This window comes from Thamnophis sirtalis, unplaced genomic scaffold, assembly GCF_051295495.1.
Source record: "Thamnophis sirtalis isolate CommonGarterSnake01/CBP01778 unplaced genomic scaffold, rThaSir2_p1.2 scaffold_8, whole genome shotgun sequence".
In the NCBI taxonomy this organism is placed as follows: Eukaryota; Metazoa; Chordata; class Lepidosauria; order Squamata; family Natricidae; genus Thamnophis; species Thamnophis sirtalis.
In genome coordinates, this window is record NW_028261388.1 from 18,408,593 (window position 1) to 18,552,771 (window position 144,179).

The window sequence follows — 144,179 nt, forward strand, 5'->3', positions numbered from 1 at the left end:
AGGCAAGCTGGTTAATCGTCCTCACTGTTAACAAGTTTCTTCTTAATTCCAAGTTGCTTCTCTCCTTGATTAGTTTCCAACCATTGGTTTTTTGTCCTTGTTTCTTGGTGCTTTGGAGAATAACTTGACCCCCTCTTCTTCGTGGCTTTTGGTTTGCCCATAGAACTACAGTATAAAGTATTCAAACAGTTTCCTACAGGTGGTCCTCAACTTACAACATTTCATTGAGTGACCTTTCAAAGTTACACTGAAAAAAGTGACTTGGGATCCTTTTTCACAATTGCATCCCCATGGTCATGTGATCAAAATTCAGGTGCTCGGCAACTGGTGCATACTTACGACCGTTGTTGTGTATCCCAAGGTCATGTGGTCACCTTTTGTGACCTTTTGACAAGCGAAGTCAACGGAGAAGCCAGATTCACTTAACAACAGGGTTAATAACTTATCAACTGCAGTGATTCACTTAGCAACTGTGGTTAAAAAGGTCACAAAATGGGGTAAAACTTATCAAAAAGTCTCACTTAACAACAGAAATTTTGGGGTCAATTGTGGTCGTAAGTCAAGGACCACCCATACAAGTAGCCAGGACTTTTCATTTCTCAAATAGCATTTGAGATGAATAGTTCTGATGATAGACCAATGCTTCTCAACTGCCGCAAGCTTAAGATGTGTGGCCTCCGACTCCCAGAATCTCCAGCCAGTGTGATGGTGATACTATGAAGCAATATATAAGGCTAAGTGCTGTTGGAGCCTACACATCTTAAAGTTGCTGAAGTTAAAAACACTAGTTTAGACTAACAACAATTGCAGTCTTCTCCATAACAGAATAACAAAGTTGGAAGGGACCTTGGAGATCTTCTAACCCATCATACAGAACAGTTATCCTTTTTGGGGAGAAAGGGGGAATTGGAATTAATGCAATTCTGTTGAATAAACTTTTTAAAATTCAGTTGTAGACCAACTGAGAGCATATGTCTTTAAAGATATGAAGCAAAAACAGCACAGCGCACAAGAAATCAAGCAGTGTGGCAAAATTTATCTTCCACCTGAAAGAAGGAAATAGGACTAAAGTTTGATAAACAGTTTGGTGAGAACAAATGTGGGAAGGCTATGAATATTAATAATTATGATTATGATAGGCTAACTAAAGCTTGGCATATCAACTGACACAATTGTAATTCTGTGTGCTATAGTCTCAGTTTATCTGGTGGCATTACTCAGGAAGGGCTAGAGTAGAAACCTGGGTTCTAGACTTGAACAATCTAGAGAGATTTTGATCAATATAATGCAGTTTTACAGTTATTTGAATTATTTATGAATGATTTTACAATTAATCCTTTAATAAATTCAAACAAACATTTCTTTTTATGTTTATGACTTCTAAATTCAAAAAGAGAGATTTTTGAAATTAAGACATTAATATGTTAATATTACAGAGTAGAATAAATACTATTGTCCTGAAAAATAAATTAAAAATGATATATCAACCCCAAATATTAGCTGTATTTCCAATAAAGGGTCTACGAATTTTCTGCTTTCTTTCATTTTATTCCACAATTCCTCTGACTCTTTAGCAATGAAGTTTAATAACTTCCAATCAAACTTTTGATTCCCATCACAGTAGCCATTTTTGACAGATAAATTGGTAAATATAATTTATTTCAGTAAAATCTGATTAATGCCCAAGACATTGCCTCAAAATACTAATCAAGGAGAGAATCTAGAAATGAGAAATGCCTTCAAATGTTGTGGGTGCGCCATTACTGGGAGATTGGACTACCAGTTGTAGAAAGTTAGCACCCACCTCTCTCCTAGAAGAATGAAATGCTATGAGAAATATTAAAAAGGCAGAATATTATATTTCCCTGGATGAGAAATTGAGTAACATGCTCTTGGAGTCAGAAAGCAGCCCCCACCTTTCTTGATGGCGCTCAGCAGATATAGCTCTATTCGTAGGCAAATTCCTTGCAGCAAAAGTCTGAACAAAGGTAGGATTAGCCCTCAGCCACAATAGGAATTGCCCAACAAGCCCCTTCATTGCATCAACAAACCAAGCTCCAAGCTTGGCTCAGACAACCTACAGAGCCAGCTATGACCCCTACCACAGCCAATAGAATACACGTTCTTGCACAGGAACAGGAAGTTCAAGTGCAAAGCCTAAGAGAAGGTGTCAATACCCCCCATTCTCAACTCCATGTGGTCAGCTGCACCAGGACCACAAACATGATTCTGTTCATCAATAAATGGACTCTCTTTCCAATCGGCTTCCAGCCTTGTCTTTCTCTCGGCTTGAAACTGGACCTGGATACTTCTTCCAACACATTTTTCTGAAATGGTATGAGGTCTCCTGCTTTCAGGGAATTAGACTAGAAGACCTTCAAGGTCCCTTTCAACTGTTATTCTGTTAACCACCACCACCACCCCCAATTTAAAAACTTTGCTATAAAATGTTACAGGGAATCAGGATTCTATCCAATCAGCCATGTTTCCCCAGAGTATTCCATTCTATTCCGTTCCAACCCAACTCATCCCATCCTATCAATCAGATTTATTTATTTTTTTAAGTTTTTCCTGTTGGAAGCAGGAGTAACCGGGATATTGGGTGGCTGAGTTTTATTGTTACTAAACAATTGCCCTCCCTCCTAAGAAAGGTACAGTGAAGACAGTGGCTCATTTCCAATGGTAAAATAACATTACAATACTGAAGATTTTGTATAAAGGAAGAGGAGGAGGCATTACTTTGTACTTTCCTCAGCTATCTGTTCCAATTTCTGGGACCATTGTGCACGTAGCTGAGTTTATGAGTTACTCCGTTTTTTAAAAAGTCATTTAAACCAAAATGTTCAATTTATCATTTTATAATTTTGAGGCTGTTTGGGAAGAAGACAAGTGTCACAAGGAAATGTCAAGGAGGATACCAAGCTGAAATGTTATGAAACATAGCTTTCAAAGGAGACATATACTCTTATAAACACTTATCTTTTTCAAAGCAAGCAATAAAATCCTAAATAAGAGAAGGCAAATTTCCAAACCTCGTCTTTCAACTGTATGAGCTGAGATGCTAAGGAAGATCTATTTTACCCATGTGCAGTCTGCAGAAGAAAATAAATGTGATGTGTCAGGGTCAATAATTCAAACCGATTACAGCATGATGTGTACACAAGTGCTGAATTTATTTCTGCATAGAGAATATTTTTACAATATTTGCCCATATCGGCCTTCCATTTTGGAAATCATTTACAGTTCCTTGGGATTAATGGTCTCTTAGGCGATGACAGAATTAGAATAGAGTCTCCTGTAGTTATGATGACAAATGGACCAGGCAAAGTGTCACTCTATTAAGGGAAAAATCCATTTTCAAAAATGATATATTCCATAGGTTCAGAATTTTTATCTTGAATTTTACACTAGAGAATTGAGGCGGACACTCCTTCTGAGTACAGAATTTAAAACAGCACAGGACACATCTCTCAATATGAGGTTTGATGTAAACACATTTTAAGCACATTCCACAGTTTAATATGACCAACGCAATCAAAGGCCTTTCTATTATCAATAAAGCACCTATTGATATTTGTTGGTATTCTTTGGGATAGTTCATAGGCATACTTTTGCATTCTGGTTTGAGATTGGAACTTGTTCTGAGTTTAGAGATCTTTTGAAAGAATTTCCTATTTTTTCCATGTTTGTTTCCATTTCAAAGTCTGTACAGACTTTTGTCATATTGCTAATAGTCTTTTCTAATAGTTCTCTGAAACTCTTTGATCAGTTCCTTCCTAAGGTTTTCCCAGTTGCAATGTATGGCTGTGAAAGTTGGACCATAAGAAAGGCTGAGCACCAAAAAATTGAGGCCTTTGAACTATGGTGCCGGAGAAGACTCCTGTGAGTCCCTTGGACTCAGTGGTGGATTGCAAATCCCGTTCCAACCGGTACGGTTGGAACAAGGCCCGCAGCGTCCTCATGGATGCGCGCAGCACACATGTACACATGTGCAGCGCGTGCATGTATTCAAGCATCTCCACAATGCTCCAGCTGCTCCACGGAGTGTCACACGGAGTGTTATATGTGCCATGCACCTGCGCGGAAGCACAAAAGGCTTTAAACTCCAGTAAGGAGCTCGGGCAGGTGGGCCCTCCGGAGCACCTTACCGGAACGGTATCCGGTGCTTGGGGCTGGCTCCGGTATACCCGTACGGTGGCGTACCACATGCAACCCACCATTCCTTGGACTGCAAGGCAATCAAACCGGTCAATCCTAGAGGAGATCAACCCTGACTGCTCTTTAGAAGGTCAGATCCTGAAGATGAAACTCAAATACTTTGGCCACCTAATGAGAAGGAAGGACTCACTGGAGAAGAGCCTAGTGCTGGGAAAGATTGAGGGCAAAGGAAGAAGAGGACGACAGAGAATGAGGTGGCTGGATGGAGTTACCGAAGTAGTAGGTGTGAACTTAAATGGATTCCAGAGGATGGTAGAGGACAGGAAGGCCTGGAGGAACATTGTTCATGGGGTCACAATGGGTCGGACACAACTTCACAACTAACAACAACAACAAATCACCCAAAGCGTTCCTAAATCAAAATCTTCAGGAGGTGAGAAAGTCCTTTTATATTAGAATAAATATACCTTAGAGAAAACACTTTCAAAATGAAGGATAGACATTTGTCTACTTGGAAAGCCTTACCTAAGTTTAGCCCTCATAGTTACAAGCAGACAATATTTTCTCTTTGTTCTATAATCTTTCTCTGGTAGCTGGGGGGGAAATGATCATGTTAATAAAAGGCAATGGTCTCAGATGACACGAACTCCAGCAGGAAGGCATTAACCTTTGCAAAGTGAGTCACCATATCCCATTTAGCTGAGAGTTTTAATGTGCTCCCTGATAGAAACAGCATGAGCCACTGGCAATTTCCACAATGAGCAACTGCATACATTTTTTTAAAAAACAGAAAAGACAATTGAAAAAAAAGATGGGATATTTAATGTCTGGGAAGGAAGATTTCACCAGTGTAGCCACAGTGGGGGGAAAACCTTATATATATATATTTCAGAAAGTATTCAGTCATATCTCATAAGGCAGGAAGGCAATATGAAGAGAAATGGGCAATCCCTCTGTTGAAAAGGAGCTTCGTCTTGTTCAGTTATTTATATCTCCTTGTTTTACCATATCATCCATTTCTCCGTTGAGTACTCTTGATCTTTTTTCAAGGATCACAGAGACAGAAGTGGGAATATTATACACCGTGATTAAAGTAACAGTTTTGGGCCTGTGAGACATTGTGCAATAATAGCATAAAGGGGAGGGGGGAATTGAAAATGTATATCTATTCATTGGTGCTTATAAAGACTTCCCTGAATTATGATTTTTAACTGCCACGGGTGCTTTCAGTCATCTAGGTGAGATATGCATTCATTTGATAGGCAGATAGCACTACCTAAGGGGAATGGTGTAAATTTATTTAGTTAGTTAGTTAGTTTGTCAAACATGTGAAAGATAACAGGTATAAGTATAAACGTAAGTATGAACACAGTAGATGGGTACAAATAAATGGAGACAGTAGGACAGGAATGGTAGGCATGCTGGTGTGCTTATGCACACCCCTTACAGATCTCTTAGGACTGGGGTGAGGTCAACAGTAGACAGTCTTAGGTTAAAATTATGGGGGTTTGGGGGTGTAACAACAGAGTCAAGTAGTGCATTCCAGGCAATGACCACTCTGTTGCTGAAGTCATATTTTCTGCAATCAATCAAGTTTGGAGCGGTTTACCTTGAGTTTGTATCTATTGTTTGTGTATCATTGTGGTGGAAGCTGAAGTAGTCATTGATAGGTAGGACATTGTAGTAGATAATTTTGTGAACTACGTTTAGGTGAGACCGTAGGCAGCGTAGCTTTAAGTTTTCCAAGCCCTAAATTTCAAGCCTGGTGGCATAGAGTATTCTGTTATGAGTAGAGGAGTGGAGTACTCTTGTAGTTTTGTAGTTTTGTAGTTTTATTAGAATTTGTAGGCCGCCCTTTTCCCTGAGGGGACTCAGGGCGGCTCACATAAAACTGGGAAGGGGGGAATACAAACATCAAGATAGAAACATATAATAAAATGGTAGGCAACATACATTCATCATTCGGGAGGGGTAACTATCCTTATCCCCAGGCCTGACGGGCGAGCCAGTTCTTCAAGGCTATGCGGAAGGCTTGGACGGTGGAGACTCTTCCCGTGAAATACCTCTGGACTCAATTGTATTTGTTGAATACTAGCGCGGGAAATACAAGCGCGCGAACAAGGACCCTTTCCTGATTGGTTCCCGAGCGGAGCCGGTTCAATCTTCGCCCTGATTGGTCGAGCTACTCGACGCCCCATTGGCTCCTCGTTCAAACCCGGGGGTATAAATGTTTGGCGCGAACCACGCCACGTTGAATCGCAGTTTACTATGAGCTGAATAAAGTCACTTCCTCATACCTCTTGTCGCGTCCTTCCCTTCGCTCCAAGATACAAAAGTATTAATATCCAATATATACAGTGTGGATTCCAGGCAGACGAGCTGTATTCGAGAATTGGTCTAGCAAAGGTTTTGCATGCCCTAGTTTGCAGTACAATATTACAAAAAAGGAACTTAGGCATGGAACAAGAGAGTGCTGCTAACATTTATTCATTCGTTCAAAGTTTTTGCTCACCCAACTCCAATGGACTCTTTGTGCCCAAATAGCCTGTTCTATTAGTTCAGCAAGGTAGGGACCAGTCTAATCTCAGATGCTCAACTGTTATGGCGGATGAGTGAAAGGCATGACATTCATCCATTCACTCAGTTTCCTTCTGCCTGACTCTGTTGATTCTGGGCAACATACAATTAAATAGAAAACCAATAGCAACAAATCTCAAAGAACGTGGCTAACCAGAGGCATACTTCTTGCAGGTCTAATAGGCTGGATAGAGAGAATCAGAGAGAGAGGGACTTTAAAGTCCCACACCTTAAATGGCTTTGTAAGGAGCACAACCAATTCCTTGAATATTAACCTTAATAATTTGCTCCCACCTCTGCCTCTCATCCCAGAATCTGGCTGTTTGTTCTTCTAATGACGGAGTTTTGTGCAACAAAATCTTCTGAAGAATGCCTTCATAATAGCATCCTATAGGCCCCCAAAACCTAAACCAACCCATCAATGGGTAAGTGAAATTGGGCCTCACTGCTCATACCCCACCTAATACCCAATAACTGGTGTGTAGGAGTATAGCCTTTTCTAACTTAGAAAAAGTGAAAAATAGAGGAATCCACAATTGTGTTGGTTTAAAAAAAAGGCACTCTAGCATAGATGGAGTTTGTATTATATGTCATTTTGGGAGGCTTCACCCACTTCCTTTTAATTTGGATTGGTGTAGTTTGATTATGTTTTATTTCTGTGTGCCACTCAGAATTCCTTTCATATGGTACGTCAGCAGCAACAGAAATTTGTTAAATAAGCCAGAAAGAAAACTGAGCCAAGTCGTTTGGGAGTGAAATGGTACCTTGGTTAGGATCTGGACTTAACGGAATGACAAAATTGGAAGGGACATAGGAGATCTTCTAGTCCAACTCCCGGCTCGGCAGGAAACCCTACACCATTTCAGACAAAAGGTTGTCCAATCTCTTCTTAAAGACCTCCAGTATTGCAGCATCCACACAACTTCTGGAGGCAAGTCATTTCACTGACTAGTTGTTCTAACTGTCAGGAAAATCCGACTTGTAGGATGGGTATGCTAACAATGCCAGCTCCAGGTGTAGCAAATTCAACAAAATCCGGTAACTACATTGTGCCACAATGACACCTATCTGTATACACACATTAATATTCCTCCATCTTCTCCATATTGCTATTTTTAACAGTCATTTTGCTATAAGATCTAGATATTTTCAAGCCTGCCATTATATACTAATGTGACAAGCACTAGAAAATTGCAGTGGGTAATTTCCAGTTTAGTTTGAACCCCAGCACGCATCCAGTCAACTTCAGATCAGAGCAAGCAGAAACAACACTCAATTAAGCTAGCAAAAAAAGAGCTATATATAATATAGCTTAAGGTTTCAGAAAACATCAAAACATTTAAGCAAAAAGCAGGCAGAACACTAAGAAATTGGGAAATAAAATAGTCAGAGGACTTAATATCAACAATCCAAATATTATATCTATAACTACAAACATCCTAGTACTTTCCAGGTTTACTTGAAATATACTATGCATATTTACCATGTACAGTTCTGCATGGAGTTTGGTTATTCCAGCTTTTGTGCACATACTGCAGAGGTGGGCTCCTGCCAGTTCTAACCTCTTCTATAGAAGAGGTTCCACAAATCTACAGTGCTGTTTAGAACCGGTTCCAGCTCCCTCCCCCTGCCTGTCTGCACAACATCAAGATGAAGAGCGAGAGGAGGAATTCTGGAAGTTGAAGCCCACAAGTCTTAAAGCTGTCAAGTTTGAACACCCCTGGTTTTTTTTTTTTCCCTAAAGGGTTAGGGGTGCAAGGGTCTTGTAACTTGACAGCTTTAAGACTTGCACACTTCAATGCCAGAGTTCCTGAGCCAACATTTTGGTTGCTAAGCAAGAGCATTGTTAAGTTGAGTTTCACCACATTTTACAAGTTGGCCACGCCCACCCAGTCACATGAATGACAAACAACTCCCACTCGGTCACATGGCCGGCAAGCCACTCTCACTGGTCACATGGCCAGCAAGCCACTTCCACAAAGCAGGCCACATCTACAGAAGAGGTTCTAAAAAAATTTGAAACCCACCACTGACATACTGCTACAGTATGTAGCAGCAAAAGAGAGATAAAAGTAAGGACATCATGTTATCTCTCCTCCATAAAAGAAACAGTTTGATGGACAGGGATGATATATCTAACATCAAAAGGACTCAATATAGTCATTGAATTTACTGCAGAATCTAAGATTTATCTCAGACTTCCCTTCTGAAATTCACAGCTCCAATTATTCCTCCTTATTGGTTTCAGTGTCTGAGGGAGTTGAAGTTCTCAATAGCACAAGATCCTTATATTTCTCACTATTGTATATACGAATAGGGTTATCAAGAGTTATCGGCTGTACTATTAAGAACTGTAGTGAAGGGAAAATACTGTCAGCTGCAATTTGTTCCATCTTTGTAGTTGTGTAAGATGTTTTGAAAAAATACAAAAACACCCCTACAAGCACGGTTTCCTTTGTGTACAATCTTTGAATGCAGCTTACATTATGTCAAGAGTTGACAAACGGCAAGATGGACCCCTCAAATCACTATTTATAAGGCTAGCAGTTATTTTTTTCACCAGCAGGAAAATGCGTAAATCCTAAGAACAGTAGAAGTAAGTGGACACCATATTTAAAATCTCCAGAAGTTTGTGGAGAGCATCCTTCCTTTATGAGTCACGCCATTTGGGGGAAATATCTGTTTTTCAGATACATTGATATACATGAGAAAGTGGGGCCAACACCTTCACAATTCAGAGACCACACATGTACAACACTTTCACTAGAACATTTAAACAGATGGATTAAAACTTCACACTCCAGATGGCTTCAGGCATAGCCAATCATTAATAGAGAATAATGTTAACAGCTCTGATTAAGGTCAGAGCCTTGTTTTTTGTTTTTTTTAAATAGATAGCCTCTCTTGTAGAAAAGTATTTTATAAAAAACATAAAAGTTGAATATCTCCCTAAATATACCTGGAATAATCTACCTGGAATCTTTCTTTACCATAGTTTTATAAGTGATTTTTCTCTAACTTGATTTTCTGTTATAATTACAATTACTTAAGGGATCCATCTAGTGCACACTTACCTGAGTTTCATTGGTAAAGCAGACTATTCCAGGGTGAATCTCTGGTTAGAAAGAATCAGGGAAGTGATGAGGGAGATCTATGCTAGAATCTGCCTTCAGATTACTAAACTAGAAGGGCAACACAAGGCAGTTTCCATCAACACCTTATATCTGTTTCCCTAAAGAAAATATGGACTTGACTTGGAAGATCCTATCACTTGGAAGACTGGAGTCAGCTAGTAATGATATATCTTCATTAATATCTGTCAGACATCCTTACCTGAGCTCAGTCATAAATCACTGTTTCTACAAATTAGCAATAGCATTTAGACATATGCTGCTTTACAGGGCTTAACAGCCCTCTCTAAGCAGTTTACAATATTAGCATATTGTCCCCAACAATTTGGGTCCTTATTTTATCAACCTTGGAAGGGTGGAAGGCTGAGTCATCCTTCAGCCAGTGAGACTCGAACTGCCAAACTGTTGGCAGCCAAACTGCCTGCAGTACTGCATTCTAACCAGAGATGGGTTGCTCCTGGTTCAGCCCAGATCGGGCAAACCGGTGGCAGTGGGAGGCTCCGCCAACCTGCCCAGATGCTTCTGCACATGCACACAAGTATCGCACAAGCACACATGCAGCATGAGCAAACCGTTAGTAAAAGGAATGGAAACCCCCGACTGATTCAAACCACTGTGCCACCATTGCTCATAATTAGATTCCGTGGCTGGACGTGTCTGAAAAGTCTCAGATGGGGGTTCATATAAGATCTCAATTGTAGAGATGAATGAAAGCTTATAAATCAATTTTCTGTCCTTTTAATATTTCCTAAAATATTTTATTTTCCTAGGAGGGGGCAATGTTCCCTCTAAGCTGCGCAGCTGCGCAGCCACACACGTGGCAACAAAACACCGTGCAGCAGTTTCCAACTGCAGCGCAGGGGTTTTTGTGAGACGCCTTCCACAATAATAGCAGAGGAGAGCCAGCCTGGAGACAGCAATCACAAGGCAGAAAGTAGCTGAGAGAAGGGGTGTGGAGTTGGGAGAAGGCATGGGACGGGCTCCCAGCAGTGGCTGCTCGGATTTGCTATTTGCCAGAGAGAGAGAGAGAGAGGAAGGGAGAGAGAGAGAGACAGAGACAGAGACAGAGCGAGAGTGTATGTATATCCCTCCATTCTTCAGCCCAACACTCTCGCTGCCATCCCAGACAGATGAGAGAGACTGCAGAGGGTCTCCTCGAGTCTAGGGCAGCGAGTCATTCGATGGGAAAGTTGCCTCTTGAAAGGAATGACCCGGCTTGGCTCCCGCTTCATCTCTCCTGCCTCGTCTCTCCTGCCTCTTTGCTTCTCCGTCCGGTCGTTGGGAGGCAGATCAAAAGCGGGAGCCAAGCTGGGTCATTCTTTCCAAAAGGCAACTTTCGCATCGAATGACTCACTGCCCTAGTCTCGAGGAGACCCTCTGCAGTCCCTCTCATCTGGCCGGGATGCCAGCGAGAGTGTTGGGCTGAAGGAAGGAGGGATACACATGCTCGAGAGAGAGAGAGAGTTAGTTAGTTAGTTAGTTAGTTAGTTAGTTGCTGGGTAGACTTAGAACTGTTAAGTTTGTTTGTCTGTGTATTGTGTATATATACATGTCTCCATGGGTGAAATTGTGCAAGCATTTTTTCCCTCTTTAAAAGAATTTTTGGATTTCTCCTCACCAAACCTTTAAGACTGAAAGAGTTAGAGTTGGAATATAAAGAGATTGTCAATTGCCATACTGTTACATTGATAGGCAATTATGGACTACCTTGATTATATCCTCCTTAGAAAGAATATGCTATTGTATAGTTGAGAAAAAGATTCATTCCATAGAAACCCAACAAAGCTCATAGGGAGGGTTTCTTTCTATGATGGGCTTCTTGGGTCAACGTGAATATCAGTTATCAAAAATGTAGGTAGAAAATTAAGCAGACAATAGGCAATTACAAAAAGGGAAGCCAACTTTCTGAATTCTGTTTCTTTGCACTTAATGACTTATAAATAGTAGGCTAATGTTCTGAAAACCTGACCTAAATTACTATATATTTTAAATAGCTGTAAAGCTATGCTGAAAAAGTTGTTCTCAAGGTATTGTGATAAATTCAATAAAAAGAAGGGAATTCTTGATGAACTTAAGGAGAAATGAGAGTATTGGATAGTAAATGGACAAATAAAATTACCAACCAAAGAGAATATTTGTACCTCAGAGTTGAAATGAGATGTTCTCTCTTACTCTTTCCTCTTCCTCTCTTCTCTCTCTGTCTCTCTCATCCTCTTTCTCTTTGTCTCTCTTCTCTTTCTTTCTTTCTTTTCCATTCTTCTGTCACTTTCTCTCTCTTTCTCCCTTCTTGCTCCTCTTTGTCTCTTTCTGTCTCTCTCATCCTCTTTCTCTTTGTATTTCTTCTCTTTCTCTTTCTTTTCCATTCTTCTGTCACTTTCTCTCTCCTTCCCCTTCTCTCTCCTCTTTGTCTCTCTCTCTCTCCTTCTTTCCCACTCTTTTGTCACTTTCTCTCTCCTTCTCTGTCTCTTTCTGTCTCTCTTCCCTCTTTTTTCTTCCTCTCTTCCTCTTCCTTTCTTTTCTAAATAGGCACAGTTCCCTTACCGGATCCCTCGCTCACTCAAACACACACACACACACACAACCATTTTTCTCCAATCCAATTCGGATCCTATAAATCAATTGCTCTGTGAAACATTTGTGAAAAAAAATCAGGTGCTCAGGCATGAAAATGTACCGTTCAAACACTATTCTTTTCCGCACACACTGAAAAAAAATTAGAGGGAACATTGGAGAGTGGTGAGTGCTAACTTTCTACACTCCCTTAAAAAAAATTTTCCAGCTATCCTGTTGATCCAATATTTCTACACATGTTCTGAGCAGAGTTTTTTTTTATGTTTTATTCATTCTTATTTAAGCAAGGTTTCATAACATGCTCCAGGAAAAGCCAAATCATCCATCACTGTGATAATTCAATGCGTAGACTGATTCATTTATCTGGAATTATCCCATTAACAAGACCATTATTCCATTAACAAGAGCAATAATTTATTTTTGTTGCATAGATGATCAAATCATAGTTAATTAATGTACAGCTTCTGGGCGTAGATGGCACATGCAGCTTCTCATTGCTTTCAAGAAAGAATATGGTATTACAGATAAATGCCATCCCACATTTTCATGTCTGGCTTTCATTAGAAAAGATTGTTTCTTGGATCTGGAAAACTCCATATGTTTGTTGAGTAAACCCCCCTAATAACGCTGCTCTGAATCCTGAAGCTCTCTAGGAGATACTCCCAAAAGTAGTGAGTACAATCTTTTTTACTATAGTTGTTAAGCAAATCACTGCAGCTGTTAAGTTAATTATATGGTCATTAAGCAAGTCTGGCTTCCCCCATTGACTTTGCCCATTGGAATCCAACTAGGTAGGTTACAAATGATGATCACATGCAACTGTCATAAATTCATGCCAGGTGCCAAGCGCCTGAATTTTTATCACATGACCATGAGAATGCTGCAACGGTCACAGGTGTGAAAGCCAATCATAAGCCACTATTTTCAGTGCCATTGTAACTTCAAACTAAACTAGTGGTTGTAAGTTGAGGACTACCTGTACATACCTTTAAGAAGTCCATGAATGCAATAGTAATTTCCCTTTCCTTCATTCTACACTTTTCTACCATGCCATCCATGAGCTGCAGGAAACATTTCAGGTTTAGTGGAACAGAAAACTTGGATACCAGGTTATGAGCACTCAGGAATATTCTGCTTTAGGGTTTAGGGTTTTAGGGTTTTATTGGGATTTATATGCCGCCCTTTTCCCTGAGGGGACTCAGGGCGGCTTACAACCACAGGGGAGGGGGGTGCAAGGTCAAAAACAAAACAATATGTGCACAAAGAAAAAATAATAAAACACAACTTTCATTCAGCGATCAAACACTCGGGCGGGTAATTGGAAACCTATCCCCAGGCCTGCTGGGAGAGCCAGATCTTGAGGGCTGCGCGGAAGGTCTGGATAGTGGTGAGGGTACGGATCTCCATGGGGAGCTCGTTCCACAGGGTCGGGGCGGCAACAGAAAAGGCTCTCCTCCGTGTGGTCGCCAGTCGACATTGACTGGCAGATGGAATTCGGAGGAGGCCCAGTCTGTGCGATCTAATTGGTCGATTTAGGGAGGTAATCGGCAGAAGGCGGTCTCTCAAGTACCCAGACCCGCTACCATGGAGTGCTTTAAAGATGGTCATCAGTATCCTGAAGCGCACCCGGAGACCAACAGGCAGCCAATGCAGCTCGCGGAGGACAGGTGTAACGTGGGCGAACCGCGGTGCGCCCACTATCACTCGCGCGGCTGCATTTTGGACTAGCTGCAGTCGCCGGATGCACTTCAGGGGCAACCCCATGTAGAGCCCATTGCAGTATTCCAGTCTAGAGATCACAAGGGCTCGAGTGACTGTTGTGAGAGCCCCCCGGTCTAGGTAGGGCCGCAACTGGCGGACCAGGCGAACCTGGGCAAATGCCCCCCTGGTCACAGCTGACAGCTGGTGATCGAAAGTCAGCTGTGGGTCCAGGAGGACTCCTAAGTTGCGGACCCTATCTGAGGGGTATAAAATTTGACCCCCCAGCCTAAGCGTTGGTATATTAGCCAAATTATTGGGGGGGAAACACAACAGCCACTCGGTCTTATCCGGGTTGAGTACCAGTTTGTTAGCACTCATCCAGTTCCTAACGGCCTCCAAACCCTGGTTCATCACGTCCACCGCTTCATTGAGTTGGCACGGGGCGGACAGATACAATTGCATATCGTCCGCATATTGATGGTATTTTATCCCGTGCCTCCGAATGATCTCGCCCAGCGGTTTCATGTATATGTTAAATAGTAGGGGGGATAGGACCGAACCCTGAGGTACCCCACATGTTAGGGGCCTCAGGGACGATCTCTGCCCCCCGACCAACACCGACTGCGACCTGTCCGAGAGGTAGGAGGAGAACCACCGCAGAACAGTGCCTCCCACTCCCACCTCCCGCAGTCGTCGCAGAAGGATACCATGGTCGATGGTATCGAAAGCCGCTGAGAGGTCAAGGAGAACCAGGATGGACGCATAGCCTCCATCTCTGGCCCTCCAGAGATCATCGGTCAATGCGACCAAAGCGGTTTCTGTGCTGTAACCAGGTCCGAAGCCGGACTGGAAGGGGTCAAGATAGCTAGCTTCCTCCAAGGCCCGTTGAAGCTGAAAGGCCACCACCTTCTCAACAACCTTCCCGATAAAGGGAAGGTTGGAGACAGGACGAAAGTTGTTTAAGATGGCTGGATCTAACGATGGTTTCTTCAGGAGGGGTCTCACCACCGCCGTTTTAAGTACGGCGGGGAAGTGCCCCTCCCGAAGGGAGGCGGTGACAACCGCCTGGATCCAGCCATGTGTCACCTCCCTGCTGTTAGCCACCAGCCAGGAGGGACACGGGTCCAAAATACAAGTGGAGGCACTTACAGCTCGAATGGCCTTGTCCACATCCCCAGAGGCAACTTCCTGGAACTCAACCCAGAGCTGATGTAACAAGTAATCCTCCTGTGACTCAGCTGGACCTACTGCGGTGGAGTCCAAGTCCGATCGAAACCGAGCTACTTTGTCCGCCAAGAATTGAGCATAATCCTCAGCCCTACCCTGCAAGGGGTCTCCCGCATCCCTCCTATTAAGGAGGGAGCGGGTTATCCTAAACAGGGCGGCTGGGCGCGACTCGGCGGACGCAACCAAGGCAGAAATATAAGATCTTTTTGCGGTTCTTAATGCTCGGACATAGTCCTTGGTGCAGGTAGTTAAAAGTGCTCGGTTCGCCTCGGACCTATCGGACCTCCACTGGTGCTCTAGGCATCTCCTCCGGCGTTTCTTCTCCCGGAGTTCCTCGGTGAACCAGGGAACTCTCCGGGATCCACTGACCCGGAGGGGCCGTAGCGGTGCAATCCGGTCGAGAGACTCCGACGCCGCCGAGTACCAGGCGGCAGCCAGAGTCTCCGCCGAACTGTGGGCGAGAGTATCAGGAATAACCCCAAGCTCCGTCTGGAACCTCAAAGGGTCCATAAGTCGCCTGGGGCGGAACCACCTGGTCGGTTCCTCCTCCCTACGGTGGGGGTATGGCCTCCGGAAGTCAAGCCTCAGTAGGCAATGGTCCGACCACGACAGGGGTATGATCTCATTACCCTTCAGACCAAGATCACACATCCACTGCTCCGAGAGGAATACGAGGTCGAGCATGTGACCCGCTGCGTGGGTTGGGCCCCGAATTACTTGGGTCAAGCCCATGGCTGTCATGGAAGCCATGAACTCCTGCGCCCCGTCAGAGCGTTCACCGAGCGATGGCAAGTTGAAATCCCCCAGAACTATAAGCCTGGGGAACTCAACCGCCAGCTCGGCTACTGACTCGAGGAGCGAGGGGAGGGATGCTGCAACGCAGTTGGGAGGCAGGTACGTTAGCAGCAAACCCACTTGACCCTTGAGGTCCAACTTTATCAGCAGAGACTCACACCCGACAAGCTCCGGAGCAGGGACCCTACGAGGTAACAGAGACTCCCGGATTACAATAGCCACACCGCCACCCCTTCCCTGGGCTCTCGGCTGATGAAGCACCTGAAATCCCTCTGGGCACATCTCTACAAGGGGGACTCCTCCTTCTGTGCCCAGCCAGGTTTCAGTAATACATGCCAGGTCTGCCCCCTCGTCAGTAATTAAGTCCCGGACGAGGGGAGCTTTATGAACAACAGACCTGGCATTTAGCGACAACAGCCTGAGACCAGGGTCCTGACTACTCGCGCCATCTGGTCTTGGAGTGGGACTCCTAGGGCCGGAAGGAGGGATCTCTGTAATGTAGCGAACCCTCCTTCCCCGGTAATGGCCAGCCCTAAGGTCCCCGCCATATCTGCCTCTCCCTGTCACGACCGCTATGCTCCGACCCACTCCCATGTCCATGGTCCCCCCAACCACCCCAGTACCCCCCGCCTTCCCCAGCAGGTCCTCCGAGTCAAACATTCTCATTTATCCACACTAACAATTCCCACGTAGAAATTTAAAACATATAAAATACAAGGGTAACAATTACTAAAAGTGGGCCATTCATTCAAATCCAGCCAACTCCCATACACTCAGCATACTATTTAAAATTGCGCAGCTATAATATATAATAATATGGAAACAGTGGAGGAAGCGATGGTCTGCTCCTCTCCCTTCTTCTTATGTCCTGGGAAAATGTCCTTAGCCACCAAGTTAGAAGTACGTAGTGTATAAGGTGGCTATATATGAACAAGATTAAATGTAAAGTTCCAAAGTTCGTGAACGGTAACCATGTAGTCCTACCCCACTGGTGGAGGTTAGCGGGCTGTATATTCCAAAGTCTCTTTCCCAACGATGTATAAAGGCCCCAATGTAGGAGACCAGAGATCAAGACTGACTTGCACCGCTCTTGCAAATGGAAGGAAAAATGCTGATATTTTCTTTATCACTAAATTGAATTTCTCTTCTTGACTTCATGATTATAAAATATTTATAATTTATTGTATTTATTAAATTATGAGTTCCTTAGATTTCATGTAGAAGAACACAGCAAAAAAGAAAAAGAAAAAAACATTAAAAAGAAAAATAGCTAACTTGTATGAATAAAGATTTTTTGTGCAAATCTAGATGCATATCCTAGATAGAAAGATAGATGATGATGATGATGATGATGATGATGATGATGATGATGATGATGATGATGATGATGGGTGGGTAGGTAGGTAGGTAGGTAGGTAGGTAGGTAGGTAGGTAGGTAGGTAGATAGATAGATAGATAGATAGATAGATAGATAGATAGATAGATAGATAGATAGATAGATAGATAGATAGATAGATAGATAGATAAAAGAAAAGAAAGGAAAAGAAAGAAAGAAGGAAGGAAGGAAGGAAGGAAGGAAGGAAGGAAGGAAGGAAGGAAGGAAGGAAGGAAGGAAGGAGCGGGAGGGACAGACAGACAGACAAGGTAGATAGATAGATGGATGGATGGATGGATGGATGGATGATAGATGATAGATGATAGATGATAGATGATAGATGATAGATAGATAGATAGATAGATAGATAGATAGATAGATAGATAGATAGATAGATAGATGATAGATAGAAGAAATAAAGGAAGGAAAGAAGAAAGAAGAGGGAGGGAGGGAGACAGACAAGATAGATAGATAGATAGATAGATAGATAGATAGATAGATAGATAGATAGATAGATAGATAGATAGATGATAGACAGACAGATACATAGATAGATAGATATGTAGGTAGGAAGGTAGATAGATAATAGATAATATACAGGTAGTTTGCACCAAAATTTAATGAATATTACAATTGACATTATTATCATTTGGCCTTTGTTAAGTTAAAAAGGTCATTATGTCATGTGTCTTCATAAATATTACTTTGCATACTTATTTATTATTGTTCACACAACAAACAAATTCTTTAATGCATTTGAACTCTTAACTGCCCCATAGGGATATTTTCGCCATGACGATTTATCCCTTCACTTGGCCTTTCAGGTCTCCCAGTGTTGTGTACCATCACCACTGTAACCAAGTCCATCTACCTTGCTGCTGTTTCTGTTCTTCTTCTTTTCCCTTCCATCTTCCCCAGCACTAGAGCCTTCCCTGGAGAGTTGGGCCTTTGTATAATCTGTCTGAAGTAGGATAATTTGAGTCCGGTCATTTGTGCTCCAAGTGGGACTTCGAGTTGATTTGTTTGATGATTCATTAGTTTGTTTTCTGGGTTGTCCACAGAACTCAAGAGGTCAATAGTCTTCTTCAACACCAAAGTTTATTTGAATTTAGTTTATTCAGATGCTATCTTTGTTACTACATAGCAACTGCAATCAAAATGCTATTTTGTCTAAATAGCAGAGATTTTGCATGCCATTTAACACTAGTTGTTTTGCAGAGTGAGATGGGTAGCATATAAATTTACCATATTTTTCAGGCTATAAGACACTCCGGAGTATAAGATGCACCAAGCTTTTGGGAAGGAAAACAAGGGAAAATAATCTATCTCTGCCTCCTAGCATCCATCCCATATTCATTATACTGTTAGCCGCAGCCTGTTTGCCACTGATGCACATTTACCACTGCCCATTTGCTGCTGCAGCCCATTCAGCGCTGCTGCAGCCTGTTTGCCACCACAGCCTGTTCGCCACCACTGCCGCAGTCTCTTCTCTGCCACGGCCCATTCTAGAACAGCTGTTCAGCGCCACACCAATCCTCCCCCTGCAATATTCACTGTATAAGAAGCACAAACATTTCCACCCACTTTGGGGAGGGGAAAAGTGTGGCTTATACTCCCAAAAAATACTGTAAATGATCAAAGAAGTAGGAAGGAGCCTCTTTTGTTATCTTTCTGTTTCATGGTAATCTTGCCAATTTTTCAATAGATATGTCAATAATTAGGAACAGTTGTCAGACAGTAACATAAACCTAAACATTGCAATATGGTTCAATTCAATGAAAAGCTACAGGTTGCTTTATTTTCTCGATTTTGGTTTGCTCCAGGAAGCTGCCCATTATAACAAACCAGCATCTGGGAAGATCAGTTTAAACCAGTTAAGCAAAAATATGACAAATTTTGAAACAAAACTCTGTTAGGAATATAATCTAATGGTTGGGTTGGCTATATATAAGTCATATAGCAATGCTGTACCTGTTTCTTTAAATCATACTGTAAAATGTGATTTGTTGCTGTTTTCCTCAATCGGCCATAAGAGGGAGCCAGAATGACTGTTAGCTCTCTGTTTTGTTAGATGCTGGGCTGATCTGATCTGAGTGTTTTGGAAGCTGGCTGTTAGAAAGTGCCATGAGCTATTGTAAGTTTTGCAACTGCTAGCAAACTGAGTACCGGACTGTTTGTATGATTATGGACTATGTTATTTGGATTATCCCTTAACTGAAAGACATTGATGACTGACTGTCTTATCCCTGTATGACTTGGACTGTTTGATGGACTCTGATACCTCTATTTCCATGAAAGTAAAAGCCTATTTAAACTGCAGTGTCTCTGTATGCTGGTTTGTGTGTTCTCCAACAACACTCTCACAACGCTTCTCTGAACGTACTCGCTCTTCCAACGGGGAGCTTACCTAACAAACTCAATGATAACATAATATTGAATGATGCATGCATTAAAGCACAAAAAATGAAGCATGGCAATATAATTGACTATGGTAATTAAATCAGAATAAATGGTAAAAATTAATCAAAATATGATTAATGGCAAAAAGCAGACTAATTCAAAGGAAGAAACAGTAAACTTCAACTCTATTTAGCATACTAACATTCTGGAGTGTACAATAGTATTAAAATTTGTCAATATCTGAATAAGATTAAGCATTGAAAATATAAGGAATTATTTAATTGCGTAAGTAAAGAACCCCACCGGTTGATTTTGATAGATCAAAAGACTGTTAGAAGCTCAACAGATCTGGACTCCTTTTCTCAGTGCTGAAATTCCATTTTTTTTACTCCTGGTACTGTGGGCGGGGCTTGGTGGGCAGGGCAGGGGAAGGATACTGCAAAATCTCCATTCCCACCCCACTCCTGGGGAAAGGATATTGCAAAATCTCCATTCCCACCCCAGTCTGGGGCCAGCCAGAGGTGGTATTTGCCGAACTACTCAAAATCTCCGCTACCAGTTCTCCAGAACCGGTCAGAACCTGCTGAATCTCACCCCTGCCTTTTCTCCATTCTTCTTGGATATTCACTTCATTTAAATATAGCTCATACATAGCGTTTAATTGCTATCATGAATTGATGGGGTATTTTATGTCACTCACAAACAGGGCATATTAAAAAGCCCAATTTTCAGATTTCTGCCAGGCTGTGGACAAAATACATCTATATTTTCTAAATCAGTGCTCAATGCGCCTTTTTCGCCTCCAGCTACTACTTTTGCAGACATTTGCAATTGTCTGCTTCCCAACCGACTTGAGCGATCTCTTATTTGTCCATGCCAGGCAGAGTGATGGCTGTGCTTCTGTGCTATATTTAATATCTACCCATGGTCATTTATTTTAATTGCACCCATCTCACTTCCCATTCCACTGGGCTGACTCCATTTAATTGGCTACCATTTGTCTCAGCTTCCCACTGTCATGCTCATTTATCTGACGCCATTAAGCCCCTGCTGCAGCAGCATTAACCCAATTCTTTCACTTTATATCTTCTCCTGGCCCTCCAACTTTTCAACTAGTTAGTATGTTGTCTCATTACCTGCAGCTCTCTTTTTGACCTTCACCAAAGCCATTATCCTCAGCCAGTCTCGTCTCCACACACGGATATACTTCTCAAACAGGTTTCCCTTTCATTTCCAACTTCTTCTGAATCTCAAATTGTAGACTGGCATAATTAAAGGGAGCAGACTTAGGTCTTAGCCAATTAAGTCAAGCCTCCTGCAAGAAAGAAACAAAGACTAGGGGAGTTGGACCTAGCTGTTATTTATTCATATTAATGCATTGATATCAAGAGTTCAGAACAGCAACCAAATCCCAGCTCCCCTCCTATTAAAACTAAGGGTGCTTCTTTGCTAAATTGCATTGACCTCATATTACTCCTCTGTCAGAACCCCTTAAAGTTACAGAATTCTTGGCTCCTTCGTCTAAAAACTCAGCAAATTCTAAACGTAGAAAAATGGGGTTCCCAAGTAAGTGTGTTCAAAAGCTGGATGTGATTTTTATTTTAAAGGCAGTTGAAAAAAGCAGGTAATGTTTACAGATATGCAGTTTCACATCTTGAATTATTTGGGTTAATTTCAAGTACTTAAAAAAAACACAAAAAAAAACCCCTCTGAAGGCTTGGAACATGTATTATTTTTTGTAACTTACTGCGTTTCCCCGAAAATAAGACAGGGTCTTATTTTCTTTTGACCCCCGAAATAACGTTTGGCCTTATTTTCAGGGAGGTCTTATTATTTTTGAGGTACAGGAGGCGGCAAACGTGGTCAACTCATGGCTTGCTGCTGAGTTGCAATATTTGGGGGAGGGCTTATTTTCAGGGGAGGGCTTATTTTAGCGCATGTGCTCCAAAGTCCGATTGGGCTTATTATTTGCTGAGGGCTTATTTTCGGGGAAATGGGGTATTTATTCGATTTATGTAATTGCCCTCTATTTTCCTTTGTTGGAAGAAATGTCCTTCTGGGTTCAGTTCCAAGTGGGGGAGAAAGACACTGGGAAGATGGTGGCCGCCTGGAAAGATGGTTTTAATGGTGGACAAGATCACACAGCTTGAGGTCCTGGGCAAAAAGCACATGAGAGAGACAGTTTTGGGGTTTAACAGGCCTCATATGAGCTGGGTAGGATCAACAGTCTGATTGTACCAAGTCTCCCAAGGTGCCTTCCCCACCCACCCATCCAAGGCACCCCTTGCTCTGCTTAACAACTGAACTTGGCAGAGCTGGGATTGTGGCCTTTAAGCAAGGCAATCCTATGTGCATTAACAACCACCGTAACTTCTGACAATCATTCCAGGCTTGTACTTTGAGGACTACTTGTATTCTCTTGCAGGGATCTAGTAATATAATTTACTTGTTGCAGTCTGGTTCTGGATCTAATGTAAAACTTGATTGATTCATCGAATAACATGGTATTGTTTATTATTATTTCCATGGAAGCAGGATTCTTGAACCTGATTATATTATATTCACTCACGTCTATTATTTGGATATGATAGGATGTTTAGTTTAAGTATATTGTGCCACTTAGATTTAGCTTATTGGACTAGATTCATTTACTGTGAGTTGTGTTGAGGCCTAATTAGATTTTAATTGTGTGTATATTTTATTTTGCAAATGAAATAGCATGTATCTTGTAACATACTTTATTAAAAATAACTTTTGGGTAATAAAGATGCTACTATTATTTTTTTGTGTTGTGTTTCCTCTGCCCCCCCCCCCGCACCACCAGTTTTAAACTTGGTGCATCCAGGGCTCTAAATTTCATAGAAATACCACTTTCATATTTATGCAAGCTTTCTGCTGCATCTATAGAGTACAACAATGGTCATGTGTGTTTTGTAACTTTCAATTGGACAAAATTAGATGGTATAGATCAATAATTATTGAATTGCGATCATTCAAATGGACTAACTTTCAAAATGCCAGGACTTTGTACTCCTAAGGGAATGAAATTTGGGGAAGCTGTGTCTGCTTCAGTCACTGCAATTACGTGACCCTCATTTACAATGTTCCTTGATCTCTTCCTGGTTACTTATGCAATTATTTCCTTGTCTCCTGGAAGAATGCAAGGGGAAGGGAATTCCTAATGTTCCCTGCCAGTGTCGAGGATTCTGGTTAATGTCAGGGTTCCAAGTAACACCCTCAACAAAAGAAGACTCCAAGGCTTGAAGTTTCTCAAAGTTCCATTTTATTAGAGATGTCATATTGGCACATCTGGTAAAACCCCAATCTGAAAGTTTCCAGGTTTTCCCCATCCAAAAGAAAGTCAAAGATCCATCCCCTGCACTAGTAGTGAAATTCATTTTTTTTACTACCAGTTCTGTGGGCATGGCTTGGTGGGCGTGGCAGGGGAAGGATACTGCAAAATCTCCATTCCCACCCCACTCCAGGGGAAGGATACTGCAAAATCTCCATTCCCACCCCACTCCAGGGGAAGGATACTGTAAAATCTCCATTCCCACCCCACTCTGGGGGCAGCCAGAAGTGGCATTTGCCCGTTCTCCGAAGTATTCATAATTTCTGCTACTGGTTCTCCAGAACCTGTCAGAACCTGCTGTATTTCACCCCTGCCCTGCACCCACAAGTCCATCACATGGTCCAATCAATTCACCATCCCAACTGGAGACAACCTCCAGTCACTCCTATCCAGATGCTGGCCGAATGCCCTTGACTCCCAGAGAAAGGAATGTTGTTATGGTTAATCCTTCACCACTCTGCAATCCCACCTCCAGTTTTCCCGGTCACTAAACGGGGCAGCCTTGAAACTCCAATGCTAAAAATGGTTTCCAGGGCTAACAGCCAGCTTTCTACCAGAAAGTCAAAAGGAAGGAAATTGGAAGTTGATCCCACTGCTACTATATTTCTCTGTTCAATTAAGGAAATATCTCTGAAACAATGACACATGGGTCACAAGTTGTCTAGTATCAATTTAAAAGATGGAAGTGTCGATGTTAATATAAAGCTGGGGAAGAAATAGAAATGGTGTTCTGAAGCGTTGACTTCTGATATTCTGTATCCTATTCTGTATCACCTATCTACATGGAATCATTTATAGTAATGAAAATTAGTGGAATATTCACTAGGAAATATTATGTATCCGTGCCTTTCTCTCCCCCACTCTCTCATTCTATATTAATTTGATTGATTTCTATGCCAGTGATATTTGTATCTTATGCACTTATAGACACCAACCAAATATAATGGCAAGGCTATATAGTTAAAGATCCACAGGTCCTTTTCCAAATACTTTTAAAATTCACAACCATGTTTAATGTTGTGGGAGATTGCTAAGTACATGGGAATGTGCCAGTTGGCCTCTTATTTCCCTTTTTCTGCAATTATTGTGGTGAAGGAGACAATGGATAAGCTTGCTAGAATAACAATAGAATGCTGGCACTGCCTTGAACCAAAGATGTTATATTACCTTTCAAAATGCACCATTGTTGCTTCTCCTACTCTGAAACCATTCCAAGCCTGCTCCTGCATTAGATACAAATACATTTCTTTGTTTCATTATATTGAGCACATGCTCAGTGTTTCTTTGATCAAATCCCTATGATGGTTTGAGGTATTCCTATGATGTTTGTTTTGGCTTGCACCAGGTGCACAGGACCAGAATTCATTATAACCCACTAGCTTTGCTAAATAAAATAGTCATTTATAGCCTTCCATAAGTTTGACCTTTCTCAATTGTTCCACTGCATATGAGCACATCAAATCAGAAGCTTTCAGTATTTGATCACATCTCCTAGAACCGTGATGGTGAACCTATGGCATGCATGCCAGAAGTAACACACAGAGCCATCTCTCTGGGCATGCCAGCCCTAGCCCACTGCTCTTCCGGATTCTGGTGCGCGCATATGTGCCGGCCAGCTGGTCTTTGCATGTGCAGGAGTGCCAGAAATGGGAAGAGCAGCTTCCCGGTGCGCATGCATGCACCAGGAAGCTGAGTTTCTGGTGTGTGCATGCACGCTGGCCAGCTGGTATTCAGTGTGCGGGAGTGCCAGAAATGGGAAGAGCAGCTTAGTGCGCATGCGTGCACCAGGAAGCTGAACTTCTGGTTTCTAGCATGCACATGCATGCTGACCAGCTGGTATTTGTGCACGCCTGCATGCCAGAAACTGAAAGACTAGGTAGCCAGCACACACCGGAAACCAGAAGCTCAGCTTCCCGGCGCGCGTATGCACACCGGGGAGCATCTCTTCTAGTTTCTGGAACTCCCCCATGTGCGTGCTCCCGTTTCAGCACTTGGTGCTGAAAAGGTTGGCCATCACTATCCTAGAACCAACACATCTGTAAATTGCAAGGATGATTGTGAAATCTGATCATCAAGCTAGAATTTCATAAATAGGGGAAGAAAAACAGCTCGCTCTCCTCGCAGCATGTAAAAGTGGTATTTGTTTATTTTTTTAAAATATAAAAACAACCGCCAAATGCCAGGGTAGCCAATCATGTTTTAGAAATACCCATGGAATTAATTGTATCAATAAATCCATCAAAGACACAGCTGCCTCCATGGAACTGTGAAGCCATCACTGCTTTTCAAGAACCACACACCAGTTTCCTTGGTCATAATAACTTCCTTCCACCTTTATGCAGTCTAATTGTTTACACAGCCGTTCCAGTTCACCCTCACAGAAGACGTGGTAATAGCGGTGAAAAACAGGGTTGGGTTCTGGAACAGATGTAGCGCCATCCAGAGGCTGACAAAGTTCAGTATGCCTTGTCTTCTTCTTCTTCCCATCTTTCAGGTGCCAAGGGACCAAGACATCTTGAGTTTCAAAGGAAGTTCTATTTGTATGAACTGGAAGGCTGGCAGGAACCACCTGGCTTGGGCTATTGCTTGTCCCCTTAGGCTCATTACAGTCCTTGCTGGGCTCTGCCAAACCTTGGCATTCGGTGCTGCCTGTTTTATTCAGCGTGCCGCTGACAGCTTTGCCAAGCCTTTTATCGCTAACTTTTTCCCCTTTCAGATACTTTGACTTCTGCTCCTTGTATTCCTGCTCCATAGCCCAAACGTAAACAAGTGCTTTTCCACCAGGTCTCAGCAGCCGAGTCAGTTCACAGAGCACAGCCAGCCTCCTCTCCTAATCATGGGAGAGAAACGCATATACTCATCTTAAAGGTAAAACATAACAAAACTAAAAAAACTGTACTCAGAACAGAAACAAAACACAAGGCCGAGCTCAGAGAATTAGGAGCACTGTACTATTCTGTAGTCTGTTTACTTCTACTTTTTAAATTATACATCTTTCATGCTTTTCAGCTATTTAATAGAATTATATATCATTGAAATTAATATAATATAATGAATATACAATTAAATATTTATTTTTAAAAATTCAGCCAACCATAAAATAAACAAACCATAGAACAAGGAACAGATACCATAACATGTAACATCTAAACAACTTAATTGAAAGAAAGAACCAAGAACTATTTTCATTACAGGCAGTCCTCAACTTACAACCGGTTGTTGCTTAGCAATCATTTGAAGTCATGACAGAATTATGACCACTTTCTGAGAATTGTCCATGCCCTGCAGTCACATGACTGCATTTTGGGCGCCCAGGAACTGCTGAGGAACTGCAGTTAGTCATGCCAGCCGCATGACCACGGAGATGTCTTCGGACAGCGCTGGCTCTTTTAGGCTTTGAAACAGAGATGAACACCGCCCTCTAGAGTCGGGAACGACTAGCACCTCCCTTCGACCAATCAGATCCCACAGATTAGGCCTCCTCCGGATACCATCAGCCAGCCAATGTCGACTGGAGACTCCCCAGGGGAGGGCCTTTTCTGTGGCTGCTCCGGCCCTTTGGAATGATCTCCCTGTGGAGATTCGGACCCTCACCACCCTTCAGGCTTTCCGCAAAGCCGTTAAGACCTGGCTGTTCCGGCAGGCTTGGGGCTGATGAGTTCCCAGCCCCACTCGAATTGTTGACTGTTGTGTAGTTTTAATTTGTCTCTGTATCCTGTCTTGTTTCGTTCGTTTTTTGTATTGTCCCCTTTCCCATATGTCTGTTCGCCACCCTGAGTCCCTCCGGGGAGGCATACAAGTCTAATAAATGGAATGGAATGGAATGGAATGTGCAAGGGGAACCTTTACCTCTACCTTACGGGATATTAAGAAACTTAGAAGAACTTTCCTGGTACAAGAATTTCACAGGATGGAAAGGCTCCCCAGAATTTCTTTTCTTTTTTCTTTCTTACTCCTAATCCCACCCCAGAAAATAGTTATAGACAAAAAAAAAATGAACATGGTAAGCCTTAATTCAATGGCACCAATAACTGTGATGTAAAAATCAAAGGAGCAATCTGGAAGTTCTTTGGGAGCTTCAAAAATGGAACTGGGAATCACAGTTCCCTGGAATGAAAACAACAACAATGACAACCATGAAACAGAAGGATAAACTATATTACAATTGTTCTACTTTTAGGTAGCTTTAACTTACCGCTGTTGAAAAATGATGGATGACTGCAATGGATATGCAAGCATCACAAGAACCACTCCGTATTGGCACAGTGAGTGCATCGCACACCAAAGCCTGAAATTCCTTCTCTCCACAGATGTTTACCAGAGTCTTACTACGGTCACAGCCCAACTGTTGAAATTTATAAAAAAAAAGTGTGAAAAGTCTGTACACAAACTAGGAGTGAACATTAAAAATGTGTAGCTTTTCAGAAACAAGCAATAGTCAAAGACCCAGTTTTCTAGATCCAATATTAAAATGTGGTTAACTTTTTTCTCTTTAGGGAAGAGAAAATAATGATCTAAGTGCTGGATTAACAGCGTGCATGCATGCTTCTTCAGTGGAAGGAACAGTAACAGCTGGCTGCCCAGATGTGAAAGACTGTAAACTCCAAATTACACCTGCAGGTATCAAAGCTTTTATGTTTCTCTCTTTTATGCTGTTCTTTTAACACAATGCACCACACTGATTGCCTTGATTTATAAGTCTGCTTCCCCCCCCCCCCAAGACTTATGGGATAGTTAAATATTAGCTGCATTTTATAGAAGGTGGGGAATGGTGGCTCAGTGGCTAAGACTCTGAGCTTGTGGATCAGAAAGGTCGGCAGTTTGGCAGTTTGAATCCCTACTGCCGTGTAACGGAGTGAGCTCCCATTACTTGTCCCAGCTTCTGACAACCTAGCAGTTCAAAAGCACGTAAAAATGCAAGTAGAAAACTAGGAACCACCTTTGGTGGGAAGTTAACAGCGTTCCATGCGCCTTTGGTGTTTAGTCATGATGGCCACATGACCACGGAGATGTCTTGGGACAGCGTTGGCTCTTTGGCTTTGAAACAGAGATGAGCACCGCCCCCTAGAGTCGGGACGACTAGAGGAGAACCTTTACCTTCACCTTATAGAAGGTGAGCTTATCAACACTCAGTACCATTAAGAAACCAGTTCTCTTTCTCATTCCTGCCATCACGACACCCCATCTGGGATCCAACTGACGTAACTAAAAGTAGGGTTTACATTTTAATGCCATTTTCCATTATCATCTGATACTCACAGAAGCAACAGGAAATGGACCCTGACTCATCCTGTGCTCCATGTTTCCCCCAGGGAAAGGGAATATTTTCTCACCTCTTCCACCAATTGCATTCCTGCTATATGTTCTGTCAATTTGCCAAATTTAAAAAAAGAAGGAGGGGAGAGGGAAGGATAGCAAAGAGAGCAAACAACCTATGCCCTTTTTAAAAAAAAAAAATCTTTTTTCTCCAGTTAAGACAATTCACTTAGGAATGCTTGCAGCAATATTAGCTCTGACCTTGTTTATTTGAAATACATCCTGCTGCCCCACTTCTCTTCTGTAAGACACTCAAAGCAGCTTGGAATAAAATCAATACACATGCAGTTATTCAGCAGAGGACATCAAAACTACAACATATACAAGGCATAGTAGGCTAGGCTGAATGCAAAGCCTAGGCCTGTGATTGCGAACCTAGGGCACACATGCCAGAAGTGCACACAAAGCCATCGCTCCAGGCATGCCATCCATCACCCATTGCTCTTCTGGGTTCCAATGCACACATGCGCGCCGGCCAGCTGGTCTTCGCGTGCACGGGAGCACCGGAAACCGGAAGAACAGCTCCCTGGCACACATGCACATGCTTGGAAGCTGAGCTTATGGTTTCCAGCGCATGCCAGCCAGCTGGTCTTCATGCACACATGCATGCCGGAAACTGGAACCATGCATGCTGGAAACCGGAAGCTCAGCTTTCCTGCGTGCGCATGCTCGCTGGGGAACAACTCTTCCGGTTTCTGGCGCTCCCACGCGTGCACCCTGGAGAGCTGCTCTTTTGGTTTCCGGCGTGCCCATTTCAGCACTCAGTTCTTAAACTTGTTCTTATTCAAGTAAAGGTAAAGATTCCCCTCGTACATGTGTGTTAGTTGTTCCCGACTCTAGGGGGCAGTGCTCATCTCTGTTTCAAAGACGAAAATGAAGAGCTGTCCAAAGACATTCTCCGTGGTCATGTGGCCAAAAGCACACAGAATGCTGTTACCTTCCCACCAAAAGGTGGTTCCTATTTTTCTACTTGCCTTTTTGCGTGCTTTCGAACTGCTAGGTTGGCAAAAGCTGGGACAAGTAACAGGAGCTCACTTCGTTACGCAGCACTAGGGACTTGAACAGGGGTGAAATCCAGCAAGTTCTGACAGCTTCTGGGGAACTAGTAGCGAAAATTTTGAGTAGTTCAGAGAACTGGCAAATGCTACCTCTGGCTGACCCCGGAGTGGGGTAGGAATGGAGATTTTGCAGTATCCTTCCCTTGCCAAGCCCACCACGCCACACGCACCAAGCCACGCCCACAGAACCAGTTGTAAAAAAATTTGAATTTCACCACTGGACTCAAACTGCCAAACTGCCTTTTGATTGACAAGCTCAATGTCTTAGCCACTGAGCCACCGCGTCCCTCTTTTTCAAGTAGATTTATCTAAATTTTGGAACAAGCTAGTCTCAAAGTCAAAGCAGTCCACCTGTAGAATTCACTGAGACATCTGCTTTTGGTATGAAATCCGAGTTGTTGGTGTTTTTTTTTTTAATAATCTATGGCATGAAAAAGGCATTTATACTTGTGGCTGTTAGACAGCTATATAGTTGTATCCCTCCCTTTTTTTCCAATCAGTAAGAAGTGCAGAGGCAGTCTGAATTGGGTTTATTAATTTACTACCAACTGTAGGTTTCCTATCACAACCCAGTTCAAATAGCACAGAAACACACAGCAGGAGAGATGACTTTAATTTTCAATCTCAAGAAAAGGAGCACTGGAGCACTCTCATTTGACCTTCAGATCGCATCAAACAACTAGTGGAATGGCTTTGTGGATAGCTTTGGAAGGCCAGCAGGATTGTAGCAGAAACACTTCTACTGTATTATTGCTATCAACTTGAGAGCAGCAGCTATAGAACGACGGAGATCTGAAAAGGAAGCAGCGGACTGAATCCAAGTAGCTTCTTTTCCATTGGTGCAAGAAACAAGCAAGCTTGGTAATTCTGCCCCACGCTTATAGCCTAAAACTCTAGTAGGGTCCTCAGCAGGGGTGGGCTGCTACGGGTTCACCTGTAGCTAACATTATGGCCATTTTGGAGAACCTCCAAATCCCACCCCGCTAGCCAGCCCCACCCTACTTGCCCCTCCCAGGAGTCTCCACGCGGCCCGTTTTGGATGCAGGTAAGTGCAGTGCGCGCGTGGAGGCTCAGGGTGGGTGAAAAGTGGGCCTATTGAAAGTTCGGGAAGGCCAGAAACAAGCCAGTTTCTGCCCTCCGGAGAGCCTCCGGAGCCTGGGAGGACCATTTTTGCCCTCCCGGAGGCTTGAAAAAAGCCTCCGGAACACGGGGAGGACAAAAATCCCCCCCCCCAACATGGTACAGGAGGCCATGCCCACCATGGCCACATCCACCCAGCAAGCAGGCAGAGAACCCCTTTGTAAAGATTTTGAAGCCCACTCCTGTTTTTATTACTTTTTAGATTCTTTTTCAAAAAAGACAGAAGAGTAACATTGAATGGCAAAGCAAACTGTCAGGTTCAAGCATTACCTTTATTTCAAATAATGTTACTTCTCCATGGACTCATAAAAGCTGAAAGGGAGACTGGAAACTTTACTATTTTGCCTTTGGATAAATAGGTATTTTGTGACTAAGTACATCCCCTAATACGCTCTCAAAATTTAGGAACATCCACGAAAACTCCATAAGTTGCGAATCCTGATTTATATTCTCCTTCGATACATTACACTATTCCCCAAAATCCCACAATGCTTTCTGAACAGAAAAGTAATATATAAAAATACGCACACACATACACACTTTTCAGTGATGTTTCAAAGGTTGCCAATTTAAGGTGAGCAAGTAAAGCCCCACTTTATGAGTGAAATAAACCTATGAATTTTTTATTCATAGAGTATATAAACATGGTTATTCATAATCATCATGGCAATCCAGGAATCAGTCTGTTTACAGGCAAGATATTATATTTGCAAAGAGGAAATAAACTACATATAAAAAGTTTATTACAGTAAAAAAACAAAAAAACACAGGGAATCATGTAAATCTGTACCACGGATTGCTTGCTATGAATATAAATGTTGATCTACAAGACTAATTTTAGTTGATGGATTAGCTGCTAGAAGACAATAAAAACAGAATGCAAAAGCTATAAAACTAGGTTTGATTCATGCACTTGCATATATCAAATGAAAACAATGCCATGTAAAGTCAAAAGATGGGACATACAAAAACCAATAAATAGTTTCCTTTGGTAACTCTTAACAATTTACTCATTTATTTTAACATAAATAGAATTTTTTAACAACAGGTTATTTATTTTAGTGTTTCCAACCAAGACAGATTAAATTCTCAATTTAGTCAGCTTTAGCTGCCAGTTACAAAGTGGTTTATTGACAGAATATATGCCAGATCTAATTCTCAAAGCAGATTTGCTCCATTTCATTAAAGGGAAAGAACTGTAAGGGAGGAAAAAACAATATTCCACATTTCAGTTTTGTTGGATTAGGGTAAATGTAAAGTGCATGCCAAATGTACATAGTGCTATTCATATCATAGATTCGCCGTAACTGGGAAATCTTTATTGCTGATGGTGCCAATTTCATTACTGGGTATGATCATAAAGACTTTGATTTTAATTAAGAACATTTACAGCACCAGAGCCCACCATCTGCAGAACAGACTGCGCTCCAAACAAACAAATTGGTCCATTCTGTTGTTTACAAAGTCTAAAAGTATTTTTCATGACTCGGTGAAAAAGAGAATGTTAAAAAAGTGATGAAAAGAATTTCTAGCAATAGGCCTATGCTAGTCGTACCCAACTCTAGAGGGGCGGTGCTCCTCTCTATTTCAAAGCCGAAGAGTCAGCGCTGTCCGAAGACGCCTCCATGGTCATGTGGCCGGCATGACTAGATGCCGAAGACACACAGAACGCTGTTACCTTCCCACCAAAGGTGGTTCCTATTTTTCTACTTGCATTTTAACATGCTTTCGAACTGCTGGGTTGGCAGAAGCTGGGACAAGTAACGGGAGCTCACTCCATTACGCGGCACTAGGGATTTGAACCGCCAAACTTCTGATCAACACGCTCAGCATCTTAGCCACTGAGCCACTGCGTCCCTGGTTCTCTTCTAAAGAGACAAAATTCCATTCAGTTTAATCACTTTCTGCTGTCCCAAGTAAGAACAGTAAAAATGAACAGAGAAGCAGGAATTCAATCAAAAAAGACAACCCTGGGATGACATTGCAAGAGGCAACAACACTGTAGTGTGATGAAATGTAATGAGCTATAGCTTAGCTAACCAAGAGGAATAAAGCACATGACAGCCAGAATACGAAATCCTAATTTGCATCTAAATTATATCAAATAATTGCGAAGTCAGGCTTCGTTGTAATGTCCTATGTAGCAAAGTGAATCCACTGCCCAAAATAAAAAGATTAGATCTTGCAATAAAAATACTTTGGAGCACCCATTATTTCAAGTGTGATAAAAAATACAAAGGAAATGCCAGCAACTCCAGAGGAAATTTCCCTTTGGATAAATGTGATGAAGACGTCCATGGAAATTGGAAAGAGATGATTACTGCAAAAAAAATAATTATTATTTTATCATTCCCCCAACTAACGCTCTGATCTCATTCATATTATCAGAGGTCATTTTAACATTTTTCTAACTAATTAACTTTCTTCACTCTCAACATGCTTCTGCAATCAGGATTTATTCAGAGACGCACTTCAGTCCAGCAGCCGACTTGGAAGGCCAGGGCTGAACGTCGGAGCATGGGCAATAATGCAGATGAATACCGATGAGCTTTTTTCCCGACAGTGGTACAAACACCCTGCTTGCCAACAAGATGTTCTGCACTCGATGTGCTATTTGTATTCATACCCTGGATATACGGCAAAGACAGAAGGGAGAGATGCAACCTTGAGCCCTGTGGCAGACCATACGAACAAATGGGAACAGAAAAGCAGGAAGTCCAGAGAATGCAGAAGAGCTTCTGCTGTGAGATTAAAGAAAATACAGAGAGAAAGCAGTGCCACGTGTAATGGGGACAGATGAAACCAGAAGCTGAAAAAGGTCACACTACAACTGATGAAAGGACAATGGAGATGTAGACACCCATGGACTTCAACTCCCAGAATTCCTGAACCAACCATGCCCACAAGTCACAAAGTGGCCATAGTTGCTCACCCTTCAGTTAAGAGTATGTCTAGGAAGTGTAAGCTCTTATTTCCTTTTTCTCTTGTGAATTTAATTCCTGAAGTATATTCGTCATTCCTTTGTGTGTGTGTTCTTTTTTGATCATGGCAAAAATGTCAACTACATAGTGTGCAGTGGTGGGCTCCTACCACTTCGGACCGGTTTGGGCAAACCAGTAGTGGTTTGGTGGCCTGGGTCACTAGAAGTGGCAGTGACCCAGGCCTACCACGCCCCCGAACTGGTTCTCCAGGGGCACAACGGGTGCCGCCATCTTGTTTTTTGGTTCTGCGCATGCGCAGAACATTTTTATTGCACTGAGCATGTGCGTGCACACGGCACAACCACAAGCGAACCAGCAGTAGTGACTGCCGGAACCCACCCGAAAGTGTGAATATTTGGGGGTGTATCTTAAGGAGTACTCCTGCTTCCAGATGTTACATTACTCTCTGTGCTAAGAATCCTGAAATAGACGAGTGTTCCTCTAATCTGTTTTCATTTATACCGATATTTTGGGCTGGCCATTGATATGAGTAATACTGCTGCTTCATTGTTGTGTCATTGTTATTTTATGGCTAACATTTGAATCCTATTCATGTACAGGTGGTCCTCAACTTACGACCACAATTGAGCCTAAAATTTATGTTATTAAGTAAGACATTTGATAAGTTTGAGTTCGTTTGTTTGTTTGTTGAGTTTTACAGTTTATGACTTTCCTTGCCACGGTTGTTAAGTGAATCACTGAAGTTAATAAGTTAGTAACTCGGTAGGTGAATCTGGCTTCCCCACTGCCTTTGTCAGAAGGTCAAAAAAGGTGATCACATGACCTTGGGACACAGCAAAAGTCACAAATATGAACCAGATACCAAGCATCTAAATTTGGATCACATGATCATGGGGATACTGCAAAAGTCGTAACTATGAAAAATGGTCGTAAGTCACATTTTTCAGTGCAATGAATGGTCACTAAATGAACTGTTGTAATTTGAAGTCTATCTGTATTTTATCTATATAGAAGTTGGCTCTAAATGACCATCAAAAACTACAACATTGAAATACAATCTTGAGGAGAAACTGACTTCTAGTCTACCCCTCAGATGACGAAAGTGGCATTTACTAAATAGCAGTAAAGAGCCCTTTTTCAGTCACTTTCCAGATGATGAACCTCATGAATTAAAAAAAAAATGCTTTCGCAACTCATGCCCCTACATGATAACAACTATTAAAAATAATTGGATGGTTTTTACTTCACAAAAATCATCCATCAGAAAAATTAAATGAAAAGGCCCTTTTCCTTAGATTTTCTTCAATAAAATAGAGGATAGAATATACAAAAGAATAGCTTCTGTCCCATTTTTGGTCTCGGCATCGAGTGACTGCATTTCTTTAGACCAGAAAACAAAGAAGTCAAAACGTTATGGTTTCATCCTAGACTGAAGCCATATTTCAGCAGTAGCCCCATTTATTTCTATTATCGAAGTAGCAATTAAGATAGAAAATGCAGAAGAGAATAATTGTAAGGGAGCACGCAACCCAGGAGAGATTAATTACTTATCCAAGTTCAGGGAACAAAAAGGAACATGAGATGCTGTGGGCATTTAGCTCTACTTCATAATAACTAACTCCACCAGGTGGAATTAAATCATTTAAGTCCATTGAAATCTGATTGATGTAATGTATCAGAAAGCTAATGGACAGAGAACTACATCTAATTTTGAAATCCAGCCACCAAATGAAATTATGTGGCTCCCCAGAGAAATATCTCAGCTATAACTAATAGCATGAGAGTCTTGAGAAAGCAAATTAAATTCTGGCAAACGCATACAAACACAGCAAAAAGAATGACAGCATACAGAGAAAAAGAGAGAAATTCCATTGGTCTACTTCTTCTGAAACTGTTAAAGGCCCTTTAATAGTTGCTTCATGTAAAGCTTTGTTTTCCACCACAGAGAAAGCTGTACCACCTTTTTGGGGGGAAAGATGCTATACTGAAAATAAGAAACCTATTGTTCTGACCAAGGCTTCCCCAGCAGCACGAACCCAAGTCCTCGTCCCGATAAATCCCTTTTATTTAATTTACAGTGAATTCCTCTCCAGCAAAGTCCCGACCCACAACCTTTCAAGATAGTTCACAATTACTGACCTTTATCAGGCTTGGAGAGTGGCCAGGCCGATATCTTTCAGATGCCGCAATACTTGGCAAGAATGCAGGAATGAATAATTGTCTCCTGCAAACACCCCTCCCCTTTCGCTCCTCTTTTATTCCCTATGGGAGGGGCCATTCACCTGTGCACATTGGGAACAGGCTCCAGCTGTTCGTCTGCCTCACTGATGTCTGACGCCAAAGGCAGCTGATAACTGTCAAACGGCCCTGGCCCTATCTTTGCCTCTGATGCAGAGCACTTGTCAGAGCCTTCCCCAGACTCCAGGACTGGCCAGTGTTCCTCCCCAACCTCCTCACTGTCCGAATCTGCTGACCGCTGGCAAGCTACAACACCTATCTCTCACTGGCAGGTGCGTTTCCGGCAACTTTCATTCTACTTTTAAGCTTTTGCTGTTTGCTGTTTCTAGTCTTTAATCTCCAAGATATTTTAGCTTCTTGGCTGCTAATAAAATCTGAGTTTTGCTGTTTGCTGTTTCTAGTCTTTAATCTCCAAGATATTTTAGCTTCTTGGCTGCTAATAAAATCTGAGTATCCAAGCTTCCCATGAGCGAGCCCTTCTGTGGAGCAGAAATGAAATCCATCAGTGGTTTTTACTACAAATGGCTGCCTGGAATGCCTCCAAGGCACTTCAAAACAACAGAACCATTTTCCATGATCTACCAATGGGGGAGGGGGGCAATCCAGATTTATTTCATCAAATCTGAAAAGTGAGGTGTTCCAAGGTGCTTAGAAAGGCATCACCAGAGAATTGGGTAAAATTGGGCACCTGACAAGGCTCCTGTCAGGTAAGGGTGTTCCAGGAGGAGCCACAATTTTGGCACAGTGGTTAGAGTGCAATACTGCAAGCTACTTCTGCTGATCACCGACTGCCAGCAGTTTAACTGATCGAATCTCACCAGGCTCAAGGTTGACTCAGCCTTCCATCCTTCCGAGGTGGGTAAAATGAAGACCCAGATTGTTCGGGGCAAGAGGCTGACTCTGTAAACTGCTTAGAGAGGGTTGGAAAGCACTAGAAAGCGGTATATAAGTCTAAGTGCTGTTGCTCTTGCTATTCTCCCCCTTCTTCTGCTGTCTCCTGTTCACTGTCTTGTAAGGGAACAAGGAGAAGGAGCTATAATTGCCTTGACCTTTCCCACTGCAAATCAATTCAAAATCAGCTCACAGGGAAAGGATCACTGAACATTCAGTAGCAACAGAGAGAGATATGATGGTGGTGAATCAGCTCCTGGACAGGGAAGTGAGACAATCTTGCTGAAGGATTTCAACAGTATGTTGCTGATACACAACTAATTCACATATTGCACTAAGCCATGGTTTATCAAATAAATCACAATTGGCTGGGGTCATTTCACGGGCCTGCCAGAATCATTCTGAAGATGGTGGATCTTTACTTTATGGATTTGCAAACTTTTTTAGACCACATAACTTGTTTGTTAGGGGAAAAAAATGGAACTCCTGATAAAGAGACACAGTCTGACCTTGGTCACCATAAGATGTGTGGACTTCAACTCCCAGAATTAGGGGAACAATTGCAGGAACTGGATATGTCTAGTTTGATGTAAAGAAGGACTAGGGGTGACATAATAGCAGTGTTCCAATATCTCAGACGTTGCCACAAAGAAGAAGGAGTCAAACTAATTTCCAAAGCACCAGAAGGCAGGACAAGAATCAATGGATGGAAACTAACCAAGGAGAGAAGCAACCTACTTTAATGGATCGAAGCAGGAACGACGCGAGAGCCAGGACTTCAACAAGAACAGATTTATTGGAAGAAAACAGGAGCTGACAGCGATTCAAAACATCCATTCTGCGCCAAGGTATTTATACAGACTTTGTTCAAATGGGGAACCAATGGGAGGCCGGATAGCGGCCAGCAACTGCTGACGCAGTACCCTGGCCAATCAGAACGGCTCGGCTGGCTAGCAACAGTCTATGCTGCGCCTCAGCCAATCAGGGCTCATCATAGACTGTTGCTGGCTTCCCGGTCGTAAGTGGAGGATTTTATTAATCCTCAACACCTACAACTAAGGAGAAATTTCCTGACAATGAGAACAATTAATCAGTGACTTGCCTCCAGAAAGATTTGACAACCATTTGTCTGAAATGGATAAGGTTTCCTCCTTGAGCAGGCAGTTGGACTAGAAGACCTCTGTTATTCTGTTATTCTGCTCTAGGAATAGAAAATTGGTGATGTTCAACTAATTTTCTTTCCTGCCCGTCATCTCTCTCAAGTCACAGAACACAGAACACAAGAACAGAGTTTGAAAAACCTCGCCTTTTGTAATTAGTGGTCATCTTGTAAGGGGAGGTTGTTAATTTTGTTTTTAAATTGCATCATACAGGATGATTTATATACTGCTTCAGACTAACAGGGTTCTAAGAACTGTACAATTAATGGCTGCCACATTTTGCGTCAGCAGAAGTTTAAGTATGACTTTCTTTTCCCCCCTTTCACTTTTTCCTCTATATTGACATTATAAAAATATTGGAGTCTTTCAAAGTAAAGGTCTATTATTATCATCATCATTATCATCATCATCATCATCATCATCATCATCCCTGGCAGATACATTTATCTCATTTCTATTCAATTACAAAATGCAAGTTACTATTAAAATCTCCGCTATTACAATGCATCTGCTTTCAGCAATTCATTTTAAATCATGTGGAATCTATTGAATTATAAACAGGCATATTTATGCCTGAACGATATAGCTTGGAAATGAGTATTAGTTACATTGCAGATTCGAATCTTTGAGCAAGACCCACTGGACAGAAAAATCAGAGCCCTTTTTGATAGACTCCCACAAAAAGAAAGTTACAAAATGTAATATTTTATTGTTTCCTCCAAAAATAAATTGATATTAAGATTGAGTTGTTTGGGTTTTTTTTGCTTTGGGAGGCAGTAATTTTTCATCTGTGACAATCTGTCTTTGACAATACCTACATATGAAAACTGACAACTGATGTACTCATTTTAAAAAGTATTATATCCTTTTTAATTATCTTTATCTTCTAGTGGGATTTTACAACATCTGCCTTTTTGTTCTTACAAGAATTCAATCTATACATTATTTTGATTTGGATTTTTGGCTACTGCAATATCATGCAATGATGCTCATTGCCTGTAAATGTTGGGTTTGTTGATTGCTCTTATGACCGAATGTAAGATTCACTGCAAACACCATAATATCCCAGGCTGCAGACATAACCATAACAAGCTACAATATTAAAACATTGTGAGCATCAGGGCACTGCTGTATAAACTATGCAATTGTGCAATTGTGCATCATGACATCAAAAGCAAGTGTGTAACTTGTGTTGCTTGCATGATAATGTTAATTTCTCCCCCTGCTCACCCTTTGATTAGAGTGGAGTTATTCACTGAAAAAATAGGGACATAGAAGTAAATATGAGAAGTTAACCTGAGACTCTTTGACACTCTCCTACTGTTTACGTAATATAGGAATCTCTAATTATTCCATTCATTTCTTGGCATCTCCATATAAAATTGTTTTCCTGATAATAGGTATCTATAGAAATGAATAATAAGGGTTTTTTTTTAGTTTCAAGGATTTAACAAAGATTAAGAAAGATTTAACCAAGAAAACAAAGATTTAGTTTAGAGGATTCCACAAAGAGGCGGTCAATCTATTTTCCAAAGCACCAGAAAGCAAGACAAGAAACTAGGGATGGAAACTAACCAAGGAGAGAAGCAACCTAGAACTAAGGAGAAATTTCCTAACAGTGAGCACAATTAACCAGTGGGAATAGCTTGCCTTCCAAAGTGATGGGTGCTCCATCAATGGAGATTTTTAAGAAAAGAGTGGACAGCCACTTGGAATGGTATAGGGTCTCCTGCTTGTTCAGGGGGTTGGATTGGAGGACCTCCAATGACCCTTCCAATCTGTTATTTTGTTAAAGACCCAGGAGTTGAATAAAATAATGCAGTTCTTGAATTTGGGCTGGGAAAGGAGACCATCCACTCTCAGGTAGATGGTCATTTGATCAACATTATCAGCTGCATAAGGAGAGATTCCTAGCAATGTAGTTCAAACCAGCTAGCTGATCATTTGAGACCCAGAACATTCATTTCCTGCTTATGTATAACATATGTACGTTATGTGTAATATATAGGGTTATATATGCACGAGGATGTACCCATATTTCAGGCCATGACCTCTGATTCAGCCGCGATTGTAACAGTCAAGACTAAAGCTTGCCATCATCCATAGACTATGATGTGCAGCAGGTTTTGTAAGAATACGGCCAGTTGTTTATTATAGTCTCAATACCTGAGGAGAGAACAATGCTTAACTGACAATAAAATTCAGTGTATATTCACTAACAAACATATTTTGCTGTTTTTGACTGTCAGGTAAGAACCCACTGGATTGTAGCTTAAAATTCCCTATGGTTTTTACCTCAAATAAAACAAGCAACCTAGATTTATTATTCATTAGGCAAAAATAATCCCATTTCCTAAAGTTATCCTCCTTCCCTGAAAATAAGACCTCCCCGGATAATAAGCCCAATCGGGTCTTTGAGAGCATGCACTAAATATAAGCCCTCCCCCAAAATAAGCCACCCCTGAAAATATTGCAACACAGCAATCATGCTCGCTGCCTCCCGCACCTCAAAAAAAATAAGACCTCCCCAAAAATAAGGCCAAGTGCTTATTTCGGGGGTCAAAAGAAAATAAGATTCTGTCTTGTTTTCAGGGGAACATGGTATCTTCAAAGAAAAAAGAATAGACAGAGAGAAATAGTCCCTATAAACCACCTCAAGATGGCCATTCTTGAGAAAAATAGCTACAAAGGTACATTTCCTCTTGAAACAGCTGTACTAAAAGTCAACGAATTCTTTCATTCTTGTCCCAATGGATTATATGGACCCAAAGGAGATTTATCACACTGCATTAATCACCAAGCAAGAAAGGTTGTGCAATACTCACAACTGCTTTACAGACTGACAGTGTAAACTCTCTCCTATACACCTCACTTTGGATCTCCTACGTTTTATTTCTCTCAGAACTTATTTTCACATCTCCTGTCACCCCATTCTATGGACAATATTCCATGCGCCTACTAATGTAAATGATGATCCAAGAAATCCTGGTAGATATAATTCTCACAAACAAAAAACCCAAAGAATTCTAATTTGGTAACCATGTTAAGCCTGAAACATCAAAAGCAAAGTAATTATTGTGCCTTTTTAATTTAATTTCAAGGTATCTGGGTTTTTTATTGGTTTAAAGTCAGTAGAACCCGATGATCAGAAAATGTTCAGCTGCATCAAGAAGCCCCTTATACATAACTCTTCCTATCTGAAAAAGATCCAATAATCATCTAAAATTGGCAGAGGCTTTATGGAAAATGACTTAAGAGAGTTGCAACCTGCAGTTCAGCGAAACAATTATTCAGCTCCAGCAGCCCCTAACTGAAAGTAATTTCATCTAGCTCCTAAAATGCTATCCAGTTTTAATTAATTCACATTAATTAATTGTATATGCTTCTGAGAACGATGTAATTTCCTGATTATACCCACCACATGGACCTAACCTCTTATACCTAGATGGTAATGACTTTAACATATGGCCCCACAATCAATATTTGGTTTGGGTGATGTGGCAACACACAACTAAAACCTTTTAAACTATGATCTGATAGGCAGGATAAACTTAAGAGAAGCCAGGAAAGGTAATACGTTTGCTTTACAGATTGCAATCCATCAAGCCTAAGACTTTACAATTGCTGTACAAGCAATTGTAAAAAAAAAAAAACCAATTAGTCTGAAGTTAAGCAAATTCTCCTATGATTTTAATCTTTGGATGTAGATTGAAAACCTATTGCTTCATTATTTATGTCTCATATATTGTTGTCTTTTTTTAGATATGATTACATGATGCTTCCAGCAAACATTACTTGATATTACAACTACCGTATTTTTCATAGTTTTTTGCAAAAATGGGCCCAGTTTTGTTTTGTTTTTTCAAAAAAGGGGCATGACTAGCCCTTAGGAGGCTTGTAGAGTGTTACTGGGGAGATGGGGGGCCAAAAAGGAGCAAAAAACAGCCCATTTTTTGTGAAAACGGGCCCATTTTTTGTGAAAACGGGCCCATTTTTTGTCAAAAAAGGGCATTAGGAAGCTTAGAGAGTGCTCCTGGGGGCTTGGGGGGGGCAAAATTAAGCAAAAAACGGTTCATTTTTCCTCATTTCTGCCCTCCCCAGCCTCCAGGAGCTCTCTGAAAGCCTCTTACAAGCTACGCAGGGTCATTTTGGTGAAGGGGCGGGGTTTCAGGAGGCAAAAAAATGCTGTAATCAGTGTATAAGACGCACTCAGATTTTCAGCCTCTTTTTGAGGGAAAAAGGTGCGTCTTATACTCCGAAAAATACAGTAATATGAATCTGGACAAAGTGAACCAGAATGTGGTTTGATTTATTCTATTATCTAATATTTTTATAATGGCCTGATTTATTATATGAAAATGGAAGGTAGCTGTTTCAGACACACTCAAAGGGAAAATGTGAAAACCATAGAACAGGAGTGTCAAACTCAATTTTATTGAGGAGTACATCAGGGTTTTGTTTGATCTCAGGGGTGCGTGGGGGCATGGCCATCTTGACATCACTTTTGTCGGGGGCGCCTGTGATGGCCCAAGCCGTCTGCCAGTGGAAACAGGCTCATGAGTTCTGCTTCTGGCTGCGACTGTCTCCTGCAATCCTCTGCCAGTGAAAATGGAGCTAGGGAGGGCCGCATGAGGCCTTCCCAAGCTCCATTTTTGCTGGCAGAGGCACCGCAGGCAGGTCCTTCTCTGTTTCCAAGACAGCCCCGCTGGCCAGATCTAAGCACCCTGCGGGCTTGATTGGGCCCATGGGCTTTGTGCTTGACACCCCTGCCATAGAAAGAAAACAAATGGGATTGGTAAATATAGTCAGAAAATTCCTTGCTAGGAACTGTGCAATGTAATACTAAGAATAGGCCTAAAATCCTATCCAGTACTATGTATGGTTAGATTTAAAAGCATAGTTCAGGTATGAATCAGTCAAGTCAGCCAGGTTAGGAGACAGAAACTATAAGAACTATGGAATTCCATTTTAAATATTTTCCTGATCTTGTACCAAAGAGAATCAAGGCTGATCAACAATCAGCTTCTTTTTCACCCCCCCTTACCTTTTGGGGCTAAACTATGTTTATTTAATAGTTGCTGAAACCTTCTTTAAGGGCAACTCAATGCAGTTAGTCCTCAACTTTCAACCACAATTAAGCTCAAAATTTCTGTTGTTAAGCAAGACAGTTGTTAAGTGAGTTTTGCCCCATTTTGTGACCTTTCTTAACTTAACAATTAAGTGAATCACTGCAGTTGTTAAATAAATCTAGCTTCCCCCAGTTGCTTGTCAGAAGGTTGTAAAAGGTGATCTATATGCCCTTATGATCCTTGTCAGTTGCCAAGTTGCCAAGAATCCAAATTTTGATAATGTTACCACATTATCTGCAACAGTCCTAAGCGTCAAAGATGTCATAAGTCACTTTTCTTTGCTGTTGTAACTTTGGTCACTAATCAAATGGATGTAAATTGAGAACTACCTGTCTTCTCTTACAGCCGCCCCCAATAAAAGATTTGGGGGATTTTTCATATATCTAACTTAGGCAAAATTATTTGCAGCTGAATTGGTTTAAGCACTGAAACAACTTGTAAAGATTCTCTGAATATTTATTCAGTTTAGATGTATTTTGATTATTTATGGATTTCGCTATAAATTTTTATCAGTTTCTTGCCTCTAAAGCGAAAGAGTAAACTGCTATAGGATGTCCGTAAGGACGCCAAGAACTAAAAGAGATCACCTGTTCTAAATTTTAAAAGGTTATTTAAATGTAGCATATAAATAAACACATTCTGGTAGGGAGAACTGCCATTATCTCAGAAGGCTACCGTATTTTTCAGAGTATAAGACACACTTCCCCCCTCCCCAACACACTAAAAGGTGAAAATATGGGTGTCTCTTATACACTGAATGTAGCCCCGCCCATCTGCTGGCCCCCACCCTTTGGCTCCGCCTCCCAGCAATTTACCTCCTTGCAGCAAACAGCCTGTTTCAGCTTCATCACAGCCTGATTAGCACAAGCAGTTGATTGTCAGTTGGATCGGCCTCCCAACCACCAGGTGTTTCAGGCTGCAGAGATTGCGATTGCCTATTGCTGCCTCCATGTGCCCCATTTTCAGCCTCCACATCCCATTTTTGGCCTCTGTGCACCCCGTTTTTGGCCTCCGCATGCCCCATTTTCCGCCCATTCCGATCCCCACCATCTGAAACAGGCGGAAAATGGGGCATGTGGAGGCTGAAAATGGGGTGTGCAGAGGCTGAAAATGGGGCTTAAAGAGGCTGAAAACAGGATGCGCAGGCCAAAAATGGGGCAGGCAGAGGCGGCATTAGGCTATAGGCTAACCGACAATCAGTTGCTTGTGCTTATCAAGCTTTGCTGAAACTGAAACAGGCTGTTTGCTGCAAGGAGGCAAATTGCTGGGAGGCAGAGGCAGTTTTTTTTCCTTGTTTTCCTCCCCTAAAACTAGATGTGTCTTATACTTTGGAGTGTCTTATACTCCCAAAAATATGGTAAACCTTTGATCCCGGTAACCGACCCAGATTGGAACCTGCAACATTATCCTAGGACTTGTATTATTTGCTTTCATTCACATAAACAAAGCTTACAGAAATGCAAACCATATATCATCTTACCATATACAACTGTTTGCAGAGGCCTAAGTACTTTCCATTGCCACAGCCAACATCAGCCACAATAGCCCCACACGGCAAGCCTTTAAGGAACTCCATCACTTGTGGCCACGGACTATGCCTGGTGTTGCTAAAATGCCTGGCAATGTCTTCATACACTTCATGGACGTACTTCTGCTCTAGCACAGAGGCATCTTTGTCAATATTGTGAAACAAAGGCGCCCTCTCTTTATGCTGACTGTCGCATACGGAAGCAAATGCTGGAGGAAGGAGATTGGGAGAAGAAAGGCAGAAGATAGGTTTAATTGTGAAGTTTTAGACCCAGAACAATCATTTTATTTTATTGTATTTTCTTAACGGGGAGAATATAGACTGTTGCAAATTGAACTGCAACTTTCAATGTTAATTTTTATTGCAAAATTTAATTACAGATAGTCCTGATTTAACAACAGCTAAGTGATGCATTTGTAAAGCGTGACATCACATAACTGTGCTGCTTTGCAAAGAAATTAAGGCATTGCTGACATTAAGTGAAGCCTGCACCGTTGTTAAGTGAGGACATAACGTGCTTGCTATTTGCAAACTCCTGCTGTCTCCCCCATTGGTTTGCTCCTAGGAAGCCAGAAAAGACGTCATAAATGGTGACCACATGACTGCAGGACACGCAATGTGTGTATGAGGACCAGTTGTAACTACCAATTGCTCAGCACCACAATTAATTTGAACAGTTGTTAAGAGAGGCTCTCAGTCTGTTGCTTTCCTCCTCTTAAATAAGAAATTGTGCCATGTTCAAAAGGTAGTCATCACTAACCGGGACATTATGAAACAGGATTGGAGTAAGCAACGAGACTGTAGATATCTCTCTTGGCAGCTAACAAACTTCCTGCCCCACCTAATATTCTTTTATAAGTGAAACACAATATATATGGGCTAAAATCTTTTTATTTGCCTCTGAGCCTCAAATAGATGCCGTAGGCAGTTTTAGAAACTGAAAAATATTTCAGGACATACAAATGTAGGAGACGAAGAGGAAATTAGAGAATAATCTCACCAGATTGTTATTCTGGGCAATTGGTAATGAAATTGAACTCACCTTTTAGGAAAAGTGCATACAGCAAATCCCAAATTAGAAATATGCCTAGTCATACTGTAAAAGTAAATAAATGATTGACTGTGAATTAGCTGCTATGAAAATCATATTCCAGGAATGATATGCTGGTATGGCCAGGATCCAACCTACAGTACCTCAAGTGTTTCTCTATAAAGGTAAAGGTTCCCCTCGCACAAATGTGCTAGTCGTTCCCGACTCCAGGGGGCGGTGCTCATCTCCGCTTCAAAGCCGAAGAGCCAGCGCTGTCCAAAGATGATTCTGTGGTCTTGTGACTGGCATGACTAAACGCCAAAGGTGCACGGAACCTGTTACCTTCCCACCAAAGGTGGTCCCTATTTTTCTACTTGCATTTTTACACGCTTTCGAACTGCTAGGTTGACAGAAGCTGGGAGCTCACTCTGTTACGTCGCGCTAGGGATTTGAACCGCCAAACTGTCGACTTTTCTAATCGACAAGCTCAGGGTCTTAGCCACTGAGCCACTGCGTCCCTTTGATTGATATAGTAGCAAATAAAAAAGTCAGGCTGGCAAATGGTGACACTCACACATTTATTCATCCAACAATATGGATGAAGCTTGTCATTATGTTCCTCAAGCTATTTTTCAACTTCCCAGCCTAGACTACAACTCTAGTATCTTCTGTTGGTTCCCTACCCAAACACTAGACAGATCCAACTTTTTAGCCTGTTTGAGAATGGCCAAAGTTAGTTTGGTGCTGCCATCTACTGGACACTTATATGTTGGAGCTCCTTCCTCTTTTCTACTTCCCTGTCATCTTCTAGTGTCCTTCTGGAATGGCCTTTCTGGAGACATCAAAGGGTTTCGTTAGAAGAGAAGCCCCTTCTCTTAGAGCTCAAAGAATCCCCTTGGCCTGCCTGTTCATTTTCTCTGATTCCCAGCACTTGTAAATGACAATATTAATCATAGTTTAGTTACCCATGCACTCTTCTTTTTAAAGGTTAATTAGAAAAAAAAAGGTCAATGAGAAAAGGGGATTATTTATTCCTTGCATTTCATGCAAGGTTTTCAGAGCTTTCAGACTGATCGAAACAGAAGGAAGAGAGAAAGCCACAATGAAGGCAAGTCATGTTTTTCTCTGGTTTTTGTAACCTGGTACTGAATCAGACATCTTAGGATTTTAACACCGAGAATTCCTAGTCAGCTTAAGGTAAAGGTAAGGTAAAGGTTCCCCTCACACATATGTGCTAGTTGTTCCCGACTCTAGGGGGCAGTGCTCATCTCCGCTTCAAAACCGAAGACCCAACGCTGTCCAAAGATGTCTCTGTGGTCATGTGGCCGGGATGACTCAACATCGAAGACACACAGAACACTGTTACCTTCCCACCAAAAGTAGTCCCTATTTTTCAGTGACGTGCGGTCAGCTTTAGCCCTGGTGAGGCACTTTTTAGACTTGTGGACTTCAACTCTGCTTCTCCCTGCCCTGCCCTGCCCTCTTGAAAAGCCAGAGCTCTGTCAGACTGAGCTAGTTGCTCCCAGAGAACTCTAAAAAGCCTCTAAAAATGCCCTCTACAGGAGGCGAGAGAATATGTGCCTCATTTGCATAAGGAATTCTTTGCTTGTTAACCCTTGCTTAACTCTTAAAAGGCGAAAAATTCCTTATGCAAAAGAGGCCCCTAGTTCTCTGGCCTCCTCCTAGTTAATACTGAGAGCAGACACCAAGCCACTGTGACTTGAAATCTGGTAGCAACTACCCTGGCTTTAATTATTTTAAGAAAATTATTTAAAATCCTTTCCTTTCTCTGAGGAGACTGGTGAGGCCCCGCCTCCCTTGCCTCTAGTGACTGCATGTCCCTGCTATTTTTCTACTTGCATTTTTTACATGCTTTAGAACTGCTAGGTTGGGACAAGTAACAGGAGCTCACTCCGTTATCAGGCGCTAGGGATTCAAATCACTGAACTGCCGACCTCTCTGATCGACAAGCTCAGCGTCTTAGCCACTGAGCCACCAGGTCCCTGCTCTAGTCAGCTTATACAAGGCCAAACAACGGAGCCAGAATTATGTGGGGGAGAAAGCTGACCTTTATTGTCTAGGCTAATAATTATGTATAATGACACCACAGTGACACCAGTCTTAATGGCCCAGACTCTATACAGTAGATTTCAACATAACCCATTTATTTCCAGACAAAATTTTTCATCAGTAGCCTAATGTACCATCACAAAAATAAACATAAGAAATCTGGCTGTGAATCTCATGTACATAATTTGAAAGAGGAAAACAAAGCTATTATCCCGAGACACTTGTTACAAGTGACCGTGCTAAACAAATTGATTTTTTTTTTTGCATTCGTATAGAATCCATTTAACTTCTATTATAGGGTGTTAATATGCTGGAAAGCAAAGCACCAGCCTACAGCCTCATCTATATTTCTTGGAGATAGAAAGCATGGAGAGTTGACCTTACAGTTTTGTTGGAAATGTGCCATCTGCATAGAAAAAGGGCAGTGGAAACCTTCTATGTATGGTGCTTGGTAATTTCCCACAAGGCAGCTGCCCAGGCTGGCTAGGGAATTGTGGGAGTTGAAGTCCATAATCTTAAAGCAAGTTCGGAGATCCCTCCCTGACAGCCTTTCTCTGAGAACATTATAGTGTTTCTCAACCTTGGCAAGGTGAAGATATCTGGACTTCAACTTCCAGAATTCCCCAGCCTGCCTAACTGGCTGAGGAATTCTGGGAGTTGAAGTCCAGATATCTTCACCTTGCCAAGGTTGAGATAGCAATAGCAATAGCACTTAGACTTATATTCTGCTTTACAGTGCTTTACAGCCCTCTCTAAGCTGTTTACAGAGTCAGTATATTTCCCCCCAACAATCTGGGTCCTCATTTTACCCACCTCGGAAGGATGGAAGGTTGAATCAACCTTGAGCCTGGTGAGATTTGAACTGCCAAATTGCAGGTGGCCGGCAGCTAGCAGAAGTATTGCTTTGCAATATATTCTCCTTTATACAGGTAATCCTCAAGTTACGGCCACAATGGTGCCTGATCATTTCAATCATAAGTCATAACCCATTGTTTGCTATGGCATGACTTTGCCAAAAACTGGAGGTAAGTGCCGGTTTCATAAAATGTGGTCACTTGATCTTGGGATGCTGCAAACAGCCATAAATGAGGCCACATTGCTGAGCAATGTGCAGTCACTTGATCATTGGGGTTGAGGAGCCACCATCGGAACTTCAGATTGGGGTCGTAAGTTCCCCTTTATCAAATAGGTTGTAACTTTTGAAACCAACAGTCACAAACTGAGGACTTCCTACATATTCACAATATATTAGAGAGATTAAGATGCTGAGGTGGTGAGTCGGTGGCTACGATGCTGAGCTTGTCAAACAGAAAAGAGCCGAGGTGGCGCAGTGGTTAGGGTGCAGTACTGCAGGCCACTTTAGCTGACTGTGATCTGCAGTTCAGCAGTTCAAATCTCACCGGCTCAAGGTCGACTCAGCCTTCCATCCTTCCGAGGTGGGTGAAATGAGGACCCGGACTGTGGGGGCAAGTTGCTGACTCCATTTGCTAAAAAATTTGTAAACTGCTTAGAGAGGGCTGAAAGCCCTATGAAGCGGTATATAAGTCTAATAAATAAAAGAAAGGTCAGTAGTTTGGCGGTTCGAATCCCTAGCGCTGCATAACAGAGTGAGCTCTCATTATTTGTTCCAGCTTCTGCCAACCTAGCAGTTTGAAAGCATGTAAAAATGCAAGTAGAAAAAATAGGAACCACCTTTGGTGGGAAGGTAACAGCATTCCGTGCGCCTTCGGCATTTAGTCATGCCGGCCACATGACTACGGAGACATCTTCGGACAGCGCTGGCTCTTCGGCTTTGAAATGGAGATGAGCACCACCCCTTAGAGTCGGGAACAACTAGCACATATGTGTGAGGGGAACCTTTATCTTTACCTAAGATGTTGAAACCAAAATTATCTGTTCTAGTTCACTCCTAGGTATGGAAGCTGGCTGTGTGACTTTGGGCCAGGCACTCTCTCTCAAACCAACCCATCTCATAAAGCTGCTGTTATGAGGAAGATCACAGTCTTATGAACACCCTAAAATTAAAAAAAAACCAAGATATAAATTTAATAATAAGTAAAAAGATGTCTGGACTTCAACTTCCAGAATTCCCCAGTCCCAGCTTGTAACTCCAAATGAGACCATCAGGAAAAAGAGCGTAGGAACCCCTGAGCTAAGAACTAATAAAATAGAAAAGTAGCTTTCTAGTTCTCTAGAATTTTAGAACTCTTGGCCTTTTGTATGGTATTAAAAGTTCTGAATGTTCTCTCAGGCATATCAGCTGATGGAATTTTAAACTAGCTTTGTGGGTAGATCTGTCTTGTTCTTATCATCACTGATTGGAAAAGGAATGATGACTTTTAGGCCCTGGATCTGTATTATATTATTACTGAACTCTTCAGTTACTATTTTGGATTATTATTTTAATAATCATGTTGTTTTATTTTAACCCTCTGAAGACTGTCTAAAGCAGGGGTGTCAAACTCGCATTGTCATGTTGTCGTCACGTGACGTATTACGACTTTTCCTCCCTTCGCTAAAAGGGGGTGGGCATGGCCAGCGTGTGATGCATCTGGCCCGCGGGCTGCGAGTTTGCCCCTCTCCCCGGTCTAAAGTCACCTCTGAGGTGGATGACTATATAAGTAGCATACTGTAGTAAAGATAAGCTATGATGTAACTCACAAATAATCAGACATGTCTCAATTCAATATCGGTTCTAGGATTAGATGGGTGGATTTTTTTAAAAAAAATACAATTCTGCAATAGGGACTTATAATTGCTGTTTTTGAAAGATAAAATTATTACTGAAAATCACACTCTTTTGAAAAAGATTCCCAATGAAAGAGGCTCAAATTACATGCAGCACAGTACTTACAGCAGCAACAAGGGCTTCTCTTTATTTTCCGGAAAGTGAAAGATATTCTCTTTCCCCTTTTGTTTAAGGTTAACTTTCTGATGTCAGCAGTGATGCTTCCAACATTCTCTCCTTCTGATGCTTGAACGACGTCAAATTTCCTTGGTGTAATACTTTAAAATAAAACACAAGTCACGATTTCACTCCCTTTTTTATTACCTATATATGTAAAAACATGTGCGTGCGTGCGTGCGTGCGTGCGTGCGTGCGTGTTCCACCATAACCCTGGAACGCCTCAAGCAATTTCAACCAAACTTGGTACACAGATGACTTACCCTCTGGAAACAAATACTGGGGGGAAAGACATGTGGGTTTCAGCAGTACATCAAGCAGTTGTGTCCAAAATGTCTATCTGTCTTATGCAGAGGTGTTTTTTTGGGGCTTTTATAAAGTTTTAACAAGCAAAGCAAAAGCACAGAAAGCAACAGTCTTGTTTTTGGTTTACTCCTTCTTTTTTCCCTTGTGAATCCAGAAGGCTATCCCAGTCAAGGTTGAGTCTCACATAACTCCCTGATACGGCCTGTCTCTGCTCGGTGAGATAATGGGCTAAAAGATAAACGTCTACTTGAGATCATGGCTGTAATGTGCATGTCTGTACGTAACCTTTCCTCTTTTCCCACATCTGGTTCTGCTAATTAGGTGAGCTTGTAGTTATCCGAGATAACCAGCTACTGAGATCACGGTAGCTACGCATGTCTTTACGTAGCCTTACCTCTATTCCTTCAAAGACACCCCTAACGCCCCTTGGGGTGTGTGTTCCGCTAAGATACACCCTGTTCTGTCTTACAATGGCTTCTACTGTACCGCCGTAAAATGGCTCCTACTGTGCAGCGCAGTGGAGTCGCCATGGTAACGGCTTCACAGTACTCCACAAGGGGGCTCCCTCTGGTAAGAGGGAAAATCCAACGTGGCCCGACAAAACCGCGCTCGTCAAAATAGCGGCGAAAAAAAACGCATCGCTAAAGCTGCGACGTCATCACCGCGGCGACAACAGCGCGGCGACAGAAGGGCGCTTTAAAACAGTGCGGCGGCAGAAAGCCGATTTAAATTAAGGTAAGGGTTAGGGTTAGGTTTAGGGTTAGGGTTAGGTTTAGGGTTAGGTTTAGGGTTAGGGTGCTGAGTGCTTCGGAAGGCGTGGATTTGCCCTCCGCGGTTATGTCGTTGCGCTAGGGTCACCTTTTTCCTTAGCGCTTCGGACGGCGCGGAGTTGCCCTCCGCACTTATGTCGGCGCGGATAAGGGCTTCGCAACCAAAATCCAACATTAGAAATTAAGGTGGTATCACTTTTCTTGACGCTTCTGGGGGCACAGGGAAAAAAATTGTAACTAATTTAATTGTCGCTAAAATCAGGGCTTTTCCTGTCTAATACAGGATTATAATAAATAGATACCCAGGCAACACAGGGTTATCAGCTAGTAGTGCACCTGGGGGCTGGGGGAGGAAAATTTGAGTTAAAAACGGCCTGTTATTTTTGCTCATTTCTGCCTTCCCCAGCCCCCAGGAGTTCCCTGAAAGCCTCTTACAAGTTATGCACGGCCAGGGGCGGGGTTTCAGGATGCAAAAAAATGCTGTATTCAGTGTATAAGACGCACCCAGATTTTCAGCCTCTTTTTTGAGGGAAAAAGGTGTGTCTTATACTCCAAAAAATACAGTATTAAAGAAGACAGGAAAGAGGTAATATTGAATAATACCAAGAGGGCTTAGAATATCCTGTTTGATAATCAGCTCCCTCAGTGCAGAATCTGCCTCTGGAAACTAGCGTGGCCTGGCATGGACCAGCTTGTCTTGAAAAATTCCCAGAATTTCAACCTTCAGGATCATCAGCATTTCATTTCCAACAAGGTAAGCCTTCTGCCTGTTATTAATGTCTATGCTAGAAACCTGAATTTAGCCTTGTCAAGGGAACTACAGCAAGACAAAAAATAAGTATTATTGGAGAGCAAATAATGGATGGCTGTAACTGGTGAGCAAAGCAAAACTTTCAGTGTAGATATACTCATGAACTGGAATAGGTTTGGAGCCTGGGCGTGGCTTAGCTCTGCAGCTCTGAGTCTGTGGTGAGCTCTAAACTAGTCTGCTGTCCTGAACTGAAACGGTTATCTCCTCTGCTTGTGTCTTGCTTGTATTTACTACAAAGTTAAAAAACCTGCTTTTGGTATTGTATATTTACTTAATGTGTTATATTATATATAAAGAGACGTTAATGAATCCTGCTGAATCAGTTACCTGTCCGTGCTTTCTGGATGTGATTGCTCCAACCTCTGACAAAAACCAAACACAAGTACACATATCATAAATGTCAGAAGCATAATCTTTGCTTTTTAGAGAAATGGGTGTTAATTGTCCAAACTGATGAACATTTTATGTGTATTAAGGATAATCCTCAATTCACAATCACAACAGAGACCAAAATTTCTGTTGTTAAGCAAGGTGGTTGTTAAGCGAATTGCACCCATGTTAAGGATCTTTTTTTGCCGTGTTCGTTAAGCAAATCACTGCACTTGTTAAACTGAGGAAGGTTGCTTTAATTCTATCAGTTTCCTACTTCTTAAAGTTTCCGGGAACAGTTAACATACCCTGCTCTCTTTCTGATGCCCTCTGGAATCCAGGTGTTCTACTGATTAATATGTTCAATTAGGTTGAAGGAAATTCAAATTCAAATCATTCATCGGCCATAAAGCTTTGCAAATGATTAAAGTCACGACCTCACAGAGTTAATGTGAAAATGTACATCTGGGGAAGCTCCTTGAAGGAAGGGTAGGGTTAAGAAATGGCATCCATCATAAATACTTGCACCTTCACCCATGCGGCATCACCGTTTTCTCCTTCAACAAATAAGTCCTGTATGAAAACTTTAATTCTTTAGATGTCAATTGAACAGAAAACTGAGCTTAATATTGTTGTGGCCCACCAGCAGCCAGCGGAGTGGGCAGCAGATTCAGACAGTGAGAAGATTGGGGAGGAACATGGCCAGTCCTGGAGTCTGGGGAAGGCTCTGATGAGGGCTCTGTGTCAGAGGCAGAGAGGGGGCCAAAGCCATATGCCAGTTATCAGCTGCCTTCAGAGTCAGACATCAATTAGGCAGATGAACAGCTGGAGCCTGTTCCCAGTGTGCTCATGCACAGAGTTGCCAGACAAAGGGAACAGCTAAAGAACAAGGGTCAAGTTGGGAGTAAGGCCACAGATGAATGATGAATGGCCCCTCCCAGAGGAAACAAAAGAGGAGCAAAAGGAGGGTGGAGTTTGCTTGATTGGTTTGTGACTCTCCGAGCTCACAATCGGCCTGTCAGCTCTCTAAGCCACATAAGATCTGTGACTATAAATTCTCCCATGAAAGACTTCTCTGGATGTGAATGAGCAGAATTGAAAGTAAATTAATAAAAGGGGTTTTTGTCAGGACCAGGAGTTTGCTTCATGCTCTTGGGAAGCCTAGGTCAGAACAAATATGTATAAGACCTCTTCTTTCATAATTGCTCTCACAGTCAATCAAAATTCAGATGATAGGTACCTTAAGGTGGTGAGTTGTCTTTTATGCGTATTACTAACAGGATAAATGGACTGTTTATGTTTCTGACTGCTAAAAAAAATAAAAGCTTACTACAATGCACTGCCAGTTTATAATTTGACTGCAAGGTGAATACCAGCTCTTACCCATGGGTCCAGAGGTATCTGGATTCTCCAGACATCACTAGCAAACTACGCTGAGGCAGCAACACTGCAGCGGTGCGTCCATCAGGATGTTTAAAATCCATAACAATCTGCAGAAAAGGAATGGAATACATAGTTATTTTGTGCTGTTGAAAGTTGTCAAGATGTGTACTTGCAAGATGCAAGATGCACTAATAAAAAAACAAAGATGATGATGAATAATGGTTGTCCATGGCCACAGAAACAAGAACCAAAAGTTAACAGGTTTAAGTTGCAACGGCCTACATTTCATTAAAGTTTAGTAGTTTTAGTAGTTTTATTAGAATTTGTAGGCCGCCCTTTTCCCTGAGGGGACTCAGGGCGGCTCACATAAAACTGGGAAGGGGGGAACACAAACATCAAGAGAGAAGACATATAATAAAATAGTAGGCAACTTACATTCATCATTCGGGAGGGGTAACTATCCTATCCCCAGGCCTGACGGGCGAGCCAGTTCTTCAAGGCTATGCGGAAGGCTTGGACGGTGGAGAGGGTACGGATCTCCACGGGGAGCTCGTTCCAAAGGGCCGGGGCTACTGCTGAGAAGGCCCTCCTCCTTGTGGTTGCCAGCCGACACTGGCTGGCCGATGGGATACGGAGGAGGCCTAGTCTATGGGATCTTATTGGTCGCAGGGAGGTAATTGGCAGAAGGCGGTCTCTCAAGTATCCAGATCCACTGCCATGTAGGGCTTTATGGGTGATTAATAGCACCTTGAAGCGCATCCGGAGATCGACAGGCAGCCAGCGCAGCTCGCGGAGGATGGGTGTTATGCGGGTGAATCGAGGTGCACCCGCGATCACTCGCGCGGCTGCGTTCTGCACTAGCTGAAGCCGCCGGATGCTCTTCAAGGGCAGCCCCATGTAGAGCACATTGCAGTATTCCAGCCTAGAGATCACAAGGGCCCGAGTGACTGTTGTGAGAGCCTCCCGATTCAGGTAGGGTCGCAACTGGCGCACCAGGCGAACCTGGGCGAATGCCCCCCTGGTCACAGCCGTTAGGTGGTGGTCAAATGACAGCTGTGGATCCAGGAGGACTCCCAAGTTGCGGACCCTCTCTGAGGGGTGCAAAATTTGACCCCCCAGCCTGAGTGTTGGAATATTAGTCAAATCTTTGGGAGGAAAACACAACAGCCACTCGGTCTTTTCTGGGTTGAGCACAAGCTTGTTAACCCTCATCCAGTCCATAACGGCCCCAAGACCCCGGCTCATCACATCTGCCGCTTCATTGAGTTGGCACGGGGCGGACAGATACAATTGAGTATCGTCCGCATATTGATGGTATCTAATCCCGTGCCTGCGGATGATCTCTCCCAGCGGTTTCATGTAGATGTTGAATAGCAGGGGGGATAAGACTGAGCCCTGAGGCACCCCATAATTTAGGGGCCTAGGGGACGATCTCTGCCCCCCCACTAACACCGACTGCGACCTGTCCGAGAGGTAGGAGGAGAACCACCGTAGCACGGTGCCTCCCACTCCCACCCCCCGCAGTCGTCGCAGAAGGATACCATGGTCGATGGTATCGAAAGCCGCTGAGAGGTCAAGGAGGACCAGGATGGAGGAATGTCCTTCATCTCTGGCTCTCCAGAGATCATCAATCAATGCGACCAAAGCGGTTTCTGTGCTGTAACCGGGTCTGAAGCCTGACTGGAAGGGGTCTAGGTAGTTTGCTTCCTCCAAGGACCGTTGGAGCTGAAAGGCCACCACCTTCTCAACAACCTTCCCCAAGAAGGGAAGGTTGGAGACAGGACGATAGCTATTAAGAACAGCTGGATCTAACGATGGTTTCTTCAGGAGGGGTCTCACCACCGCCGCTTTCAGTGCGGCGGGGAAGTTCCCCTCCCGAAGGGAGGCGGTTACAACCGCCTGGATCCAGCCTCGTGTCACCTCACTGCAGTTCGTAACCAGCCATGAGGGACACGGATCCAGAACACAGGTGGAGGTACTTACAGCTCTCATGGCCTTGTCCACATCCCCGGGGGTAACGTCCTGAAACTCAACCCAGAGCTGTTCTACTTGGTCCCCTTGTGCCTCGGCTGGAACTGCGGGGGTGGAGTCCAAGTCCGACCGAAACCGAGCAATTTTGTCCGCTAAGAATTGGGCATACTCTTCAGCCTTGCCCTGCAAGGGTTCCCCCGCCTCCCTTTTGTTCAATAGGGAGCGGGTTATCCTAAACAGGGCGGCTGGACGGGACTCAGCGGATGCAACCAGGGTGGCTATGTGCGATCTTTTTGCTGCCTTAAGTGCTCTGGTGTATTCCCTGGTGCAGGTGGTTACCATTGCTCGGTTCGATTCGGACTTATCGGACCTCCAACGGTGCTCTAGGCATCTCGTCCGGCGCTTCATCTCCCGGAGTTCCTCGGTAAACCAAGGGGGTCTCCGGGATCCGCTGCCTCGGAGGAGCCGCAGTGGCGCAATCCGGTCGAGGGCCTCCGACGCTGCCGAGTGCCACGCAGCAGCCAGAGTCTCCACCGGACTGTGGGCGAGAGTGTCAGGAATAACCCCAAGCTCTGTCTGGAACCTTGACAGCTCCATAAGGCGCCTGGGGCGGAACCACCTGGTCGGTTCCTCCTCCCTACAGTGGGGGTTTGGCCTCCGGAAGTCGAGCCTCAGTAGGCAGTGGTCTGACCACGACAGGGGTATGATGTCGCTCCCCCTCAGACCAAGATCACAAATCCACTGCTCCGAGAGAAATACAAGGTCAAGCATGTGTCCCGCTGAGTGGGTTGGGCCTCGAATTACTTGGGTCAAGCCCATGGCTGTCATGGAGGCCATGAACTCCTGCGCCCCATCAGAGTTTTCACCGAGCGACGGCAAATTGAAGTCCCCCAGGACCATCAACCTAGGGAACTCAATTGCCAGCTCGGCTACCGACTCGAGGAGCGAGGGGAGGGCTGCTGCAACGCTGTTGGGAGGCAGGTATGTTAGCAGCAGACCCACTTGACCCTTGAGGTCCAACTTTAACAGCAAAGACTCACACCCGACAATCTCCGGAGCAGGGACCCTACGAGGAACTAACGACTCCCGGATAACGGCGGCCACACCTCCACCCCTTCCCTGGGCTCTCGGCTGATGTAGCACCTGAAATCCTTCTGGGCACAGCTCTACAAGGGGGACTCCTCCCTCTGGGCCCAGCCAGGTTTCAGTAATACATGCCAGGTCTGCCCTCTCGTCTAAAATTAAGTCCCGGACGAGAGGAGCTTTATGAACAACAGACCTGGCATTTAGCGACAACAGCCTGAGACCAGGGTCCTGACTACTTCCGCCATCTGGTCTTGGAGTGGGACTCCTAGGGCCGGAAGGAGGGATCTCTGCAATGTAGCGAACCCTCCTTCCCCGGTAATGGCCTGCCCTAAAGTCCCCGCCGTATCTGCCCCTCCCTGTTACGACCGCAATACCCCGACCCTCTCCCGTGTCTCTGGTCCCCTCAGCCACCCCCATAGCCCCCGCAACTCCCGGCAGGTCCTCCGAATCATACATACTCAAACACTCCCCCAAACAGTCCCCACGTAAAAGTTAAAAAACACAAAATTTACAACAATATGGTCATAAAAGTGGGACATTCATTCATCTCATGCGTACCTCATATATAACCCATGCAAAGGGAGAAGAAAAAGATGAAAGAAAAGAAAGAAATTATAAATTGCGCAAAGTTAATTAATAAAGTCTAGTGGGAGTCCAATAGAAAGCTGTAAATGGTCCAGAAAAGTATATGTCCAAAAAGAAATACTAACAATGTCCACTGGAGGGCGTCTAAGTTCTTAACACACTGCCTCCCTGATGTAATAGTGCTGGATGATGGTAAAGGTTTCAGATAAATACCCGTAATGGCCACTAGAGGGAGTTCAGCTTCCCGGCCAACACAGCACTCTTGAGGCAGTGCTAATTGTAATGGAAGCATAATTAAAATTTAAGGAAAAGCTTTATGATGTAAAATCTGTGCAACTGTTGTTTAGACTGTCATAATAATGGAATAGTCTTGTGGATAGTGTAGGTTCTCCATCATTGGAGGCTTTGAAGAAGAAGATAGAAAGCCATCTCTCGTGGATAGTTTTAATTGGTTTCCTGCAGAGCGATAAATTATATTATCCTTGTGGTCCTTTCCAATTTTCCAACCCTACAGTTCTAAGCTTTCACAGATGTAAGTGGCCCCAAGATCTCCAGTTGTATGCTCTTGACCTAAAACTTTTCTGTTTTCTTTAATCCCACCCACATCCCCTTTTAAACATTTTTTTAAAAAATATCTACTGTGTTTCCCCGAAAATAAGACAGGGTGTTATTTTCTTTTTACTTACAAAATATGGCCTTGGGCTTATTATAGAGGAGGGCTTATTGTTTTGGGGTTGCCGGGCGGCTGGCTCCCCAAGAGCCGGGTACAGCCTCAGGGGCGAAGCAGGCAGCAAGCTCATGAGTAACCGCCCGGCAAACCTCCTCTCCAGCCAGGCAGAGCGCCATTCACTGACCTAGGGGATATCCCTAAGGCGCCAAGTCATGTGGTGCTCTGCCCGCTCCCCAGCTCCCACGGCTTGGCATATTAGGGATACCCCCTAGGTCAGTGCATGGAGCTCTGCCGGGCGGGAAAAGGTGATTGCACGAGCACCTGTTCCGCCCCCAGCAGGCATGCCTCCTAGCCTCAACATGTCCGGGCCCAGCTCTCCCTGCAGCAGCCGCCGCCGGGCTCTGAGCATAACGTCTTCTCCGGTTCCAAACTCCCAAACTTGGCTGCCGAGTCTTCCAGCAGCAGCCGCTCTAGGAGTGCGCTCTATGGTTGTGGGCTGGCTGCTGGAAGGTTCTCTGTCCGGAAGGCTCTCTTACAGAGTCTTCCAGAGCCAGCCCACAACCATAGAGTGCACTCCTAAAGCAGCCGCTGCTGGAAGACTCAGCAGCTGAGTTTGGAACCGGAGAAGACGTTATGCTTGGAGCCAGCAGCGGTGACAGCTGCTGCAGGGAGAGCTGGGCAACTCCCGCCTCCAGCCAGGCAGAATGCCACTCCCCAACCGAGTGGTATCCCGAAGGCAGCAAGCAATGTGAGCACCTTTCCCCCCCCCCCAGCTCCTGCGGCTTGGCGCTTTCGGGATACTGCTATGTCAGTGAGCAGTACTCTGCCTGGCTGGAGGCAGGGAGGGGGTTCTCCAGGGGGTTTATTTTCGGGGGCGGGCTTATATTTTTGCCCACGCGAAAAATGTGGCAAGGCTTTAGTTACAGGACAGGTTGTATTTTTGGGGAAACGCGGTAATTGAAAATCAGCATTTACAGCTTCTACATTCATCTTCAAACAGAGTCTGCCCCTAATTCATCATCATCACTACCACCACCACCATCATCAGGGATGATATTCACTTACTTTCCTGACCGATTTGCAAATGTGAGCACGCGCCTGTCTATACAGATGCTTGACCTTCAGTGCATGTGCTTTGATTGCATGCACAGCTTGCACACATGCGTGCGGCTTGAAAATGTGCCTAAATAGGACGCCATAGAGCCAGGTGAGCGGGTCTACCCGCGATTTCCATTACCGGTTTGGGTGAACTGGTCCAAACCGGATGAATACCACCTCTGATCATCATCATCTTGCCTCCACATGGAAAAGTCCTGATCCCATTCACTATTAAAAACCACATGCCAAAGGAGACAGAGATCGCCTTGTTGTGCCTCTTTGTGAATCATTTTTTATCTAACTAGAGAACTGCAAATTTCCACTTCTTTGTTTCATTCCCTCACACGTCCATAGTTTCCAAAGAAAAGAAAGAGGCGTATTAGATGCCTGGCCCTCTTTTTAATTCACTAAAGGCTCCCAATCAATAGCGCTACTTCTGCCACTGCTGAATCAATTCATCTCGTGACAGGTTCCCTCCACTGGAGCTATTTCCAATTACTATTTTTGTTCTTATCCATTTTCTTTATTCCCAGAGGTGGCAAAGTCAATAAAGATCAAATTTCTACCTTGCCCATAATACATCATCAGGGACTGCAGTCAATAATAATTTTTTTAAAAGAGAAAAAAAAAACATTGAAAAGAGTAAGAAGCTCGATGTGTTGATCTCCTTTGCCATGGTTTTTTTTTCTTTTTTTTTGCAACTATAAGTAGGGAGAGAAACACACATGAAGCTAATAATATCGCTCTGCAGGGAAAAACATGACGCTGGAGCCAACGTTTGTGACGAGGGACTCTGATGGATCTTTCAGAGATGCTCAGACAGATATAAGCCACCACTTTCATTTTGAATGCAGCTCATGCTGCGTGAGACACAGCCCAACTAATGCAAAAAAGTGTGAGCATCTGTTGGTATGTGGGGGGCGGGAGAGACGTTACAAACAAGGACAGAGGGAGCAAGAGGTATTTCGTAAAGGTATGAAAGTTGGGCAAGGCTGCTTGCTCAGAGATGAAATTAGATCTGGTGAGCCATAGAAGAGACGGCAGAGAAATAATTGTTGAAGAGGCTATAAAGACGCTATATAAAGTGAGTCATTGTTTAATGATGTTCACAGTCACTGCGCTATTAGCACAGAGAATAAGCGATACAAAGCCCCTAAAACAAATATGAAGAACTTGCAAAAGAAAAACATTTACATTCTGGGAAACACTGCAACGTCCTATCAGCCCTTCGGGCAAAGTGGTTAGTAGAGTGCAGCACTGCAGGCTTCTTCTGCTGCCTGCCGGCCGCCTGCAATTTGGCAATTCAAATCGCACCAGGCTCAAGGTTGACTCAGCCTTCCATCCTTCTGAGGTGGGTAAAAGGAGGGCCCAGATTGTTGTGGGCAATAGGCTGACTTTGCAAACCGCTTAGAGAGGGCTGTAAAATACTGTAAAGCAGTATATAAGCCAAATGCTATTGCTATCCGGATCGTGCTCAAATGCTTCTGAACTCCTGCAACAACAGAGTTTATAGAAAATGCAGTAATGTTGAATTGAATTTTTCAAGTGTAGAACTAGAGCAGTGATGGCTTTTTGTCCTCGTGTGCCGAAAGCGAGCGCATGACAGCGTGCTTGAAACAGTGTGTCTGTGTGTGCTTACACCCACAATGCAATGTGTGCGCAACCCCCATGCATGCCCTACAACCCCCCCTTGTGCATGCACACATTTCCCACACACACATGCGCGTGTGCCTCCCGCATGCACTGCAGAGCCCTGAAAATCAGTTGGCCAGTGGGAGCCATGTGTCCATGCACGATGGAGCTGAGCTGGGTGACAGCCCGCAAGCCCACAGAGAGGACTCCGCGTGCCATCACGGAACAAGAGCCTGATTCTCATCCCCACCTTACACACAACACATGTATGCAGCCTTCTTCCTCCTTACAAAAGCACTGAAATAACAAATAAGACTAGGAATAATACCAGAGCGGTAAAGTAACTGTAACTGAAGAGTTGAACTAGAGTTAGGGCTGCCCAGGGTTCAAGTCCATGATAGCCATTAAAGATCACTAAATGACTTTAGGCCAGTTATTCTCTTTCAGCAAAGCCTTTTTCACAGAGTAGGGAAATTATGCAAATCACTTTAAATTCTGGAAGAAAGGCCAGGAATAAATCTAACAAATAAATAACACTAAATGATGACAAGCTAAATGTAACTTAAAGTTTTAGTTAATGTTTAGTTTAGTTAGATGTAATGCTGTTTCACATTTTTTATATGTTAGGTAGAGTTTTTATAGCATTTGTTTATCCAACTACAACGTGAATATTTTTTTAAAAAAATAACCCATACAATGACAGGTTTAATACAGGTAGTGACAGGTAATCACACAGGAACCATTCACAGTTATCACAGTCACGAAAAAGTAACTTTGCAACCAACCCTCATATTTATTATGACTTTTGCAAATATGCAAAGCAACAGAAAATTGAAGTAAGATAATAAGCAAAGTCATGATTTTACACTTCACTTAATGACCATTCCTAAATATGGTCACCAAATGAGAACTACACCTGCCTCTGAAATACAGCAGCATATTTTTCAAACCATTTTGAATCAGGAAATATACATGAGCCTTAAAATAACTTTTAGATAGTTTAAAACACACACAAACCCAGAAAATATGCAAATCTTTCCATTTTCTATCATCACTTATTATTGTTTTTAGATTGGTCTCAAAATGAGCTAACGACCCAATTTCCCTCCAATTCTTTTTCATTAACATATCTTCACAATTTTCTGTCATGTTATTATATATATAATATAATTCCAAATTATATTTTGTCTCAGGTACCAGTGGCAGCCCAGAGAAAGAGCGTTTATCGTAATGAGCTTAAAATAGAGGATGCAATCAAATGTTTCAGCCGTAGTTTAATATCTAATATACCGTAGATCGTTTCCATAAAGATGTTCTCGCTTCAGGAAATTGCCCTACGTATTCATCTTGATCAAGAGAAAAATATAATCCAACTTATCTTTTCCCATTAACTTTGTTTTAACTGTTGTGCTAACTCCAGGAAAGGCCTGGGGTTTAAAGTATTTGGTAGGCCAAAAAATATTCTTGAAGGTGTTAAGTTCAATATCCAGTAACACATGATGCTTCTGAGATCCAGCAGAATGAAGTGGAGTGGATATGGACTTGGATATGAATTGGGGAGATACAATTTCAAGACTCCATCGGACCATCTATCTTACAGAGTGATTCTGGGCCTATCCCAATCCAACCTAAAAGAGGAAATTTAGCATGCTTGAATGTTTCCTTGTGCTCCAAAAGAAAAGGTGGATATAAAAGCAATAAATCACATAATTAGGATTACAAGTTCCAAGGCCCAATCAAAATGTCCTTAGGTAGAAAAATCTAACCAAATGGTTTTCATAGCAACACAGTCATTCTAGGGAAAGTTCCATAGTTATGTATTTTGTAAATATTATCACATTCCTTCTGATTAAGTAATAGTTGGAAGGATAAAATTGTATCTGCCAACAGAATGTAATCCTCCACATGACTTCAACACAGTTTACTAGTTCATCCCTTGTCCAAAATTTCCATTAGGCAAGGCTAAGAGCTATTCCTTCTTCCCTTCCCAACTTATTTAGAATGCGTTTAGTTCCCCTATCATGCAAAATATTTTTTACTGCAAGCTTATTGCCAAGAACTTTCGGCTCCTGGGGCAGAGAACTTAATGGTGTTCATTGTCTCTTGATCTTTCAGGCTGACTGGTATATCAAGAACTTAATCCCTCTAGGAAAAGTAATGTAGATCGTGGGCACCTTTTATGATTTCAAGACCAATGATTCACTTAGGCTTCCAGCATAGTCTGGTTTATTAGATTTCACTAACTGCCTATGTTCTGCTCCAGATAAAAGACTCTCATAGTTGTCTAACTCACTTTATTTCTACAAGCAAGTACTATTTAATGCAGTTTAGTCTCCCTCTTTTTTGTCTGATGTCTTTAACAATACTGGAACACACATTGAGTTGTAAATTAAGCAGAGAGATAGGAAACCTCTCACTTGACCTGATATTTTAAAGGTTTCAACAAATCTGTATAGGAACCATAACTTCTACCCCTTCCTATCAGCGTGACTAGAACACCACCCAAAAAGCAACAATAAATCTATTGCTGTTTATAATCTCACAACACTCCTTTTATGATTTATGAAACGGATATTGCTAAACCTCTAGAAACAAATTTATTTAATTATTATGATAGCTGGGTAAAAAAAGAACAAATTAAACTTACAATTTTAAAAAAATGTGAAAAGAGTTTCACACAAAACTGAAACAGACCTCTTGGCTTTTATCGTTAAGAGCAGGATTAAAAACAATGCAGAAACTGCAGGGAAGCAGATTTTGATTAAATATTAGATGAATCATAGAATCAGAATGTTAGGAGAGATTATACAGACCACCCAGCCACCAACTCACTACAAGAATCCCAATTAAAGCATATCCAACACCAATCATCTTTTGAATGGGAGTTCACCAATTCTTTCGATAATTGATTTTATTTAATAACTACTTAATCCCCATAGCAACGTTGGGTGGTACATGTAACAGAAACAGCTACAAAAAGCCACAAAAGAGAAATAATCCTACCATAGCTCTTGAAATATTAATTAACTACACTGGCAGCAACAATTAGTTCCACCATCCAATAGATCTTACTATTAGGAAGTTTCCAGCAACTTAAGATCTTTATTCTATATCCTGCCTTCCAGGTAATAAATAACAGGTCTTGATCTCCTGCATGGCACTCTTTCAGTGCTACCATATTGCTCTTCAGTTGCCTGTTGTTCTGATGAAAGAAATGTCCTTCTGGGTTCAGCTGCAAGTGGGGAAAAAGACACTGGAGACATGGAGGCTGCTTGGAAAGATGGTTTATTGTTGGACAGGGCCACATGGCTTGAGCCCTGAACAGAAAAGGTGATCACATGCTTCAATGTTGGTGGAGAAGAAGAGAAGGGCTGAAGGAGGGGCTTGCTAGGCTTTTTATAACCTGTTTAGTCCCACCTCTTTGTTTCCTGTTCCTGTGTAAGAAATGTATTCTGATTGGTTGTCAGACTCCCATGGTGCCATGCAGGGGGCTACTCTCTAGGCTGTGTTTTGAATCCAGGTATGGATGAGTTCTCAGATGCCATGTGGTCAGTTGAGTAAAGTGCCAATATTATCATGCCTTTACTTCCATCCCCTCTGAGGCTGCAGTGGAGAAGTCTTTATTATGTAAAAGTGGACTAGCTTGGCCTTAATGGCCCATTAACAGTGGGATGGGCAGGAAGCTACAGGCAACTATTCTGTCTTTTAAAGCATGTTTCTTTCTTTTCATATCCAGAGAAATATTCTGCCTTTTCAATATTTCCTAGGATATTTCATTTTTCTGGGAGAGGGCTGGATGATAACTTCCCACAGTTCAAAGATAAATATATCAAATTCCAGTTCATCCCTATTCATCAGACTTCATTTCCACATCCCTTATCATGCCACGTTTGAAACAAAACATCTGTTTTTGCTCTTAAAGTATAGTATTGCAGGGCAATGTGTGGAGGACTTGGGGAAATAAGGGAAAGAAAAAGGACAAACTCAGATAAGAGAGGCAGGAGCCCCTGGTGGTTTAATGGACACAAAAAGAAACGTAGGAAGGACCCATCCAAATGGTTCATGCAGTTAAAAGTGGCAATGGGAAATTTGCATTTTGTAGGGTGTTTCCCCGAAAATAAGACCGGTTTTTATTTTCTTTTGACCCCCGAAATAAGAACTTGGTCTTATTATTTTTGCAGTGCAGGAGGCGGCAAGCAGGGTCACCTCGTGGCTGCTGCTGTGTTGCAATATTATCAGTGAGGGCTTATTTTGGAGGGAGGGCTTGTTTTAGTTCATGCGCTCAAAAGCTCAATTGGGCTGATTATCCGGGGAGGTCTTATTTTCAGGGAAACAGGATAGTTGCCGGATTCTGTTACGTAACCTTACAATTAAGTAGAATTGGTTCATCTAGTCATGTCATAGAAAGAGAATTCTACGAATTGTACTTCAAAAGAAATCACTTTAAGTTGTAGGCAACTACCAAAAGTTTCATCCAGAGAAAGTATCCAATCTATGAGTGAATATCTTCTGCATCTTACAAAAGTGAATTAACACAGAAATGTCAATCATGATACTTTTGAATGCAAAAAATAAGTTATATGTACTGTTTGAGTGGGATAATTGATGGGCAGTTTAAATACAGATTCAGATCTGGATAAGGAAGAATGTTCACAAACTTCACATCAGAAGCAGAATGGGGGGGGGGGTATTTAACCAGAATTCCTTGATCAGGTTTGGAAAAGATTTTTAGAGGCCATATATATCAAACTAAGCCCTAGTTTGTTGCTTCTTGTCAAAGATTCAACAATGGCAAAGGCAAAATCCACAAAGAGGGCTATGTAGAAATATTGAAAAGGCAGAATATTATATTTTCCTGCAAACATGTTTCTTTTTACAGGCAGGAAGCAGACTCACTCTTAATAGCACCCCCCCCCACCTTTCTTAACAGTCCTTAGCAGATGTTAACACTTAAGAGTTAAAGAGATAGCTAGCTCTATTCATAAGTAAATTCCCTGCAGCAAGGTCTGAACAAAGGTAAGATTAGTCCTCAGCCATAATAGGTAGGAATTGCCCAGCATCTTTCAGAACACAAGCTCCTTCATTGCATCATCTCAGTTGCACCACATGCTTCAAACTTCAACCAAACCTGGAACAACCTACAGAGCCCTGTATAACCCCTACAACAGCCAATAGAATACATGTTCTTGCACAGGAACAGGAAGCTCAGGTTCAAAGAAGGTATAAATACCCCTCACTCTCAACTCTATGTGATGAGCTACCCACAATCACACATGCTTGGTGGTTCTGCTTCATCAATAAACAATCTTTCCAATCAGCCTCCATGTTTCCAGTGTCTTTCACCCAGCTTGGAACTGAACCAGATGGATATTTCCCCCAACAACTATAAAGCTCCAGCCCAGAAATGAAGAATAAACAATCTTCTCATGGCAAGGCCTGGGTGTTACCCTTTCAAAAACTATATCCAAAGCTCATAAATAAAACAAATTCACAATGAGGGATGAGGTCAAACTATTCTGTCTTTTCAAACTATGGAGATTCTGCAAAGTTTTGTAATGCAAGAAAAGATACACTGAAATAACTCTACTTCTTATTACTGCTGAAGCTTAGCTATCCCAGTTTTTTTAATCCAAAGGTTCATGCAACTGAACTTTGACTTCTAATTCTTCAGGAAGCGGAAGTCCTGAGAACTGCAGTTTGGACCAAAAGACATAAAAGGTTTGCTAGAACAAACTAGTCACCAGAATCTCTACTTATTACTTTGCTTTGTGGTTTTCATGAAAGGTTTCAGATCAATTCCAAGACATAGCAGGTACTTGTACTCAAAACATTTCGAAAAAGTGTCAAAGATATTGTCTCCTCTCATGGAAACCTACTTTCTGGGATCAGAAGGAAAATCCTTTGCAATACCTCAGTCTGCGTGGGGTGGGGATAGGAAAATAGCTGATAGTAACATGAAACCAAATGTCTTCAGGATCTGAACAACACAAGGCAATAATTTCCACATTGCTACTAATGGTTTCTTCTCTTCATTTTATGCTGAATGGGGAAGACCATTCTATTCTTAGAGGCTTTTGTTATAGTTAAGGTTGTTTTCCTTTATGTATACTTCTATATACTGTATACTTACTGACTCTAACAATTAAATACATGGTTTATATTGTTCATATGATTTAAAATCACTGCAATCTACTCTCAACAGTGTATAGATAGCATAAGGACAGGATCTATATTTGAAAATATAAAACAAAAATCAGCACATCAAAATTCCTTCAGAAAAAAATACTATTCCCATAGACCTGCATCAAATAAATTTCACAAAGATGAAGATTAGAGAAAGTACTCATGTTCAATTTTGGTACATTGATAGTAGGGTAGAGACCATTGATTGTAACGATCATGAAGGTACAAAATGGTCTCAGCAATTATAGCCTTCATAAGATATTGTAAAATGAGTACTGGAACTGGGCACTGTGTTCCACTATATATAAATAAATTTATTTATTTTTTTACACACACACACACACACACACACACACACACACACACACACACACATATATGCCAAATGCCACTCCACTGATCAAGAAATCTCCAGAACCGTAAAGCCTACAAACTTGAAATTTGGCATGTATGTTCCTCTTGGCTTCTATGTGCTTGCTAAGAAAGGATTTTTCAAAATGACCATCAGATTATGAGTATTTCTTCTACAGTAATTAACACGTCGTGATGCTAAGGAGTTAGACATTCTAATTCCCCTCCCCATCTGAAAAGAACTCTGTTCCAACTGCCAATTGCCTCACATTCCATTACCTCAGTTCAAACTGACAGATGTTCGGACTAAACATTGGTACCTCACCAAAATGTCTACGCCTTCCACCTATGGAACTGCTTCCAGACTCAAGGTGGTAGAAGCGATGTTCCCTTATGTGTTTCAATCACCACTAAGCCAACGGATTGAACCGGATTGAACCGGATTTTTCCTGCATTGCCCAATCACATTGTTTTGTCTCGAAGCACGGGTATCCAGCTAGTGTATATATATTTATATCAGCTCCTTTTCTCAATTAATACAAGTAAAGGTGATGGCATATTGAAAAATGAGAAAATATAATAGCAGTTTGAGGTAGAGAAGTACTTCCAAGAAAGTAGAACAATTAGTTACATATGCAAATTTGTTGATGGGCTAGTTACACAAATACAGTAAAAGACATTTAAAAAAAAATGGAACTCTCTATCATGCAGTAATAGGAATAGCCAGTTTGGGGACTAAGATATCAAGAAGGTTTGTTTTGCATCCAGAGGAACTGCAATAATTGGTTGGTTTCTGAATTTTCATCATTTGAAAGACCAACTGTGCCTCCTGCTGGCATTTTTAATACCACAGCTTCATCTACAGGCAGAAAACTTTGCGACTGAGACTTGTGAGTCTTAAAATAGACTCCTAAAACAAAAGGGGAATGACATCACAGGGTAAATGAAATTACTCCCCCTTTATTGAACTCCCAAGCAGAGACATTAGTGAGAGGCAACAATTCCTTCCTAAGGCACCACAGTTCACCTTGGCAGCTGTTAATTTCTGACAAGCACCAGCAGTCTCATTTCATGCTCCACGTATTGATCTTCCAAAAATAGATAGCAAAAAGGGATTTGGATTTAAAATGTATTAAAATTATTATTTTTTTAAAAAAAAATCCCCTTAATTTGTAAATAAAAAAAAGTTTACACATGGAAGAGGCATTGTGTATAGAACTTTTGGGGCTAAATGGAAGGACAAAGAAATGAAAATGTTATCCATTAGAAATAAGATTATAAGGCAGAGGTGTCAAACTCGTGGCCCGCAGCCAGGATACATCATACACTGGCCACCCCCACCCCCGGTTTAGCAAAGGGGGGGGCGGTATGTCACATGACGACGTGACGATGCACGTTTGACACCTGTTATAAGGTACCAGAAGTTTCCATCTTTTATTTAAAGAATAAAGCAAACACAGAAATTGGGTGGAAAGAGATAATGAAAACAGATTTAGAATGTCAAATGAATCCAAGGGAAGAAAAAGGAGGCCAATTAGATGTTAATTGGTGAAGTATTAGATCAAGCCCGGAGAATTGGTGGGCCATTCAGTTAGTGTTTTAAAAAGTCCCATCAGCGGTACCAACAGTTAAAACTGGGGGTTAGCAACATCTGCAGGTCTTAGATTGCCCACCCAAGTTAGAAGTACATTTAGAAATCACTCTGAGGAACAAAATAAAGGTAGCACTCAGTCAAACACATGTCTTGGATGGAGGGGAGGAGAAATCACATCATGGTTGCTAGGAAACATTTGATACCCATCTTTACTCTAGAATCCAGTAGTTGCCTAGCAACTGATACCTGCTTTTCTTCTACCCCAGGATAGATCTCAGTCAAAGAGAAGATGCGATTCCTCATAAAAACCGACCACTGGAGCTAAAGTGACAAGTGTGAACGAGGATGTAGTCAATTATTTTAATATCGGTATCGTTGGAAAACTGGAAATGTTTTCTGCTCCTTTCCCCCAACACGGGCAGCAGAAAAGCTTGTAATTAGCATATGATGTACGTTCATTAGATACAGATAGCGTCACCGAGGGGGAAGGCGCACACCGGATGAATGTTATGTAAAGCCCCCTATTTTTAAGAACAAATCAGCAATATGACAAACAGTGGGGTAGTAAGTAGAGGTGGACAACAGAAATAGATCCAAGGTGTGTGAAAGGCAACATTAAGCTATTATATAGCCCAGTGATGGCTAACGTTTTTGTGCGGAAAGTGTGTGCCCGCACCCATAAAACAATGCATACGTGACACCCCCTGCATGTACTCTAGCTCTGTGCATGCGCACAGGATTCTGTGCTCCCTCTGCCCCCCGTGCATGAGTGCACGACCCCGTGCATGTGCCCCACGCCCGCACTGCGCACACAACCATACGCATGACTCCACGTATACTCCCCATCTGTGCGTGTGTCTCACATGTGCTTTGCCATCCCACACATGCACAGCAGAAACCCCAAAACCAGCAGCCAACGGGAGGCATGCGCATATGCGTGGTGGAGCTGAGCTGGGGCGACAGCCTGCAGAGAGTGCTCTGCTTGCCACCTGGGGCATGCATGCCATAGGTTCGCAATCATGGATATAGCCGGTCAATTAATCTGGGAATCTTTATTTAACATTCAGCTTCGAAGCAGGGAGGAAAAGAAAAGGCCTCTCAGTTCCAGAACGTTACCCATTATTAAAATATTTTTAAATGCTACAAGATTAATTTTTTTTCTTTTCTTTTTTTTTGAAAAAAATGTGCTTCATATTTGGCATTCTGGTTTGGGACATGAATTAAAAAGTAGACTTTCTATTTATAGCATGCTAAAAGATTTAATGAATTCAGTCAGTAATGTCGCATTAATCTGAGAGTTTGCTGAATAATTCTGGCCTTGTGAAAAATGTGCAATTGGAGACATGCAAAGAGAAATCCATGGATTTCCCACAAACACAGAATACATTTACCTTCCCACCAAAGCGGTACCTATTTATCTACTCACATTTGCATGTTTTTGAACTGCTAGGATGGCAAGACCTGGGGCAAGAACAGGAGATCACCCTGTCAAGTGGCGCTCAAGTCTCGAACCCATGCTGTCAGCTTTCCAGCTGACAAGTTCAGCATCTTTAACCACTGAACCTCTTTCCTTTTTACCTACACTGTAATAAAAATAATAAAAATATGTAGCAAAATAAAATTGAAATTGTAGAAGAAAAATACAGTATTTTTATTCGTTTTCTTAGTCTTAATTAATTCTACAATTCTGTAGCATCGCGGAAAACATTACAAATAAAGAAGAAACCCAGTAACTATGTCAATATTTCTCAACCTCAGGAAGTTTAAGAAGGTTGGATTTCAACTCCTGCTTGTGGGGATGGGGAATTCTGGGAGTTGAAATCTACCCATCTTGAAGTTCCTAACTGGTTGTCTAACTTTTACTTGGGCATATCCAATGAAAAGAAACCCATTACATTTCTGGGTAATTGATATTATCAATGAATTGTTCTTTGTTGTTGTTAGTCGTGAAGTCATGTCCGACCCATCGTGACCTTGTGGACAATGTTCCTCCAGGCCTTCCTGTCCTCTACCCCACCCACGCTTACTGCTTCAGTGACTCCATCCAGTGACCTCATTATCTGTCTTCCCCTTCTTCTTTTGCCCTCAATCGTTCCCAGCATTAAACTTTTCTCCAGTGAGTCCTTCCTTCTCATTAGGTGGCCAAAATATATGAGTTTAATCTTCAAGATCTGGCCTTCTAAAGAGCAGTCAGGGTTGAACTCCTGTAGGAATGACCGGTTTGATCACCTTGCAATCCAAGGGACTCACAGGAATCTTCTCCAGCACCATAGTTCAAAGGCCTCAATTCTTTGGCATTCGGCCTTTCTTATGGTCCAACTTTCACAGCCATACATTGTAACTAGGAAATCCATAGCCTTGACACACTTTTGTTGTTCTTGCTATTAGAAAAAAAATTCTATTAACATGCGACCAAAATCTGCCTTCCTAATAACTTAAAATAATTATTTTGCATCTTGCTTTTTGGCACATGAAATGACAACTCTTGAAGTTACTTTATGTAATATAAAAGACTTATCAACCTGAAAGGTTTACCAACTCTTACAAAAAGGGATGTGCACCTTTTTCTGAACCAAGGGATGCATCCAGCATTGAGTACCTTGTCTGAAATTACCTTCTGTGGCCCAACAATTAGCAAAACTTAACATTAATTTAACAGACCTTTAAAGGTAGTTAAAATTAAATGTGGCCAATGTGGTAACTCTCAGTTATGTATCTTCCTCTGCTGTATTAAAATTAGTTTGATAACATATTTCAGAGGTTTCTAAGCACTACGTTCAAGCAAGGTTTTCAGGGGCTTCATATGCTCCAGTCACAAACTTTATGTGACACAGTGGCTCAGTGGCTAAGACGCTGAGCTTGTCGATCAGAAAGGTGGGCAGTTCAGTGGTTCGAATCCCTAGTGCCGCTTAACGGAGTGAGCTCCCATTACTTGTCTGAGCTTTTGCCAACCTACCAGTTCAAAAGCATATAAAAATGCAAGCAGAAAAATAGGGACCGCCTTTGGTGGGAAGGTAACAGCGCTCCGTGCACCTTTGATGTTTAGTCATGCCAGATACATGACCACGGAGATATCTTCAGACACTGCTGGCTCTTCGGCTTTGAAACAGAGATGAGCACCACCCCCTAGAGTCGCGAACGACTAGCACATATATGTGAGGGGAACTTTCACCTTAGAGGAAAATATTCCATGCAGCTAATCTTGAATCTCATCTTCAAAGCCGGTTTTATAGACTACTGAGATGAGGTACACACTGTACTCTGAAAACTGTTGAAGGGGCTTATTCTTTTTCATGCAGCCTACAGGAGGCTAGCAGGAAGCATGCAAGAACTCTTAACCAGCATGTTCTAATCCCTTTACAAAAGATGTCCCACTGCAAATAATTTGGACAAGGGCACCTAAACCCCTGCTCATCACTGACAATTCCAATTCCCCGATGATAATCATCAGCCTGAAATGCCAGAGCAGTCGAGCTAAGAACAGACTGTGGCTTCAAGAGGTTATTTGATTTGACAGGCCAATGAATCTATAAAAGCTTTCCTAAAGGCAAAGGGTCTGAAAACCACTAATTTAAAGTTGGAGGCTTTTTTAAAATGCTACTCTCTTTCCACCTGTATTGCTTTTGTTGATGGTGCCATAATGACCAGCTAGACAAGTCTAGCTACATAATATGCTATTTTCCTAAACACTTCTTCAAAGTTATTGAACTACTCTCATGTTCCTTTTCTCTGACATGAGGATAAGTAGTGCTTTTTGCCACCTTTTAACGGAAGGGCATGTTTGCCATCATAGATGGAAGTCGGGTTAAAAACCGGAACTTCATCCAAAGCAGATGGATCAACAGTTTAACCTGGTCTAAGGTTGCTTTCTATTTTACTTTGCACCCAGGAGCCAAAATTAAGGGTTGAATACAGTTTTACGTGATTTTATTTAAACTCAGTTAAAACTATATAGGTCAACTTACAACCTGTACTGTACAAGCTGTTTTTTGGACCATTTTCAGGCTGTTTTTTTGACTGTATTCAGGCTGGTTTTCGAGTGCCATTTTCTGGCACTCCGGCATCTGCAAAGACCAGCCAGCCAGCATGCATATGCAGGCACATTCCGGCTTGGGCACTTGGTGCCAAAAAGGTTCACCAACTCTGCCCTACAACATTAAAAAGCAACAATATAAAGGCATCTGACTTCCATCCCTCACCCTACAGCAGTGACAAACACAATCATACAAGCCTCTTGTTCAGCTCCAAATCAATCTGGGATCCTCAGGCCCACTGACAAAACTATGTCTTCAGGGTCTTTCAGAAAAGGAGCAAGGAGGGGGCTACATAAACAGAGGGATAGCATCAAGATTACGTGAAGTGTTAATACCACTTTATAATGCCTTGGTAAGGCCACACTTGGAACCCTGCATTGAGTTTTGGTCGCCACGATGTAAAAAAGATGTGGAGACTCTAGAAAGAGTGCAGAGAAGAGCAACAATGATTAGGGGACTGGAGACTAAAACATATGCAGAACGGTTGCAGGAACTGGGTATGTCTAGTTTAATGAAAAGAAGGACTAGGGGAGACATGATAGCAGTGTTCCAATATCTCAGGGGTTGCCACAAAGAAGAGGGAGTCAAACTATTTTCGAAAGCACCTGAGGGTAGGACAAGAAGTGAGGGGTGGAAACTAATCAAGGAAGAAGCAACTTAGAACTGTGGAGACATTTCCTGACTGTTAAAACAATTAATCACTGGAACCACTTGCCTCCAGAAGTTGTGAATGCCCCAACACTGGAAGTCTTTAAGAAGATGTTGGATAGCCACTTGTCTGAAACGGTATAGGGTTTCCTGCCTAGGCAGGGGGTTGGACTAGAAGACCTCCAAGATCTCTTCCAACTCTGCTATTTTATTCTATTCTATTCTATTCTATTCTATTCTAGTACAACTATGCTCTTTGCTCCTGAAGCCAGACCATGGTTAATGTTATCAAAAGCCACTGAAAGGACAAATAGATCAAGAAGGGAGTAAACCACATCCACCCTGTCTCATTCCCCTCAGAGAACATCAAAAAACATAAGCAATGCCGTTTCTGTCCCATATTAGGGCCTAAAACCCTATTGAAAGGGATCTAGATTTCCTCCAGGATCCTTTGAAGCTACAGTGTGAATACCTTCTCAACAACCATCCCCAAAAAGGGAAGGTTGAAGACAGGATAAAATGGGACTTGATAAACCTACTCAACTTAAAGTCAATGCTTGTCTGCAGTATACCTCATCTTTGAAATAATTCAGATTCTCCTTCTTTTACACTTCAAGTTTTCTTTTCTATACATCAGTTGTCAGCCTACGTAACTGAAGTAGAAAGACAAGAAGCCAAAAGTTTCTGACCAGGGTGAACAAAAGAGGAGGGGGAAATACTTCAATGCCAGGAACGTTTTATAAATAACGTATAAAATAGCAGAATAAAATAATTTCTCATTTACAAAGGCTTCTTAGGCATGACTCCCTCCAGGAGCTCTGCTGGCAGCAGAAATACTTCTATGAAATCCTCTTCTGGCATTAAAAATTCAACAGGTAGAGAGGCAGGATGGCTCCTGGGTGAAGACAAGAGAAAGCAAAATCCTCCTTCCTCCTTAGGCAACTAATTTTTAAGAACAGCTGGAGTTTTTCCCTCTCAGAAAGGAGCTGTCAGCAAATGTATGAAATAGATATATATTGCCTCAATAGAATACACAATATATACTGTATGCTGGGGCTGCAACTTGCGGAATTCCTAATCTGCTATGGGACTAAGATAATTTAGCAGCTAAGCTAAGAAAACTGTATAGCCTTTGATGTCCAAAAAGCAAAGCCAAGAACTGCAATCTGAGTTTGCTCTCTCATTTCAAACTCAGACAATAAGAATGTTCAGAAAAAGTGCACAATGCCAGCCGCTTGATTGTACCCCCCAGTGTATGCTGTTCCGGCCTACATCTTACACCCTGCCACTGTGTATTGGGCTTTATCTGAGGCCCCTCTGTTCAGCCTCCTCTGGTCTCCTTCTAGTGTGGTAGACCCCTGCTTCTATGGATCTGGTGCTTAAGCCCTGTTCCTGTGCTGGTTTAATCAATGCCGCAGGACTGTCTTTTAGTCCAGTCCTTTCCAGAGATTGGTAGGATTTCCAAATATAGATTCCATGGATGGATGGATGGATGGATGGATGGATGGATGGATGGATGGATGGATGGATGGATGGGCAGACAGATAGATATGCAAGTATGTATGTATGTATGTATGTATGTATGTATGTATGTATGTATGTATGTATATTCGTTCCAGCATAACTATGGAGAGCCTCAAGCAATTTCAACCAAACTTGGTACACAGATGACTTACCTTCTGGAAACAAATACTTGGGGGAGACAGGACACCCTGGTGTGTGGGTGTGTCTGTTTTCCAGCATAACTCTGGAACGCCTGGCCCATTAAGGAGACCGAGTGCCGTGTCCTAGAGTGGCAATTGTTTGTGATGTCCTGGGAGAAGGAAGAGCCTGGGCCATTAAGGAGAGTGAGTGCTGTATCCTAGAATGGCAATTGTTTGTGATGTCATTTCCTTCGCAGCTTCCTCTGGGAAGCCAGCTGTGATGTTCGCCCTCCAGTGGGTCCAATGGGGAAGCGCCTGATGGATTTGGGGCAAAGTGCCAGGATTGTAGACAGGGTGGGGAAGAGGAGCGCATGGGAGAGGGAAGGGAGAGGGAAGGGATGATAAGTATGGGAGTAGGGGGAAGAAAGGCCCCTCTCAATGGCTCCCTGTCAGACGAACGCTTCAACGTCTATAAATACCCAGGCAACGCCGGGTCATCAACTAGTAACATTATAAGAAGATCCCACTGAAAAAGGGCTAATTTCCATATATATGGGTATCCAAATCCTACTTTAAAAATGCTATTGACTTTAGTAAAAATGATAATGTAATTTTATAGAATAGCTGAAGAAACCATGGTTAAATAAGAAGCATGAAATCATTATCTATCTTCACAGCAGCCTTCCCAAACCTGCCCTTTCCAGATGCGCTGGGGATACAATTTGCAGAAGATACCGCATTGGGAAAGAACGTTCCTAAGTTATTATAAAGGCTCCTACAGTAAACTATTTCTCTAGTTGCCGTGTTCACTCCAGAAAAATCAAACCTAAAAGAAAGTGCCTTTTCAAGAAAAATGTCTTACCTACTGGAAGTACAAGCTCTGCAAAGAACAGGTACAAGATAAAGCAACAAATACAAATTAACATGCTTTTAACTTCTAGGAGAAATATTTGAAAGATTTTTTTAAAAAAAAAATTACCTCAGCTCCTAAACTTAGAGATATTATTTCATCTTCGAAAGCAGAATGAGTATCAATATGAGGAGGGATTCCTATAACATCAAATAAAAACAGACACATAAAGAATAAGTGAAATCAATCAGCCTTTATTCATCATTAGTCCTACTTTTTAGTGTAGAAAATATACTGCAATTCCCTGCAACCCTCTGATGACATTTATTTGGGGAACAAAGGTACACAAAATGGTGGGAAATAGATCTTATAAAGCAGATGTGGATTTCTCACCCAAACTGGCACATTATTGTGATTATATGGTCATATAGCAATAGCAATAGCATTTAGACTTCTGCTATACCGCTTCATAGGACTTTTACAGCCCTCTCTAAGTGATTTACAGAGTCAGCATATTGCCCCCAACAATCCACCTCGGAAGGATGAAGGGCTGAGTCAACCTTGAGCCGGTAAGATTTGAACTGCCAAACTGCAGCTAGCAGTCAGCTGAAGTAGCCTGCAGTACCGCACTCTAACCACTGCGCCATCTCGGTATGTTTAGAATACTGTAATACAGAAGATATGCTTGTTTTATTTTCTTCCTTCTATAGCACGGGTGTCAAACTCGATCGTGTCACATGATGTATCATGACGTATCGCAACTTTTGCCTTTGTGGAGCCGGCATGGGCGTGGCCTGCACGTGACACATCCGCCCCATGGGCCACCAGTTAACAGGCCTGTTCTATAGGGTCACGAACTCTAGCTCGGCAGTAAAGAATGTGCAGGCTTGCAAAAAATATGAAGTCTGATGTCAATGGGCAGCCTAAAAATACAGCATTATAACTGTTCAAGTTGGCTGATCTAAACTGATAAACGGTAGCATTGCTATGATCTTAATTAATACAGAATACTTGCTTTTATATTACAGTCACGGGTACTTACCATATTTTTCAGAGTATAAGATGCACCAAGGTTTGGAAGAGGCCAAAAAAAAAAGTTTTTGCACTTTGCAAACCTCCCCAAAACGACCCATTTTTCATGAAAATGGCCTGATTTTTTCCCCAAAAAGGGCATGAATAGCCCTTAGGAGCTTGTAGTGTGCTGGGGGGGGGGGGGGGCAAAAACGAGCAGAAAAGGCTGGTTTTTCATGAAAACAGGCCCATTTTTTGTCAAAAAAAGGGCATGGATAGCCTTTAGGAGGCTTGTAGAGTGTTCCTGGGGGCTGGGCAAAATTGAGCAAAAAACGGCCCGTTTTTCGTTCATTTCTGCCCTCCCCAGCACCCAGGAGCTCTCTGAAAGCCTCCTAAAGACTATGCACAGCCATTTTGATGAAGAGGGAGGCTTCAGGAGGCAACAAATGTTGTATTCAGTGTATAAGACGCACCCAGATTTTCAGCCTCTTTTTTGAGGAAAAAGGATGTGTTTTATACTCCGAAAAATGCGGTATCCTTATCCTAAGGACTGCCAATTCTCCTCAGTTTTCTCACATCTCCACACTGAACAATTTTCCCCAATGCTGGATTTACAATACTTGAAAATCTGATCCCAGATCAGGTGAGAATGATATAGAACCCAGGTACATACCTTGTCCAGGTTCATACTGATTTATAGTCAGTTGATCAGGTTTCTGGTTAATGTATTCCATTTTCAGACATTTTGCAAGAATTGGGGTACAAAAATCCGGCAGACCTGATATTTTAAAACAAAGATAAATGTTTGCCTCTTTTTCGTCCCCTCAGAAATTCTTCATAAGAGAGACTATATATAATTTAAAACAAAACATGTAATAAAGTTTGAATTGAAAAACAGAATAGATTACAGTTCAGTGGATCAGTGGTTAAAGACGCTGAGCTTGTCAGTTGGAAAGCTGACAGCCCAGGTTCGAGTCCCTAGCACGATGGGGTGAGCTCCCATTACGTGCTCCAGCTGTGCCAAACTAGCAGTTCAAAAGCATGGAAAGGCAAATAAAATGTAACAAGTGCTTTGTGCACCTTTGGTGTGTAGCCATGCTGGCCACATAACCACAGAAATATCTTCCTCAGCTAAGAAACGGAGATGAGCATCATTCCTTAGCATCGGATATGACTGGATGGGGGAAACTTTTACCTTTACCTTTAAAACATTTAAACTGCTGCAATTTCCCCCAAAGCTTCTTGGGAATTGATAAAGTGTGTATTATTTTAAGCAGAGCACTCAAGCTGGGTTAGACCAAACACTGCTCTACCTCTGGATTTTGCTTTCACAATTACCAGATTTTTTAAAAAGCCCATAATGCTGTTCAACACCTTCTCATTGCTGCTCCCCAGGATAACCATATCCTCCATGAATTTGTACCATCATCATCATCATCTCCTTTTAACAACCCCATAATCCTTTGCGGGGTGGAGTCTGGACAACTGAATGGAGCTAGCAGAGTCTTTTAATAGCCGGATGCCCTTCCTGTCACCAATCCGGAGTTTTGTTCAGCAGATATATTCTGTGTGCCCAGAGAGAGAAATAGCTGCCTCTCCCTAGGATCGAACTCACAGCCTCCTGCTTGTGAGCCGAGAGCTCCACCTCTAGGCCACCGCACCACTCCTATCCTCCATGAATTTGTATGATCCCTTGAAATTATGTACTATATAACATTTCTATTCCATAATCTAAAGTTTGGTCATGAAACATCCTACTTAGATTGACCTCTATACCGAGGCATATCCTCGTTAACTTAAATGGGAATTGTGCATACAACCCCTTTTTTTAGAATAGAATAACAGATTTGGAAGGGACCTTGGAGGTCTTCTAGTCCAACCCCCTGCCTAGGCAGGGAAACCTACACCATTTCAGACAAATGGCTATCCAACATCTTCTTAAAGACTTCCAGTGTTGGGACATTCACAACTTCTGGAGGCAAGCTGTTCCACTGATTGTTCTCTCGGGAAATTTCTCCTCAGCTCTAAGTTGCTTCTCTCCTTGATTAGTTTCCACCCATTGCTTCTTGTCCTATCCTCAGGTGCTTTGGAGAAGTTTGACTCCCTCTTCTTTGTGGCAACCCCTGAGATATTGGAACACTGCTATCATGTCTCCTCTAGTCCTAGTTTTTTATATGGATTTAAGTACAGTAGTTCTTGATTTATGATCAGACTATCCCAGGACTACTTAAAACCCAGATTCAAAGTTCCAATGGCCACCCATGCATACGCACAGACCCAGTCACATGATCACATTGGCAACCGACCCACATTTATGGCCACTTGCAATGCAGCGCAGTCACAAGACCACGATTTACAATGTCCTTCCTGAAACTAGCATTTACTTCCTGTTTCCGACAAACAATGCCCATTGTAGACAATGGATTCACTTAACAACTACCACAAAATAGGCCATAAAGCTATGTGGACATGTGGTAACCCCCTTAACAACCAGCACAATTTACAAGCGTAATCCTGGGCTCAATTACAGTCACACGCCAAGATCTCTATGTAAGTTTCATGGTAATGATTTGAATGGTATTGTAAAGAAATGCACCTACATTTGTATACGTATAATGAAATTATAACTCATTGATATGAAAATCATTTCACAGAAACAAGAAGGCTGATAAAGAGATTCTGATTAGATACCCACCTCCGGGTAATGGTCTGTCTCGATCAACATTGTTGTTATCATATCGAAATTCGTATCCAAAATGTTTTACCCTCCTATGTTTTAAGCACTTCTGAGCTATGAAATAGAAATAAAGAAGGGATTAAAAATATAATTCTTAATACAATATTGGTTATGGGTCTGTGTTATAAGCCATGCTTATGAATCAGTGCTCAGTTCAAATCCTTCTTCTGCCATAAGCTCACAATGTAGTCTCAGGAAGGTCATGCTTTCCTACTTCCAAACTGATGCTTTGAACATTTGAAAGTATTACTATTATAATAACGTAAAGGTAAAGGTTCCCCTCGTGCATATGTGCTAGTCGTTCCTGACTCTTGGGGGCAGTACTCATCTCTGTTTAAAGCCGTTTCAAAGCTGAAGAGCCAGTGATGTCCGAAGATGTCTCCATGGTCATGTGGCCAGCATGACTAAACACCGAAGGTGCATGGAGCACTGTTGCCTTCCCACCAGTGGTCCCTATTTTTCTACTTGCATTTTTACATGCTTTTGAACCGCTAGGTTGGTAGAAGCTGGGACAAGTAATGGGAGCTCACTCTGTTACGCAGCGCTAGGGATTCGAGCCACTGAATTGTCAACAAACTCAGCATCTTAGCCACTGAGCCACCCTTGCCTATTATAGTAATAAGCCCAAAAGTGGAATTCTGTGCTGATTGCTCTATCCTTGGAGCTGTATACTCTCAACACCAGTAAGGGTAACCAATGGCTCTTCAGGTGTAACTTGCAGTTTCCCCCTCTATTGGGTAGGTGAACTAAGACCATTGGCAGCTATAGTTCAGCTGGAGGACTACAGATTCGTCTTTTCTTATTTCTCCAGCAAAAAGTATTTCCTTGTCCCCAAGGAACTTTTCTTACACCTGGCCACCTAAGCTGCCTACATGTCAGAACTCTCCAATTGGCTGGGATCAACTATTCCAAATTATTGGCTGCACCTGAAAATCATATTAAAGCAATTTAAATAGATTAGAAAACACTGACTCCACCTCTTTTTCTGGATGGTTTAGATTAGATTAGATTAGATTAGATTAGATTAGATTAGATTAGATTAGATTAGATTAGAGTAGAGTAGAGTAGAGTAGGACAGGACTAGGATTAGGACTAGGACAGAATAGAATAGAATAGAATAGAATAGAATAGAATAGAATAGAATAGAATAGAATAGAATAGAATAGAACAGAACAGAACAGAACAGAACTATTTATTGGCCAAGTGTGATTGGACACACAAGGAATTTGTCTTTGGTGCAAATGCTCAGTATACATAAAAAGACAAGATACATTCATCAAGAATCGCAAGATACAACACTTAATGATAGTCATAGGGTATAAATAAGCAATCAGGAAACAATATCAATATATAACATAAGAATACAAGCAACAAAGTCACAGTCCTGCAGTCCTTGGAGAAGGTGGGTGATAGGAATGATGAGAAGATTAATAGTAATAGTAATGCAGCCTTAGTGAATGGTTTGACAGTGTTGAAGCATTTATTTGTTTAGCAGAGTGATGGCGTTTTGGAAAAAACTGTTCTTGTGTCTAGTTTTCTTGGTGTGCAGTGCTCTACAGCATCGTTTTGAGGGTAGGAGTTGAAACAATTTATGTCCAGGATGCGAGGGGTCTGTTTAATGCCCAAGTCTGTTTTTTTTTATGTAGGGACTTAGAACAAATCATGTGAATTGATTATGAAGGTATTCTGCTATGCCTAAGTATGTATACATACATACATACATACATACATACATACATACATACATACATGGCTTACGTACTGTTAGATTAACATACCATGGGGAATGACCTCATCCTCTGTCCAATTAATGTTTTCCAGCAGCATCTTTTCTTCTTCTGGTGAAACCAATTCTTCAATTACTCTCAAACCAGGGGGCAAGACTGGCGGGCTCATTTCTTCCCAAGGAACTAGTAGCATGGGAAATATGGAAAGCATTCATGAAAACATTTGTGTTTTTAAAAATTCTATGTGAATTAAATAGTAATATCCCAAACAATTTTGACAGATACTAAAGGTCTCCAGGAAACAAAAATGGTTTCCATTGCTGCGCTACAAAAAATATTCTCTGTTTGCGACTCAAAGATGTCATTGCTTTTCTGATCATTCTTTCAAATCAAATTCTTTACTTGGGGCATTTGTTTCAGACGTGAAGTTAATTGTAATTGTCTCTGTTGCACGTAACATTTGTTGATTGTCTGTTGGTAACAGACAACAAATCCCATGAAATAATGCAGGTAGAAAGAAAAAAAACATCAATTTAGAGCAAAATTATAACATTAACAAAGCCCAAGGTGAGTCAAACTTGGAAGACTACAAGACCTATCATTCCTTGCCAGTGTCCATGCTGTAGGCATTGCAATCCAACACATCTGCAGGAGAAAAGTTAAGAAAGCTGGCCAAAGTTAATTTTCATTACTTCACTGTTGATTGTGAAGAAAATCTATGATCTGCTTAGCAGAAAATCTGATGATAAAATGGCCTTAGAAGTGTTCATATTGCACTCAAATAGAGCTCAAAGCAGGATTGATCCTTCTGGGGATTATTAAGGAAAAGTATACGAAAGAAATAAAATATTTAATTTTGCACATAATTGCAGCAGCGACACCAGCACTCACACAATGCTGAAAAGTGATGCCATGCCGACAGACTGTTTGATAATCCAAAAGATTCTTGATTGCGCAGAGATGGATAAACTCACATTGGAGTTAAGGGACAACTGTATATTATACAGTTTGGGAAAACTGTTATCAATGGATAAATAATAGGGACATGAAATGTATAGCTTAGAAACATAGATGTATAGATACAGGAATAATTAGAAATGTATAAAATGTTTTTGAATAACAAATGGTTATGTTAGTACTGTCAAAAAGTACCATAACTTCTACAAAATTATTTTTAAAGGTATTTGTATTTTAATGTTTTAAATTTTCAATAAAGGTTTTCTTTCTAAAAAAAAAAAAGAAGTGTCCATGTTGGCTCCATCAGGGCAATTTTTCAAAATTGATCCATGCCTCTCTGAGCTTCATGAGGTAGGAACTGAGTTCTCTAACAGTATGTTGAGGAAAAACAGAGTAGAAAAACTAGCTTCTTTAGTAATACCTTTTTCTACATAGTTGAAGTACAGAACAACCTTTTGGCTGGAGTTGTCTAATATTAGTTCCTTTCCATTGAGGGAGTCATAGGCTTGCTTGGAGTCAGCTGTCCTTCCATATTGCACAAATGAATAGGGTTTATTTGGAGGCATTAAGAGGCTTTCTACTTGTCCACATTCTTCTACTACAGAGTGCAACTGGCATCTACCAACACCGTTACCCAGACCTCCATTGGCAATAACCAGACTCTAATGAAGGAGAGAACAAAAGAGACATCAATAATTAACACTGCCTTGTTCATCTGGAAATAGCATTCTGTATACACAGTAATTAAAAATGAAAAAGAGACCATTGTCCTAGAACTTCTGTTTTGATCAATTCTAAATATCTATATAAAATCTTTGGATTTGAAGTAACATTGTGCTACAATTAATATTCATGCACTCAATATATAGCATTATTTAAGTTACTGGCCTTCTTCATGGAGAACATTATCACAATATTCTTTTCTTGGTTTCTGGCTTCTAGATTTGTATCCCACTTTTCTTCAAGAGCCTAAAGAAGCATGTACAACTTTCCTTCCTACATTTTTCCCCACAAAAACCACCCTAGAATATAAATTTGCTTGAGAGACAATCATTTCAAATCAGCCAAAGTCAGCCAATGGCCTCTGGTCCAAAACCACTATACCCATGATGACGAACCTATGGAACGTGTGCCACGGGTGGCACACGGAGTCCTCACTGTGGACATGCGAGCTGTCACCCCATTGCATATGCGTACAACCCTCCAACCGCCCAACTGATTTTTGGATCTCTGCCGCATATGCAGAAGACGTGCGTGCATGCATGGAGAGGGGGTGCCCCTGTGGGGCATTGTTGGTCCCAGGAGGCTTCAGGGAGGCATACTAGGCCCAAAACAAGGCACAGGGGCCGCATGAACATGTGCATGCATGGGGGGAGGTTGCACATGCATGTACAGGGGGGACGAGGGTAACACGGGTGCATTTCATCATGGGTGTGGGCACGCACACATGCTGTCACAGACGCACATGTGCTTTTGGCACATGAGGACAAAAAGGTTAGCCATCACTGCACTATACCATACTGGTTCTCAGACAGTGATTTATTGATTCATGCAATAAAGCCTAGTGTTCTGTGCAAACAATACCATCACATTTGTTCATTTAAAAAGCATGGCTTAGGATATGCATCAATTTGAACTATCAACTGGATCACATATCAACATGTAAGCCATAGTTTGTTGGATAAATCACCATAGGCTAGGAGGATGGACTTGTTTACAGTGGTGATGGGCACCGAAAAGCCTTAAGAATCAGACTAGAAAAATAATTCTGGAGATTTACCATGTTTGATAAGAGCTGATATCAAGATAATGGCTCATAGTCAATTAAAACCATGCTCCAATCTTGGTTCAAGCAATTCGTGACCCGTCAAAAGGGCGAACGACAAAACCGCGCTCAACTAAACCGCGTCGCTGACGTCATCAACGCCGCGACAACAGCCAGCGCGGAGAAAGAAGGGCGCTTTAAATAGCGCATTGAAAGAAAGCCGATTCAACTTAAGGTAAGGGTTAGCTTTAGGGTTAGCTTTAGGGTTAGGTTAAGGGTTAGGGTTAGGGTTAGGTTAAGGGTTAGGGTTAGGGTTAGGGTTAGAGTTAGGGTTAGGTTAAGGGTTAGGATTAGGGTTAGGGTTAGGTTTAGGGTTAGGTTTAGGATTAGGTTTAGGGGGGTTAGGTTTAGGTTTAGGGGTTAAGTTTAGGTTTAGGGTTTACAGCGTGCTTCTGTCTCCGCGCTGTTGTCGCCCTGTTGATGACGTCAGCGACGCGGTTTAGTCGGGCGCGGTTTTGTCCTTCACCCTTTTGTCGGTGAACCATGCAATTTACTAAGAAGTACAGTAATGTGATTTGGTTTAGGATGCTATACAAAACTAGACGGCTATGCTTTAATCCTATTTTGTGTAAAATCATGAGCTATGCTTAACACAATATGTGAATGCACATTTTCATAAAAAGTACAGTTTCTAATCACCTTAGTAGGGTATGATACACATTCAATGCCCTCATGCTTTAGTAAGGTGTATCTGGCTTTCATCTGTTTTTGCAGCAACTTCTTTTCTGATTTGCTTATTTTCTTGTTCTGCAGAGTGATGTCATCTAGTTCCATACTGAAAGGAACAAGTAGGAATTTAACAGAAGAAAGTGTCAAAAATGGGATTCCTGTAAAAAAAAAAAATGAAACAGCATAGAAAAAAACAGAAGTCCAATTTCTATTTTTACTGAAAACTCAGTGGGCGAACTATACCATGAACACAAGTTTCCATTTACGGTAATACCAGTTTTGATTTACAAACAGCTAACTTATTTTGGGATCAGAATAGCTCAAGAGCTACCTTTTTTCACCTGAAGCAGAATTTGTAATCATCAGAATATGTATATGAGGGCCCCACTCAAGACATAGATTATAGCCAAGACACCTAAACAATAAGAGGTCTTTGGTGCTCTCTAAAATCCAAATGAAAATCTCATTTCAACCCTGAACTACAATTATTCACCTTTATTGGTAACACCTAAACAATTATGTAAGATCAAACAGACCAGGAATGTACCTGAAAAAATGAAGCAGGTTTGACCATGGCTAATTATGAAGAGTCAAGTAGAGTTTTATCTGCTTAGCATTACAATGGAAGACCCCTGGAAATCCTACAGTTATCTTCTAGATTGGAAAATATAAAAATCATCCCAGAACATAATGGCAAATGATTGTATTGTTTTCAAGAAAACGAAGTGATTTGTTCCTGAAGTGACTAAAAATCAAACCTAATTCAAATATGTTACCTTCTTACAAGATTCACCACTGCTTAGGTTTCATATTTAAAAATAATAGCATACTTTTTAGATTGTTATAAGGATTGATGTGCACATACATGTATTATAAATTAGTATTATTAAGGAATTTTACACCTTAGGATTTATTGCAACTGAATATATTCTGCAACAAACTAACTCTTTTCTCTTTGGGAGTCTTTCAAGGTTGAAGCAGCAGAGTACATAAAACATACAAAAATATATGCTTACAAATGTATTAAAAGAAACTAAAATATTAGCTTTGAACAACTTTTTTTGCAGATAAATTAAAATGCCAGTTCCTTGCTTTCTCCCTGATCACAAATTATGAAAGCTCAATAAATCATGCAAAGAATCAAATCAATTTAATTTATGCAATATGATCTGAATGCAAAATCAATTTTTGTTATAGAAATATTTAGGTTAGCTCCTTTTATGCCATTTCTATTATAAAATTGATGTTTTATAATAAAATAGATCATTTACTTGTGAGAAAGACTCACTGAACATATAATTTGAAACTAAACAAATATGTATATGGTTAGGCTTCATACTAGGAAAATAACTTTTTTTTTCTTCAAAGAACTTTAAAAGACTATTTTTGTGTACCAGCAGATGGTGCAATGCCACTATTTATCATTTCTCACCTAACCATTTTCAATTTCATTTATGCACTTTAGTTTTGAGACTACAGATAATAGTTAAAGATGGCTCTGTAGCTTTGCTGTAAGCAACAATTCAAGCTTTACTTTTTATTTAATTTACTATTCACTACCTTCACTATTATTTAATAAAAAAGGCAAGTGTAGTAGAATAAATGGGTATTTTTCAGTAGAATATGTATCTAGAATTTAGAACCTTATATAGAAACATAACACAAACATATAACATAGCACTATCGTTTTCCTGTAGCAGGTCTGGAACAGAACAAAACAATGAAGAGGAAATTAACAATTGGTAAGCACAAACAATTCAGTATAAACACAGCCTTTTATTAACTTTTATCAGATTTTAAAAAACTTATTTTCAATGTGGCTAGAGCAAATATTGGTTATAAAATTTATTTACTGATCCCTTTTCCGATAGGGATGAAAAATACAGCTTGCATTCTTTTACATCTGGATTAAGAGTGTTATTTGTGTATATTGAACAAAATATTTTAAATTTATAGTACATGATGCTCCTAAATAACATATTTTAATCAAAGAATGCCACTGTTGAATTTCAGGATTTTTTTCTCCTGGGGAAAAGACCAATTCTTTATATATCATATCAGTAACATATGGAGGGAGTTCCCATTACTTGTCCCAGCTTCTGCCAATCTAGCAGTTCACAAGCATGTAAAAATGCAAATAGAAAAATAGGGACCATCTTTGGGGGGAAAGTAACAGCATTCCACGCACCTTAAGCATTTAGTCATGCCAGCCAAAAGACCACGGAGACGTTTTCAACCACACCAGATCAGATGAGCTAAGAAATGTGGACAGATATCTGGAGGACTTGCTTTGGCCATGAAAATATTTCTATTTCCAGTAAATGAAATGCAACGTGTATTGTGCAAAAGCTCCGATGCAAATAGAGGCTTTAAGTCAGAGACTGAAATCTCCCTAGACTAAAATAATTCTACACCCTTCCCCTGCAAAAAGTAACTTTTCTCAGTTATTTTTAAATATTCAAGAAGGAGCACAACGGATAACTATCCCCTTACCTAGCAGAAGGCAACCATGTTGGAGGACAGAACTGCAATTCCCATGAACCTCGTTGCCTACATTTCCCATCATGCTTATGGATGCTCAGCTATTTAACCCCTTAGTGGAAGTCTCATAAAGCTTTATACTGTACAATACTCATTGCATTCCCGAATTTTAAAACGTATTAATACTGGTTTCTTTTCCATGGACTTACAATAGAGTTTTAATAGAGAAAAATAAGATATTACCCTTCCTTAAACTTCTCCTGTATATCAATTTTTAAGTTACGATCAAAATATTGATTTTAATTGATTATGTGCCATAATCAATTAAATTGATTTCACTGGCGGAGAGCTAGCAAAACAAATTAAAAGCAATACAAAAGGAAAAATGTTTCCTGTTTTGCATTTGAGCATCCAAGAAGGGGCAGGAAAGGAGAAAGAGAAAGAGGAAAGACAAAGAAAAAGAAGGAAAGGTGGGAAAAGAGAAAGGAAGGAAAAAGAAAGAAAGAGGAAAAGGAAGAAGCAAGGAGAATGAAGTGGGAGGGAAGGAAGGAAGGAAGGGTTTAGCTGCATGTTTATCACTTGGCCACCAGCAGCCCTGCTTCCTTCCTCCATCCCCTTGTTTCTTCCTCCTGACCTCTCCTGGTTGACCTCCCATCCTATCACTGAGGATGCTTTGGTTACAAAGCTGGGTCTCCTTGTGTGAAGAGGGAATGGACCTCCCTCTAACCCACACACTTTGCCCTCCCACACACACCATGAGCAACCTGGCCAAGGGGAGCGAGAACAACAACAGCAGCCTTGAGGAGAAGATAAGTGCATCTGGGCACACCTCAGGGAGGCTGGGCTGGGTTGGGTTGTGGGGTCCCGGTGCCCTGAGAGCTCAAGTGCTGGGCTGGGCTCTTGCCCTCTGCTGTCTAGAGCTCTGGATAGGCTGCACCGCCATCCTCCATGTGGTCTAAGAGGGATGGCAAGACTCCTCCAGAGGACAAGGGATTGGTGTTCTTCCTCGTCTCGCCGTCCTCCGCTGAAGACAATGGATATCCCCCCCAGCCCCACCTGGACCACCACAGATGCCCCCAATATGAGTGCCATCAGGCTGGCCATGGCATCCCTAACCATGCCCATCTGGAAAAACACAACCCTGATGCAACCCTCAATGAAATCAAGTTTGACACCCCTGCTCTACTACATCTATTGCTCATCTTATTTTTTTCCAGCTCATATAACCATAATTTAATAAACACTGCCAACCTCTTACCTATGTGTAGCAATAAAACTATGAACATACTAGCTACCACATCCCACATCATACCCAAACTGTGGATGTTGCTATAGAACAGAGTTTATCTCAAATTAAAATTAAAATCACAGAACTGGAAAGTCCCTGAGTCCAAATCAGTGTAGGAATGCTAATGAAAGCATCCCTGAAGAGATGGATGTTCAGCTTGAATTTAATCACATCTAGTGTTCAGATGTCAGGTTTTGGAAATGAAATTGCATATTTCCACAGCAAAGAAATAAAATTATTTTGTTAGATAACTCCATTGCTGAGCCAGCTGTTTTTAATTCCTTCTAGCCTGAGGTTTGTATCTCTGTTTTTATATTTACTGTTAGGTTTTTATGCACAGTAAATCTATATTTTTCTGCATTGCCCAGACTCACTTTCAGTGAGATGGAAAATTATATAAATTTGATATAGATGGATGGACGGATGGGATGGATGGATGGATAGATTTCCTAAACTAAAACTAAATGAAACATTTAACAACTTTTTTTAACATTTAGAACTTTATTCCTACAGCACTGTAAGAATGTTTACCCATTTAATAGGGCTGTATTACTATTATCCTTCTCATCTTTCCTATTATCTTCTCCTATTGGTATCTTATTATTACATTAGTTTGCTGTTTGTATGTACACCGAGAACTTATGGACCAGAGACAAATTTCTTGTGTGTCTGATCACACTTGGTCAATAAAGAATTTTTTAGAACTGAACAAAATGAGATCAGTTATTCTGACTTCTAACAAGAGAACAACTGGTCCTTCTAACACACCTATCCTATTTGCTGTGTGGCTTAAAAATATCAGAGTGGAAAATCTATTGGTTCTTAAGGTGCCCAAAATTCTTTCCATATGGGTAGCTGCTCTGTTTATTGCAATGCAGCTACCCATATGGAAAGCCCATTTAGCATCTGATGTATTACAAACTTTCCCTTCTTAAATTGAACTAGGCAGGATGAACAAGCAAACTTCTTAAGAACATTGCTATCAGTAGTTCCTCGTTTCCAATGTCTATTGATTATTGAGAAGAGTATGGTAAATAAAATGAATCCGAATACTTAATTTAAAAAGGCAAATTCTATTTCAAAGCTGTAACAGAGCTAATCGAGTACTTCTACAATTGGAATAACAGTTCCAAGATAACAGTTGTTCAAAAAGAACTGAAATAATAGAAAGGGAGAAGAAATTACACTGTGTGTTAAAAATACTCATTCCTGCTCAGAAATTTAAGTGAATAAACTTGGCAATGCGATAGACGGCCAGAGGTGAAAGGAGAACCAAGACCCACAGTATATTCAGATAACAGAGAACTATATATCTGTGTCAGGTAAACAAAGAGTGAGCGCGATAGATCAAAAGACTAGGATGAAAAATAACAATGAAATTGCCATATATAAATGTGAACTTCTTAATGTGGGGGTGGGAGTCAAAATGTATAGGTACAGGATGGTGCTATCCCACCTTTATGTAAAGAAGGTCTTGGAATTGTGGCCAATCTGTGTGGCTAATATGTGTCAAAAATGATATCCCTGCTTAAACGGAAATATTCATTTTAGGCTGCATTGAATTATGACCCCAAACCAGAAATAATTATGCAGAACTCCACTATATCTTGCATTATTCAGACCCTATCTTGAATACACTGAGTAGTTTTGGGCATTACATTTTAAAGATGAGTGAACACTGGCAGAAAAGAAAACTATGATTAGAAGTCTGAACAAATAATATGGGGATACTACTGAATTTTAAACTCAAGGGAGTTCAAGGCTCTTTTTTTTCTATGAACCACAAAACCTGTTTTAGCCTCGTAAGAATGTTCTAAAAATACAGTCTATTTATATATGTGTATACAATAGCAATGTTTACAGCATATTCTTCTTCATCAAAACTTTGCATTAAAGCAATGTGATTGCAAAAACAGTTGAATTCCCTGCATGATTTACCTCAGACGATCTATTTTAAACCCACTGATTTAAATTAATTTAAATAGGAAAGGTAATGTGAGGTACAGTTCATTAAAATCAATGGTTCCCTGAACTATGTGGGGGGATATGTAAATTACAGGATTATGTAAATTATGGGAAGTAGTGGAATTTTTTAGGGAATACACTTATGTTCTAGGTCAGTGTTTCTCAACCTTGGCGACTTTAAGTCCTGTGGACTTCAACTCCCAGAATCCCCCAGCCAGCTAGGGAATTCTGGGAGTTGAAGTCTACAGGACTTAAAGTCGCCAAGGTTGAGAAACACTATTCTAGGCAGAAAGCAGGTCTAATAAATAGGCAGTGACCTATTTAAATTATATTTCTGCTTCCAGGAATGAAGGAAAGAAAGAAAGACCAATTCTCCGTAGCGAACTCCACAGAAATAAAAGAAAAATGAATACCAGAAAGAATAATACCAATGATTCCCATTCTAATAAAGCACCTGATTTTACATTTTCATCATGCTGTCTTTCACATTTGAAGATTATCTAAGATCTGTAATGGATTTTGAGGAAGTCTCTCACCTTCTTTAATCATAGAAACAAGGTGTCACATTCTCTCACAATAAGAAACAGCAAGGACAATATGTATTTTTTAGCCCAGTGGGGTTTTTTTAAACCTTCTTTCACCCATTGCCTCCTTCCAACCTTATTTTTTCCCCTGTCCACCCACCCCCGCATGTCCACCTTAGGATATGGACATGGGTCATAACTGGCATGTTTTCTGGCATCAACCATACTACACTTGCAGCCCAATACAGTCTCCCTGTTTGTTATGGTGACAATAAAGAATTTCAGGGCTAAAAATCTACACAAACCTAGATTTCTTTGAATCAATTGAGGTACGATTGAGAGCGTTTTAACAAACTGCATCACTGTTTGGTTTGGTGGCATAGAAAGTCCATACAGAGAGTGGGGAGGAAAGCAGAGATTATAGGAAACTTGTGTCCTGTTATTCAGGATACTGCTTATAAGTGCTGTGTGCTTAGAGCTCAAAGCATTGTTAGAGACCCCACACATCCACATCACAGTCTGTTTCTGTTGCTCCTTTCTGGGAGGAGATTGAAAAGTATCTATGGTAGGACTACTAGATGCTGTAACAGCTTTGTTCCTTATACCATCTGTTTTATAAACTCACAGGATTCTTTTTTCCCCACCACGTACATATATACATTCGAACTAGACTGTGATATTTCTCTGTCTCATATATGTACGTGTATGTGGATATATGCATAATTATTATCTTTTGAGAGGGGAATGTTAACAAAATTTCATTTTAATGTATGCTGATTAGTGTATCTTTAAAGTTACAAGAAAGGTTTTTTTAAAAAAAAATTCTATTCAAAGTGGTACATTATTGTTTGCCAAAACAAAATTTGCCTACTACAGACATCTAAAAGAGTTGTTGAAGACACCTTTCCTCTTAAGGTACTTTATTAATTTATTAAATTTATATGCTACCCATCTCACTCTACAAAACAACTCTGGGTAACAATTAAAATAATATTAATAACATTAGGTACAAAAATATGAAAAAGGCAAGCATGCATAGAGTTAGTGATTGGATATACTCAAGTCAAAAGGACTTTTGATGGTAGCTTCTACACTAGGAAACATTTTATTCTAAGAAGTATGTGTGGCTCCAGTTTTCCTTACTTTCTGGAAGTAAATTGACTAGTATTGTTTCAGAGCACTCTGGTGATACTAGCCAACCACAATGGTTTGTGTTTAATACCCACACACAGGATGAAAAGTAAAAAACTTATCATTTTTATGGAATTGTGATGTGCAACTTTTCTAAGCTTATGGATATATAAATATATACCAAATCTACTGGATAAAAAATTGTTTTGGTTTATTTCAAATGTAATTACAGTATTAAAAAATATACTCTGGTAAAGTGTCTTTTTTTAAATACCTTCTTCTGTGATATTAAAAAGTGTAGTGAAGGAAGAACTTTTAAGGACAATGAAGACCAACCCAATATTTCTGAAAAACGAAACACATGACTTTTCCCAATTCCATGTGTAAAAACTAGTCATTTCATTTTCATTTTTTCATTTTAATTTATTTGTATGCCGCCCTTTTCCCTGAAGGGACTCAGGGCGGCTCACAACGCAAAAAGGGAGGGGAAAAACAAACTGATGAAAAATTCAGTCAAAATGATGACTGAATTTTACTTGAATACTAGCAAAAGGATTACACCTGCATGGGGGAATTTGGCTCAGGCCTTGAAAAGGAGATGGGAGAGTGAAACTAATTAATCATGGAAAAGTAGAAAGCATGAGAAAAAGATTCAGAACAGCCCCAGCTTGACCTAGGTGTCATTTTAAAATTCTTTTAAAGGCTATTTTGAAATAAAATAGCATTCCTGAAATCCCAGGGTATCTGTTTCTTGACCTGGCCAATCTCAAAAATCTGACATCTTGATGGGAACATATATTAAATAAAATCCTACATTATATATGCCCTTTTTGAGTACTTAGAGACTGTTAACATTCCTGGAACGCTTCAAATCAATCAAGAAAATCTAAAGAAGGTAGACATTTTTCAGTATCTGGGATTCCAATTCCAAGGCAATGGTGAGTTGCAAGCAAGGGTGAATGTAGCCTGGATGCATTGGTGAGAACTCCCTGGTATGCTATTTGACAGACGAATGCCAACCAATCTTAAATCTAAGATTTACAAGACAACCATCCACCCTGTTGCACTGTAGAGCACTGGATGCTACGCAGCAACAACAGGGATTGAAAGCTATCTCCATGCCATGGAAATGCGAATGTTCCATTGGATATCCGGCATCTCCCTTCTTGACCACATCACAAATGACACCATTCGACAGCATTTTAGTGTGGCACCAATTATAGAGAAGATGAAAGAAGACCAGTTCTGCTGGTATGGACATGTCCAGAGAGTAGCACCTTCCACTGTTATCAAGACTGCCTACCATATATACAGGTGAAACTCGAAAAATTAGAATATCGTGCAAAAGTTCATTTATTTCAGTAATGCAACTTAAAAGATGAAACTAATATATGAGATAAGACTCATTACATGCAAAGAAAGATAATTCAAGCCGTGATTTGTCATAATTGTGATGATTATGGCGTACAGCTCATGAAAACTCCAAACCCACCACCTCAGAATATTAGAATATTACATGCAATCAATAAAGCAAGGATTGTACATAGAACAATATTGGACCTCTGAAAGTATAAGCATGCATATGTACTCAGTGCTTGGTTTGCGCCTTTTTTTCAGCAATTACTGCCTCAATGCAGTGTGGCATGGAAGCTATCAGCCTGTGTCACTGCTGAGGTGTTATGGGAGACCAGGATGCTTCAATAGCAGCCTTCAGCTCTTCTGCATTGTTCGGTCTCATGTCTCTCATCTTTCTCTTGGCAATGCCCCATAGATCAGTGGTAGTTTCAAAAATTGTTGAAACCTACTCTGTGGGTGTGGCCTCCTTTGTGGGAGTGGCTTGCCACCCATGTGACCGGATATGAAATTATGAATTAGTACTTAGGTCGGTCCAAGTAGCTATTCAGAAACTCTGGCATTGAAGCATGCAAGGCTTAAAGCTGTCAAGTTACAAGATCCTTGCCAGTGGTGGGTTTCAAAAAATTTTGGAACCTCTTCTGTAGGTGTGGCCTGCTTTCCGGGTCCACTGGTGGAACCTCTTCTAACCGGTTCGGTAGACTTGACGAACCGGTTCTACCGAATAGGTGCGAACTGGTAGGAACCTACCTCTGCAATAGATTCTCTATGGGGTTCAGGTCAGGCGAGTTTGCTGGCCAATCAAGCACAGTAATCCAACAGTCATTGAACCGGGTTTTGGTCTTTTGGCAGTGTGAACAGCTGGAAAATGAAGTCAGCATCCCCATAAATCTCATCTGCGGAAGGAAGCATGAAGTGCTCCAAAATCTCCTGGTAGACGGCTGCATTGACCCTGGTCTTAATGAAGCACAGTGATCCAAAGTCCTGTTGCTCAGTGGTCCAAAGTCCTCTTTTCTGATGAGAGCAACTTTTGCATCTCATTTGGAAACCAAGGACCCAGAGTATGGAGGAAGAATGGAGAGGCCAATCAAGCACAGTGATCCCACGGTCATTGAACCAGTTTTTGGTGCTTTGGGCAAAAGTTGCTCTCATCAGAAAAGAGGACTTTGGACCAAGGAGCAACAGGACTTTGGACCACTGTGCTTCATTAAGACCAGGGTCAATGCAGCCATATACCAGGAGATTTTGGAGCACCTCATGCTTCCTTCTGCAGATGAGCTTTATGGGGATGCTGACTTCATTTTCCAGCAGGACTTGGCACCTGCCCACACTGCCAAAAGCACCAAAACCTGGTTCAATGACTGTGGGATTACTGTGCTTGATTGGCCAGCAAACTCACCTGACCTGAACTCCATAGAGAATCTATGGGGCATTGTCAAGAGAAAGATGACAGACCTGAGACCGAACAATGCAGAAGAGCTGAAGGCCGCTATTAAAACTTCCTGGTCTTCCATAATACCTCAGCAGTGTCACAGGCTGATAGCTTCCATGCCACGCCGCATTGAGGCAGTAATTGCTGAAAAAGGGGCCCAAACCAAGCACTGAGTACATATGCATGTTTATACTTTTCAGAGGTCCGATATTGTTCTATGTACAATCCTTGTTTTATTGATTGCATGTAATATTCTAATATTCTGAGGTGGTGGGTTTGGAGTTTTCATGAGCTGTACGCCATAATCATCACAATTATGACAAATCACGGCTTGAACTATTTTGCTTTGCATATAATGAGTCTTATATATTAGTTTCACCTTTTAAGTTGCATTACTGAAATAAATGAACTTTTGCACGATAGTCTAATTTTTCGAGTTTCACCTGTAAGTCAATGGCTGGGGACTGCATGGCCATCCAATACAGAGATGGCAAAACACCATCAAAAAAGATAGGCAAAGTGCTGGCCTGCTCCCTGGAGATGCAACTGACTGTGCAAAGTGGTCTGAAAAGTGGATCTTGCACCTGCAGGAATGTGTTAGGGAGGAGGAGGAGGAGGAGGAGGAGGAGGAGGAGGAGGAGGAGGAGGAGGAGGAGGACCCTTTAAACACTTTGCATTCCTTCTCTATGTCCTACCTTCTTTATCCAAAGCAACTTCCTTAGTCAAATGATATGAAATGGCTCTTCCTTCACAAAGAGATAGGCAATTTGCTTCATACAACATATTTGGGGAAGGTGAGGGCTACAGAAATCAGGGTGATGGTACAAAATGGATGAGACTAGAAGTTCTGGGTTTTTGTTGTTCTCTTCTGAATGTTCTTTTTTAAAGGTATTTTAGGGGTTACATTACTGTATAGTTCTTGCCTTAGAATCTTAGATCATCTTGAGATAGAATAAGTGGTCAGCTCCTTCCCTATATCCTTCACTTTGTAGCAAAATTCACCTGCAGAGTGTCTTCAAAAGACCGCTGATAAATACCTTTATAATAACATTAAGGAGTAATTGATCTATTCTTGCTTATGTTTATTTTGTTTCTGGCCTGAAAGACTAACACAACCACCTCTCTGGAAACTCCAAGAAACATTGTGTTTGAAGGATCATAGCAACATTTATCACTAATGTTTTCCCCTTAGCAGCTGATTCCTTGCTGTAGTTGGAGATCAAGGATTTCATGGAGGTCACAAGAGACAACATCATGGGTACCACAAGTAATTAAGTGGATTTCAGCAAAAGCCCTTCCCATCCTGTGTTGCTGCATCTGTGTGTCTTATTAAAGCACTGTAAAGTGCTGAATATCTTGAAAGCCTAGATGGCTTTTGGCTTAGATCCCATTGATTGAAGCAATGTATTTTTTGGCTATAGTCCACAGCAGTGTTTAAGTTTAATTTACTTACAAGTTTAATTAAGAATTTAAGCAGTCCCTGGTTGCTTTTTTCTTCTAAGGTGCTAAATTGGTTGCCCAGTCCTTGAACTGTTCTATTGGCAGAAGCTTTGCAAAAATAAATGAAGCACTTAAATGACTGGGGCATTCCAACTTAAATACTGCAATGGGTGGTAAAAGCCTTGTTGATTCTTAAGACCAGAATGACATGTCCCAACTAAAAGGAAAACAGTGGGTATATGGGACAGGCATCCAGCTTTGCAAGGTTGTGAATTGATGAAGGATAAGCCTGTATTCATACACCATGCTACATTAAACTAAACCATGATTTGTGGAATAGGATAACTGGGTTGATCCTACAATATGCAAAGATATAACACAAACAGACAGCATTAAGTCTAGATAAACTATATTATGGCTTAGCAAAATGTGCACATGTAAGTTAGATTTCTCAACAGAAGAATGCTACAGGTATTAACAAGAAAATTTCTGAATTCCGATTGTTGTGGAGCATACGCCGAGAGGAGACCCATGTGATAGCAATAGCACTTAGACTTATATACCATTTACAGTGCTTTGTAGCCTTCTCTAAACGGTTTACAGAGTCAGCAATTTGGGTCCTCATTTTACCGAACTGATAAGGATGGAAGGCGTAGTCAATCTTGAGCCTGGTGAGATTTGAAGCTGTTCCCAGTCAGCTTCCAACAAAGTCAATTGGGGAAGCTGGATTCACTTAACAACCACGTGATTCACTTAATGTGACATGCTTAACAACTGCAGTCATCATACGACGACTTGCTTAATAAAGGCATCATGTGACACTCAAAATTCCGGTTGCAATTGTGATTATAAGTTGAGAACTACTCGTAATGCACTCATATTCACTGCTGCAGGAACAGAACGTTGGATTCACACATTGCATTAACCTTCACTCTGCTCACACGCCATACTAAACATTAACTGCGCCCAAACAGCAACACCCCAGGACAGACGCTTTTTAAAAGACTCTTGAAGGGCATTCAGAGATCATATAGAAGGATCTGGGTATGTAAGGAGTTCTAGGTTCTCAACATTCATGTTCTGTGGTTTTATGATCAAAATATTATGATTGCCATTCATTAGATATTATGGTTCGCATGGATACTGCTTTGTTGTGCACTATGTTGCAGCTGTAAGTCCTTTAGAGCTTTGAGCACTGCACCAGCATTAGTAATAAGTAAACCATTCGCATGGTGGTTGCAGATGTGTCATGTGTGAATTTAGTCAATGGTTTTTACCATTCCAAGTTCAGTGAGAAGTCTGCCAAGTTCAGATTTTTTGTAGAAGTAAAACCTCTATCCTGCAACAGACTATAAGGTAAAGGTTCCCCTCGCACATATGTGCTAGTCATTCCCGACTCTAGGGGGCAGTGCTCATCTCCGTTTCAAAGATGAAGAGCCAGCACTGTCCGAAGAAGTCTCTGTGTTCCTCTGGACGGCATGACTAAACGCCGAAGGTGCATGGTGGAAATATAGGTGGTCCCTATATTTCTACTTGCATGTTTGCATGCTTTCGAACTGCTAGGTTGGCAGAAGCTGGAACAAGTAACAGGAGCTCACTCCATTACGGCACTAGGGTTTCGAACTGTAGAACTGCGGACCTTTCTGATCAACAAGCTCAGCTTCTGAGCCATATTCTGCGTCCCATATTCTTGCCTATAGGCGCATTTTAAGGTACATGTACTCAGGGAAAGGAATGTAAATCCAACAGGGCAACTGGAGTTTCTCAGTCATCCAGGTCATGGTTATCTCAAAGGTACTTTTTCAAGAGGCAACTGGACTTTCTGGTTTTTCTTTGAAGATCTTTTGCTTCTCATCTTCTCACGGCTTGGATGAGAACTGAAACGTCTTCTAAGAAAAAACCAGAAAGTCCATTTGCGTCTTGCAAAAAGCACCTTTAGGATTGTATGGTGTAAAGTAATAGGCGAAAAGGGCATTTCCTTGAAAAAGAATTTTCAATTCAATCCTTGGAAATGTAGTAGGGCTGTTGGGAAAGAGCTATTGATCTTTTAGGCTCAAAAACAACGCCTGGAGAACTACCAAAACCACAGCTGTATTCCCAGGCAAGCTATTTTCCAGCCGGAGGGAGAAGCATGGAAACGCCAGAAGCCCAAACTCAGACTCTTGTCACAACCAGGCCGCGTTCGCACAACCGGTTTCCCCTTGGCTACTAACCCCGTTTCCTCAGCGGACCTAACCCTTCACACCAGACCAGGCCCGACCCTCGCTCTCCGGGGGCCCCCCCTCCGCGCTCTCCCCTAACCTCGCACTTCCCCGTGCTGACCGGCAGGCGGCGGGCCGAGCGGGTGGCTCCGGTTCTCTAAGGCTGCCGGCAGCGATTGCGCCTTCACCTGGCCCAGCGCGGCGGCTCTCGTCTGCGGGGCGGCCGTTGCCTTCCCTCCTCGAAGCCTTGCGGGGGGTGACCCACATACCGGAGGCACCGTTGCGGGGAAAAATCTTGCCTAGACGGCGGGCGGGCTGAGGAGAGGGTGAGTAAGGGGCTGGGCTACGGTCCCTTTGCCTTCATACCCCCCCCTCCCCAATGTCTTGTTGCAGCTGCGGAAATATCTAAATCCTAGATCTCCGACCCTTGGCATAACCCCTCACTCCCCCACCCACCCCCCTTTTAAACCTTGCCCTTCTTTTCCTTTGAATCTCAGCGCTGCGTCGAAATGATGCGCGCATTATTGTTGCAGCGGCCAGCGCAAGCTTCATTCATTCCCCACCCCAAGGCTGCGTTGCTTGCGGGGGGGGGGGGATCTTTCCAGCGGCCGAGCAGGCTGCTGGTAGTGGTGGTGTTGATCACGGGCGACGGGGGGGGGGGGAGACTTTAAACCCCAGCGCTGGTCGCCTAGCGACGGCGATCAATTAATCATAGGGAACTGCGCGAGCTCTCCCGGGGCGCACACGGTTACCCCAGCTGCACGGTTCCACCTCCGAGCCTGCAAAAGGGGGGGTGGAGAGGAGGAGGGGGGGCGGCATTGCGGTTATTGATTGTGGTTTGGGGGCCATCCGTCGTTTCTGCACGGCCCTCAGTGGCGGAGTGGTTTTCCCCTAGTCGATTCCGGGATATTGGGGGATTCACCGTGGCTGTGGCTTAAGGTTGGGGGGGGGGGGCGAGGGAAAGAGGGGGGGGGATTCCACTCTGCCTTCCAAAAGACACCCCTGCCGGTTAGCAAAGGTGGGAAAGAAGCGCCCCCTGAAAGGTGAGTACGGAAAGAAAACGGACTTTCCTTTTATTATTATTATTTGCAGGTGTTATTATTATTATTTCTTTTCATTTATTGAACATGAAACTCAGTCAAGTGAACGTTTAAAGATATGTCACAAACACCATTGACGGGTGCTAAAGGTTCATACGGGTTGCTGCCAGCCTCCCAGGTATCAACCAAGTATCTTCTTAAAATATATGATGTTCCTAGTAGCGCAGTTCATTATTTATTTATCATATGTAGTTTTTTATTATTATTATTATTTACTTTATTCATTAAACATGAAACTCAAGTCACCTGAACATTCAAAAATGCATCACAAATACCATTGGCGGATGCTAATGGTTGATATGGGTGGCTGCAAATATCCTAGGTATCAACCAAGTACCTTTTTAAAATATATAATGTACCTAGTAGTGCAGTTTATTATTTATTTACTTTGTGTGGTTTATTATTATTATTATTATTATTATTATTATTATTATTATTATTATTATTAATTTAATTCGCAGGTTGGGTTTCTGGGGCGCTGTCAGAGCTGACTGTTTTAGGACGGTGATCCTACTCGGGGTGCTTTACCTGGCAGAAAATCCCCCCCCCCAAGTTTCGATGCAAGGTGTTGCTGGGTAGCTGTGGATCGTAGGATTGTGCTAGCATTGTGGAGTAAACATTTTCTTCCAGCCCAGTGGAGGTTAGGGTGTCATGAATAGGTTTTTGTCATCTATTATTGATTGCCTCTTAATTCTGATGTGGGGTTGTGAAACAAATAACCGTGACGCTTGAGCGCCACAAAATGAAATAGGAATAGAAGAGAGGAGATCTGACTTAAAAACCCATCTGGAGAAAGAACACAGTATTGCAGAGAAGTGGTGCAGGAAAAAACGATATAAAGCAGGTGGGTTTAAGATGCTCCCTGACTCCTGACTTCATTTGTTTCAACCAATTTTTAAAAGGCCAATTTTCGTGTTCAAAGCAGAGCATTTTTTTTCTTCTTCTTCTTCATTCTGTTTCTCATGAGAGAAAAAGAGACACCGTTTGCATAAAATTCTTTAGGACAAAGACCATTTATGTTGTGCCAGTACACTGAACAGGTTCTAGGACCAGATCTGGGGTGCAAAAATCTAGATGACCAATAGATGGTAACAAAATAAATCCGGATTTTGCATCTCAGATACAGTTCTAAGCAAATCATAGTTTGATACAAAAGTCTGCAGAGCAGAGGTCCCCAAACTTGGCAACTTTAAGACTTGTGGACTTCAACTCCCAGAATTTTCCAGCCAACTCTGCTTAAAGTCCACAAATCTTCAAGTTGCCAAGTTTGGGGATCTCTGCTGTAGAGATTCTCAGTCATCCAGGTCATGGTTGTCCCAAAGGTGCTTTTTCAGGAGGCAACTGGACGTTTTTTTTTTTCTTTTGATGATATGAGCTGAAGAAGCTTCTTGGATGAGAAGCTTGGGACATAGTTTGATATCATCACTGGCTATGGAATGGCTATCTCAAGATTTCTGGGTGATTTGTTTATGCAGTGGCTCTGAAGAGCTCACTAATTTCCTTCTGTTGTAGAACTGAAATGGTGGCTGTGTTCTTACAATGCATTTTTCTATAAGGTAACCCATGAGTAGTTCAGATGAGTAACATTATCCCATTTTAGGGGTTGCCGTTGAACTATACAGGCACACTTAACCATAAGGTAATCACATAGATTGGATTTACACAATATACCAAGAGCTCACATATCGCAGTAAGCCACTGTTTGCTAAACCATGGTTGAAAATGCTACAAGTCACAATTCATAATCTGCACTAGCTGGGTTCAATACAATACAATACAATACAATACAATGCAATGCAATGCAATACAATACAATACAATAGCAGAGTTGGAAGGGTCTTTGGAGGTCTTAAACCAAAATCAGTCAAATCCCTCATATCTTATCTCAATGGTGTTCAATCAGCTAGTTCTAGGTAAGTTTGTGTAGGACTGCAGCTCAATCCTATGGCAATTTACTCATAGTTAAATCCCACCTTGGTCACAGTACAAACTTACATTTCCTATGTATTTCAATGGGACTTAACTCACAAATTAAACTTCAGTGAAGTTGTAGAAGAAGAAGAGGCAGAGCCAGGCCTGAGGAGAGGGGGGCACAGCTGGTACATTGTTCCGGGTCTCATGCAACTTAAAAGGGGCCCGTGAAGGGGATTTTTTTTTAAAAAAATTACAAACCAATTTTTTAAAAAGAAAACCAATATTGGATCATTTAAGCATTTGTTAAAACTTCACAGGCAGCAGGGATGGAATCTGGATCTTACCATCCTAAGTAGACAGTAGACAAGAAAAAACAAAAGAGGGGAGGAAAATGCAGCATATTAGTTGAGTGTAATTAAAGTTTGAAAGGAGAATTAAACTCAAAGGCAGTGTGAAATAGGTCTTTAGGAAGGATGTCAAAAAAATGGAGGGGAAAAAGTGTGCTGTTGATGCTTAGGGCAGGATATATTAAAATACTGTATATATTTCTAAATATATATTAAAATATATTTAATATATTTCCAAGTATGTTTGAATGTAATTAATAAATGTACAATTATGACATTATTGATTTATGTGTCCATGTGTAGGTGAGGGGGCCCATATTAGTCTTGTTCCAGCACTTAATAATCCACCTGGGAGTGGAGTTAAGAGAGTTATCAGTCTGGAATCCTTATGTTGCCACAAGTAATCCAAGTCCAACACTCCTTGAATTCCATTCTTATCTAGCACCAATCTAGTTGGTGATCAATAGCTGACTAGATTCTTGTGTAGAAGCTTGAGCAATATAGATCTTCTGAACTAGAACTTCACATGTGATTCTGATTCCTTGTGCCTGACATTGGCCCCAAAGCAGTGTGAAATATATCTCTTTGCTTAACATTCCAATTTTGCTGTTCCTGTTTTTTCCCTCCTCCTCCTTACAAACACAAAAAAGAGAGTAGCCAATAGTGATCCCTGGAAAGATGTCAAGGTCACCTTGGCCTCTGCTGGAGCTCTGCGTGCTGAAACAACAGCTGACTTTAGAACAGCTGTTGAGGGCAAAGTAATACCAATTGCAACTTTACCCCCACTTGTTCCCTTTTCTCCATAATCCACTCCTGCACTAAGCATGAGCAGAAATCCAGGTCATTACCAGATGTGGAAGCAAAAACCTACGTGTGAAGTAACATAATATCAGAGCAAATAAAAACAAAACAAATAAAATAAAGGGAAGGGAACCTAGAGAATGAACCTACTAAGATATGGTACATTACCTGCCTTGTTTCCCCAAAAATAAGACAGGGTCTTATTTTCTTTTGACCCCCTGAAATAAGCACTTGATCTTATTTTCGGGGAGGTCTTATTATTTTTGAGGTGCAGGAGGTGACGAGCGTGGTCACCTCATGGCTGATGCTGTGTTGCAATATTTTGGGGGAGGGCTTATTTTCACACATGCACTCAAAAAGCCTGATTGGGCTTATTATCCAGGGAGGTCTTATTTTGAGGAAAATGGTAGATTTGCCATATATTCATTTCATCATTGAATAGCAATCTATTAAATTTCACATAAAAATGTATCTTTGCTTGTAAGATATGAAATCTATGCCAAAAGGTATGGAGTTGTTTTTTTTTTTATTAGTAGAAAAATTAACTTTTCAAAAAGTGGTAAGGTATACACTCTGTGCTATTTAGCTAAAGCACTTTCCCAGTCTCACACGATGATATAACCAAGATTTTTTGATTCTGGGATATAACCATGATAAATTTAACATGTCTAACCTGAAAATGCCTCTCCAGAATAACATTTCAATATTTTTCTGAAATTATCCTGTTATTAACTAATATAGTTCACTGTGTTTACTGTATGACTGCGGATCTTTGCATTTTCTCTGCATTTGTTTTTAAAAATTGCAATAAAATTACATTGAGGAAACAAAGAAGAATGGAGAATTCTCTTTGCTGTCATCTAGTGATTATCCAGATGTTTGTGACTCAGGGGCCACAACCAGCCCTGCAGAATCAGATGTCAGGGTTCCAAGTAATATGCCCATAACCAACAGAACTCTGAGGTTCCTCAAAAAATTGGTTTATTGGACATATCATATGGGCATAGGCTGGTGAAAACCGATTCTGAATATTCCCATGGTTTTCACCTAATTAAAAGTGTCTCCCACTTCCTAAACAGTCAATCACATGGTCTAATCACTGTCCCATCCAGCTGCCAGGTGACATCGCTTCTCCTCTCTTCAGTCACCTGTGGGAATGTCCTTGGTTCCCAGGAGAAAGTGTTTTGTTTTGACTACAACCCCCTCATCTCTATTCCCCCCTCCCTATCCCTTAGCTCCAGTGTGGCAACACTAAAACCTCAAAATGGCTTCGGTCAGGTCAGCTTCAGGGTTGACATCAGACTTGTCAAAGACGTGGACTGAGGAATTGGCAGGGTGCCAGGGGGTACTGTACTTCTGGCTCCAAAGCTTCTGCCTCCCTTCTTTTTAAGATGCGGTAAGCATTCCATTCTTAAATAATTTAGATACCAGCATTAACCTCAATGGGAAATGATTGTAATTTACATTGCAGTTCTTTAAAACCAGGAACCAAGCTGTGTGGGTTCTTTAATTATAACAATCTGATGTCCCCAGGAGAGATGTGGCTGCCCCTCTCACAGGGAGTTTTGGCAGGTGCTTTCCCCACACATCTGTTGATGATGAGACCTTCAGGGTTTCTCTTGATCTGTGGATGAAGATAGTGAAGAAATATTTCTCCCTAAGCACCAACTAAATTGTAACATCATTTTTGTTCTTTTTACAACCCTGTAATCCCTTAATTTGACATGGAACCAGGGGCAACTGAATGGAGCTGAGCATTTACTGGCCGGATGCGCTTCCTGACTCCTATGTGGAGATCACAGCAGATATTTTCTCTTTGTGCCCTGCTACAGAAATATCTATCACTGCCTAGGATAGAACCCTCAATCTTCCGAATGGGAGAATGAGAATCTTCACCTCTAGGCCACCACACCCTGTGAATTATAATGTCAATTATAATGCCTTTAATTTATAACATTTATAAAGCTGCCAACTCTCGGTGGTTCCCAGTCAAAAATCATTTTAAAAACTATAACATTAAAATTTATAAAATTAAAACATAAAACATTAAAAACAATAAAACACTGGTGGCAGTCATGCTAATGTATCATTATCTCATCTTCCCCCAACCCTTGGGAGAAAAGTCAGGTCTTCAAAATTTACAGAAAGCTATGAATATTGAATGGTACCCATGAAAGGGAGATTAGAAATCCCTTTGGATTATATACAAAAGTTAATTTAAAAAAAGAATCAAGTTAGATACAGTTAAGTTTTGATTATTACAGGTAAAATGTTATGATACAGAATATAGTCAAATAAAGGAGCAATAATAATGACACCCTATATACATATACATGAGTATAATATAAGGAAACTAGATGAAAATTGTCAACGGCAATTTGGAAAGGAGGATTAGAAAAGTCTGCTATTAAATATTATGGATGTTTAGCTAGAATAGGACATAAGGATTCAGTGTTATTGGAGGATTTTAGAAATATTAAATGGAATGCCAGTATGTGGTTATGTATTAAATTTTGGTATATTTTATGATGAAGGATGTTTAAATAATTACAGTCAAACATAAATGGAGGCATAAGAGTAACGTATAAATATTTGAGTTAAAATATTTGAATTAATATGAATTATGCTTGATGACTGTGGAAGAGATGCATGAAAACCTTTTGTAATCAACTGATACACTTTCTACAGTATGTATGGATGAGAATTTTTTTATGTTTTTTTTCATGTTTAAAAATAAAAAAATACAAAAAAAATTACAGAAAGCTAAAAAGATGGAGGCATGACGAACTTCAGGGGACATGTACCATAAGGCAGGCACTGCCACAGAAAAAGCATGTCGCCAGACCTCATTCACTGGCAATATTTAGGGGAAGGGTGTTGCAGAGGTGGTAGCAGAGTCAGACAGTGAGGAGGTTGGGGAGGAACATGGGCCAGTCCTGGAAGCTGGGGAAGGCTCAGATGAGGGCTCTGTGTCAGAGGCGCAGATGGGGCCAAGGCCATCTGGCAGTTCTCAGCTGCCTTTGGAGCTAGACAACAGTGAGGCAGAGGAACAGCTGGAGCCTGTTCCCAGTGTACACATGTGCAGAGCTGCCAGAAGAAAAGAACAGCTCAGAAATCAGGGACATTTTGGGAGTAAAGCCACAAATAGACGGTGAATGGCCCCTCCTGTAGGAAGTAAAAGAGGAGCGAAAGAGGATTGGACTTTTGCAGGAAACAATTTGTTCATTAGTTCATTTCAGGAGTGTGAAGATCTGTCCGTGAATCTCAGAGACTCTGTGCCAAGTCTTTCCTTGCACAGCACTGTGTTTGGAAAATTTTAATATGGCAGCTTTCCAAGCTAGATAAGGTCTGTGGTCATAGCTTCACCTTTGAAAGACTGTTTACCAGGCCTTTGCTAAATGTGAATGAGAGGAATTCACATTTGTTTCATAAAAGGGCTTTTGAAATCTGCTTTGTGCTTTTTGGGGAAGCCTAGGTCAGAACAAAGAGACTAGGAGTGTGCTCACCCTATCTGATCTGGAAGAACGGGTAGATGTCCTTAGGGAAAGGCAGTCCTGTGGGTATCCTTGTGTCATATTGGGTTTTAAAGGTGATGATCTGCACCTTGAATTGCATCCGAAATGAAACCGAAGCCAGTGCAGTTAGAAGTATTACATGAGCATATCTAGCGTCCCCTCCCCCATTACTGTGTTCTCTGTTGTATTCTAGACCAGTTGAAGTTTTTATGTAGTCTTCAAGGACATATAGAGCGTGTTGCAGTTATCCAATTGGATGGTGACCAAGGCATAAGTGAATGTGAGCAAGGCCTCTCGGTCTAGGAAAGGACTCCATTGGGTACATCAGACAAATTTGTGCAAAGCTCACCTTAGCCACAGTTGCTGCATATGTTCCTTAGAGAAGCAATAGCAAGGAAGTATCCAACGTTATCTTGTTCTGTTTGATGTGTTTCGGTTGTGCTGATGGTGTGGCATCCCCAAGCTTAAGTGGAGAAGTTGGTTTGTAACAAAAGCTCCAGTGAGATTGAATGGAAGCAGCTTCCATCTAAGTTATGACAATAGCAAATTTGAGATCCACTCAAAGGAGAATTTATTTCCCCATGAGAAAGAAAGCAAAGCAAGAGTTGTTAAGAATGAGAATAATTTTTTCCATCCTTTGAAAAATTATACATTTTGCTGTAGCTCTTTATGAGCTGCTAAATTTCCTTTTCAAAAAATCCAAAGAAGAAGGTGGAAGAATTTGATGTCATGATGGATCATACATTTTCATTCTAGTTCTAGGGGTGAATGAAAACTATACATCCAAGCACACATGCATCCATTTACCTGTAAGATGAGACCTCTACTTGGTTTCTTGCCAAATCAATATTTGTCAAAGCCAACTTTTTTCCCCCTAAAAGATGTCAAATTAAGGAAGGCTTCTCTGTGGCATAATTAAATGAGAAACAAGCAGTTTACTATTCCCTTTTTCTGGATTTAAGTTTGAAGTTTGTTGTCCTAAGTTGGCTTGTCCAAAGTCTACGGAGGGTCACTTGCCCACAGTTCCATTGGGGTAGTTTTGCCCTTCCCCTTGTGACACAAGAGATCGAAGCCATCAGGACAGGATTCAGTAATCCATCTGCATCTGAAATAGAATAGAATATAGAATTCTTTATTGGATACACAAGGAATTTGTCTTTGGTGCATATGTTCTCAGTGTACATAAAAGAAAAGATACATTCGTCATGAATCATAAGGTACAACACTTAATGATAGATAAAGGGTACAAATAAGTGATCAAATCATACTAGGAAACGATCAATATAAATCATAAGGATATAAGCAACAAAGTTACAGTCATACAGTCATAGGTGGGAGGATATGGGTGATAGGAACAATGAAAAGATTAACAGTAATAGTAATGCAGACTTAGTAAATAGTGTGACAGTGCTGAGATAATTATCTGTTTAGCAGAGTGATGGCATTTTGGAAAAAAATGTTCTTGTATCTAGTTGTTCTGGTGTGCAGTGCCCTGCAGCGTCGTGTTGAGTATAGGAGTTGAAACCATTTATGCCCAGGATGCGAGGGGTCTGTAAATATTTTCACAGCCCTCTTTTTAACTCGTGCAGTATACAGGTCCTCAATGGAAGGCAGGTGGTTGCAATTGTTTTTTCTGCAGTTCTGATTATCCTCCGAAGTCTGTGTCTGTCTTGTTGGGTTGCAGAACCAAACCAGACAGTTATGGAGGTGCAGATGACAGACTCAATAATTCCCCTGTAGAAAGACAAAGGTAACTCTTGAAGACAGCAAAGTCCACATTTTGGAGAGAGAGGACCGCTGATTTGAAAGAGGGTCCAAGACGCCATCTGTATTAAAATTGAACAACAGAGGGGAGGAATATAACACTACCTATCCCCTGCCTACAACACAGTCCTTTCAGTAATCTCAGGAAAATCCCATGTCCATTTTCACTCTAATTCAGGTGGCACTGAGGATACAGATAAAGCTCCCAAGTGCCCTCAACAATTCTCAGAGAGCTAACAACGGATCTCACCAACAAAGACGAACCCCTTAGGAACTTACATTCCCAATAATATCACTCTTAGGGTCATTGAAACTACTGTGTCCTTCCAAAAAATAATCCATATGGGGTTTTTTTTATTGTTCAGTGCTATTTATTAAAGAAAGACACAAGATTGTTAAAGCTTCTTCGAAAGGCATGGAAATATATATTCACAGAAAAAAAATTTTTTTCCTTTTTTTAATCGAACTACAATTACAGATTTACATCTAAATCTGTCTGGTTTTTACAAACCAGAGCCTGCAGTAAATAATGCTGCACCAGAAGATCCAGAGAAGTATGTTTATTTGAATTATAAAGTCTGCTGAATGACAAGGTACCTTTTCTTTACTGCTTGTGCCTGGGGAGTTGGCTGACAGATACAATAGGATTAGACAGCCAAGCTGCATTCTAGCTGCAAAATGCTAATAGGTTGCTACATAAGTTGGCTGGATTTTTTTTTCCTCTTTGTCACTTTTTCAAAAACCTTCTGCTTATAGGAGAGCACTATTATTTGCCTTGCTCCAGCTGGCAATTGGTAGCATCTTCAGGGCCTCGTCTAAAAGTTGGGCAGATATATGGCATTGTTCCTGCTTTTGGCTAAATATGGCATTTTAGTGGCCTTTCCAAATAGCATTGCTTACTCTTATCTATGTGTGTCAAGGGCTGCTGTTAGATTGTCCATGTCAAACTGAAGTAACACAGCTGAATGCAAAATCGAGGTCTTTGAGAGGGGTGGAATGATTTTGAATGGAATGATTTCTTGCTGCTTTCCTTCCTCCTCCCGATTTACGTTCTAGAACTAGGACAAACCACCTCCCTGAAATAAACAGAAGGGCATTATTGGTATGAATACAAAGAATATAGCGATGAATAAAAATGCTGTATTTCAGCTAGCATGCTTACTCCCTTCCACTAATTCCTTTGTCCCTTTTGGTGGGGGCAGCCAAGAGGGGCATTGTCAAACAAAGTATTGGCTTGTAGCTATATTTCTTAAAGGGATGCGGTGTCTCAGTGGCTAAGACGCTGAGCTTGTCGATCAGAAAGGTCAGTAATTCGGCAGTTTGAATCCCTAGCGCCGCATAATAGAGTGAGCTCCCTTTACTTGTCCCAGCTTCTGTCAACCTAGCAGTTCGAAAGCACATAAAATACGAGTAGAAAAATAGGAACCACCTTTGGTGAGAAGGCCTTTGGCATTTAGTCATGCCAGCCACATGACCATAGAGACATCTTTGGATAGCGCTGGCTCTTCGGCTTTGAAATGGAGATGAGCACTGCCCCCTAGAGTCGGGAACAACTAGAGTCGGGAACAACTAGCACATATGGGAGGGGAGCCTTTACCTTTAAATCATAGTAGCTACATTTCTTAAAGAAAATAGTAGAATAATGCAGATAATCCTCGAGTTATGACCACAATTGAGCCCAAAATTTATGTTGCTAAGTGAAACACTTATTAAGAGAGTTTGTCCCATTTTATGACTATTCTTGCCACATTTCTTAAGTGAATCCCTGCAATTGTTAAATTAGCAACCCGGTTGTTAAGTGAATCTTGTTTCTCCATTGGCTTTGCTTGTCAGAAGGTCACCAAAGGTCATCATGTGACCCCAGGCCACTGCAACTGTCATAAATATGAGTCACTTGCCAAGTGTCTGAATTTTTGATCACATGACCATGGGGCTGCTGCAATGCTCATAAGTGTGAAAAATGGTGGTAAGTCACTTTTTTCTGTGCCGTTGTAACAATGAATGGCCCCTCCCAGAGGAAATAAAAGAGGAGTGAAAGGGGAGTGGAGTTTGCAGGAGACAATTAGTTTGCTTAATTGGTTCATGACTCTCCGAGACTCCTTGCCAAGTTTTGCAGATATTGGCCTGTCAGCTCTCTAAGCCAGAGAAGGTCTGTGACTGTAAATCCTCCTTTGAAAGAATTTGCTGGAGGTGAATGAGCAGAATTCACAGTAAATTAATAAAAGGGATTTTTGTTGGGACAAGGAGTTTGCTTCATGCTCTTGGGAAGCCTTGGTCAGAACACCCAGTTTCATGCCGCATAGACTGCTTTCCTGGATTTTACGTGTGCCCATTGGACTCGGTTACTCAGTGATTTTTACTGTGCTAGAATCCGAACCTGTGCAGCAGGGGTGCTTTCTGAGGATCTATTTGTGGGGGTTGAATAAACACTTGTAGAACTCTTGCTATACGTCTGTGTGAGAAGGGAGAAGGACTGGTAGGGCAGGCCAATCCCAGTAGAATGAGATGGTCCCTCAAGTCCCTGGATGCAGGCCATGAAGGCAGTGGCAAAATTCAATTTTTTTACTACCGGTTCTGTGGGCATGGCTTGGTGGGTGTGGTTTGGTGGGCATGGCAGGGGAAGGATACTGCAAAATCTCCATTCCCACCCCACTCCGGGACCAGCAGAGATGGCATTTGCCACTACTCAAAATTTCCGCTGCCAGTTCTCCGAACTACTCATAATTTCCTCTACCGGTTCTCCAGAACCTGCTGAATTTCATCCCTGCATGAAGGACCTTAAAGGTAATTACCAACACTTTGAATTGCACCCAGAAGCAAACTGGCAGCCAGTGCAGTTCTCAGAGAAGTGGGGTTATTAATGGGCCACCCTTGGGGTCCTCAAAACTGCCGATGCGGCACTTAGTTTTCAAATGGCCACTTGCCAACAGGAACGTGTCTTTTGAATGCTTGCTTTTAGCAGGTGACATTATAATAGATACATTCACAGATGTTCCAGAAAAAAAAATACGAAAGAAAAAGAAATGGGTAGGTGGAACAAAGAATTTCCTTTGATCTCCCACTTCGTTAGTTTGCCCAGTCTGATTGTGTGATTTCCCCAGGAGTACTGAGTCCTTTAAAAACACTCTGAAATGAGATGTGTCATTGAGCTATGGGTTATATTCGGTTTGTACAATCTTAAAATGAATGGGAGTTTCAGCTCATGACATGGGGTCCTTAGCACTGAGCACTGAGCCCGAATATTTCCCTTCCTGCATTGATGTTTAAAATGTATCTACAGAGTATGAGTTATCCCATTCAAATGTTTTCAATTGCAGCATTGTAATAAGGAGAAAGCACATGGAGGTATTTGATAGAGACAGAAATGCAGTCTAGTGAATTTGGAATTGTGTCAAGATAAAAGCTGGCCTCTTGGTTGCTTGAAATAAAACTGTACCTGAGGAGAAAGTATCTCTGCTTGACACTGATTCTAAAAGAAAGATTAGATTAACGCTGCATAGATTAGAACTTGATTTTCAATGCCTTACTTAAATAATATTTGCACAGCAAGTCACACTCGCCTGAATCCAGTTTTACATTTAGTACTGTGCCATTCTTTTTAGAACAGGATCTTTGTGAGCAGCATGTAGAGGTACCGTATTTTTTCAGAGAATAAGACGCACTTTTTCCCCCAAGAAAGAGGGTGAAAATCTGCTGCATCTTATACACTGAATACAGCATTTTTGACCTCCCGAAACCCCTCCTCCTTTGCAAAAATAGACATGCAGAGGGTTTGGGAGGCTTGCAAAGTGCTCATGGAGGCTGGTGAGGGCAAAAATGAGCAAGAAATGGGGCATTTTTGCCCCCCACCCCACCCCCAGGAGCACTCTACAAGCCTCCCAAAGCTTTTGCATTCCCTCTCCCTCTCCCTTTTTTTTTTTTTTTTTTGCAAAAAGCGAGGCATGCAGAGAGTTTGGGAGGCCTGCAGAGTGCAAAAACTTTTTTAATTTACCTCTTCAAAATCATGGTGCGTCTTATACTCCGGTGCGTCTTATAGGCCAAAGGATACGGTAGTCCCTATGACCATCATTGAGACTGACAAATATGTTTCTCCGATAGTTGTAAAGAGGGTGACCACACATGACCCGACCTGATTTTACAGTATTTTTCATGACAGTTATTAAGTAAACTTTGTGGCCATTAAGCAAAACCTATTGTTTGCTGTGGGCTAATTTTTGCCAGAACCAGAAGAATGTGCTGGTTTCTTGCAAAACCATTGGAAATTGTGATCTAGTGATCAAGGGGCACTGCAAACACCTGGAAATGCAGGCTGGTTGGCAAGCATCCAAAATGCATTTATTTGTACATGTGTAGAAGTTATAGATCGCCTTCTTAAGTGATTTTTAAACTATGGGATTCTGCTCTTAGGTATCAAAAACAAGATGCACAGGTATAGGTTAGCTCCAGCAATAGCACTTAGGCTTATATATTGCTTCATAGTGCTTTACAGTGCTTCCTAAGCAGTTTACAGAATCAGCATATTGCCCTCAACAATCTGGGTCTTAGGGAGAAAATGTTATGATATAGGATATAGTTAAATAAAGAAAGGATAATGATAATAATATATATATATAATATATTAGCTAGCTGATGAGAGCTAAATAGCTTGAAATAGATCTATACTAGTCTCCCTTTATTTATTTATCAGCACAAATAAAAAAAAACACACACACACACACATATGTATGTATGTATGTATGTATGTATGTATATGTATATGTATGGGTATGGGTATGGGTATGATATAAGGGAATTGGATGTAAATTGTAAACAGGGATTTGGAAAGGAAGATTAGAAAATTTTGGTATTAAATATTATGGATGTTTAGCTAGAATAGGATATGAGGATTTAATGTTAATGGAGGAGTTTATAAATAAGTAAATGAAATGCCAGTATGTGGTTATGTATTAAATCTTGGTATATTTTATGATGAAGGACGTTTAAATATAACGTCCTTAAATATAAGTATAAGAGCCGAGGTGGCGCAGTGGTTAAATGCAGCACTGCAGGCTACTTCAGCTGACTGCAGTTCGGCTGTTCAAATCTCACCGGCTCAGGGTTGACTCAGCCTTCTATCCTTCCGAGGTGGGTAAAATGAGGAGCCGGATTGTTGTTGGGGGCAATATGCTGACTCTGTAAACTGCTTAGAGGGGGCTGAAAGCCCTATGAAGCGGTATATAAGTCTAACTGTTATTGCTATTGCTAAATAATCACAGTCAAATAAAAATGGAGATATGATGATGGTAATATAATAAATATCTGAGTTAAGATACTAGAGTTAATATGAATTATATTTGATAATGGTGGAAGAGATGCACAAAAGCCTTTTGTAACCAACTGATGCACTTTCTACAGCAGTGTTTTTCAACCTTTTTTGTGCAAAGGCACGCTTTTTTCATGAAAAAAATCACAAGGCACACCACCATTAGAAAATGTTAAAAAATTTTAACTCTGTGCCTATATTGACTATAGGCGGGTGTTTTTCCCACGGCACACCTTACACTATGTCACGGCACACTAGTGTGCCACGGCACAGTGGTTGAAAAACACTGTTCTACAGTATGTAAAGACGGCGGATTTGTATGTTTGTTTTGAAAATAAAAATATATATTTAAAAAAAAAACAATCTGAGTCCGCATTTTACCAACCTCAGAAGAATAGAATCAACCTTGAGTCGGTCAGGATTGAACTTCTGGCAGTCAGCGGAATTAGCCTGAAGTACTGCGCAGCTCTAATAGGTACTTGGCTCAAGAGCAATTGTGAGAAGGCTCTAGTGCAGTGAAGGCTAACCTTTTCCCCCTCGTGTGCCAAAAGCAGGGGGAGGGTGAAAAAGAAGGCCAAAGTCAGGTGGACAACACATACATGCCTGCTGGAGCTGACAGGGCAACACCTCGCGTGCCTAACAAACTGCTCCACATGTCACCTGTGGCACAAGTACCGTAGGTTCGCCATCATGGTTCTAGTGATGGTGGGCCAGGGATTAACCATAAGACAGCAATAGCAACTGCTAATGCAATTTTGCATGTATTTTTTTCTGTTGATGCAGCATCAACAGAAATGTAGTGTTAAGATTGTGGGAAATGATAATGCTTTCTATGTTACACTGCTCAGAGTTGAATCTAGAATATTAGATCCAGTTCTCGTCATTATAATATCTGAAGGACACTAAGTCATTGGGAAGAGCAACAATAGTGAGATTAATAGTAAGGTCATATAACAGTAATTATGTTTCGGGCTAGATTAGCTAAATGTTTCTAGGAAGAAAGTTCACAAGTTGCACTTAAAATTGAGGAACTTCCATTATTTCTTTTTCATGAAGTGGACTGGATCAAATTAGGGAGCTTCCACTTAGTTATCCTAGCTGACAGCTATTTATCATTAGGGGTTAATAATGTGTCGCCAGCTACTCCTGATGGTGTAAATCAGTCCAGCCAGTAGTGAAAGATTCTGGGAACAGGCTAGAAACCAGGAGACTTTCAAAAAATTCAAATTCAAACCTTTATTGTCAATGCACAACATATGTACAATGAGATTGGCTGAGACTCTCAGATTTAGACTAGTGGTAGGATTCAAATTGTTTTACTAATGGTTCTGATGTTGGATGTTGGATAGCCATTTGTCTAAAATGGTATAGGGCTTCCTGCCTAGGCAGCGGGTTGGACAGGAAGACCTCCAAGATCCCTTCTAACTCTGCTATTGTATTGTATTGTAGGTGTGGCTTTGTGGGTGTGGTGTGGCTTTGTGGGCGTGGCAGAGGAAGGATACTGCAAAATCCCCATTACCTCTCCACTCCTGGGGGAAGGTAACTGCAAAATCCCCATTCCCTCCCCACCCCACTAACCTGCTTTCCAGCTCCGTTCTCCTGTTCAGGGCAACAAAAGAAGATTGACGGGGAGGCAGCAGGGGCGGGGCCAGCCTATTTGCTGGTTCTCCAAACTACTCAGACTTTCCACTACTGGTTCTCCAGAACCAGTCAGAACTGGATGAATACCACTTCTGATTTAGTCCCGCCTTAGGTACAAAGCCACCTGAGTATCCTTGGACAAGTTACTCTCTCTCAGCTCTAGGAAGAAGGCAGTGGCAAACCACTTCCAAAAATCTTGCCGAAAAAACTTCAGGGACTTATGTGGGCAGTTATTTGCCAGGAGTCAAAGTTGACTCAAAGGCCACCCAAAATTGTTAGGTTCTTCGTGTATCTGACACTGAACTTCATTTAATGTAGTGTACCTCAATTTCTAGGTAAATATTTTCTGTAAAAAACATTTTGATCTTCAGTAGTAGGATGATGTTTGAAAAGAAAATTCAGCTGTACTTGAACACTGTTTATTTTTCGCTGATCAAATATGTTCACTTTCTCTTCACAGCATCAATTACTTCTGGAGAAGCTGCTTGCCTGAGCCCTAACTGAAGATCATTGCTATAACTGACAAATAAAATCGCCATCATGAAGCACTTCCTCAGGTAACTTTCCTTTGTTTAATAGAAAGCCCTTGATTAAGACAAGTTCCAGCTGAGATGGGTTTGAGACTGCTCTAAAATATTCCATCAAGGAAATCAGTTTGCTCAAGAAAAGCTGGATTATATAATTGTTTGCTGTTGAGCAAATTACATAATCAACCCTAGTTTATTCATTACTTGTTCATTTATGTACTCGTTATATTTTCATCCAACATTTCTGTGAAGCGTGTAAGGCAACATACAGTACAGGTCGTCTTCAATTGCAAAGATTCATTTAGTGACCATTAAAAGTTACAACAGCACTGAGAAAGTGACTTATGACTGATCCTCATACTTATAACTATCACAGCATTGGCACAATCACATAATGAAAATTTGGGTGCTTGGCAACCACCAGAGGTGGGTTTCACATAATTTTACCACTGGTTTGCTGTACACCGAAAATATGAGTGTACACACGCACGCACACTTGCTTTGCTCACGTGCACTTTCTGCACATGCATGCGGCCTTCCACACTCATGCGCGCAGCTTGCACACATGCATGTGGCTTAGAAAATGTGGCTAAATAGGACCGCATAACACTGGAATGGGGTGGGCTCATAGGCCCACCTGCAGGTCGCCACTGAATGCCCCACTGGCAACCACCGTATATTTACGAAGGTTGCCACATCCCAGAGTCATGTGATCACCATTTGTGACCTTCCCATCCGTCTTCCAACAAGCAAAGTCAGTGAGGGTGTCGGATTCACTTAATAACCATGTGTTTCACAAAGCAGCAGCAGTGATTCGCTAAACTACTATGGCAAAACAAAGGTTGTAAGACTCACTTAACAATTGCCTTGCTTAGCAATGGAAATTCTGTTTCCAATTGCGGTCATAAGGCAAGGACTACCTGTACTTGCTGATTTTATTCTCAAAACAATTCTCTCTTGAGAATTGCAGTCATCCAATGACTGAATGGGGATTTTAACTGCTATATGAGCTTGGCTATGTTTCATTATCTACTGTGTGGATAAACCTAACCCTAATCCCTAACACATTGTGTGTTGTTAAGATACAGTCTGTTGTGCCTTAAAATGGCTTCTACTGTACTGCCATAAAATGCCTTCTACTGTACAGCGCAGTGGAGTTGCTATGGTAACTGCTTCATAGTACTCTACAAGGGGGCTCCCTCTGATAAGGGGGAAAATCCAATCCAAATAAATACCCAGGCAACGCCGGATTTTCAGCTAGTTCCTTATAAGCATTGGTTATTTTTTTTCAATAAGAACTTTGCAGCCTTGAGGTTTAATAACTTGAACATTGAGAAACAAAGATTGAGGGGCTCGGGAAGAGTTTAAGACTGAACCAGAAGGGGAGAAATTACTTAATGCTGCTAGAAGTAATGAAAATGTTCATAGATTTAGTAGTTATGACTGTCTTCAGAGATAGCATTAGATTGACATCATGATTAACTCAAGAAGCATTGCTCTTATTTCTAAATTTACTGTTTACTTTAAACTCTAATCAGTTATTAAAAGCAAATATATCAAATTAAGGCACTGATTGTGTCTTACTCCTTAGGCAAAATTTCTGGAAATTTCAAGTATCTTTTACTTAAAATTTTGCATGCAGCAAAATGTGATTGTGTGATATTAGCATGTTGATTATATGATTTCCAAATCTCCAAGATTTCTCTAGTTTTATTTTTTTTAAGGCATGGTATATTTTATACCATTTCCCATAAAGGCACACGTCCAAGCAGTTTACAATTAAAGTTGCACTATACAAATTGCATTGTATTATAATATACAATTATGAAAGCAACAAAAAACAATGGAAAAAGATGTGTACCATTATGTAGGAATAAAGTAATTGAAATATTTAGGTGTCACAATTCAATTTTTCTGAAAGTTTTGTGTCTCTGCACCTGTTGGATTGTATAATTCTGAAGCTTGAGTTGTCTTTAAAAATAATGCTGGTCATTGATGACAGTAAAATCTTTTTCTGTCTCTCTTGTATATAAACAATTTGCACATATCACTGATTTAAGATGTTAATTGAAAATAACCACTCCGTTTACAGTAATTTGCTATGTTTGTGGACTTGCAGAATTCCTAGGATGTAATTTCTCAGTTTAAGACATTCCTAAAGAATGTCATATGGGACATAGTGGCTAAGACGCTGAGCTTGTTGATCAGAAAGGTCGGCAGTTTAGTGGTTCGAATCCCTAGTGCTGCGTAACGGAATGAGCTCCCATTACCTGTCCCAACTTCTGCCAACCTAGTTTAAAAGCATGTAAAAATGCAAGTAGAAAAATAGGAACCACCTTTGGTGGGAAGGTAACAGCGTTTCACGCACCTTCGGCATTTAGTCATGCCAGCCACATGACCACGGAGACGTCTTCAGATAGCGCTGGCTCTTCGGCTTTGAAACAGAGATGAGCACCGCCCCCTAGAGTCAGGAACAACTAGCACATATGTGCGAGGAGAACCTTTACCTTTAAAGCATGAATATTTGGAAAAGCAATATTAATAACAAAATACTGTTCAAGCTCGAAAAAAGGAAAGAAAGGTAAAAAAGAAGCAGCTTGCACTTCTTAGACTAATGAAAATACTGTGATACAATTTTTTTGAGCTTGAATCTCACTTTATGCTTCTGGTGAAGTAGGGTTTTCTTTTTGTTTTTTTTATGGGTCTTTTTGGTGCTATTGTAAATTTGATAAAGCTGGAGGAAAGATACTATTCAAATTGCTGGGAAGAATACGAGCATCAGATGTAATTTGGGTTGTTGAGGTTATTCTTGCTAGAATGCAAAAACTCAGTGACCAGGGCAAGATAGAAAAGACATATTGTTATTACTGGACATTTTAGAGCTGAGGAATTTATATTTTGTGCCGTAACTCAGAGGTTGTTCTTGTTGCTTTTTAAAACAAGCCCATTTCTGGTAACTCTGACCTTCATTTCAGCAAGAACTTGCATTGCTATTGCTAAAAAGGACAAAATTATTGTCAGTCTCCCAATGTCAGTTCAGTGGTCTTTTAACCACCTCTAATATACTCAAATGGGAACGTGGTGGCTCAGTGGTTAAGACACTGAGCTTGTCCATCAGAAAAGTCAGCAGGTCATCAGTTTGAATCTCTTGAGCCACGTAACGGAGTGAGCTCCCATTACTTGTCCCAGCTTCTGCCAACCTAGTAGTTGAAAAGCATGTAAAAATGCAAGTAGAAAATATTGGAAACACCTTTGGTGGGAAGGTAACAGTGTTCCATGCGCCTTCGGCATTTAGTCATGCTGGCCGCATGATCATGGAGATGTCTTTGGACAGTGCTGGCTCTTCAGCTTTGAAACGGAGATGAGCACTGCCCCCTAGAGTTAGGAACGACTAGCACATATATGCGAGGGAACCTTTAATATACTCATCTTATTATTCATTTAGTTACTCTTCAAAGTGACGATGGTACTGAAAAAACTATTTATTTGCTTTCATTTGTGAAAATATTTCTTTATTAAATCTATATGCTGCCCATCTCACCCATAAAGTGACTTATGACCAGTCCTCATACTGCCATGTCCCCACAGTCAAATGATTAAAATTTGGGCACTTGGCCACCAGGATATATTTATGATAGTTATAGGATCCCAGGATCCTATATCTCTATTTGGAACCTTTCCAGGTGACTTTTAACAAGCAAACTCAATAGTGGAAGTCAGATTCCCTTAGTGACATTTAGTTAACAACTCTGATAATTCATGTAATGATTATGGCAAAAAAAAAAATCTCACTTAATAACCACCTGCTAAGCAATAGATATAAAGTGTTGGTAAATTGAGGATGGCTTGCATAGACATTACTGTAAATAAGGTCCGTATGAATTATTCCTATAATAATAACTTATATAATGTCCCTTTTTTGAACATTCCCCTCTGTGCTGCATTCTTCCCAGGTGTCTCAAAGCAAGAATATTTTGTACTGGCATGTTGAAATGATCTGCTCATACATAATCTTCTCCTTTGATGCTGTGACCTAAATGATAAAAGCAAAGTAGTAAGCTGTGTTGGGATAAAAATCTTTTGGTGCCTCAGAGCCACACCACCTTCTGCAGGTCACAGTTGGTGTGGAGAGGATTCAGCATAGTGAGAATTCTGTTTTACATGTCAACAGGGTTGCAATTATTCTTTATTCTGGAATGGGAGGTTTTTTTTGGTGAACTTGGATGGGGAATATTTTCCTCCCCCATTGAGTTAGCATTAGCATTAGTAGTGTAAGAACTGCGCATAAGAACCCTGGCTCCTGAATCTGCAGTGTGCTGATGTTAGAATCAAGCTCTTTCTCCTTATTATACTACCAACTCCATTGCTATTGATACCAAAAGTTCATGAAAACTCAGTATTTTTTAGCAAAATCCAAGCCATGCAAGGGAAATAAATCCTGGATGTGATATATATGAGAATGGCCAACTGCTGGAAATGAAGGCTATACATTTGCTATATATCCTAAGGCATGAGGTGGCTATTTGAGTTGGTCACCCCAATCTATCATCAGAAGAAAATACTTCCCTTGTCTCTAGAGTGTTAACAACAACTCTTAAGAGTTGCTTGCAAAACAGACCCGGCGAGTTAATCTTTGCAGATCAGTCTCCCTGGTACTCTCCATGGTCCTGTTGCCAACTAAAGAGCTATTTAGCTACAAATCAGAGCTATTCTATCAGGCCTCTTAATTTATTTTTAAAAAGCAGCCAGAGAAGAACAGAACTGCCTAAAAAGGGAAGGAAATCAAAATACAGGAGCCAGTAGTTTTACTTTACCTCATAATCAGGTGCCAAAAAGCTTTAAATAGAATTTAGTCTTAAGACTGTGTAGGAGTTGTATTTGTTCTTTAGAGACTACTCTGGAGAGAATTGAGCTTTTGTTGTTGTAAGAAACATGGGGGGGGGGAACCAGATTCTAGCTAATGAAGCATTTTAAAAGGGAATGATAGTTGAAATGCTATGGATATGTCTAGAGGTGAAGCCCAATAATTAAATAAGCACTTTTAGGTTATGGTGAGAAGCAAATGTTTCCTAAAACATCCATTTTGATGGAGTGGTAACACATAGATTTATGAGGATATAGACACAGATTAGTTTAATTCATATGCCTGGAGAAAACTGGAAAACAACTATCCATTCTATCAGTCAACTCTATTCATATTTTAGATGGGAAATTTGTGACACTTAAGCTGATCACACAATTGATAGGTGGAATTAATACATTCCAAGTTAACCGGTTGCTTTTGTTAAATGTGCTTTCTTTCGTGATTGCCTATGCTTAGAATCCATAGAACCCATTGTTTACTATATTTATGTATACTTATTTTATACCTTCCTTACAAGGGGCTGCAAGTGCCTGTAGTTGGTGATATTTATTCCACTCACATTCTAGAGAAATAAATTGTTGCTGAATCGTGAGACCAATCTGCAGAGTCTGCAGTGGGTTTTTTTAACGCTTTATTATGGTAATAATTTTGGTTGCCATGGTGCTTTTTTATTTAAACAGATGGATAAAATGAAAAACCAGTCTTGTTTCAATCTGAAAAAATCTAGCTGTTATTGGGGAAAATTCAAGGAAAACGAAAATAGCCTTAGTGAAAGACAGAGGAAGGTGGCCGTTTCCTTTAAATTGATCCAAGTTAATATATTTTTTCTGAGCTTATGTGTCAGTTAAGTATTATAAAATATGTACTCCAAGCTTGAACATATGTTCAGGCACATTATCTCTTACTTGGTAGCTTCATTTGTTTCTAGTCTCTGCCCACGTGTGGTTCTATTAGCGGGCAATAAGCTTGCATTTATATGATGCATTTTGGTGACTGTGGAAAAACAACTATTGTTAGTATTCCATAAGGCTGGTTGTAAGGCAGAGGTGGGCTACTATAGCAACTTTATGACCTGTGGACTTCAACTCCCAGAATTCCTGAGCCATCTGGTTGTAAAATTCCCACAGTTACCCATCCTTGGTGTAATGAGATAACAGATGCCTTCGTTCAATTCAGAGCTTTAAACACTAAGCAGATGCTTCTTTCTATAGGTAGACTTCATGTAAATTAAATAGGGAAGGTGGAAAAAATCCAGAATCTATTGCTGGATAATATTTTTATCGGGATCAATCAGAATAACATCATAATAGATACACAAAAGGTAAAAATTCCTCAGAGACAAGCTTGTATCCTAGAGATCTCTCTGAGACAAATGGATCCATTTCCGAAGCATCATGATGCTTCCATGTTCACCATTTACATATTCTGAGAATGTTTTTCAGGGCCTTAATAAATTAAGATACTGCTGGAGACAATTACTTTATTTGTAATATGACTATATTTTTTAATCTTTTAATGACCCTGTAATCCCTTGCATCGGGGTGGAGTCGGGGCAGCTGAATGGAGCTGAATGTTTACTGGCCGGATGCCCTTTCAGTCACCAATGCAGAGTTCGCAGCTGATTGTGCCCAGTGAGAGAAATATCTGCCGCTACCTAGGCTCGAACTCACAGCCTTCTGATTGTGAGGTGAGAGCTCCACCACTAGGCTACTGCACCACTCTGCAACACAACTACATCTATACTTAGTAAAATCCATTTTTAACATAAGTGGGTTGCAAAGAAACAACCACCGTGCTCCTAACAGCACAAAAAGTTCATCAAATAGTAAGGCTGAAGGTTTATTTACCATACAATACAATAGCAGATTTGGAAGGGACCTTGGAGGTCTTCTAGTCCAAACCTCTGCCTAGGCAGGAAACCCTATACCATTTCAGACAAATGGCTATCCAACATCTTCTTAAAGATTTCCAGTGTTGGGGCATTCACAACTTCTGGAGGCAAGCTGTTCCACTGATTAATTATTCTAACTGTCAGGAAATTTCTCCTCATTCTAAGTTGCTTCTCTCCTTAATTAGTTTTCACCCATTGCTTCTTGTTTTACCCTTGGGTGCTTTGGAGAATAGTTTGACTCCCTTTTCTTTGTGTCAACCTCTGAAATATTGGAACACTGCTATCATGTCTCCCCTAGCCCTTCTTTCTATTAAACTAGACATACCCAGTTCCTGCAACCATTCCTCATATGTTTTAGTCTGCAGTCCCCTAATCATCTTTGTTGCTCTTCTCTGCACTCTTTCTAGAGTCTCCACATCTTTTCTACATCGTGGCGACCAAAACTGAATGCAGTATTCCAAGTGTGGCCTTACCAAGGCATTATAAAGTGGTATTAACACTTCACCTGATCTTGATTCTATCCCTCTGTTTATGCAGCCTAGAACTGTGTTGGCTTTTTTGGCAGCTGCTGCACACTGCTGGCTCATATTTAAGTCCTAAGTTGTCCTCTAGGATTTGCTTCAATAAGAAAAAAAGGGAGAACTATCATTTTCCTAGGGAACAGCATCCAGGCAAAAAGAAATCAATATTGATGGGGGGGAAATCCTGATCATTCTTACTGATTCAAATGTAGTTAATAGAAGAGATAAAATTAGGCTTGTTACAGCTCTCTCCCCATCTTTGGTCATGTCTTGCATTCACATTCAATGGAGAAGACAATGATGCCAGCAGTGGTAAAATTCTAATTTTTTTACTACCGGTTCTGTGGGTGTGGATTGGTGGGCGTGGATTGGTGCGCGTGGCAGGGAAAGGATACTGCAAAATCTCCATTCCCTCCCCACTCCAGGGGAAGGTTACTGCAAAATCCTCATTCCCTCCAGATCAGCTGGGACTCGGGAGGCAGAGAATAGAATGGGGCGGGGGCCAGCCAGAGGTGGCATTTGCCGGTTCTCCAGATTACTCAAAATTTCCGCTACTAGTTCTTCAGAACCTGCTTGATTTCACCCCTGGATGCCAGGAATGGCTAGCAGAACAAGAAAAAGTGGCAATCAAATAACATGCTGGCTTGATAACATCAAATATGATACAAATGTGAACATCCAGCTATTGAAAGAATCTGTGCATGACAGGGTAATATGGAGAGCATTTGCCTATAAAATCGCCAAGAGTCAGACACAGCTAAAAATTTAAATCGAAAATACACATATGCAGGGGTTCAATCAACTTACCTTTGCTACCACCTCTGTGCATGCACAGGACCTTCCACACATGGGCATCGCGTCAAAAATGACGTGACGATATCTGGGTGGGTGGTCAGAGCCTGTTACGAAGCGCGCCTGCAAAGGTAAGTAGAACAGTGTGTGTGGGGGGGTGTCCTGCGGTACTTCCGATGATCAGCTGTGCCACTCGATTTAGATTAACTAGAAAGCAGGAATTCCGATGATTCTAGCTAATATAAATCGTGTGTCACAGCTGATTGTCAGAAATACCAGTTCGCCTGAACTGGTAGCATTTTTTTTTACTATCAGTTCGGGCAAACCCGTAGCATTTTTACTAACGGTCCAAACTGGTAGCATTTCACCCCTGCACATATGGTGTAAGAGTCCCTTTCTGAAAATAATTATTTGGCATTAAAATTGTACTCCTGTTTTGTTTTGTTTTAAAGAGAGGAGCATTATCTTGTGATCTTGGTAAAATTAGGAAAGTCAGACCATCTTAAAAACCTAATCCATTTCATAGTGTGCTTTTATTGCAGGATTTCTACAAGCAAGAATTTATACTGTATATAAATAAACCATTGAAATGATAACAGCTTTAACTGTACTTAAGTCAATGCCATTTTGCTCCTACAGAAGATCTCCAAGATCATAAGTTTAAGATGGAGGAGTAGTGTATCATTTAAAGGTACCATCAAATAAATGTTCACTTCCTGTAGTTAACCTTTCTAAGACATAGCATTTCCTTTCTAGTACCCCACTGTAATATAGTTACCGTATTTTTCAGAGTATAAGGGGCACTTCCCCCCCTAAAAGTGGGTGAAAATTTGGGTGCGTCTTATACATCGAATGTAGCCTGGAACAGCTGATTGGGGGTATTCTGGAAGGCTGATCCACCCACCAATCAGCTGCTCATGCTGAATCAGGCTGCAGTGTGCTGAAGCTGACCTGGCTGTTTGTTATTTGCTGCAAGGATGTGTCAAGAATTTGCAGCAGCAATCACATTCAGAAAGCACACACAAGTAACTGATTTAGCAGGATTCAATAACTTCTCTTTATATATAATATAACACATTAAGTAAATATACAATACCAAAAGAAGGTTTTCCAATGTAGTTGTTCAGCAGAAAGTTTCACTTTCAGTTTTAGTTTCAGATATCAGCACAGCATTCAGCTTTAGTACAGAACAAGCCACGCCCTGGCTCCTTGCTGTCTCCTTCCTTGTTGCTCACACAGCAAATACTGTTTGTTTCCAAACAGCCCTCAACTCTCTCATACACTGACAGGACGCTAGCCAGATGAATACCATGGTGCTGGTAGACAGAATATTTTTTTTCTTATTTTCCTCCCAAAAACTAAAGTAGGTCTTATATTCCAGAGCGTCTTATACTCTGAAAAATATAGTATATGTTCCACCATCAAGTTTGGTGTTATGATGTGGTCTTTCCTACTAATTCTGCTTAGTTTGATTAAGGCCAAGAAGCCCAGTCCGTTAAGTGTTAAGCTTGGAAATAAAATGGTCTTAGGAAGTGTGATTGGGTATACAGTGGAATATTTATTTTGAAGAATAATAATTACAGGATATGGTATCCTTGTACCAGGTTCTTTTAAAAACACAGCGTCACTGATCACATAAGTTTCTTAACCAGCTGCAGACAGATAAATTCTATCACATGAATGTGTTCTTGGTAATTGCGGAAAACATATATGTCCCCTGAGAATTACATGCTTAAGAACTAAGCACCGTACATTTTTCTGCTAAAAGAGGAGGTAGATAGAAGAATAAACCAATTCCTTGTTGGCGCATGCCTTTTAAAGTGTACACATTATTTTAATTTATGTAGATTACAACCCTTTGTGTATTTACCAGGGATTAAGCCTCAGTAAATACTGTAGGACATTGTTCATACAATAGTGAATTTAGCTAATTGTCTGTATGCCCAAAACACTGATTCATAAATTAACCACCCTGTCTGCCTTCATCCAATGCGCAGAAATGATCCAACCCTATTTTTAACCTAATCTGTTGTATAAACGAAGTCTGAGACTTGTGAGAAAAGGTATTTAGGATTGTGCAGTTCATACGTATTGTACAAAATGCAGTGCAGTAACAGAACATGACGGATCCTTGCCTCAAGCTTATTTTCTAAAGTTCATGGAGTTCCTGTGTAAGCTAGCTTCATAAGGTCTTTAAATGACAGAGGCCACTTAGTGCTTATGAAGGACAGCATGTGGAAACAATATGCGGTGAAAGATCTAACAAATGGAGAAACTGCATGTACAGATCTCCAGGTGCCCAGATCTTGAGGATGACTATGTTCATTTGTCAAACGATAATTCATCTGAACCTGCAAACCATGAACCACGGCCAATCTTAAATTCACACATTGCGCGCGCACACAGAGGGCAAAAAGGAGCATGAGGATAAGGATTGGCTACATGCACTGTGTGTCTGAAGCCACAGTTATTAGTCTTAACCATGGTTAGTTTGGAAAAAAAATCAGTATGAAACCATCGTTTATGTACTCGGCATTTTTTAAAATAGCATTAACTGTATACATCTCCGGTCACATATGCCCTAAGTGTCATTTAATTAAGGCACAATGCTCCCTTTCCCCAATCAAACCATAATGCCCATACAGTGTACTGAGCCAAAATTGAACTCCCTTGTGAGGTTTAGGATTTTGACAAACCCAAATAGTGTAATTATAGCTTAATGAACCCCTTTCATTCTGGTTTAATCACTATACCGTAGTTAAGCAAACCATTGATAATTACTTCACACACACACACACCCCAAACCTTTTGGGTGTCAGGGACTGGTTACATGGAGAGAGAATTTCCGTGGACTGAAGGGCGGGTGGTTTCACATGCTGCCTGCATCCCGCACATGCACGAATGGGGCTTTGCTTGTTTGCGTGGCCTGGTTTCTGGCACGCCGTGGCGCAGTTGCCGGGCTGCAGAAACGGGCTCTTTGAATTAGTATATTGTATGAACACATCCAATATGGGTGCATGGTAGGGAAATGTAGATCAATTACCTGTGTTTTGCACAGCCCACTAACTATGTAATTCATTGTACCATATGAACAATTAGCTTGAAAGGCAGTGGTTAAATTAAACATGCTATGCAAATATAGCTGGGAAGTAGTGTCATTCTGTAGTCTAGGTCAGGGGCCACAAGACTTACAAGTTTCCAAGGTCAGAGAATTCTGCAGTCTGCAAGAAGTTGGACTGGATGACCTTTTAAGTCCCTTCCAGTTCTATGATTTTATAAGAGTGCTTGATGGAGAAAAAAAAATCAGAGGAGATAAGGATGAAGTTTTGGCAGAAGCTTTTAGCGTGCTGGTTTTATTCATCGCCTTCTGAAGATTTAACAGTCTTATTTTGCTCTTCATTTCAGCAAAAAATATTATTTTTAGAGTTCTTAAAAAGGGATTGTTGTTTTTTTTAAAAAGGGGGGCATATGGCTCATGAGTTGCCCACTGTGCTCTAAAATATAAAGAATGTGCTGAGGATTTTCCTCCATAATATAGAGCAATGATGGTGAATCTTTCCGGCACCAAGAGCTCCTGTTCATGTGTGCGTGTGCGCGCTGGAGTGCCGGAAACCCGGAGACCAGCTGCCCAGTGCACATGCACGCTCCAACTAGCGGGTCTTTGGGTTGTCAGCATGCCGGAAAGCAGCTGGCGGCAGTGTGCGTGTCCTCACAGAGGGCTCTGCTTGCCACCTCTGGCATGAGTGCCACAGGTTCGCAATCCCGAATATAGAGCAATTGCATTGCTGCAGAAATTAAGTCATGGGTGTGATAAGCCATGCCATTGGTGTCCATTACCTTGTTCATACCCTTTAGCCCAGTGTTTCTCAACCGTGGCAACTTGAAGATGTCCGGACTTCAACTCCCAGAATTCCCCAGCCAGCATTCGCTGGCTGGGGAATTCTGGGAGTTGAAGTCCGGACATCTTCAAGTTGCCACGGTTTGAGAAACACTGCTTTAGCCCTTAGCAATTCTCAAGAACGATTATTTTGTGTTCGTGCTTCTTTGTTTACCGTGCTAAACTTTTTTTAACAGTCTTAATTAGAGCCATGTCCTAAAAAAAAAAATATTGTTCTTAAATTTAGTGAAGTTCAGACATGTTGTTGCCAACCAAGGATCATTCTGCTGATCAAAAAAAAAAAAAAAAAGACTTTCCTATATTCTCATTTTGAGGATTCTTTTGACAGAATGCTTGTCCAGGTATACCTGTACTTCTATTGCAAATGCTTATGGCGCTGCCTGAAATTTGTGGCGCGGAAACTGACCGGACGCTGTGAACTGCAAAGGATCTGCTATAATATCAAGCCTGGAGCCGAAAGAACCTTGAAAATTGGTAAGCACCTTTAGGGCAACTGTTAATCTTTATTTTCATTCATCATGCTCATAAAATGGTTGACTTGTTTGTTTGGTTGACAGTTAATTAATTGCCTCAATCCTTGACTAAAGTGATTTATTATATATGAATCTAGTTTAAAGTGATTTATTATACATACATCATCATAAAAACTAATGTTTCAGAATACAGGAAGTCCTCAACTTATAACAGTTCATTTAGTGACCATTAGTAGTTACAACAACATGGGGGGGAAAGCAACTTATGACCGTTTTTCATACTTACGACTGTTGCAGCATCCCTGTGGTCACGTGATCAAAATTCAGCAACTTGGCAACTGGTTCATATTTATGACGGTTGTAGTGTCCTGGGATCATGGGATCAGCTTTTGTGACATTCTGACAAGCAAAATCAATAGGGAATGAAGATTCACTTCACTGCAATATTTCATTTAATAACTGTGGCAAGAAAGGTCATAAAATGGGGCAAAACCCACTTAACAACATAAATTTTGGGCTCAGTTGTGGTCATAAGTTGAGGACTATCTGCGTTTTGTTGCAAAGCATGTTTTTCTCACCTGGACGTCCTCATCCTGCTATCTTCTAGATGTATTCATTTAAGAAAAAGTTTCCTCCTTAATCACAATTAAAGGCATTGAATAAAGACTCTTATTGGCCACGTTGTTAAACATGCTAAAATGTAATAAAAATTTAACATTTTAAAAATATTTTCCCCAACAGAGACATCATTGAGGAATTCAAAAAACAAGGTGGGTAAAATTCTCTTTGTATCGTGTTCATTTAGTGCAACAATATTAAGTCTGTGATCTATATTACAAAAGCAGTATTCAAGCTGAGCCGCAAACAAGACTGAAGGGAAACCTTCAAATAACTGAAAAACACGAGATTGTGAAAAGGAAGGAAATAAAATATCACCTCTATATCTTAATAGCTTTGAGATATTTACCTCACATATTTAGAGGTTCAGGAATCGATTGCCTGCTAATATCAATGCTCATTGATTTGCCTTAACAAATAGCGGTCTTTCTACCCATATCCTTTTGACAGCTGTCAAATATTCATGAGATGGAAATTTGAAAGTTCCTTGTGCATTAAAGACTTTCATTACTATTCTGTTTTAATGTTAATCAGTTAGAAAAACACAGGTGATATCTTTATTGGACGTCTAAGGAATGAGGGGGACAAAAACCAATGGCGTCCACCTTTTTATAACATGAAGCGTGGCTTACAAAAGGACAGGGGAGTTTGATTGTGTGATACAGTTCTCATCTTGATTTTTTTTTTAAACTTTCCTTGCCTCTCCCCACCCCCAAATAGGCCCTACAAATATTTCAGTGTGGAGTTAATCATGATTTGGTATGATGCAAGCCTAAGTAAATCAGGGTCATATCCCTGTTAATGACGTTCGATAGTAGTTTCGGTCATTTATTTCTGGTGCATTTCACTTACTATGGGAAAACTGATATATGATAAATTCTTTTGTTCCAGTTGCTCCAAAATTCCATTAGTGTTCATCCAGATGCAATTGAAAAAACGGTAGATGCCATCATAGACTTGAAAAAGATTAACCCAGATGTAAATCCACAGTAAGTTTTAAATAAGGGGCATTGAGGGAGAGAATATTTCAGCTCTTTGATTTCTTTTAAAGTTGATTTTTCCACACATTTCCCAATACAGTGCAGGTTTGGACAAGCATTTTGTGAAGCATACAGGTATTAAGAGGCGCGGTGGTTAGAATGCAGTACTGCAGGCTACTTCTGCTGATTGCCGGCTGCCTGCAATTTGGCAGTTCGAATCTCACCAGGCTCAAGGTTGACTCAGCCTTCCATCCTTCTGGGGTCTGTAAAATGTCATTCCCCTCTGTTATGGTCCCGTGACTGCATTTTGGGTGTTTGGCAACAAATTACCTTTACAATCGGTTGCTGCATCCTGCTGGTTTGGCCAGTTTCTGTAAAAAAAAAAAAAATCCCATTTGGAAGGTTTCATAACAATCATTTGCTTAAGCAAATGATGATTCACTTAATGACCACATTAGTGCTTAATGAACACCATGGAAAATGTCCTAAATGGGGTCCCGTCACATGGTTGCTTCAACTTACAACTGCAACAACTTGCAAATGGATTTCTGGTCCCAACTGTGGTTGTAAGTCACAAAAATTGCAGGTAGTCTACCTGTAATTCTTTGATATGATCCCTCATGAGCTCCAGTACCACAATCTTGGGTAAATAATTTCTGTACTAACGTTGTCAATGGACAACAATAGCAATAGCACTTAAACTTATATACCACTTTACAGTGCTTTACAGCCCTCTCTAAGCAGTTTACAGAGTCAGACTCTTACCCCCAACAATCTGGGACCTCATTTTACCCACCTTGGAAGGATGAGTCAACCTTGAGCCTGTGGAGACTCGAACTGCGAACAGCTGGCAGACGGCAGAAGTACCCTGCAGTACTGCATTTTAGTCATTGCGCCCCAACAGCGGGCACAGCTGTAACTTTCCCTAGAACCAATTCTTTTTTTCCCCAAATATTATTTTTAAAGAAAGAGCAACAATTTCAGTGTCTATATAAACAGTGTGTTGTCTGGTTACAGTTAGTTTGAGCAATAGTCATTGTCATCATCATCATGTTCATTAGTCCTGATCATATAATAACAATATTTTCTCAACATAATAATACTTAATTGTTGATGCTAAATCATATTGATAATAAACATGATAAAATTAATCCTTCGGTTATAATTTTAAATGTTCTAACTTCTGTTTCTGTTATTTAACTATAGATAAAGCAAATTTCATATCTCAAAGTATTCCTTGTCTTTAATTTCAAGTGCTAATCTGGAACCAATTTTTTACCATCACACTTTACTTTACGATCGAATGATCATTTCATATATAATGCTTAGAGTGCACATTCAGTTCTTAGTTATTCCCTTAGAAGCGAAGCAATGCCATAAGTTTTTATTTCAGTCAGACAAAATATATTTTTTTGTCACCAGCAAAAGGAAGAAAAAAATATTTCTTTTAAGCCACCTCTTAAACAAGAAGGATACAAATTACACATATTTTTTGACTATAAGATGCACCTAGGTTTGGGGGAGGAAAACAAGAAAAAAAATATCTGCTTCTGCCTCCCAGCAATTTGCCTCCTTGCAGCAAATAGCAAACAGCCTGATCAGTTTCAGCTCAGCCTGGTTCAGCATGAGCAGCTGATTGGCGATTGGATCGGCCTCCCAGAATACCACCTATCAGCTGTTCCAGGCTGCCAGGATCGCCACCGCTCATCACCACCTCCGTGCCACCTCCATTTTTGGCCTCCAAGCCTCCCATTTTTGGCCTGTTCCCGGCGGCAGCAGTGGATGGTGACGGCTGCGATGGGCAGTGGTGATACCTGCAACCTGGAACAGCTGACAGACAGTATTCCAGGACGCAGATCTAAGGGTGTATGTGGGCCAGCGGGTGGGCAGGACTTCAGTAACATTTGCTGTATAAGACACACAGACGTTTCCACCCACTTTTAAGGAGGGGGAGTGTGTCTTACACACCAAAAAATACAGTAGCTGTGAAAAATGTCAAGGAAAACAGAAAAGATGAATTGAAAGATGGCATGTCCAGAAGTTCCTTAGAATCACGCGGAAAGTTTCTTTTCCGCTGAAATAAGCAGGCAGAATGCAAAGAAAGTCAGATTCTTGAGTAGTACACATTGTCTCAAAAAATGCTGATCATCCAGGGGGAAAAAAGAAAAGAAGTAGGCCACCATTCTATACTAAAATAGTACAAATCTCACAGAGCTGAATTACTGAGTGTGCCGTGTTCTTCGCCTTATCTTTTCAATTTAGGCTAAGTGTATCTCTGCAGGCCTGCCTTTTGCAGATTGTCGGCTACAGAAATCTGATTGCAGAGGTGGAAAAGCTGCGTCGAGAGCCGTATGACTCTGAAGAGGGTCAGCATGAAGAAATGCTTCTGAAGGTATGCGCTGGAGCTATGCTTACAAGCCAGCTTTATCTCTTAAGAAGGCCTTGAATAAAGTTACACACTCAAGAGTATTGATAAAAAGTTCTTCCTAAACTCATTGAGGGATAGGAGAGCTTTTAAACAGACTGGGAAGATTTTGCTTATTTAGCTTCCAAAGACTGCAGGAAATGATGTGGTATTATTACAATTAGTATAACCAAGATTATGAGAAATAAGGAAATAAAGGATAAAATGGGGAAAACCTGACTTTTGAGAGCATAATATGGCCAATAAATCATTCTATTCTATACTGTTCTATTCTATTCCACTCCACTCCATTCCATTCATTACGGCTTCCTTTATTTAAAAATCTCTCAGAAGAACACAACTTTTTATAGTAAAGAGACGCCACAGCTGCCAGAAAGTTACCTCTTAAATTAAAGATTAATTTAATTTAAAGCAGTGTTCCAATATCCCAGGGGTTGCCACAAAGAAGAGGGAGTCAAACTATTCTCCAAGGCACCTGAGGGCAGAACAAGAAGCAATGGGTAGAAACTAATCAAGGAGAGAAGCAACTTAGAATGAAGGAGAAATTTCCTGACAGTTAGAACAATTAATCAGTGGTACAACTTGCCTCCAGAAGTTGTGAAAGCCCCAACACTGGGAAGTCTTTAAGAAGATGTTGGATAGCTATTTGTCTGAAATGGTATAGGGTTTCCTGCCTAGGCAGGGGGTTGGACTAGAAGACCTCCAAGGTCCCTTCCAACTCTGTTATTGTATTGTATTGTATATTAAATTGCTCTTATTTGTATGGATCAAGTCTGCTTTCACACAAAAACACCAATATTAAAGTCATTTCTCTAATGCCATTAGCCTTACTCACCAGAGTGCTGATCATTACCTGAAAAGCCCTTTACCACTGTTGGCGAACCTTTTCGGCACCAAGTGCCGAAACAGGAGCGCGTGGGGATGGGGGGAGCACTGGAAACCGGAAGAGCAGTTGAGCAGCTGAGCTTCTGGTTTCTGGCATGCACATCTGCGCACCTGGCATGCATTGTTTCTGGCACGCATACACGCATTAATATTAGCTGGGTGGCACGCATGTGCACACCAGAAACCAGAAGCTCAGCTTCCTGGGGCATGCATGCACGCCAGGAAGCTGCTCTTCTGGTTTCTGGTGCTCCCATGCATGCAAAGACCAGGCTGGCACGCATGTGTGCACTGGAACCCAGAAAAGGAACGGGCGACAGCTGGCGTACTTGGAGAGATGGCTCTGCATGCCACTTCCTGCAAGCATGCCACAGGTTCGCCATCACAGCCCTATACAGTAGATATAACCAGTACAAGAATCTAGAATGCCTGGCCAGTTCTAATTTCTGGAGATGACCATCTGTGGATCCATTTCTTTTGAGAGGACAATAGTCAAATGACAGGCCTTTTCATTAGTAAGTCCCACAGTTTGGAACATGCTACCACACAGGTACATTTGGCCCCATCCCTTCCTGAATTTCCTAAGGCCATTAAGAGAATTTTTGTTAGGTGCAAGAAATCTGGAGCCAGGATAGGGTTCAAAAGTAATGTAAGTTTATTTCATGCTACCTAGACCCAAGAATCTGATCTACTAATACAATACAATACAATACAATACAATATAATACAATAGCAGAGTTGGAAGGGACCTTGGAGATCTTCTAGTCCAACCCCTGCCTAGGCAGGAAACCCTATACCGTTCCAGACAGATGGCTATCCAACATCTTCTTAAAGACTTCCAGTGTTGGGGCTTTCACAACGTGTGGAGGCAAGCTGTTCCACTGATTAATTGTTCTAACTGTCAGGAAATTTCTCCTCAGTTCTAAGTTGCTTCTCTCCTTGATTAGTTTCCACCCATTGCAAGTGTGGCCTTACCAAGGCATTATAAAGTGGTGTTACTAATAGTCAAGGCAAATTGGTGCCAGATAAGAATCAACTGGACTTCAAGGGGGATTGGATTTACGTCTCTTACAGGGGTTTAGAGATTCCACGCTGATGATGCATTTGACCCTGCCCTCAGGCTCAGCCTAGACAGCTCCTACATCTCCTTTATCCCACTCCATCTTTGGCCTTGAACAACTATAGAGAACCCTTATTATGATATTCTATTTTCGCTCTATAGCTTTTCCTGTTTTATTCTTACTTTGTTTTACATTACCCGGGGTCTCGCTTATTTGGGGCAGTTTTCAAATAAGCAAAAGAAGGCATGGAAGATGATGACGACAGAGACTCTTGCCATCTCCCAATTAGATAACTGCAATTCCACTTGCACTGGATTGACTTGAAGATGACTCAGAGGTTCCCACTGGCACAGATTGTGCCTGCCTGCCTGCCTGCCTGCCTTTAATTGGTTTAGCAGATTAACACCTATTTTGCAGCCAGTCCATTTGTTGCCACAAGCACCTGGGCACAGTTCAAATGCTGGTAATTAATAGCTTGAGCAAAGTTTCAAAGTAAATGAAAATTTACCAAGTATGTTTTTTTTTCCCCCATGCCAGTTCTCTGAAACTGAAAACACTCTAGCCATTTACTTGCCTGGTATTCTAGCAACATTCTAGATCTGAATCTTAAGCCCTGGCTGAAGCATGAATATCCTTTTATTTTTTGAACAGCAGAGTCTCCACTATGACAGGTCCTGATATGCTCTTAAAAAATTAGCATAAGGGAGCAAACAAAAATTCCCTTTACAGCTAATGGTGTTTACAGCCATTCTATGATTTGCAGCTTTGCCCTAGAGGTTTGTGCCAAGCTAGAGAAAATAACTATGGAGGCCTGATCAGGATTCTTGCACCATTTCTGTATTAAAGCAAATCAGATTTCCCAGGAGCCATGTTTGAAATGTTTGCAGTGTCAAGGAGGAAGACTTGCTGATTTTTAGCTGGCACATCGCCCCAGGATCCTGCAACACTGCGCATATCAATGAAGGCAAAGCCAGTAAGGATGGATTTTTTAAAAAAATCATTGCACGCAATGTGTTATAATAGACCTGTGATTTTCTTTTACTTCCAAAGCTGTGGAAAAGCTTGAAACCTGATTCTCCTTTGGAAGCTCGGATTTCCAAGCAGTGGTGTGAAATTGGTTTCCAAGGTGATGATCCTAAAACAGATTTTAGAGGAATGGGGCTCCTGGGGTTGTATAACTTGCTGTAAGTATATTTTTGGTTTCTTTCACATAATGAATTAAAAAGGTATAAATTGTATTTTTCTTCCTTTTCTCTTGTTTCTTTCTCTTTTTTTGGAAAAAAAAATCCAGCCTTTGTCAAGAAAACTATTCTTCAAACACTTAAGTAGTCTGACTTCAGTTCATTGCAACTATCCGTCCCTATGTAGATGATAATTTGTTTAAATCAACACGACAGCACTTACAATGTAGTAAAACGGGGTTTAGTTTTCAAACACAACCATTTGTTGTGAGAAATATGCATCTGGTTCAATTCCAAGACGGGAGGAAGACACTGGAAACATGAGGACCGATGGGAAAGATGGTTTAATGAAGCAGAAACACATGGGTTCTGGGCAGCTGACCACATGGAGTTGAGAATGAGGGGCTTTTATATCTTCCCTTAGGCTTTTGAATTTGAGCTGCCTGTTCCTGTGCAAGAATATGTCTCCTATTGGCTCCTGACAGATTCCCATGGGGCTATGCAGGTCATAGCTGAGGTTGTCTGAGCTCCCAGGTTTAGTTGAAGGTTAGCTGATGCAATGTCCTTAGGAGATTGTGCCATGTGGTGAGCTCTGCTGCTACACGGATTAATGCTATTATGTCATGGGTCATGTCTTAATCCCATCACCCTGGAGTTGGAGGTCTTTTGCCTTGTAGATAGGCTGCCCCAGTTTTTCTTAATGGGCACCAAATATCTGTTGGGGGCAGAGAGTTGCTTTTGGTCTTTAAAATATCTTTCTTCCTTTATCATCCAGGGAAATATAATATTCTGGCTATTTTAATATTTCTCAAATATTTCATTTTTCTAGGAGAGGGGTGGGTGCTAACTTTTTACAAATTACAATGTCAGCAGTTGTTTTTTTTTAATAGGAATATCAAATCTCTCTTTTCCATCCATGGTGCTCATAGATAATGATTTGATACTTCAGTTAAGGGTAGTTCCTGGTATATATTTGGTTAGATCAGCTGTTCTCAGTCTTTTCTTCATCATGGACCAGGGGTGAAATTCAGCAGGTTCTGGAGAACCGGGAGTGGAAATTTTGAGTAGTTCGGAGAACCGGCAAATACCATCTCTGGCTGGCCCCAGAGTGGGGTGGGAATGGAGATTTTGCAATATCCTTCCCCCTGGAGTGGGGAAGGAATGGGTATTTTGCAGTATCCTTCTCCTGCCATTCCCACCAAGCCATGCCCACAGAACCGGTAGTAAAGAAAAAATTGAATTTCACCACTGCCATGGACCCTCTTAACATCTTTTGTGGTTATGGACTCTCAAGATTTAATTCCAAGATTTAAATCATAACATTTCTTCAAGCCTTCACGTACCCCCTATGACGACATCGTGGCCCTCTAGGTCCACAGACCACAGATTGAGAACCATTCGGTTAGATCGTTTTTAACAGGAGTGTTACTTTATTTACTCCATTGTGTGAGGTGCAGTGGAAAGAGGATGTTTCAGTGTCTTACACACTCAGAATGGTTTGTGTGTGCATTCTAAGAATATCCAGATGTTCCAGGTGTTGTATATATATGTACCTGTCATGTATATGTGTTTTTCCCTCTCCCTTCTAGATACTTTGCTGAGCATGATGGACCTGCAGCTCAGCAAATTCTCTTAGACTCTCTTCAGCCCAGATATAGGTAATGTTTGAAGCTGGAATTAGCAACAGCATCTAATCAATCATTTGAAAGATCAGCTTGCATCCCTTTTTTCCCCCTTGATGTAAAATACTCTGCTTTCCTTGCATTCTTTTACTTGGGGGTTGGGGCGAGGATGGGATAAAATGCCTTGCTGTGACATATTTATTTCATTAACAAACCATGAACATGAATCCATGTTTAGACTTTTTTTTTATGTCTTTTCTTTTTTTCCATCTTTCACAATCAAGGGAAATCACTAAAGAGGAAATAAGGTATATATCCATATATTTCTTTTCTATTTTGTAAGCTTTGAACTAAAGTTTGGAAACAGACATAAAGGAGATCCAGAGGGATAAACTAAAACAATATCCAAGAAGTTGGCTCCACTGAAAGTCAGACATTATATAAATTGATGACTATTGGGGGTAGTGATGGTGGTTGCACAGCCAACCAGATGCTTAGAGTGGATTGGCCATTTTTGTCCACCTATCGAGTCATTCCCATTTTGTTTAATCATGTTAAAGGTATAATCCCAGGATGTAAGCTCTTCCAAGTAAAGCTGCCTTTGCAATTGACTAATGATGTCAATGCTGATGGTGTTCCTGTTATTTTGGCATTGCATCCAAGGTACCTATTGTTAATATTATTAGAGACCCTGAAAGGCTTCCTTGCAAGAAGACCTTGGTGAGGGAGAAAGGAGTGATTGCATATTCTAGGTGCAAGTGAAAACAACAAAGAAAATCAAGCGATAAAAAGAACCAAGAAAGAACGGTTGAAAGAAAGAGATATGTTTTCCTTACCACAGATAAGGCTGAAGAGAATGACATGATGGAAGTTTTGGGGGACTCCTACCAACATTGCTGCCGATTCACTTTGCACACACTTTTTAGGACTGCCGACATGTTTTTTAGCTGTGCACGTGCGCATGCACAGAACAATTTACTGTGAACCACGCACACACGTGCATCTAAAAAACATGCCGGCAGTCCTAAAAAACATGCCGGCAGTGGCAGCGGCCAGCGAGGGAACTGGTTCGGTGGCATGGCTAGCCTGGGTCGCTGCCAGTTCTGTGACCCAGGCCTAATTACCACTACAGGTTCACCCGAACCGGTAGCAACCCACCTCTGGGGTGCGTGTGTGTATGTTTAAAAGTGTAAATATTCTGAAGATCTCTCAGATTAAAAAAAATGGAAAGTCTTATTTCTAAGAGGGCAGGGTCGTCTTCTAATAGATTTAAGTTATGGAAAGCTACATTTTACCTTAATCATATGAGAAACTTCTGCTTGGAAGTTTCAACAGCCTCAACATTCTTCTCTGTTTCAGGATTTTGTTCATCTGTGAGGTTTGAGTAGATTCCATGATCTCCTCTCATACCTGTTTGTAAGTCCCTCAAGGGGACTTAAGTCCTACCATTGGGTAGACTTCTAGGGCACTTTCTGAGGATCAGATGAGAGCTAAAGAGGAGAAGGATTCTCCTCTTCTCCATGTGCTAGATCAGCAAGTTTTGGGCAAGAGGTCATCTTCAAAAGGACCTTCCTTACTGGTAGAAATAATAAAGCAGGTTCATAGCAGGAAAGAGCATCTACCTCAAATATCCCTACAACAACTGCATTGCATTGCAACATACCAATTAATAATCCTACTATTGTCAAGGTTCCAAGTAGCGCCCTCACCCCCCCACCCCCCCAATGAAAGAAGACTCTGAGGCTTGAAGTTACTCAAAGTTTCATTTTATTAGAGATGTCCTATTGGCACATCTGAGAAAACCCGAATCTAAAAGTTTCCAGGTTTTCCCCATCCAAGTGAAAGTCGAATCCCCCGCCCAGCACCCATATGTCCGTCACATGGCCCAATCAGGTACTGTCCCAACTAGAGATGCCTCTCAGTCATACCCCTCCAGGGGCAGGGCAAGATGTCCTTGGCTCTTGTGAGAAAGGAATGGTAATATGACTATATATCTCCCGTACTCCATATAACCTCCCCTCCCATTTTCCCACAGCATTGAATGTGGCAGGCCTGAAGGCTGCAAAAGATGGCTCCCAGGCCTGACAACTACAATATACTATATAGTTCTTATTTTTGTAAAAAAAAAAAAAAAGCAATAGCTGAGAATGCTGGATTCCAAAATTATATTGAAGAAATATATTGAATATTGAATGTGACTTGTTAATTTTGCTTTCAAGGGAAAATGCTGGCCTATTTGTCTATTTTAGAGGACAAATTAGATTTCATTAGAAATCAGAATATACTCCTTTCCACCTAACAAGGCAGAGTCATACTTCATCTTCCAAAAGACAAATAGGAGCTTCAAATCTTCCTATTATTCTGTCTGAATGTCTCTGTCCTAGAGATTTTAATTCAGAATTAGTTTTGCAGACATGCATGTGATTCTCCAATAAAAAGCATCCATGAAGGAGGGAGGTGGAGGAGAGAGAGAAATTAGCTAGGTAGAGCACCTAACTCCAGTTGACTATGGGCATCTCATGATTTAAAAACAAACTGACAGAATATTTGTAGCTCAGAGTTGAACTATGAAGTCCTTGGTACTCTCTGAGCTTGATTTTTTTTCTCTCGCAGACATTGCATTACAAAACTAAGTAATATAATCAGAGCTACTGATGATATTACCTAGTTTGGTAATGAAATGTCTGAAAGAAAACAACCAAGTTCAGAGAGCATCAGGGACCTCACAGTCGAGGTGGCGCAGTGGTTAGGGTGCAGTTCTGCAGGCCACTTCAGCTGACTGTTATCTGCAGTTCAGCGGTTCAAATCTCACCGGCTCAAGGTTGACTAGGCCTTCCATCCTTCCGAGGTGGGTGAAATGAGGACCCAGACACTGGGAGCAATATGCTGACTCTGTAAACCGCTTAGAGAGGGCTGAAAGCCCTATGAAGCGGTATATAAGTCTAACTGCTATTGCTAGTTCAATCCTGAGCTATTTTCAGCCTGGGGGATTATTGATGTTTAAAAGCTAATGGAAATTGTATAATGCATCCCCTCTAACTGAAAGTTTAGTAATCTAGAAATAGAATTACAGAGTTGTAGGGACTTTTGAGTCCAACCCCCTGCTGAAGCCCCACTGAGCATTTCTAATATTAACTCTTTAACTATCCAAAATGTCTTAATATGTAGTTTCTACCAGTTCACCAATGACAGGCTTCTCTTTATCCATTCTCACTTGTCATGCAAATTGTAATAATATAATCATCCTTCTTCATCTTAGTGCCCCCCCCCCCGGCAGTAATTCAGAGAAAGTCATTATATTACAATCTATAAGATCTATAGCTGGGTTTATTTTCCTTTTAGGCAGGTTAAGATGGGGGGGGGGAGTAAAATAGATTCGAAATCACTCCTTTCTCTTTTAACAATCTTCTCACATAAGAAGCCTCCTGAGATGTAGCCTATCTTGCTTAAGGACGCAAGGCAGTTTAATGACCCAGCTGGGGGGGAGGGGAGAACCGGGGCGTATGATTGATAGTTGAGATCACATGACCCGGTTGTCGATAAGACACGGCCTGGTAGTAAGCCGTGACCCCAGAGGTTGGAAACCCCTGATTTAAGGGATTATGGGTTATTTGTCCATATTTTTTTCTATTTTTAATGATACTGAGAACTGCGATTTCCCATCCAGATTTAGGGGAATTTACTTTTCAAAAGGTAGGGGATGCAGTGGCTAAGACGGTGAGTGTGTCCATCAGAAAGGTCAGCAGTTTGACAGTTTGAATCCTTAGCACCGTATAAAGGAGTGAGCTCCCGTTACTTGCCCCAGCAACAGTTCGAAAACATATTAAAAATGCAAGTAGAAAAATAGGAATCACCTTTGTGCCTTCGGCTTTTAATCACGCCAGCCACATGACCACAGAGACGTCTTCGGACAGCGCTGGCTCTTTGGCTTCAAAACAGAGATGAGCACTGCCCCCTAGAGTCGGAAACGACTAACACATATGTGTGAGGGGAATCTTTACCTTTTCAATATCAGATGAACACATTATTAGGAATGCCGGACATCAAATGTAAACTAGTTTTCAGATATTTAAAAAGAATTCCACATGAAGGCAGTACATTTTCCTCTTTTCTCCTTCCAATAAGAAAATATTATTTTCTCTTACTTTTTCAAATGATTTGTCTTACCTGCCTTAGGCTGCGGTCAGTCTTGCAAAAATGTGAAAGAAATATAGAACACTTACATTTTTCCCATCTCCTTGGGGTACTTTAATTTTTAGGCTGCCTGAAGATCAGTGTCTCTGACACAAAGAGGATCAATCATTTTAAAGCATTTTAAAATGCTTTAAAACCCAACTCCAAAGAGAGAATAAAATGCTAGCTATTAGCTTTTCCACTGTGGTGGCATACTGTAGGGAGAAAACCATTTTTTAATTTGTAAACCATTCCTTTATTTAACTTTTTCAGCAAATATAGCAAGACTGAGTGGGAGAAGAAAAAGTTTGATAAAGCTATTGGGTAAGTGCCGTACTCCAAACATGAAATCTCATTAAAATCATCCTTGTTTGCTGATAACTTTGTAATTAAATCTCTGCATTTCATAGAATTGTAGGAAGAGATTTCTTATCTTCTAGAAATACCTCTGCTTCGTGCAGTACATTTTTTTGAAGACATTGATGAGATAAGATGAAATGGTGGGATGGTCTAGAGGTGGAGCTCTCCCCTTACAATCAGGAGGCTGTGAGTTTGATCCTAGGTAGAGGCCAGTGGTGGGATTCAGCCAGTTTGCACCTATTCAGGAGAACCGGTTAGTAACTTTCTAAGCAGTTTGGAGAATCAGTTGTTGGAAGAAATCTCCTTTTGTTTTTTCCCACTTTACAGGGATAATCCTGTAAGGAAGGCAGGAAGGAAACATTCTAGTGTTGTTTCTAGCCTAATCTTTATTGACCTGCTTACAGAAACTGCCTCTCCGGTTAACCCTTATTACATTGCCACAGCTAAGGCGAAGCGGCCATTGACCTGAGTGACCTTGAATTGGCCACGCCCACCCAGTCACATGACCACCGCGCCACACCTACCCAGATGGTCATTAGGGCAGAGAACCAGTTGTTAAATTATTTGAATCCCACCACTGGTAGAGGCAGATGTTTCTCTCTCTGGGCAGGTTGAGAAGATGTCTGCTGAATATAACTCCACATTGGTGGCAGGAAGGGCATCTGGCCAGTAAACACTCAGCTCTGTTCAGTTGCCCAGACTCCACCCCACAAGGGATTACGGGGTCGTTAAAAGGAGATGACGATGATTGATGAGATAAGATGTGCAATGTGATAAGAACACTCTGCTTAGCTGTTGATTTTAATAAGCTCCGTGCTGTCCTCCATTGAGGAGTGACCATGGACTAGTGGTTACCATGATGAACTAGAACAAATTCAAGTCCACCCTCCAGCAAGGAAGTTCACTGGATGATTTTGGGTTAGTTATTCTCACTCTCAGCCCACTGTTGTGGGAGGGATACAATGAAGGGAAACTGTGTACATTGCCTCCAGGTTAAAAGACTAGCGTGGAAAACTCTGTGACTGCAGAGATGCTGCAGTGTTCATAAATGAGAGGACTGGTTGTAAGTCCATTTTTCAGCACTGTCATTACTGTAGTTGTTAAATGAATGATAGTAAGTTGAGGGCTACCTGTATACTGAGCCATGGTGGTACAGTGATTAGAGTGCAGTATTTCAGGCTACTTCTGCTGACTGCCAGTTACCTGCAATTTGGCAGATCAGTTCTTACCAGGCTCAAGGTGGACTCAGCCTTCCATCCTTCAGACGTGGGTAAAATAAGGACCCAGATTGTTGGGGGCAACATGCTGACTCTGTAAACCGCTTAGAGAGGGCTATAAAAGCACCGTAAAGCAGCATATAAGTCTAAGTGCTATTGCTATACTCTTTGCCAATCATGCTGTGATATTGAAAAGTAGCATGAGAAAGGAAGTAGACGTTCAACAAAATATGGCAAAATTCAGACTTTTGTAATGGTATGGAATTGCAACTGAAAAAAGAAACCATTTAATATGACTTTTTGGAGAGAAATGACTGTGGATTTTCTAGATGTCATAGTTCCATCTGCTTTAGTTTCATTCCTTACAATCCCATTTCTATATTTCTCGCAGATATTCCTTTGCTATTGTTGGCATCAACATAACAGAACTTGCATACAACCTGCTCGTGAGCGGTGCTCTGAAGACACATTTCTACAATGTTGCTCCAGAAGCGCCAACGTTAGCCCATTTCCAGCAAACATTTTGTGAGTATTTGTGTGGGGGGGGGGGGGATTTCTCTGCGTAAGAGAGAATGATTGCATTTGTGTATGCACACAATTTTTCTTCAATCACAAGGGATTAATTACATGAAGTATTATTGCATTCCATTGGCTAAATATATGCTTTATATTAAAACTAATATTAGGTTCTTAGAATGACCAATATATGGCAGTAGTAGATCCGTTTCAAAAATAAGCCAATTTTTTTAATGCAAAATCTCATAATAAATGAACATTTTCCCCATGTTGACTAAAGTTGACTTGTCTCAAAAAAAAAACCCCAGCCCAGTTTTGAAATGTTCCCCAGATCCTACTTTTCCATGTATTGTTTGATGATTAAATCCTTTGTGA

At 41.3% G+C, this 144,179-nt stretch overlaps 2 protein-coding genes across 9 annotated transcripts in view; one reads left to right on the plus strand and one right to left on the minus strand.

Moving 5' to 3' along the window:
- Positions 1–25,410: 25,410 nt before the first annotated feature.
- ALKBH8 (alkB homolog 8, tRNA methyltransferase) lies at positions 25,411–88,136 on the minus strand. 4 transcript variants are annotated; one of them, XM_087721171.1, is made up of 12 exons: positions 88,098–88,136; positions 85,575–85,762; positions 83,532–83,772; positions 82,205–82,336; positions 80,385–80,480; positions 78,363–78,467; positions 76,808–76,878; positions 54,334–54,440; positions 50,644–50,795; positions 44,642–44,898; positions 27,483–27,632; positions 25,411–26,117 (listed from the first exon to the last, which is right to left on the minus strand). In XM_087721171.1, exons 2-12 carry the CDS (start codon positions 85,707–85,709, stop codon positions 25,563–25,565), a joined length of 2,001 nt encoding a protein of 666 aa, XP_087577297.1. In that variant the 5' UTR covers positions 85,710–85,762; positions 88,098–88,136; the 3' UTR covers positions 25,411–25,562. The 4 variants fall into 4 exon arrangements, with proteins under 4 accessions (XP_087577297.1, XP_087577298.1, XP_087577296.1 ...); XM_087721172.1 differs by having other exon boundaries at positions 85,575–85,710; positions 88,098–88,130; XM_087721170.1 differs by lacking the exon at positions 88,098–88,136 and adding an exon at positions 87,793–88,086.
- Positions 88,137–99,543: 11,407 nt separating this feature from the next.
- Positions 99,544–144,179, plus strand: part of ELMOD1 (ELMO domain containing 1) — a 50,651-nt gene continuing 6,015 nt past the window's right edge. Inside the window, exons 1-12 of one of the 5 annotated variants that reach the window (XM_087721176.1) lie at positions 99,544–99,745; positions 116,264–116,360; positions 124,941–125,089; positions 128,625–128,770; positions 129,511–129,539; positions 130,279–130,376; positions 132,630–132,759; positions 135,786–135,919; positions 137,506–137,574; positions 137,823–137,846; positions 141,985–142,035; positions 143,680–143,813. In XM_087721176.1, coding sequence (XP_087577302.1) covers positions 128,626–128,770; positions 129,511–129,539; positions 130,279–130,376; positions 132,630–132,759; positions 135,786–135,919; positions 137,506–137,574; positions 137,823–137,846; positions 141,985–142,035; positions 143,680–143,813 — 814 coding nt within the window. In that variant the 5' untranslated portion in view covers positions 99,544–99,745; positions 116,264–116,360; positions 124,941–125,089; position 128,625. Of the gene's footprint in view, positions 99,746–100,357; positions 100,463–116,263; positions 116,361–124,521; positions 125,090–128,624; positions 128,771–129,510; positions 129,540–130,278; positions 130,377–132,629; positions 132,760–135,785; positions 135,920–137,505; positions 137,575–137,822; positions 137,847–141,984; positions 142,036–143,679; positions 143,814–144,179 lie in introns of those variants that run through there. The other 4 variants (XM_087721174.1, XM_087721175.1, XM_087721178.1 and 1 more) reach the window with 4 other exon arrangements.

Excerpts from the sequence above, each read along its gene's own strand:
- ALKBH8 (XM_087721171.1), bottom strand. The coding sequence starts at position 85,709 with ATGGAACTAGATGACATCACTCTGCAGAACAAGAAAATAAGCAAATCA. Across the intron at positions 82,337-83,531 it reads CTTCAACTATGTAGAAAAAG|TTCCTTGGGAAGAAATGAGC; the intron begins GTATTACTAAAG and ends CCATGCTACTAG. Across the intron at positions 50,796-54,333 it reads AGATACCTCTGGACCCATGG|TATTACACCAAGGAAATTTG; the intron begins GTAAGAGCTGGT and ends TTTATTTTAAAG.